General features: G+C 44.8%; 2 protein-coding genes across 2 annotated transcripts; both read right to left on the bottom strand.

Annotated features, from left to right (window-relative positions):
* Window positions 1-54,598: 54,598 nt before the first annotated feature.
* BCDIN3D (BCDIN3 domain containing RNA methyltransferase) lies at window positions 54,599-59,285 on the bottom strand. Its single transcript, XM_044287297.1, has 2 exons — window positions 59,058-59,285; window positions 54,599-55,652 (listed from the first exon to the last, which is right to left on the bottom strand). The coding sequence occupies exons 1-2, from the start codon at window positions 59,259-59,261 to the stop codon at window positions 55,101-55,103; spliced, it is 756 nt and encodes a 251-aa protein (XP_044143232.1). The 5' UTR covers window positions 59,262-59,285; the 3' UTR covers window positions 54,599-55,100.
* Window positions 59,286-73,027: 13,742 nt separating this feature from the next.
* On the bottom strand, window positions 73,028-135,545 carry FAIM2 (Fas apoptotic inhibitory molecule 2). The gene is made up of 12 exons (XM_044288046.1): window positions 135,472-135,545; window positions 121,343-121,526; window positions 115,704-115,807; window positions 91,845-91,909; window positions 88,916-88,969; window positions 88,150-88,200; window positions 86,370-86,409; window positions 84,603-84,640; window positions 77,337-77,424; window positions 76,508-76,603; window positions 76,300-76,353; window positions 73,028-73,352 (listed from the first exon to the last, which is right to left on the bottom strand). The coding sequence occupies exons 1-12, from the start codon at window positions 135,484-135,486 to the stop codon at window positions 73,203-73,205; spliced, it is 939 nt and encodes a 312-aa protein (XP_044143981.1). The 5' UTR covers window positions 135,487-135,545; the 3' UTR covers window positions 73,028-73,202.
* Window positions 135,546-144,179: the final 8,634 nt, after the last annotated feature.

Here is a 144,179-nt window from a genome sequence, read left to right as displayed (position 1 = left end):
AGATTTAAAATCCATACCATGCGCCAATTTTATCTGCAGATATTTATATATTTTTTGCCATAGAGTTACAGTAGCATATGATAGTAGGATGAGATTTCATGACATCTTTGCTGCTACTGTATTAAGCTGTGGATTTTCCACCTGCCGCATATTTGCACCTTCTGGACACACCATAAAGGGGTTAGGCCACAATATAAGTATTTGGCGCCTATCCACAGGATAGGTGACACATATTGGATGGCTGTGGAGGGTGACCACCGCGACCACCAGTGATCCTGAGAACAGACGACTGCCAAGTCTCTTCTCTGAATGCAGAAATAGTGCACATGTATGTCCATGACTTCACTTAGACAGCGCATTGAGAGTCCCATAGAAGTGAATTATGAAATTAAGGTGCCTTTAGGTGGAAGTTGACTGAACTTTTCGAAGAAGGCAGAAGTGCATGACTAATAACTCAAATATTTTGTACTTCTTTATGAGAGGAATAGAGGAGGGCTGTGGACTTCAGCAGTGAGGTGCATTTGTGAGCAAACAGCACCCCCTAGAGGAAGAAATTAGGTTAAAGATTCCACAGAGGATTACAATGAAAGCTGATGAACTTAGGTTACCAGTAATACAGAAATTACACAGACGCTGATAATACTCTTCATTGATTGCACCAATATAATCTGCAGCACTTTACAACCTGGGAAAGCAATAAACTAAGCAGTGGCATACACAGAAGAGAGGGGCCCAATGCAAAAATAAAACTGGGCCCCCCGTTATAGTGCCAGCTGTGGCATCTAGGACTTCACATGGCCCTTGGTCCAATTTCCCACCCATTTGTTTGCTAACAGTTCCTCTGGAGAAGGGAGTCCTGCACAGGGTATTGCAACCTACTAGTTACAGAGGTTTCCCAGTATTTTGATGATGACCTATCCTCAGTAGATGCCGTCAATATCAGGTTGGCAGGAGTCCGACAACCCGCGCCCACACCAATCTACTGTTTTTCACACAGCTCCATCCATAGAGGTGTCTGCAGCACCATGTGCTGTCCGCATCAGTATATCCGTTCAGTTGTCCCGCAAAAAAAATAGTGCATGTCCTATTTTTTTCTAGTTTGCGGACAAGGATAGGCTTTAGGCCTCATGCACATGACCGTTTTTTTTTTTTGTCCGCATCCGAGCCACAGTTTTTGCGGCTCGGGTTCAGACCCATTCACTTCAATGGGGCTGCAAAAGATGCGGACAGCACTCCATGTGCTGTCCGCATCCGTTGCTCCGTTCTGTAGCCCCACAAAAAAAATATAACATGTCCTATTCTTGTCCGTTTTGCGGACTAGAATGGACATTTCTACAATGGGCCGCCCGTTCCGCAAATTGCAGAAGGCACACGGGCAGCTTCTGTGTTTTGCGGATCCGCAATTTGCGGGCCGCATAAATGGAACGGTCGTGTGCATGAGACCTTATTACAATGGATCCACAAAAAAAAAATGGATGCCATACAGACGTCATCAGTTTTTTTTGCGGATCCGCAATTTGCGGACTGCAAAACACGTGTGGTCGTGTGCATCCACCAGGCTTCCTATGCTGACATTTTGTGTATAGGCTTATCCCTGCCTTAGGGAGTGGCCCCGCTCTGTACACAAAACATCAGAGCCTGGGTGCCCGCCCCCCCCTCCCTGTATCTGGCTTCCGGCCAGCTCCTGTGAGGGATTGCGCATGTGTGATCCTTACCAGTGTTGGCAGCCCTGTGAAAACACCAAAGCCCTGACCCACTGGCGATCGGATCCCAAAGCCACCTCCCCCCGGACAACCACATACAAGTAAAGCCTTGCCCATGATTGAAGCTATATATAGCTGACAAAGAGATATATATATATATATATATATATATATATCTTATATATATATAAAAATGAGTTTCTGTCTGTTATTCTAGACATCTGTCTGTCTGTCTAGGCGTTCTTTATGCACAACCAAACGACTGGACCGATCGTCACCAAATTTGGCACATAGGTACATCAGGTGTCCGGGCAGATTTTAGACTGGGTCTCAGCTCTCTAGGACGTACCATTCCTGAGATATTTCCCAAAAATTACCTGCCATAGCCAATAGAAGCCAGCAAGCCTTTCCCTTAAATCCGAACTGCCATTTACACGGTTACAACATGTCCCTTGCAGGTCCTACTCCAGGTTGCCATAACAACTGATCACAGGTTTTAGCAATTCACAGGTCCTTGAATATTCAGTCATATGACTTATGACAGCACAACTACACTGCTACCTGCATGGGGGGCAGGGGCCACTATTAAAACGGACAGGCGCTGTGGAGTTCACTGTAAAGTGGCGGGCACTGTGGAGGTAACTGTTAAAGGAGCGGTCACTGTTAAAGGGGTGGGCACTGTGGAGGTCACTGTTAAAGGGGTGGTCACTATTAAAGGGACAGGCAATGTGGAGGTCACTGGTAAAGGTGCGGGCACTCTGGAGGTCACTGTTAAAGGGGCGAGCACTGTGGAAGTCACTGTTAAAGGGGCGGGTACTGTGGAGATCACTTTTAAAGGGGCGGCCACTATGAAGGTCACTATTAAAGAGGTGGTCAAGGTTAAAGTGGAGGTCACTGTTAAAGGGGTTGGCACTGTGGAAGTCACTGTTAAAGGGGTGGTCATTGTTAAAGGGGCGGGCACTGTTAAAGGGGCGGGCACTGTGGAGGTCACTGCTAAAGGGGCAGACATTGTGGAGGTTACTGTTAAAGAGGTGGGCACTGTGGCGGTCACTGTTAAAGGGGCAGTCACTATTAAAGGGACAGGCAATGTGGAGGTCACTGGTAAAGGGGCGGGCACAGTGGGGGTCACTGTTAAAAGGGCAGACACCGTGGAGGTCAATGCTAAAGGGGTGACCACTGTGGAGGTCAATGTTAAAGGGGCGGCCACTATAAAGATATACTGATCTATATCTCTATATACATATATATCTATATATATCAGCTATATATGTATATGGAGATATAGATCATCTATATATTTTTTTAAATACATTAGCCTAAATGTTTTTTTGCTGGACTTTGCAGGATGGAAAAACATGGTACACTACACTTTCCCATCCTGCAGTCCTAAAAAAAAATATTCATGAGTGAGAGCCTACTCATTGTTACTACAAGCCCCCACAGCTTTGCTGTAGCATTTAAACAAAGCATGAATAACAGAACCAGGCAAAGGTGTAAGTATGTTTTGCTTTTTCAAGAGATCAATCTTAAAGGGGTTCTGCATTTTTTTTAAAAATGATGATCTATTCTCTGGATAGATCATCAACATCTGATCGGTGGGGGTCTGACACCCGGGACTCCTGGCGATCAGCTGTTTCAGAAGGCAGCAGTGCTAGCAGTAGTGCCGCGGCCTTCTCGCTGTTTACCGCAGGCCCAGTGACGTCACGACTAGTATCTATGGCATGGGCGCGGCTGAGCTCCATCCAAGTGAACAGAGCTAGTGAACAGATACTAGTCGTGACGTCACTGGGCCTGCGGTAAACAGCTGATCGGCAGGGGTCCTGGATAGATTATCAGTTTAAAAAAAAAAGCAGAACCCCTTTAACTAATGTATTTGTAAGTCCGGATGAGTTTTATAATGTTTTTTTTTTCCGTTTTTTTTTCATTACTCGGATAACCCCTTTAATTGATGCTACCAGCATAAATTAAAACAAATTAATGCTGAGAGCATCAGATCATTATGTACCTGGCCATCGGCCGTGAGGAGAGCTCAGGCAGGTCCCTGGGCATTGGCCCACTAGGAAATTTGTAGGATCTATGGCCAGTCCACCCCTGTTCCCAGTAGACCAAAGGGGTGCACAATCATTCACAATATGTACTGCAGTTCCCACAGCGGGGTGTAGATCCACCAAAGTGTGGTGAGCACCATAGAAATATATCCTTTCCACTAGTAGTAACGGCTGTTGCCGAAAAAATGAGTGATTGCACTTACCGTCTGTCCTTTGCACCAGGCCTTTAAATTGGCCTTCAGCAATCTGTATATTCTGTACTTCTTTCCTTCTGAAAGGATGGAGGATCTTTGCTCAGGCAATATGTAGCTCTTCACTCCCTGGCTGCTTGATCTACCACCTGTCCCTCAGAGGGGGCACCTTTCCTCCTTATGGGTATGGGCACAATACACTAAATAGTGCTACCAGCTCTACCAAAAAGCATCAAAGGGGTTCTGCACTTCCATTTTCCTGACGATCTATCCTCTGGATAGATCATCAGCTTCTGATCGGCGGGGGTCCGACACCCGGGACCCCCGCCGATCTGCTGTTTGAGAAGGCAGCGGCGCCGCGGCCTTCTCACTGTTTACCGCCGGCCCACTGACGTCACGACAAGTATCAACTAGCGTGGGCGGGGCTAATCTCTGTTCACTTGAATGGAGCTTAGCCCCGCCCACGCTAGTTGATACTAGTCGTGACGTCAGTGGGCCGGCGGTAAACAGTGAGAAGGCCGCGGCGCTGCTGGAGCGCCGCTGCCTTCTCAAACAGCTGATCGGCGGGGGTCCCGGGTGTCGGATAGAGGATAGATCATCAAGTAAATGAAAGTTCAGCAAATGCCATTTATCATGTAGAGAAAGTTAGCCACTTACTAATGTATTGTGATTGTCCATATTGCTTCCTTTGCCTGCTGGATTTATTTTTCCATCACATTATACACTGCTTGTTTCCATGGTGACGACCACTCTGCAATCCAGCAGCAGTGGATGTGCTTGCACACTACAGGAAAAAGCGACGGCCTCTGTACACTCCCGCAGTGCCGGCCACCAGAGAAGCCGGCACCTTCTTCTGTAATGTCCAACCACAGCCAACACTGCTGGATTATAGGGTGGTCGTAACCATGGAAACGAGCAGTGCATAATGTGATGGGGAAAATGAATCATTGCTCCGCATCCCAAGACGGAAAAGACAATCACAATACATTAGTAAGTGCCTTGTATTGACTTTCTCTACATGATAAATGCCATTTGCTGAAGTGAGACAACCACTTTAAAGCATAAAAAAACACATTAACACAAACAGCAAATGTTAACCCTTTGCAGTGGTCCCCTGGGACACGGCATATGTTTGCCCTTTGTTTTCAGCATCTATGTATAGAACGTGTCGAGAACATTTTATGGGACTATTGTATTTTAGGAGATACGTTCCACATAAGCAGCTAAATATGGAAGTAAAATCATTTTTGATGGAAAATCATTCTGGCAAGAATGAAAATCTTTAATTTCCCCACAAGCATGCACACGGCACAGAGGGTGAGAACAGCAGACTCCGGGGGACGGTCTGAAAGCTCCAAAATATACTTTCATAGTAACATTTCCAAAAGGCATTATGGAAATGGTTGTTTAAAGGGAACCTGTCACCAGGATTTTGTGTATAGAGCTGAGGACATGGGTTGCTAGATGGCCGCTAGCACATCCGCAATACCCAGTCCCCATAGCTCTGTGTGCTTTTATTGTGTAAAAAAAAAAATTGATACATATGCAAATTAACCTGAGAGGAGTCCTGTAGGTGAGATGAGTCAGGGACAGGACTCCTCTCAGGTTAATTTGCATATGTATCAATATTTTTATACACAATAAAAGCACACAGAGCTATGGGGACTGGATATTACGGATGTGCTAGCGGCCATCTAGCAACCCATGTCCTCAGCTCTATACACAAAATCCCGATGACAGGTTCCCTTTAAGCAATTGCTAAATGCACTTTGACTTTCATGTTGAATTTCTGCCTTCTCAATCAGGGGCGGCGGGTCTGATTGAGCACTGTGGTCTGCTCATGGTTTACACCCAGTGTCGGACTGGGGTGCCTTGGGCCCACCAGTAAAATTTATTTTGGAGGCCCACCGTACGAATACATTCAAATATTACCTGTTCACACCGCAGCAAGATGCTACCAGATGATTGAATATGGGGGTCCCTGCAGCAACTTTGAGAAGGCAGGTCCTGGTTGAGGTTCTGTACATTGAGTATATGCATGTAGTGCTCAGGGGCCCACCGGGGGATTTACCTGTACCCCTGTGGGCCAGTCCGAGCCTGTTTACACCTGACCATTACTGAGTAGCTGTGCTGTGGGACATTGCAGCTTCGACCTGTAATGTTAAATAGGACAAAGCTGCTGCACTGGTGCCAGTAAGTAGACATCGTGCAGGTAGGTGGGCCAGTATAAACAGTGATTGCAGTGGTCCCTTCAAACAGCTGAGAGTCGGACCCCCACCAATCTGATATTAATGGCCAATATACTGAGGACATCATCCATAGCCTACTATTTTCTTTGAGAGAGCTGCGTTCTTTCTCCAGGACCAGGAGCTACGTTTAACCTTCAAATACCCATTAATCATTCTTCAGACGAGCAGTAGTATCTTGGGTGTGTCTTGGCTATTTGGCATCTTGCTTGCAACTTCTGGTTTGGGGCAAACTGAGACTTGTAGATAAACTAGAGGACAACTATTAGGAAGAGCCCGGGGCTCGGATCTGACCTTTGCCACCATCCTCTCATCCCGTTAATTGCCCACATACATGTTGTTGGTTTATATCCCACTATTATACGCGAGTCATTAGCTACAGCACAAAGTCTGTACAGCCACCATTCACAGCTATAAAAATGCTGCGTCCACACATAAAGAAGACATGCAGACATACAGCATTCCCCAGAGCAGGCAATGTAAGAACACAGGCGGCACACCCTCGCCCCGAGCGGTGCGTTCTTATGTCACTATGCACGCTCAGTGCAGCAAGGTGGGTACCATTACATTGTGCTCTAACATCAAGAAGTGCACAATGATGATGCCACAAGAGGGAAAACATCAAACAGATCCGAGTACAAATCTTCATGGGTTGTATGAGTTTAGAAAGAGATGCCTGCTGATTGCACAGTAGATCAGCCATTTGCTTATGGAGAACTGAGGTCTTAAAGGGGTTGTCTCACTTCAGCAAATGTAATTTATCATGTAGAGAAAGTTAATACAGGCCACTTACTAATGTATTGTGATTATCCATATTGCCTCCTTTGCTGGCTGGATTAATTTTTCCATCACTTTATACACTGCTCGTTTCCATGGTTACAGACCACCCTGCAATCCAGCAGCGGTGGTCGTGCTTGCACACCATAGCAAGCCTATGTGTGCTACCACAGTAGAGTGGCCAGACGTCCGGTTTTAGGCCGGACAGTCCGGTTTTCTGGCTCCCTGTCCTCCGTCCGGCGCAGGGCCTGGACGAAACACAGGGATGTCACTAGAGCCGCTCCCTGTGGCTGACTGAGGGGGAGAGAAGCACCTGGGCTGCCCCCAGCTCACCTTCTCCTCAGAAACTTACTCCCTCTCCTCGCCCCATTTTTTCTCCCAGCCGGCGATGGGGGGTGGCTTCACGAAGGTATGCATGGTTTATCGGCATGAGGGTGTGGTCGATGAGGTCCAGCTTTCTTGGGTGAAGCCAGTGGCCACCCTATCCCAGCCACCAGAGAGGCCGTCTCTTTTTCCAATAATGTGCAAGCACGACCACCACTAATGGCATGCAGGGTGGTCGTAACCATGGAAATGAGCAGTGAATAATGTGATGGAAAAATGGATCTAGCCAGCAAAGGAAGCAATATGGACAATCACAATACATTAGTAAGTGCCTTGTATTAACTTTCTCCACATGATAATGCCATTTGCTGAAGTGAGACAACCCCTTTAAAGAGGAGCTGTCACCGTCCCTGACATGTCTGTTTTAGTAACTACTTGCATTCACCATGTAATAACTGGAGCATCTAATCTTATGAATATGTTTGCTATTCCTTCATCATTCCTGCTAGAAGTTTATGGATCTAGGTACAGATGGGTGTTACCAGCTGTGGGTGTGTCTCTGCATAATCTGACACTATCCAAACAGTGCTGCCAGTGTCAGACCCTGCAGGGACACCCCCTTAGGCCTCTTTCACACTTGCGTTGTCCGGATCCGGCGTGTACTCCATTTGCCGGAATTACACGCCGGATCCGGAAAAACGCAAGTGAACTGAAAGCATTTGAAGACGGATCCGTCTTCAAAATGCTTTCAGTGTTACTATGGCAGCCAGGACGCTATTAAAGTCCTGGTTGCCATAGTAGGAGCAGGGGGCGGGGGGGCAGTATACTTACCGCCCGTGCGGCTCCCGGGGCGCTCCAGAGTGATGTCAGAGCGCCCCATGCACATGGATGACGTGCCATGCGATCACGTGATCCATGCACGTGGGGCGCTCTGACGTCACTATGGAGCGCCCCGGGAGCCGCACGGACGGTAAGTATACTGCTCCCCCGCTCCCCACTACACTTTACCATGGCTGCCAGGACTTTAGCGTCCCGGCAGCCATGGTAACCATTCAGAAAAAGCTAAACGTCGGATCCGGCAATGCGCTGAAACGTCGTTTAGCTTAAGGATCAATGCCTTTCAATGGGCATTAATTCCGGATCCGGCCTTGCGGCAAGTCTTCAGGATTTTTGGCCGGAGCAAAAAGCGCAGCATGCTGCGGTATTTTCTCCGGCCCAAAAACGTTCCGTCCTGAACTGAAGACATCCTGATGCATCCTGAACGGATTTCTCTCTATTCAGGATGCATTAGGATAAAACTGATCAGGATTCTTCCGGCATAGAGCCCCGATGACGGAACTCTATGCCGGAAGACAACAACGCAGGTGTGAAAGAGCCCTTAGTTGGTAACTTCATTCTGTACCATAAACTTCTAGCAGGATTAAGAGTAGAGTGGCAGAACATAGTCATAAGAATAGATGCTCCTGTCAATTAACATCAGAACAGAAGTCGGCCATGTCCAATAGTTTCCTCAGATAGACAAAAGATCTTTCCTTCAAAGAAAGACTGATTGTGAAGGAAACATCTTTGTTTGAAAGAACATTCCCAGAAAGATCTATTATCCATCACCCGGTGTCATGGACCATGTATGAACGGCCGATCTGGACTAAAACGTGTACGGCGAATCTGTGAAAAGAACGTTCACCAGATGTTTGGTCCTTCAACCATCAACCAAGTTCTGTCTGATGTATATGGCCAGCTTTAGGGTACCTGAACACGGGCACAGATTAAAGAGGACCTGTCGTCTCTCCTGACAAGCCTGTTTTAATAGCTACTTGCATTCCCCATGTAGTAAGAATTCTGGAGCATCTGTTCCTATGGCTCTGTGTTGTACCATTCCTTTATTAAAAGGAAAAGTCACAATATGCGACTTTTTTCCCAATAACGCCAGGTCTAAAAAAGTGGGCATGGTGTGGGCAGGGAAGGGGACAGTCTCATTCATCATTTTATACACCTGGTTTAGGCATGTAGAAAAGGTGATGGCATCATAGAACTCCGCCCTAAATACATTCATTCATAAAGTCAATTCATATTTTGTGGAAAAGGAGACATAACTGCAACTTTTACAAACTTAGCAGGACTCTTTGGGCTCTCTACCACTCTGCGCTTGCTTATTTTTGCAATTAAGGCTAGGGCTACTCTGACCGCGACACACTTTACAAGGGCAAATAAGTATATTGGGTCAGATTGCAACAAAATAAGGGCGCATGCACATGACCGTATGTATTTTGCAGTCCGCAACAAAACGCATCTGCAAAAAAAAGGATGATCTCCGTGGGCATTAAGTATTTTGCGAAACAGAACAGCTGGCTCCTAATAGAACAGTCCTATCCTTGTCCGCGGAATGGAAATACGGACATACGGAAACGGAATGCACACTGAGTAAGTTCTGTTTATTTTGCGGACCCATTAAAATGAATGGTTCCGCATATGGCCTGCAAAAAAAATGGAACGGACATGGGAAGAAAATACGTTTGTGTGAATGAGCTCTAACATTTGCAAGAAATCAAAACCTGCTGTGTTAGGGCTCATACACACGACCGTATGTATTTTACAATCCGCAATTCACTGATCCGCAATAAATACGGATGATGTCCGTGTGACGTCCGTATTGCATCCATTGTAACACTGCCTATCCTTGTCCTCAAAATGGACAAGAATAGGGCATATTCTATCTTTTTTGCGTAACGGCCATGCAGGCATACAGAAACGTAATTCACACTGAGTCATTTCCGTTTTTTATTTTGCGGATCTATTGAAGTAAATGGTTCCGCATACGGGCCGCAAAAATATATACGAAACGGACGTGGAAAACAAATATATTCGTATGCATGAGCCTTTATAGTTGCAGCAACTTGAGGAATGCAACACGACCCTACTCACTTTCATTAGGTGCACTGCAGGCGGCGCTACACTGCGATCTTTGGCTTTGTGTTGTGTGTTGTGGCCAAAATCAATGAGTAGCTTGAGCCTAAGGCCTCTTTCACTCAAGAGAGTTTTCCGTCCAGCTGCCATGCGTGAAGCAAACGCATAGCATCCAGATTGAATCCTGACCCATTCATTTCAAAGGGTCTGTGCACGTTTTTCACGCATCGTTTCTGCCTTCAGGAAAAATCGCAGCATGTTCTATATTCTACGTTTTTCACGTAGCTCTGGTTCCATAGAAGTGAATGGGGCTTCACTGAAAAATGGAAGGCATCCGGATGCAGTGCGCTTTTCACTGATGGTTGTTAGGAGATGTAGATTGTTATTCTTCAGGTTTTTTTTTTTTTCACGGTTGGGAAAAACGCATCACCCACGCAGAAGAATCTGAAACACTAAATGCAATCGCAGACAAAACCGATTGAACTTGCGTGCAAAACCATAATTTTTTTTCCTGAACAGACTCTGAGAATCCGGGCGTCATGGATTTGGGCCGGATAAGATGCGGGTGCATCGCAGGAAAATGTGTGATTTTTCTGCGCGAGGGCAAAACATTTAAATGCGTTTTGCACTCGCGTGAGAAAAATCGGCATGTTTGGTACCCAAACCCGAACTTCTTCACAGAAGTTCGGGTTTGGGTTAGGTGTCGTGTAGATTGTATTATTTTCCTTTATAACATGGTTATAAGGGAAAATAATAGCATTCTGAATACAGAATTCTTAGTACAATAGCGCTGGAGGGGTTAAAAAAATAATAATAATAATTTAACTCACCTTAATCCACTTGTTCGCCCAGCCCGGCTTCTATTCTTTCTTCAGGATCTGGGTAAAGGACCTTTGATGAGATCACTGCGCTCATCACATGGTCATCACATGATCCATCACCATGGTGATGAATCATGTGACAGACCATGTGATGAGCGCAGTAACGTCACCACAGGTCCTTTTCCTCCTGCACAGCAAAGAAGAAGAAAGAAGAAAAGCCGGGCTGCGCGAACAAGTGGATTAAGGTGAGTTAAATATTTTTTTATTTTTTTTAACCCCTCCAGCCCAATTTTGCTAAGCATTCTGTATTAACCATGTCATAAGGGAAAATAATAATGATTGGGTCCCCATCCCGATCATCTAGCAACCATGCGTGAAAATCGCACCGCATCCGCACTTGGTTTTCACGCAGCCTTATTCACTCCTACGTGAAAAGAGCATGCTGCGATTTTCACGGAACGCACAAGTGATGCGTGAAAATCACTGCTCATGTGCACAGCCCCATAGAAATGAATGGGTCCGGATTCAGTGCAGGTGCAATGCGTTCACCTCCCGCATTGCACCCGCGCAGAAATCTCATCCGTGTGAAAGAGGCCTAAGGGTGGGACAGGTTCGATGTACAGGTATCCCGCAGATACTGGAAGGGATGGGGCCGATATGCGGACTGAGCGTCGCTACAATGTTTATGTTGGTAACAGTGTTTATTGTGGGAATGCCCTGCTATCCACAGGGAGCAGAAGCCTTTAATGGAGATATGCCTTTAAAACAATGTTTATTCTAGCAAATCCCCCAGGTGACTCACGGCTGCTGAAGCAGAGGTAATCTTGTGTACAGAAAAGCCCTGATGAAAGAATGGAAGATGAGCACAGGGCGCGGTCAGCGCTGAAAGAAGGAAACGCTCCCCAGCAGGATCAAAGTGCTGCAGACTGTGGGCGTGGGCGTAAGGGGACGCTAATGTGTCAGCTCTGCAGGGCTACAACATGAAGATGGATCCAAAAGGGTGTAGACGGGATGTCCGCCATGGTCTTATAGAGGCAAAGACATGGATAATAGGATGTTAAGGAAAATATCAGTTTATTAATGCATCCTCCATCTCTAACATCTGGTTTGTCTGCAGGGACAGATTCACACTTGCAGGTTTTTTTTTCTTTATGATCTGCACAGGAAAAGAATGAAGAAAAGATTTCTCTCTATTGAAAACTGCATCAAAAACAAAGTGTGAATGAAGCCTACAAATGTTTTAGGGCAACCTGCGGCCCTCCAGCTGTTGCAAAACTACAACTCCTAGCATGCCCTAATAGCTGTAGGCTGTCCAGGCATGCTGGGAGTAGTAGTTTTGCAACAGCTGGAGGGCCGCAGGTTGAGCATCCCTGTTAGGGCTCATGCACACGAATGTATTTTCTTTCCGTGTCCGTTGCAGTTTTTTATTTTTGTGGACCAAATGTGGAACCTTTCATTTCAAAGGGTCCGCAAAAAAAATTTGAATTTACTCCGTGTACATTCCGTTTCCGTATGTCTGTATGTCCGTTCCACAAAAAAATTGAAAATGTCCTATTATTGCCCATATTACGGACAAGAATAGGACTGTTCTATTAGTGGCCAGGTGTTCCGTTCCGCAAAATACGGAATGCACGCGGACGTCAAAGCGGACCGCAAAATACATACGGTTGTGTGCATGAGCCCTTATAGGAAGAAACCAGAGTGCCTTAAAAAAGAAGCTGTCATCCCTACACACGTATGTTTTAGAAAATACAGATGTAGTAGAGTGAACAGTCGCAGTCATTACGCGTTAACTAGTTGTGATAACTCTCCAAGTGTGACTGCTAACTCTGCTACATCTGTAATTGTACGCCCTATTAAATAAGTCTAACATCTTTCTTTACAACTCCACATTGTGAAGTTGCTCTGTTACTCCTGCTAGAAATGTATGAATAAGGCCTCATTGTTTTGGTGCGCATCCGATCCTCATTTCAATGGGGCCGCAAAAATGTGTCCCTTTTATGGACAAGAATAGGCAATTGATACATACTATGGGACCTGCACAAGGGAAAATGCAGCATGCCCACGGCTGGTATCTGTGTTTTGCGGCTACAGAAAAGAGAGGAGTCTGGGTGCAACAAGAGCAATGGTAACACCCTAAATCTGCAGCATGGCGGTTCAGGCCTCATCCACATTTCCATGTCAGTGTCACGTCTGTGAAAAAAAGCATATGTGTTTCACCCGTGAACATGTCCGTGAAGGATCTGTGATTGATCCATGTGTCCATTTTCACCACCCAATACGTTTGTGTGAATGTAGCTTTATGTGCGTTTTTTTCCACGCTGACTTCGGTATAGAAAAAGTGCAGCTTAAGGCCTCATTCACACGGCCATTGTTCGGCCATTCCATGCATTGGGGACTGGATTTTGCAGTCCCAAATGCACGGGCAACATCCGCGCGGTGGCCGGGACGGATCGAGACCCATTAAACTTGAATGGATCCGTGATCTGTCCGCATCGTAAAAAAAATAGAACATGTTCTATTTTTATGCGGTGTGGAGGCACGGACAGAAACCCCACGGAAGCACTCCATAGGGCTTCCGTGTCTCCGTTCTGCACTGCAGCCCCGAATTGCATCCGTAAGTGGGTCCGCAATATGGCTACGGCCGGGCAACCGCTGAGGCCTAATACAGTACCAGCAAAGTGACTGAGATTTGACAAATTTCATGTACACTTTGCATATATTTTTCTGCTGCATTTCTGCTTACAATCTGCAGCAGAAAAAAATGTGCCGTACGGAGATATGTCAAATCTGGAATACAGTAGAACTGGCTTAGTAATCTGCAGCTTTTCTGCAACAAAATCTGAAGCATGTGAATGCAATTGGTTTTGTTGCCCATAACAACCAATCAGATTCCACCTTTCATTCTCCAAAGGATCTCTGAAAAATGAAAGGTGGAATCTGATTGGTTGCTATGGGCAACAAAACCAATTGCCTTCACTTGCTTCAGATTTATTTTTTTTTTGCAGAAAAGCTGCAGATTAGATGCAGTTTCATTCTTTGCATTGGAAAGGGAGGAATCCACAGTATTAGGGCTCATTCACATGACCGTGGTTTGGTTCCGCATTTGAGACGCATTTTTTTACTTAAATGGGGCCGCGAAAGATGCGGAAAGCACTCCGTGGGCTGTCCGCATCCGTTGCTCCGTTCTGTGGCCTCGCAAAAATGATAGATCATGTCCTATTCTTGTCCGTTTTGCGGACAAGAATAGGCATTTCTAAAATGAGCAGCCCCTTCTGTTTCGCAAATTGTGTAAGGGACACGGGCGGCATCCGTGTTTTGCAGATCCGCAAAACACAGCACGTTCGTGTGAACGAGCCCTAAATTGACTAGCTGCAGATTTAAAATCCGCACCACAGGTCGGTTTCTGCTGTAGATTTTTTCTGCCACGTGTGAGAATTGCTGAAAGCTCATCCACTGGTACTGTACGACACAGAAGATTTGCTGCACAAAAATCTGCAACAAGAAATCTGCAGAATGTCTGTTCCCTGCGGGTTTATGCGCGTTTCGGCAGCATATCCGCAACAAAAAATGCTATTTCTAATTGTAGATTAGATGCAGTTTTGCCGCAGATCTCAAGCTTCCATTGAAAAGGATGAAATCCACTGCAAAAAACGCAAACATAATTGACCTGCTGCAGATTTGGAAATCCGCAACGCAGGTCAATTTACGCATAGAAAAAAATCCACAAAGTATACATGACATTTGTGCAATCTCCTACACTTTGCTGGTGCTGAACTATGCTGCGTGATAGCAGGTGTATCAGACCCTGATTCAGACCGACCCCAGCTGGATGATGATCACATCTATATTTAAACTAAGAGGACCTGGGTGATGCGCGGGGCGACTTTTCTTGATTCCCTGTGCGGCTAACTCGCGCAGTCCATCGTACTGCGACTAGTTGCCCGTTGTGACCAAGAGGCCTGTTTCTAGCGGGTGTCCATTATATCATCCTCAACCATCCAGTGTATTGCCAAGTGACCGTATGTACTCCGCCATCCGGCATTGACTTATATATTTACCTTCATACTAAGGTTGGGTCTGATCATATTACGTATTATTATTAAACGCAATATTTTATTACGCATCTAACGGGGCCTATTTCACGTATTTGGGCTCCGTATTTGAATATCATTATATATCCACCCCTTATTACCCCCTGATGATCCCACTGTTTGGGTGAAACGCGTCGTTGGTTTATTATCTTTAACTATCATATCAGTATGCGTTTGTCTGTCCGCGTGTGAATTTTATTATACTTGGTGTACCCTGTACCTCCTGGCAAATTGTCACGAGGGCTGTATACAGTGGGCACCTTTTTCCTTCTTTTTGTGCATTTGTTAGTTATCCATTGGTGGGCCACTCTGATACTAGTTATTCGCCACTTGTCACCATTCCAGGGTTAGACAGGAGGTGAGGCTAGGCTCGAGGACAGGGAGTCCCCACCACTAGGGGACGTCCCTGGGCAGAGGTGTAGAGCAGGGCAGTAGTTTTAGGGACACCTCCCTCCACCCCTTATTTAGCTCACCCAGCCGATTGTGGGCCCACCTGGGTAATTACATAGGTTAGTTGTTTCCTTCTCATTAAATCTTAGTTATCCATTTGTATAATAGGGTATCATTGCTGGACTAGTACTATGCTGCGTGACCTTCGGGTGTCTTCATATTAGGCAGATTTTGTTCCAGAAATGTCAGAGAGCCCATGAAACGCCTTCTTTACCTCCAGGAATGCCAGCAGCAGCATGTCATTAGATTAGAGGGACTAGGGTCAGCATCAGGAGGCCGTGTATGAGACAAGAAGCGGACGTAAGCTTGCTATGCACAGTAAGGCTGCGTTCACACGGGCGAGATTTTCGCGCGGGTGCAATGCAGTAGGTGAACGCATTGCACCTGCACTGAATCCTGACCCATTCATTTCAATGGGGCTGTGCACATGAGCATTTTTTTCATGCATCACTTCTGCAATGCTTTAAAATCGCAGCATGTTCTATATTCTGCGTTTTTCACGCAGCCCTGGCTCCATAGAAGTGAATGGGGCTGCGTTAATAACGCATTGCATCTGCAAGCAAGTGCGGATGCAATGCGTTTTTCACTGATGGTTGCTAGGAGATGTTGTTTGTAAACCTTCAGTTTTTTATCACGCGCGTGAAAAAAGCATCAAAACGCATTGCACCCGCGCGGAAAAAACTGAACAACTAAACGCAATTGCAGCCAAAACTGACTGAACTTGCTTGCAAAATGGTGCGAGTTTAACTGAACGCACCCTGAACGCATCCGGACCAAATCTGTCACGCTCGTGTGAACTCAGCCTAAGGGCTCATGCACACGGCGGTTGCCAGACTATGCCTGTATTGTTGCCCGCAAACAGTGGGCCCACAATATATGGGTATCGGCCGTGTGCGCTCTGTATGACGGATGTGGGCCCATTCACTTGAGTGGGTTTGCAATCTCGATGATACCATGCTGGGCAGAATGGAGGCACAGATCGGAATCATACAGAATCATTACAGAGTGTTTCCTGTCCATGCCTCCGCACCGCAAAAAAAGTTGTACTATTTTGTGATCGCGGACCCCATTCAAGTGAATAGGTCCGTGGCCACAAAAGGTGGGCACATAGCTGGTGCCCGTACTTTGTGGACTGCAATTTCGGCCAACACACGTTCATGTGCATGAGCCCTAAGGTGGATCTAAAATCTGCCCTGCAGGTCCATTCCCTCTGCAGGTTTTTTCGTTTTCGCAGTGTGTGGATGAGGGTTCTTAACGTCTCATACTGTAACATTTTACAAACACAAATCCACAGCGGCAAACCTTTTCAGTCTGTGGCTGAAGGGTAATGGGTGACTCTCTTCTCTCTTGAATAATTGGCAGCCCCTCATGTGGAGCCATGCCCCCGCCACACTTTTTATGTTTAGCTGTGTATACCTGGACAGGAATATTTTAATGGAAGATGTTGCACAGGCCCGGCCCCCCTCCCCCCCCAGTGACTGAACTGGTCTGGAATTCCATTCACACACTGAATTGAACAGGTTCCCACAGGACTGGCCGACAAAACAGTCTCCCAGTCCGCACCAGCATTAGCATGAGTCATAAAGCTGATCCCCCTCTGTTATTTTCCTAGCTATTACCTTGGATACATAACAAGAAACTCTTCTCTGTGCACGCGGACAATCCCAGTCCATCACTGCCACCCATTAACAACTAAGACGACTGACCAAACCAGTTACCTACCCCGCCTCATTCCATGGATACTGCAGATATCAGCCATACTACACATTCATGCTTGGGGGCACACACAACATACATAGCACGCATATCCTGACTTGCGGTGATCCTCTCTGGACAGCGTTCTCATGGTGCTCGCCTGACTTGTAGGCCTATGTTACACATAAGCAATTTTTAGCAGTCCAAATGCACCAACCTATTAATCAAATCTGACATGTTCTTGTATTCAGGCTAGGTTCTCACACCACAGATGACTGAAATAGGGTTGTTTTTGCAGCTTTATAATAGGTTGAAAAGCTGCGCACCAGGTGGATGCCTATAGGCTTCAGTAGAGCAGGGGTCAGCAACCTCCAGCACTCCAGCTGTGGTACAACTACAACTCCCAGCATACTCACATCTATGGGAGTTCAGAGAACAGCCAAACAAGAATGCATGCTGGGGGTTGTAGTTTCACCACAGCTGGAGTGTTGCCGGTTGCTGATCCCTGTTTCCTAGGAGGGGAGAGCTATTTTGCATACTTTTCCCAGGGAGCTTTGCATGTGAGACTTCAGTTGAATCTCCATAATGAGAATCATTACTTTCCAAGATATATATAAGCAGATTTTTTTTTTTTTGTGAAAAAAAATATTAGCTGATTTGTGCCAAATTAATTTCATTAGAACTTGACTATTCTCACGTGGTAGAAAACCCATACCATCAATATGCAGTGTATGACTACACCCATAGAGGAAATCCCTTCACGCTGGGTTCACATCTGAGCGTTCGCTCTGTATGCGCGATTGTACGGGCGTTTGCAATCGCGCATACAGAGACAAGCGAACGCCCATTGTCGCGCGTTCCCGGAAGTCTATGTACGGGAACGCGCGACAAGACGCCCCAAAGAAGCTCATGTACTTCTTGGGGCGTCGGGCGTTTTACAGCGCGATCGTACGCGCTGTAAAACGCCCAGGTGAGAACCATTCCCATAGGGAAGCATTGGTTTCTCCTTGTTGAGTGTTTTACAGCGCGTAGGAACGCGCTGTAAAACGCTCAGGTGTGAACCCAGCCTCAAGGCCTCTTTCACATAAGAAATTTGGAAAATGTTAGGAATCAGTCAAAGTCTTCATGCACACGACAGTTGTTTTTCTCGGCCTCCGTTCCGTTTTTTTTGCGGATAGGAGGGGACCCATTCATTTCAATGGGTCAGCAAAAAAATGCTGATAGTTCATCTGTTTGTGTTCCGCATCCGTTGTCCGTGTTTCCCTTTAGCAAAAAAATAGTGCATGTCCTACTTTTTTCACATTTGCGGACAAGGATAGGCATTTATTACAAGGGATCTGTAGAAAAAAACGGATCCTCCAAAAAAAACGGATGCCGCATCTATTTTTTGGGGCGGACGCAAAAAACAACTGTTGTGTGCATGAGGCCAAAAACTGATGGTTGTATCAGTTTTGTCTGTTATTGCGTTCAATATTTCAGTTTTTTCCATCAGGATTCTAACAGTTCCACATCCGGTTTTCACGCATGTGAAGAAAAACTGAAGGATAACACACAGCATCTTCTAGCAACCATAAGTGAAAAGCAGACGGCATCTGAATGCAGTCCGCGTGCTTTCAGTTTTTTATCACTGACCCATTGACTTGAGTGGACCAGTCCTGCATCGCCAACCAACATCACTCCTGTGAAATCAGACTTAGGGCTCATGCACACGGCCATGTTTTGCTGTTTGCAAATCACGGATCCACAAAAGACTCCTGCAGAAATGTCCTGAATATTTTTGCAGGGCCAATTTTGCGGACAGCACACTGGTCATTAAGATGAATGGGTCCGCACCTGATCTGCAAATAAAACGGATCAGATGCAGACTGAAACTACGGCCATGTAAATGAGTTCTTAGGCTAGTTTCTCACAAGCGTGTTGGATCTAGGAAACATGCTCCATTTGAGGGTCGCATTTCCCAGACCGAACATTACTTCTCTGACCAAACTCACAGCACCATATTGATTTATGATGCTGGGAATTCCTGCCTGACCATTAGGCCTCTTTCACACGAGCGTGTCCGGATAAGGTCCGGATGCGTTGCGGCAAACCTGCGCGAGTAGGTATCCAATTGCAGTCAGTTTTGACTGCGATTGCTTTCCGTTGTTCAGTTTTTATCGCGCGGGTGCAAGGCGTTTTGCGCGTGATAAAAACTGAATGTGGTACCCAGACCCGAACTTCTTCACTGAAGTTCAGGTTTGGGTTCAAGGTTGTGTAGATTGTATTATTTTCCCTTATAAAATAGCATTCTGAATACAGAATGCATAGTACAGTAGCGCTGGAGGGGTTAAAAAAGAATCATAATAATTTAACTCACCTTAATCCACTTGTTCGCGCAGCCGGCATCTCTTCTGTCTTCTTCTTTGAGGAATAGGACTTTTTAAGACGTCACTGCGCTCATCACATGGTCCATCGCATGATCTTTTACCATGGTGATGGATCATGTAACGGACCATGTGATGAGCGTAGTGACGTCATCAAAGGTCCTATTCCTCAAAGAAGAAGACAGAAGAGATGCCAGCTGCGCGAACAAGTGGATTAAGGTGAGTTACATTATTATTATTATTATTTTTTAACCCCTCCAGCCCACTGTACTATGCATTCTGTATTCAGAATGATATTATTTTTCCTTATAACTATGTTATAAGGGGAAATAATAAAGATCGGGTCCCCATCCCGATCGCCTGCTTGCAACCGTGTGTGAAAATCGCACCGCATCCGCACTTGCTTGCGGATGCTTGCGATTTTCATGCAGCCCCATTCACTTCTATGGGGCCTGCATTGTGTGAAAAACGCACAAAATGGAGCTTGCTGCAAGTGATGCGTGAAAATCACCGCTCATGTGCACAGCCCCATAGAAATGAATGGGTCGGGATTCAGTGAAGGTGCAATGCGTTCAACTAATGCATTGCATCCGCGCGGAAAACTCGCCCGTGTGAAAGGGGCCTTAGTCTAGTGTACCGTATTCACATAATGTCATTAGTACAGGACAAGAGACTCGCAGTCAGGCAGGTATTCAGAGCATCATAAATCAGTGTGATGCTGTAAGTTTGGTCAAGGGAGTAGAGTTCAGTCTGGGAAATGCGACCTTCATGTGGAGTGTGTTTCTCCAACACGCTTGTGTGAAACTGGCCTTAGGCCTCTTTCACACGGGTGTTACAGATTGGGGCCGGATAGGATGCGGGTGCGTGGCGGGGAAATCGTGCGAGTGAGTACACTATTTCAGTTTTGACTGCGATTGCGCTGCGTGGTTCAGTTAATTCCGCGTGAGTGCAATGCGTTTGGCACGCGCATGAGAAAAAACTGAATGTGGTACCCAGACCCGAACTTCTTCAATGAAGTTTGGGTTTGGGTTAGTTGTAGTGTAGATTTTATTATTTTCCCTTATAACATGGTAACATGGTTATAAGGGAAAATAATAGCATTCTTTAATACAGAATGCTTAGTAGAAGGTCAATTGAGGGTTAAAAATAAATAAATAATTAACTCACCTCCTCCAATTGATCGCGTAGCTGCCGGTCTCCTGTTCTTTCTTCAGGACCTGTGGTGACGTCACTGAGCTCATCACATGGTCCAATCACATGGTCCATCACCATGTGATGTGACGTCACAGGTCCTTTAGCCGGCAGCTCATGATTATAGAAGTAATAAGAGATAGGCAACTACATGATCAAGAGGAGGTGAGTTAATTTTATTTATTTTTTTAATCCCTCAATCCACATTTTACTATGCATTCTGTACTAAGAATGCTATTATTTTCCCTTATAACATGTTATAAGGGAAAATAATAATGATCGGGTACCGCATCCGCACTTGCCTGCAGATGCTTGCTATTTTCACGCACCCCCATTCACTTCTATGGGGCCTGCGTTGTGTGAAAAACGCACAAAATAGAGCTTGCTGCGATTTTCACAGAACACACAAGTGATGCGTGAAAATCACCGCTCATGTGCACAGCCCCATAGAAATGAATGGCTCCGGATTCAGTGCGGGTGCAATGCGTTTACCTGACGCATTGCACCCGCGTGGAAAACTCGCCCGTGTGAAAGAGGCCATAGGGTGGTATCACACACAGTTTTTGCTTTTGTGGCAGTATTTGATACTTGACCCAAAGCCAAAAGTGGATCCAGCAGGAAGGAGAAGTAGAAGTCCTTCCTTTATATTTTTTACTCCTTTCCCTAGCACTTCCAATTTTGGATTAAAAAAAACTGCATTAAAAAAGTGTCACATAAAACTGTGTGTGACACCACTCTGGCATTGTACATTATGATCTGATGGCTGTATTTAGGGCGTACTTGCCAACTCTTTCGGAAAGGCTCCTGGAAAAAAGGAGAGATCTCCCAGACGAGTTTGCAAATTTCCCAAGCACAGCATGGAGGGCAGCTTTCTCGCGGAAAGCAGTCCTTCATGTAATGTACCTGTATGTGCTGGGATTCTGAATCATTAGATGCAGTTCTGGCGCCAAAAGTGCTTTGGGGAGGGGGGGGGGGGGGAACAGGGTGCTGTACAAAAGGGATGGAGCAATACAAAAAAGAGTGGAGTGCCATACAAAGGGAGTAGGGTGACACTCCAAAGGGACAGGACACCGGCATGTCCACTCTTCACACCACACACTGGTCATTCTCCTGCAAGCCAATTTTCAAATGTTGGCAAGTATGATGTAGGAGTGGACAGTGTGCCATACAGACGATGGGTCTGTGACCTATCTGACCTCACCGGGTAGAAGTACTGGGCTACCAAATGAGTGACCAGAGAGCAAAACCTGGTCATCAGCACCAGTTGCCAGGGTAATCCGAATGTATCCGATGCTCTTTTAGACAGACATTAAAGGGTCATTCCCCATTACTTCATGATCAATGGGAGTCTGACTTCTGAGTTCCCCATCAATGAAGGGTTACAGACAGTGCTGTTGTAGTGCTGCACCCCTTTTTATGTTTGCCCTGCACAGCGACATTACTGTCCACCCATCTCCCACCCACTACACCAGGGCTGGGACCCTTTCATTCTCAGGATTGGTAGTGGTCCTGGAGATCGGACCCCACTGATCTTATCCTAGCAGTATGCCATCACTTTTTGAGATGGTAAATGTCTTCATAGAGAGACCTGGGAACGTATGGGTCACCTGGTCCCTTCATGGTTGGCCCCTTGCACCTAAAATATATCTCACCACAATCTCCATGACTGGACCCCTGCCATAACGCACTTGGAGAAATTAGATTTTGATATGTGCTTGTTCATTAAAAGAAATATAGGGTTCAGTGATGAATAGCCAGTAATGCTTTATAACATGTAATTGGTCTGATGCAACATTAATAGCACTACTGTGAGTTTTATAGAGCTCCATTATCCGGGAGAGATGCATAAAAAATGAATCATCCATCTAATTGGTAGGACTTGTTCCCATGAACAACATACTATGTAGTTCCTGAGATTTTTCAATCATATCATGGTGGAGTCTCCCTCCCATGGTACAACGCTGCTTTCTACCTGTGTCAGCACCTTTCTGTGTAATTACCTGGGGTGTCCCTGCAAGACGAGACAGGTTTGATGGGTTGTGCAGAGAATGTGAGGAATACGGAGTGCTAAGCCTGCTCAGACAGGACCTGACTGCCAGAACAGGGCAACGGAGCTCCTAAATGAGTTTCCTTTCTTCTCTAAGTAATCTAGTGTTAAAGAGGTTGTCCAAGTTATTTTTTTTGATGAGCTATCTTCAGGATAGGTCATCAATATCAGATTGACGGTGGTCCCACACCCGGCACAGCTGCCGATCAGCTGGTTAAAAAGAAGGCGTGCACCGCGCCGACGCAGTCTACTCTTCATTGTTTACCTGCTCGCCGTCTCGACAGCAGCGGAGAGCAGGTGTCGTTACACCTAAGCCATCCCATTCGTTCCTATACACTTGTATAGGAACAAGCCATCCCATTGCAATGAATGGGATGGCTTAGGTGTAATTACACTGTTCACCACTGCCGTTGCCACAGCGAGCAGGTAAACGATGAAGAAAAAGCTGCTGGAACGGCGCGCGCCTTCTCTTCAACCAGATGATCAGCGGGAGTGCTGGGTGTCAAAAATAAAGGGACAACCCTTTTAACTGTGCTACATTGTGATATACAGAAGGTGATATTTTCTCCTACAACCGTACCAGACAACAAGGATAAAAATGGACTGCTACCCATCATCCATATCACCCTTGTGAAACAGAAATTGCCCCCTTAACGGGGTTGTCCCATTAAGACAAATGATTTCCTAACCACAGCATATGCGTCTGATAGGCGGGGGTATGAAGGCTGGGGCTCCCAAGCTAATCACAAGAATGGGGTCCTATACTTGCCATCTGAATGGAGCAGCAGACATGAATGTGTGTCCGCCACTCCATTCAACTCCATGGGACTGCCGAAGGTAGCTAGATAGGGCTCGGCTATCTCTGGCATTGGTGCTTCCCATGTGCCACGTCTGAATGGAGCGGCTGACACTACTGCACATCTGTCACTCTATTCAGCTCTATGGGGCTGCTCAAGATAGCCAAGTTCAAACTGGGAAGCCTGGACCCTATGACTGGCATGGGCCCCCTCCCGGTTGGACACCCACTAAACAGCTGGTTACAGAGGGCATTTTTTAAACAGAGGTTGCAATCTCATTGGTTGCTATGGACAACTGCTCCTCCTTTCCTTCACACCCATTTTGATAAATCCCCCCCCCCCCCTCCAACAATTAATTTCTCTATGTCAGTTTCTGCCAGCACTGTTAAAGGGATTATCCTACAAAAAGTATTCACTACACCTGCTCACTAGGGGTCCAACCACTGGGGCCAAAAGCGTCCAAGAAAACGGTGGGTCTATAAGTACCTTCTCTGAATTGGATGATCATGAACATGCTGGTCTATGGAACCGATGGAGTGAAGTGAATGGAGTGATGATGAGCTAATTGATGAAGGTCCAGTTTATCTAATTTCTCTTTTGGTATCACCAGGAGAAGCCGATTCTGTTGAATACAGGGTAATTCTAACATATGGCTATATGCCTGGTAAGATTGATGACGCTGATTAAAACGTTACCTGTCTTATGTCTGTCGGTGGTATTGTTGCACAGAAAAATAAACTTTAAACATTATGCTAATGAACCACTTAAGCACCAGGAGGCAGACTTATGTGCGCCACTCCAGCAATGCCCCTGGAGCTCCATAATGACGTCCATCTGCCTTTAGATTGACAGCGCTAAACCGCACTCATGTCCAGAATGGAGTGTGTGCACAATATGTTTGGCTTCATCCCGACGAGCGAAGATGTTCGAAATATGAGGGCGGTCTAGTGCTGTCCATCTAAAGGCATTGGGGCGTCATTATAGAGCTCCAGGGGAGTGGCTAGTGCTCAAACCGCATGAGCCTGCCTTCTGGTCCTTAAATTGTTAATTTGCATAATTTTATAAATTCAGTTTTCTCTGAAACTATACCACCGACAGACATAGACAGGTAAATTCTAGAATTCGTGATCTCCAGTCATTATTTTCACGATTGCGCAAATCGCCACTAATGATGCGCATATATTTTTTGCGCAATACATGCAACTTCCCATTTTATCAGGTCTGAGTAGATATTACTGATTGGTGCACTAAGTATTATTGTGACATCACAGCACCATGTCTGTAGCATGTATGTAAGGACAGCAGAGAAACAGTAATTCCTATCACACTACCTAACACCCTGCACTGGAACCAGCTACACTATATCACTATCTAACCTACACTGGCTATCTCCCACTAACTGTATGTATTATATATATGAGCTAACTAACTAACTAACTAATGTAATTGGATAAGGAATTAGGATTCAGATGAAAGCACAGAGCACAGCAATGTCACTGCTCTCTCAGAAGTGCAAAAAACAGCAGAAAATGGCTGCTGGGGAGGTTATGCTTATATAGTAAGGGGTGGGCAACTTTCCTATTGGTTGCTAGGGATGTTGCTAAACTCTGACAAAGACATTGCAGCCTTCTCATTGGCCCACAAGCAAGAAGGGAGGTCACTGATGGAAAAATAATCTAGAATATTCGCGATTACAAATATATAGCACTATATTCTATATCTTTGCGAATTCTTGAAGTGCCGATATTCACGATAAAAAAATCGCAATTAGAATATTTGCGATCAACACTAGTAGTAACATTTGGTGGTTACCTCAAAGTAAGATGATGGAAACAGAGCAGAACGTTGCTCTGAAGTCCTGGTCCTCACATACAGAATTTCTCTGAACGTTCACTTGCTCTACTGTATTTTTACAGTATCCTCCTGTCTTTTAGGCTACTTTCACACTGGCGTTTTGGTTTCCGTTTCTGAGATCCGTCATGGGCTCTCACACGCGGTCCAAAACGGATCAGTTTTGCCCTTAATGCATTCTGAATGGAAAAGGATCCGCTCAGAATGCCTCAGTTTGGCTCCGTTCCGCCTCCATTCTGCTTTGGAGGTGGACACCAAAACGCTGCTTGAGCTAAACGTCAATGGGGACGGATCCGTTTTCACTGACACAATATGGCACAATAGAAAACGGATCCGTCCTCCATTGACTTTCAATGGTGTTCAAGACGGATCCGTTTTGGCTATGTTAAAGATAATACAAACTGATCCGTTCTGAACGGATGCAGACGGTTGTATTATCTGAACGGATGCGTTTGTGCAGATCCATGACGGATCTGCACCAAACGCGAGTGTGAAAGTAGCCTTACCTATACCTCTTGTGCTTTGTTAAGTACTATAGAAGTCCTATTTGCCTTGTCCTTGAAATGTTTGCATGCAGTCTTCTCCATAACATCCCCGACCCCTGGGGAAAGTGCTTCTATTCTTCTTTTCTTTCACGCAGGTGACAGGGCAATAAAAATGGCGCACATGTTTATCTAAGCAAAGTGTGTGAACGCATTGTCAGGACTGGAAATATGACTTACAGCTGATGTTCTGCTGAATGATTTTCAGTTGTCCTTGAACATCCCATGTAAACAGAAAGTCTTACAGACTATAAGGCAAGGTGTGACCTGAGGGTGGACAATGGTACCTAGGCTAAATTGAAAGGTTTTATACCAAGCATGTCAAACTCAAAGGCTAACATGGGCCAAAAAAACAAAATTTAAGTTTATGTGGGCCGCATCAAAAAAATAATATTTTTTTTTTACAATATAATGCAGACGGATCCGTTCTGAACGGATCCACCGTCTGCATTATATGAGCGGATCCGTCTCAGACGGATCCGCTCTGAACGCAAGTGTGAAAGTAGCCTTAGGGGCGAGAACCTGGGATCTTTCATCCCTTGTCCTATTCAGCTCTATCAGGGTGAATAGGACTTCACACTGTCCCTGCTGCTCTGTGCCTTGTGCACACAGCATCAGGGATGTTACCATGGCAGCCAGGGCTTCTGTAGCGTCCTGGCTGCCATGGTAACTGATCGGAGCCCCAGGCTTACACAGCTGGGGCTCCGATCAGAAGCTGCCACTGCACCACCAATGAGGGGGAGGGGAGAGGTCCCTGTGGCCACTGCCACCAATGATTTTAATACTGGGGGGGGTTGAGAGGGGCTGGCGCACTGTGCCACCAATGATTTTAATAGGATGGGGGGTTGAGGGGGGGGGGGCACACTGCACCACCAATGATAAATTACCCCTTTATACAGGAGGCTGGTACTGGCAGATCAGCAGTTAACCCCTCAGGTGCGGCACCTAAGGGGTTAACTGCCTCTGATCGCAGCTCCCTGTCAGCGGCAGGGTGCCGGCAATGCGATTCTGCTGCTGGCACCTGCCTCCTGTATTGTGTTAAAGACTGACTTTCACTATCAGGCCACACAGAGCGGCGCCCAGCGATGTCTCAGCACTCACCATTAGTCCTGGGCGCCGCTCCGTTCGCCTGCTGTGCCCCATTACTGTCTCCTCTCCTGCTCCACATGCTGCTGATTACTATCGAAGCGATGGGAGGAGACATCAGATTCACTAGTGGGTGTTCCTTCTTCCTGGCTGTAGCGCTGTCCAATCGCAGCGCAGGGAGAAGGAACGCCCACTAGTGAAGCTGATGTCTCCTCCCATCGCTCCGATAGTAATCAGCAGCACGTGGAGCAGGAGAGGAGACAGTAATGGGGCACTGCGGGCGAACGGAGCGGCGCCCAGGACTAATGGTGAGTGCTGAGACATCGCTGGGCGCCGCTCTGTGTGGGAAATGGGAATAGTCCTATCATTGGTGGCTCAGTGCGCCCGCCCCTCCTCCACCCCTCTCTCCTCATTGGTGGCGCAGTGCGCCCGCCCCTCCTCCCCCCCTCTCTTCTCATTGGTGGCAGCGGCAGCAGCACAGGGGGAGGGAGGACAGCTTCCTTCTCCCTGTGCTGCTGAGAGAACATGAGCGCGCCGATAGCAGCGCACTCATGTTCAGAGATACTAGACTGCCGGGCCGCAAAGATATTCATTGCGGGCCGCATGCGGCCCGCGGGCCGCATGTTTGACACCCATGTTTTATACAGTCAATAAAATGAAACATCATACCCCTCTGACTTTGTGTCAAACTCTATGGAAAACCAATCAGAATCAAGCTAAAAGCCAAAGAAGCATGGTGCAGTGCAGGGCGTAATTGTAAAGTGTGGGACCCTATATCAAACTTTTGAATGCCTCCTCTAAGGCCCCTTTCACACGGACAGGATTTCCGCGCGGGTGCAATGCGTAAAGGTGAACGCATTGCACCCGCACTGAATCCGGAGCCATTAAATTCTATGGGGCAGTGCACATGAGCGCTCATTTTCACGCATTACTTGTGCATTGCGTGAAAATCGCAGCAAGCTCTATGTTGTGCGTTTTTCACGCAACGCAGACCCCATAGAAGAGAATGGGGCAAGCAAGTGCGGATGCGGTGCGATCTTCACGCACGGTTGCTAGGAGACGATCGGGATGGGGACCTGATCTTTATTATTTTCCCTTATAACATGGTTATAAGGGAAAATAATAGCATTCTTAATAGATAATGCATAGTACAATAGGGCTGGAGGGGTTAAAAAAAATAATTTAACTCACCTTAATCCACTTGTTCGCGCAGCCCGGCTTCTCTTCTGTCTTCATCTGTGAGGGAAAAGGACCTGTGGTGACGTCACTGCGCTCATCACATGGTCCATCACATGATCCATCACCATGTTGATGGATCATGTGATGGAGCATGTGATGAGCACAGTGACATCATCAAAGGTCCTTTACCCAGCTCCTGAAGAAATAAGACAGAAGAAAAGCCAGGCTGCGCGAACAAGTGCATTAGGTGAGTTAAATATTCTTAATTTTATTTTTTAACCCCTCCAGCCCTATTGTACTATGCATTATCTATTAAGAATGCTATTATTTTCCCTTATAACCATGTTATAAGGGAAAATAATACAATCTACACAACACCTAACCCAAACATGCCGATTTTTCTCACGCGAGTGCAAAACGCTTTAAAATGTTTTGCACTCACGCGGAAAAATTGTGCATTTTCCTGCGACGCACCCGCATCTTATCTGGGCTAAAAACATGACGCCCGTGTGAAAGAGGCCTAAGTATTTACCACTAACCCCTGCTCTCTCCACCAAACAGCAACCAGATATTTGCTCTCCTCTCATCGGGCCTGTGAAGCTGTCCTGTTGCACTGAGCACTTTCAAGCAAGGTTGTGTGTGGGCTTCTGAGGTCCCACTCCATTACTTGTACATCTGCACAGCCCCAATATTCAGCAATGGGTTCATGGGTGGTCCTGGTCTTGATTCTACTCTGGGTTCCCCCTAGGTCATATAGGAGAAGTTGCTGGGTAGCGAGTCCCAGTCTACTACGGTAGGAGCAGACGATGGAGCATCACTATAAGAGAATGTGGCACCCACAAGCTGTTTTGCTGTCTTTTTTTTTCTGCTAGGGCCCTTTATCGGTAGCAGAAGTGGACATGAACTTGTTCTATGTAGATTGTGCCCACCAGTTTGATATGGCTTCTCTAAAGGTATGTCCACAAGGGAAGGATACTCTGCGGACCACCCAAGGCAGGCTATTAATATGTGTTCGGTGAGGGTCTGACTCCCAGCACACCGCCATCAGCAGTTCGAACAGTTCTCAGGTCAACGTTTCAGCCTCTTCCAAGAACTGTGACGTTTTGGATTTCCAAAGAATAGAGTGAAATATGGGACAAATCCATAGCAGTTTGTTGTTTACCTGGGGAAGAGATGGTACGAGGATGTGTCAGAAGGCAAGCTGGCGGAAGTTGTGTGATACTCTGATTAATTCTGGAGATGCTATTTTGACATGTACCACCTACCTAAACACTGTACTGACTAAGTTCCCCTCCATTATTGCAGATGTACTCACTAATGTCAGTGGTCTACTTCAGCAGGATAATTTGGCTGCCACACTGCAAAATTGTTCAGGGATGATTTGAGGAACATGACAAACGGTTCCTGGTGATGACTTGGCTTACAAATTCCCTGAATCTCAATGCCATCAAGCATCTGTGGGAGGTGCTGGGCAATCCATGGAGGCCGCAGCTCACAACGTAAAGCATTTAATGGTTTTGCTGCTGATGTCTCTATTGTCAAATAAAGCTACTTTCACACTGGTGTTTCTGGGTCCGCTTGCGAGATCCGTTCAGGGCTCTCACAAGCGGCCCAAAACAGATCAGTTCAGCCCCAATGCATTCTGGATGGATAAGGATCCATTCAGAATGCATCAGTTTGGCTGCGTTTGGTCTCCGTTACGCTTTTGAGGCGGACACTAAAACGCTGCTTGACGCTGACTATGCAGAGCCAAACGGATCCATCCTGACTTACAATGTAAGACAATGGGGACGGATCCGTTTTCACTGACACAATATGCTGCAATTGAAAACGGATCCGTCCCCTATTGACTTTCAATGTAAGTCAGGACGGATCCGTTTTGACTTAGACTTTTTTTTTTTAAAGAATAATGCAAACAGATCCGTTATGAACGGATACAAGCGTTTGCATTATCGGTGCGGATCCGCACCGAACACAGGTGTGAAAGTAGCCTAACTCAGAACCTCTTGTGGATCCTATGGATAACAGCTGTTTTGCAGGTACGAGGTGGACCTACATGATACTAGGCAGGTGATTTAACATTATGGCTGATGAGTGTGTACTGTATGTGAGAGAGGAACCACCAATGTGGAATATCAGGATATGGGGCTATTTAATCCAGGGCTAGAGATGAGCAAATCGGTTCTAAACAAATCAGATTTAACACCATTTTTCTAAAAATTTGAGTTGCATCTACAATGTGAGAGATGCAGACATAGGCCTCATGCACACGACCGTTGTGTGCATCCGTGGCCGTTGTGCCGTTTTCCATTTTTTTTTTCGCGGACCCATTGACTTTCAATGGGTCCATGGAAAAATCGGAAAATGCACCGTTTTGCAGCCGAGACCGTGATCCGTGTATCCTGTCCGTCAAAAAAATATGACCTATCCTATTTTTTTGACGGACAACGGTTCACGGACCCATTCAAGTCAATGGGTCCGTGAAAGAACACGGATGCACACAAGATTGGCATCCGTGTCCGTGATCCGTGGCCGTAGGTTGCTTTCATACAGACGGATCCGAAGATCCGTCTGCATAAAAGCTTTTTCAGAGGTGAGTTTTCACTTCGTGAAAACTCAGATCCGACAGTATATTCTAACACAGAGGCGTTCCCATGGTGATGGGGACGCTTCAGGTTAGAATATACTGAAAAACTGTGTACATGACTGCCCCCTGCTGCCTGGCAGGTGCTGCCAGGCAGCAGGGGGCAGACCCCCCCCCCCTGTAAACTCATTGGTGTCCAGTGGGCCCCCCTCCCTCCCCTGTAGTTAACTCATTGGTGTCCAGTGGGCCCCCCCTCCCTCCCCTGTAGTTAACTCATTGGTGTCCAGTGGGCCCCCCTCCCTCCCCTGTAATTAACTCATTGGTGTCCAGTGGGCCCCCCCTCCCTCCGCTGTAGATAACTCGTTGGTGGCCAGTGGGCCCTCTTCCCTCCCTCCCCCTCCTAATTAAAATCGCCCCCCCTATCATTGGTGGCAGTGGAGACTACCAATCGGAGTCCCAGTGTAATCGCTGGGGCTCCGATCGGTAACCATGGCAACCGGGACGCTACTGCAGTCCCGGTTGCCATGGTTGCTTAGCAATTTGTAGAAGCTTCATACTTACCAGCGAGCTGCGATGTCTGTGACCGGCCGGGAGCTCCTCCTACTGGTAAGTGACAGGTCTGTGCTATAGGCAATGCGCCGCACAGTTTTTGCGGACCGTGAAAAAAAACTGTCGTGTGCATGAGGCCATACTCACAGGCAAAGAGTGAGAGAAGGCATGGACTGGAAAAATAAAAAAGTCCTAGGAGACCTCAAAGTGTCGTACATGAATGTTTAGGTCAACTGGAACAATTTTGATTCAGGTAGAATCGATTCGCACCTGAATCTACCGATTTAGCTGAATTGAACCTGAATCAAATTTTGACCAATTTGCTTATCTCTATTCAGGATTATAAGGGTACGACCACACTGTACGGTCACAAGCTGCTCGTGGCGCGAATGAGCATCAGATTTATGAAGCACCTGTTCCAATTTTGAGGTGAGGGTAGCTTTTTTTTTTTACACATTTTCTATATTGAACATTTCCTCCACATACTAAAAAAATGTACATTCATCAGTAATCTGGGGAGCTGCACTCTGCACTCCATGCTGCCTGGAAGTGGGAGTTTCGTACTGGGAAACTGGGTGGGATGAAGCCATACTATCATAGGCGTGCACACGGGGTGTGCCGGGTGTGCCTGGGCACACCCTAATAGTCACCTCCGTGCTCACTGCCCCCCGCTGATTCCCCTGTTATGCTGGCTGCCGCCACCCGCCGCACTGTAATTTAATTTACAATACCTGGCTGTGGGTGGACGGCGGCTAGTATTCACATAGGGGGCGGAGTCCTGGACCCAGTGGAGGCAGAGAAGGAGCCGTACGGTGCGTGCTGTGCGGCGCATGCTGAGTTGACGTCACGTCGTATCTCATCTGTGTGTGCCTTGCACGCCTTCAAGTTGGTGAGGTGAGGGCATATAAAAAAAAAGAAGTATGTACCTTTGTAACCCCCTGTCCCACATTGCTACGCCTCCTCTGTTGTCCCCTGTATTACCCTAATACCCCTCAGTTGTATAATATATCTGAGGGGTATCAGGGTAAATTATACAGGGGTAATATAACTAGGGGTATCAGGGTACATGAGGGGTAATATAACTGAGGAGGGCTAGGCTACTATCAGACATTATACAGGGGTAATATAACTTATCTTACCCCTCACCTCTGTATTATGTCCCTGATAGCCCTCCTTAGTTATATTACCCCTGTATAATGTACCCTGATAGATACCCCTCAGTTATATTACCCCTGTATAATGTCCCCTGATAGCCCTCCTCAGTTATATTACTCCTTGTATAATGTCCCCTGATAGCCCTCCTCAGTTATATTACCCCTGTATAATGCACCCTGATACCCCTCAGTTATATAATATAACTGAGGGGTATCAGGATAAATTATACAGGGCGGGGTAATATGACTAAGGGGTATCAGTGTACATTATTATACAGGGTAATATAACTAAGGGGTGTCAGGGGACATTATTATATAGGGGTAACATAACTGAGGAGGGCTATCAGGGGACATTATACAGGGGTAATATAACATATTACCCCTGTATAAAGTACTTGATAGCCCTCCTCAGTTATATTACCCCTGTATAATGTACCCTGATACTCCTCAGTTATATTACCCCTGTATAATTTACCCTGATAACCCTCAGTTATATTACCCCCTGTATAATGTCCCCTGATAGCCCTCCTCTGTCATATGTCATCCACAGATCCCCATAAGGCCTCATGCACACGACAGTTGTTTTTCTTCGTTCCGTTTTTTTTTTGCGGATAGGATGGGGACCCATTCATTTCAACGGGTCAGCAAAAAAATGCTGATAGTTCATCCGTTTGTGTTCCGCGTCCGATGTCCGTGTTTCCCTTCAGCAAAAAAAAATAGTGCATGTCCTACTTTTTTCACATTTGCGGACAAGGATAGGCATTTATTAAAAATTTGCGGATGCTAAAAACAACTGTCGTGTGCATGAGGCCTAACAGTGTGTCATCCACAGATCCCCCATAACAGGGCACCCGCGCACTGAGGAGAGACAGAAAGGAGGGGAAGATCCGCGGAAGCAAGCAGAGGACAGCACAGCGGACGAGTGTTTCTCTCTTTCTCAGGTCTGAAGCAATACAGAGGAAGAAAGGAAAACTCTTGAAAGCTTGTCTTTTAAGTATTAGGTTAGTACAATAAAAAGGTATCTTAGTTATATATACTTATTTCGTTTTTTTCAGTAGTATGATTAAGCGGTGAAAATTATTAGTGCCCCCCCATTTTTGACTGTGGTATCTTATGTGCCCCCCCCCTATATATTGTTCCTAGGCGCAGAGGCAGAGTCACGCCAACGCTAGGGTGAGGCCCGACCTGTGTGTGTATGCATATAATATTTTTTAATTATAATATATATATAATTTTAAAATTATTTAAATGGGGGTTGGCTCGTGAAGCTTCTTTATAAGACCCAGGCATAGCTATCTACTGACCTCATTTGCATTCTGTGCGATGAATAGTCTCCTGAAAACAAGGACTGGCTTATGGAAAGCCAAATATATATATATACAAATGAGTTTATTTGCAAGGATTATCTATTGCTATGAACAAAAAAGAATTTAATGTGCATTTGGCATGGATTCAGTCAGTGTCTGACCTGAAATAGGCCTCTTTTTGCCAGATACCTCAGATATTTCTCATCACACAAATCCTCCTTGCACAACTTTTAGTCTCAATTTGTGAATAGTAACCAGGATCAGGGAGGCTTGGCTCCTACTACTGCTTGCCTGGCATTACTTGGGCGCTGTTGTCCTCAAGTGTTCATGTGAGGCATTGCAGTCAACCAAAATCTATTTGAGGTGCACACACAGGCCCAACTTTCCCTCTGAAGACACTTCTTAGGCCTCTTTTAGACGGGCGTTGCGGGAAAATGTGCGGCTGCGTTGCAATTTTTCCGCGCGAGTGCAAAACATTGTAGTGCGTTTTGTACTCGCGTGAGAAAAAATCGGCATGCTTGGTACCCAGACCCGAACTTCTTCACAGAAGTTAGGGCTTCGGATCGGTGTTCTGTAGATTGTATTATTTTCCCTTATAGTAAAATAGCGCTAGAGGGTTTAAAAAAATTTAAAAATAATTTAACTCATCTTAATCCACTTGATCACGCAGCCCGGCATCTCTTCTGTCTATCTTCCTTTGCTGTGTGCAGGAACAGGACCTGTGGTGACGTCACTCCGGTCATCGCATGATCCATCACATGATCTTTTACCATGGTGATGGATCATGTGATGACCGGAGAGACGTCACCACAGGTCCTGTTCCTGCACACAGCACAGAAGACAGAAGAGATGCCGGCTGCGCGATTAAGTGGATTAAGGTGAGTTAAATTATTTTTAAAATTTTTTAACCCCTCTAGCGCTATTTTACTATGCATTCTGTATTCAGAATGCTATTATTTTCCCTTATAACCATGTTCTAAGGGAAAATAATAATGATCTGGTCCTACCCGATTGTCTCCTAGCAACCATGCGTGAAAATCGCACCGCATCTGCACTTGCTTGCGAATGCTTGTGATTTTCACGCAACCCCATTCATTTCTATGGGGCCTGCGTTACGTGAAAAACGCACAAAATAGAGCATGCTGCGATTTTCACGCAACGCACAAGTGATGCGTGAAAATCGCTGCTCATGTGAACAGCCCCATAGAAATGAATAGGTCGGGATTCAGTGCGGGTGCAATGCGTTCAACTCACGCATCGCATCCGCGCGGAATACTCGCCCGTGTGAAAGGGGCCTAAGTTGGCACCTATGGAGTTACTACACTGGGACCCAATCTACCATGTGACTAATGTATTCCAGGTGCCAAGCATGACTGCTACCTCTGCACCCACTATAGCTACCTTTGTATCACAGATTGTAAGAAACCCCTCATACGTCATTTCTGCTAACTCCCCTATCATTTAGCATTTTCATTCCATATGAAAATAATGTTAAGAAAGCTTGTAAATCTGTCTCAGAGGTCAAACCTATTGTATTTTAGAATATTGTGCTACAAGCGCTGAGTACTTACAGCGGGTCCGCAATACGCGGGCACCGGCCGTGTGCACCCCACACCATGGATCGCGGACCCATTCATTTACTTTTTTGCATGCACTACTTTTTTGCAGTGCAGACTGTTGGATGCAGATCGCGGACCCCATTCAAGTGAATAGGTTTGTGATCCGCATGCAGCTGCCCCACGGTCCGCAGCACGGGCTCGGCCAGCACGCGGTCGTGTGCATGAGCCCTAACTCATTGAAAAAAAAAAAAGCAGTGCTTTAACAATACATGATACAGATACAGTAAAAGGTATGGAGACCTAATCCACAGAAATCCTAATCCACAGCTGGCAAAGCAGCATCAACCTTAATCCTGTTTGTATAAACCCAACCTCACCTGCAGAACATGCTAAGCCAGTTCTTCAATACTGGAGTCATGCTGCCACCTGGTGGCTAAACATAGTGGTTTGAGATGTTAAACATTACCTAAAGGCAATCCAAAGTGCTGACAGGTTGCCCGAACTGAGAAAGCTTTATGTTTTTCAGGACAATACACACATTGACAAAAAAATAAATAAATAACGTACCCAGATAGAAATGTTGGATTGCTGAAAAGCTTGGCATGCAGTAATGTCTCAGGCATAAAAGTAAAGGATTACAGGTGTGTTCTAGTTAGACACTTGTTTTTACATCAGGAGAGCATAAAATGCTTTCCCCATTCATTGGCCTATAAAAAGGTTATCAGAGGCTACTTTTAGGTAGTGCACCTTTTGGTGGAGATCGTTGACTGCTAGACATGCCTCTACGATACACTCAAAGACATTTTGTCCAGTTGACAGAGTTTGAGAGGGGGCACATCATTGGACTGAGAGAAGCAGGATGATCGATTAGACATAATGCCCACCATCTAGGCCGTTCTGGCCTAGCTACTAGGGGATGTTGTGTGCAGTGGTTACGTGAGGGCAGGCACACACATGAAGCAGGTTCCGAATGGCCCACCAGTAGAGATCGTTTGATCTACCAACAAACATGAGCAGATCATATTTTCATAGTTCAACATAGCCAGTCCAGTTAGGGTTTCCACCCGTACGGGAATGACCCGGACAGTCCGGGTTTTCAATCCTGTGCCCGGGTACAAGCCTTTCTCGGACCCGGGCACAGTATCAGCTGTGAATGATGGCGGCGGCAGCTGGGCACAGGGAGATGAGCACTTCCATTGTGGAAGCACTCATCTCCATAGTCCTCTGTATCGCCGTCCTCAGGACAGCAATACAGACGGCTGTGCTGCGGCAGGGGAGGGAGAGGCGTCTCCCTCCCCTGTTCCTCTGATACAGCACGGTACACAGGCCGGGAAGAGGCCTGCATCACATCGTTGGAGATAAATAAAAGTTTTTAGTTTTTTTTTTTTTAGAGAAGAGAGGCACCTGAAATTGGCACATATGGGGGAAGGGGTGGAAAGAGGCACCTTATACTGGCACATATTGGAGGGGGGAGAAATGAGGCACTTGATAGTGGCACATATAAGGGAAGGGGGGGAAGAGGCACTTTATACTGGCACATATTGGGGGGAGAAAAGAGGCACTTCTTACTGACACATGGGGGGCATCTATGGGGGCACTTATTACTGGCACAATATTTGAGGGCTTCTACTGAGGCCACAAAGAAGGGGTATTTTATATGGGGGGCTCTCTGTGGTACTAGTATTATCAGAGGGTTTATCTGTTTCTGCAGTAAAGTATTGGGGAGCACAGTATTGGGGGTAGTAGGATGATTTGTCCAGAAGATGGGATAATGATGGAAAAGTAATAAACTAATATTTTTTTTTTTGTTGTTGTTGTCAAACTGCAGAGACCAAAATGGCGACAAAATGGTAGTCTGGTCTGAAGGTCTGAAAGGAGAAGATGAGGAAAGAGAACATCTACATCAAATGAGACGTCACTGGATGTAAGAGGTATGGGGCGCTGTATTTCTGTAGTGACGGGATCAGGGGCATAACTATCGTGGTGCGACAGCGACCGGGGGTGGAGGCGGGACATGGGTGTGACTGGAGGTGGGGCATGGGCGTGGATGGAGGCGGGAAATGGGTGGGGCCTGGAAGGGGGCCCTCCCTTCTGTTCGGGTTTGGCTTGAAGAAAAGGTGGCAACCCTAAGTCCAGTGCCGATGCCACACGAGGCAGATGGAGCTTTATGTTTTGTATTCAGGGCCATCTTTAACAAGGGGCAAAAGGGGCAGCTGCCCCGGGCCCAGTTGCTCCTGGGGGGCCCAAGGCAGCTGCCTCTTGAGTCCTGCTAGCCACTGCCCCAGGTGTCAGGCTGTCAGCTACACGGGTGCTGCCATGCCTGCCGGCACTCCAGGCAGCGTACTGTGAGAGCTGTGATTCTCTAGGACCTTAGATGACATCATCACCATGTATCCAGTAACCTAGCAATATAACTGGTCACATGGTTATGAGGTCATCAAGGTCCTTTCTACCAGGAGTGTTGCTGTAGAAGTTTGCCTTAACTGTGGAGCTTTTTGTGAAGATTACATCAGAAAAAGGTGACAGGGGCTGTTATGCTAATATACTGTAAACTACTGTATAGTGGGGTGCTGTATACTGTGGGGGGCTGTATACTGTGGGGGGCTGTATATTGTGGAGTGCTATACTGCTGTACTGTATACTGTGGGGGCTGTATACTGTGGGTGCTGTATATTGTGGAGTGCTGTACTGTATACTGTGGGGGGCTGTACAGTATATACTGTATACTGTGGGTGCTGTATATTGTGGAGTGCTATACTGCTGGGCTGTATAGTGTGGGGTGCTGTATCGTGTATAGTTTGGGGTGCTGTATATGGTGAGGTGCTATACTGCTCTACTGTATACTGTGAGGTTTTGTATACTGTGGGCTGCTCTACTGCTCTACTATATACTGTGGGGTACTGTATAGTGTGGGCTGCTATACTGCATACTGTGTGGTGCTGTATACTGTGGGCTGCTATACTGCTCTACTATATACTGTGGGGTACTGTATAGTGTGGTGTGCTATACTGCATACTATGTGGTGCTGTATACTATAGGGTGCTATACTGCATACTGTGGGGTGCTGGGGTGCACTGTAACACTAGGGTGAGCCGAGCCCTGGTCTCCTTCCTGCAGAGCGGTGCCCACTTCCAGTCTGAGCCCAGAGCACTGATCCTGAGCCGCTGGAGTCTTCAGAACTGGAAGTATTTAGAGTCATTCATTGTACTCTACCAGGTGTGTGGATTTTTGTGTGTGTGTGTTGTGGTGGAGGGCTAAGGTGTGGGAAGGCAGGATTCAGGGGGCCCAAGTAAATTTTGGCCCAGGGTCCAATCAATTTTAAAGACGGCCCTGTTTGTATTGTCTGTTTGTGCTAGACACCCGCTGCTCCTGATAAACCGCATGGTGAATTGTCTGTGAAGGTTCTCATTTATCCAGGTCATGGTATAGATCTGTAAAGAATAATTCAAGGCAACTGGACGTACTGTAGATTTCTTGAAAACGTTTCACTCGTTCTTCCAACGAGCTTTCTCAATTCTGAGTGATTGTACAAAAATTCTGGGAATAAATATGTAACTGAATCCACATCTGGTAATTATACCCAGCATTGGGTCAAAGGTGTTGATTCAATTATCCTAATTGGAGTCAGTAGGTGATAAAGACTTCCCAGAAAAAGGTGTTAAGACAGCATTGTATGTGGCAGACAATGTGTCTCCCCCCATCTTTAGACTTCATGTATTTCACTTTTGTAAGCCGTGTACCGGGGTGGGCTCCCCAGGATACAGCAAAGTCACAGACAAGGTAAGCGACACTGACACCAGCTTTATATGCAAGAATATAAACTTTATTTTGGAAACAATATTAACACAAGTACAAACAGTATAAGTAATACCCCAGGCCCACAGTCACCGTCCCTGTCCGAGGGACAGGCCTAGCCCGTTGGCGTACACAGCAGAGCCTACAAGTCGTACTGTGCCGCTATAGAGGACACACCTAACTGGTGGCACACGCTGCAGAACCTGCAAGTCAATTACTGCGCTGCAGTCCAGTACAGCAAGGCCTAACAAAGCTATAACCCTATCTAACTAGCTAATACAAGGCCTAGGCTAGTCTCTGTTACTTTAGGCGCCAAACAGTAAAGTACAATTGGTAATTAGGTGTACTGACCTGCGTCCGTTCTGGGCCCTAGGATGCCGCTTACCCGGGATGGCCACCAAGCTCTCAGCAACCGTGCGGCCTTGCTTGATGCTAAGGTTTTCTGTCCATACACTGGAACTGGTCTTCCTGGGACAACCTCTCTTTCAAAGAGCTGGATCCAGACAGGGGACAGCAGATACTCTCCCTCCTTGAGTGTCCATTCACTGCTGGACATCCGCAAGCCAGGATGGAATCGGATTCAGTCCCTCACAGCACAATCCTTCCACCATGTCAGATTCAACACTTCCTGGTTCACACAGAAGCATGCTGACTGTGCTGCAAAACAGTGGCCTCTAGTGCCCGGAATGCCAAATGACAGCTCCAATACAATTTAAACATAAATATACAGGCAGAGCTTATCCACAATCTCACACTTTCATGCTCTGCTGTTATCAGGGCCGTCTTTACCAAGGGGCAAAAGGGGCAGCTGCCCCGGGCTCAGTTGCTCCTGGGGGGCCCAAGGCAGCTGCCTCTTGAGCCCTGCTAGCTACTGCCCCGGGTGTCAAGCTGTCTGTGTACTTTAACGTTGTGATCTAGGACCTTAGATGACATCATCACCATGTGATCAGTAACCTAGCAATTACTGGTCACATGGCTATGAGGTCATCACACGTCCTAGCAGGAGTGTTGCAGAAGTTAACTGTGGAGCTTTTTTGTGTGAAGATTACATCTGAAAAAGGTGACAGTGGCTGTTATGTTAATATACTGTAAACTACTGTATAGTGGGGTGCTGTATATTGTGTGGGGGCCTGTATACTGTGGGGGGCTGTATATTGTGTGAGACTGTATATTGTGTGAGACTGTATACTGTGTGGTGGGCTGTATACTGTGTGGGGCTGTATACTGTGGGGGGCCTGTATACTGTGGGGGCTGTATACTGTGTGGTGGGCTGTATACTGTGTGGTGGGTTGTATACTGTGTGGGGGCCTGTATACTGTGGGGGGGCCTTATACTGTGTGGTGGGCTGTATACTGTGTGGTGGGCTGTATACTGTGTGGGGGGGCTGTATACTGTGTGGGGGGCTGTATACTGTGTGGGGGCCTGTATACTGTGTGGGGGCCTGTATACTGTGTGGTGGGCTGTATACTGTGTGTGGGCCTGTATACTGTGGGGGGGCCTTATACTGTGTGGTGGGCTGTATACTGTGTGGGGTCTGTATACTGTGTGTGGGGGGCTGTATACTGTGTGGGGGGCTGTATACTGTGTAAGGGCCTGTATACTGTGTGGGGGCCTGTATACTGTGGGGGGGCTGTATACTGTGGGGGGGGCTGTATACTGTGTGGTGGGCTGTATACTGTGGGGGGGCCTTATACTGTGTGGTGGGCTGTATACTGTGGGGGGGGGCTGTATACTGTGTGGGGGCATGTATACTGTGTGGGGGCCTGTATACTGTGTGGGGGCATGTATACTGTATGGGAGCCTGTATACTGTGTGGGAGCCTGTATACTGTGTGGGGGGCCTGTATACTGTGTGGGGGGCTGTATACTGTGAGGGGGCCTGTATACTATGTGGGGGTCTGTATACTGTGGGGGCCTGTATAGTGTGGGGGGCTGTATAGTGTGGGGGGGCCTGTATAGTGTGGGGGCCTGTATAGTGTGGGGGGCTGTATATTGTGGAGTGCTATACTGCTGTACTGTATAGTGTGGGGGGCTGTATCGTGTATAGTTTGGGGTGTTGTATACTGTGAGGTGTTGTATACTGTGGGGTGCTGTACACTGTGGGCTGCTATACTGCTCTACTATATACTGTGGGTTACTGTATACTGTGGGCTGCTATACTGCTCTACTATATACTGTGGGGTACTGTATAGTGTGGGGTGCTATACTGCATACTGCGGGTTGCTGTATACTATAGGGTGCTATACTGCATACTGTGGGGTGCTGGGGTGCACTGTAACACTAGGGTGAGCCGAGCCCTGGTCTCCTTCCTGCAGAGCGGTGCCCACTTCCAGCCTGAGCCCAGCTGCCCAGAGCACTGATACTGAGCCGCTGGAGTCTTCAGAACTGGAGGTATTTACAGCCATTCACTGTACGCTACCAGATGTGTGGATTTTTTGTGTGTGTGTTGTGGTGGATGCGTGATTGCCTGCTAAGGTGTGGGAAGGCGGGATCCAGGGGGCCCAAGTACATTTTTGCCCAGGGTCCAATCAATATTAAAGAAGGCCCTGGCTGTTATCCTGAGCGGCATTTAGACTTTCGGCTTTTATTTCATGTCTTATGCTGCATCCGCACGTCCTTACTGTCCAGCACTTTCTACTCTTGGTTCATATTCACTCAGATTGGTCTCACATTCAAGCTGCGTTCATCTGTTGGCTGTTACATCTCATTCCGTCCCCAGCCAACAGCCGGATCCGTATTACATGCCTGTTATTACATTTTGTATACTCTGCTTACAGCCATAGCTGCTACTGTTACTGTTTTCATGCTCTGGACGCACCACCCTGGTGTTCCCACCTTGCTCCACTCACAACCAGAGCTGCGTTTATACCAAATTTCATGCTCTGCTTATACCCAAAGTTGTGTTTTCACTTCTACTGCTGCACCAGGTCATATACCCCACTCACCAAAGCCGCTTTCCATGTCTGCTGTCACATCAAGTTAATATTCCGTTCACATCCAAAGCTGCGTCCGCATGTCTGCTTTTCACATCTTGTCCTATACTCCTTTCACTACTAGAGCTGCGTCCATGTGTCTGCTTTCGCATCACGTCAATACTCTGCTCACTTTCAGGTTGCATTTATAAATCTGCTTTATACCATGCTTTTCATGCGCTACCCATACTCAGAGCTGCGCCCATACCATGTTTTTAGGTACCACTCACATCCAAAGCTGCATTCACCCATTTGTTGTTACATCATGTGTTGTACTCTGCTCCTACTCAAAGCTGCATTCTCCTGTTCATTGCTACATCATGGTTTTGCTCAATCTCACCGAGGCAGTCTGCACCCACCGCTCTGGTACCTCTCTCCTGATGAACATAACTGTGTTCTTTTCAGGCTTACGTTCCCTTCCTCAGTGGTCTGTTACATTCCATAGGCCTACTTTTCTGTTTAATCCTGGTTCGTAATCACTCAGACTGGTCTCCTTTTACTTCTGGTTCGTATTCACTCAGATTGGTCTCCTGCCCCAGTTCACCAAACAGCTCCTCAGCGGAGGTCAGTGGGCCAGTAAGTTTCCTGCTATGTTTTCACAAGCTGTTCGTTTGTTTGTCACGATAAGAGACTTCTCTTAGCGAACTTGCAATGCCCCAGGCATTTCATGTTTACATTTATGGTTCGCGGTGGTTAGTGTTATGTATGCAAGTGCTTCGGATTACTAATGTCTATATTTTTAACGCCTGTTGGCAGTCATGTTCCCTAGGCCACCTTCTAGCCAATCTAATCATTCAAGTTGCTTCATATGCCATCAGGTCTGGCTTGCGGGGGCCCTATGACTGATCATGCCTCATGGCTCCGGGGGCCCCATGACCGTTTTTTCATGTATTGTTTGTTAAGGGTACGTCATGGTTGTAGGCTGGTTAGTGTCCCAGGTTTGCTGTTGGAGGGAGTCATGGTTATGCGAGTCCCCAAGGCATTCTGGTGCTGCATAAGTGGTTTATTTAAAAAAATAAAAAAAATCATAAGAGGCTCGCACGAGTGGCTCTTCGCTTATAGGACCTCACGACTGGCATAGTCATTCGTAGTTCGCACGGTCATCTGATACTTGTCCCGCCCTAAGGGGCTCTCATGCATGGCTCCCGCCATAAGAGGCTCGCTGGAGTGGCTCTTGGCTTAGAGGATTTCACAATTGTCATCGACGTTGGTAGGTCATACGGCCATCTGATACTATTTTCCATGGCACACCTTTCAGAAGTTTTCTTTTGTTCATTTATATTTTACAGATTAGTACTTGCAGTTCATTTCAGCCTCATTTCATTAAGAAGCTTTACCCCATGTCTTTGTCTTTCTAGATTATCGAGTCCCGGTTGCTTACTAAACCCGTTGGGTTAAGCCCCAATCTTTTCCCCAGCCGTCCTTAATTCTAAGGTTCGCATCCCGGCGGCTGCCGTGGGCCCCTGGTGGTTGACCACAAATATATATATGTACAGACGTGGACAAAATTGTTGGTACCCTTTGGTCAATGAAAGAAAAAGTCACAATGGTCACAGAAATAACTTTAATCTGACAAAAGTAATAATAAATTAAAATTCTATAAATGTTAACCAATGAAAGTCAGACATTGTTTTTCAACCATGCTTCAACAGAATTATGTAAAAAAATAAACTCATGAAACAGGCATGGACAAAAATGATGGTACCCCTAACTTAATATTTTGTTGCGCAACCTTTTGAGGCAATCACTGCAATCAAACGCTTCCTGTAACTGTCAATGAGACATCTGCACCTCTCAGCAGGTATTTTGGCCCACTCCTCATGAGCAAACTGCTCCAGTTGTGTCCGGTTTGAAGGGTGCCTTTTCCAGACTGCATGTTTCAGCTCCTTCCAAAGATGCTCAATAGGATTGAGGTCAGGGCTCATAGAAGGCCACTTTAGAATAGTCCAATTTTTTCCTCTTAGCCATTCTTGGGTGTTTTTAGCGGTGTGTTTTGGGTCATTGTCCTGTTGCAAGACCCATGACCTGCGACTGAGACCAAGCTTTCTGACACTGGCTAGTACATTTCTCTCTAGAATTCCTTGATAGTCTTGAGATTTCATTGTACCCTGCACAGATTCAAGACACCCTGTGCCAGACGCAGCAAAGCAGCCCCAGAACATAACAGAGCCTCCTCCATGTTTCACAGTAGGGACAGTGTTCTTTTCTTGATATGCTTCATTTTTTCGTCTGTGAACATACAGCTGATGTGCCTTGGCAAAAACTTCGATTTTTGTCTCATCTGTCCACAGGACATTCTCCCAGAAGCTTTGTGGCTTGTCAACATGTAGTTTGGCATATTCCAGTCTTGCTTTTTTATGATTCGTTTTCAACAATGGTGTCCTCCTTGGTCGTCTCCCATGTAGTCCACTTTGGCTCAAACAACGACGGATGGTGCGATCTGACACTGATGTTCCTTGAGCATGAAGTTCACCTTGAATCTCTTTAGAAGTCTTTCTAGGCTCTTTTGTTACCATTCGGATTATCCGTCTCTTAGATTTGTCATCAATTTTCCTCCTGCGGCCACGTCCAGGGAGGTTGGCTACAGTCCCATGGATCTTAAACTTATGAATAATATGTGCAACTGTACTCACAGGAACATCTAGTTGCTTGGAGATGGTCTTATAGCCTTTACCTTTAACATGCTTGTCTATAATTTTCTTTCTGATCTCTTGAGACAGCTCTTTCCTTTGCTTCCTCTGGTCCATGTCGAGTGTGGTACACACCATATCACCAAACAACACAGTGATTACCTGGAGCCATATATATAGGCCCAATGGCTGATTACAAGGTTGTAGACACCTGTGATGCTAATTAGTGGACACACCTTGAATTAACATGTCCCTTTGGTCACATTATGTTCTGTGTTTTCTAGGGGTACCATCATTTTTGTCCATGCCTGTTTCATGAGTTTATTTTTTTACATAATTCTGTTGAAGCATGGTTGAAAAACAATGTCTGACTTTCATTGGTAAACATTTATAGAATTTTAATTTATTATTACTTTTGTCAGATTAAAGTTATTTCTGTGACCATTGTGACTTTTTCTTTCATTGACCAAAGGGTACCAACAATTTTGTCCACGTCTGTATATATGCTATATACAGTACAGACCAAAAGTTTGGACACACCTTCTCATTCAAAGAGTTTTCTTTATTTTCATGACTATGAAGGCATCAAAACTATGAATTAACACATGTGGAATTATATATACCATATCAAGTCCGGTGACTAGGGAGGCCAGGTCATCTGGCGCAGCACCCCATCACTCTCCTTCATGATCAAATAGCCCTTACTTTCAAAGTTTTCCCAATTTTTCGGCTGACTGACTGACCTTCATTTCTTAAAGTAATGATGGCCACTAGTTTTTCTTTACTTAGCTTCTTTTTTCTTGCCAAATTACAAATTCTAACAGTCTATTCAGTAGGACTATCAGCTGTATATCCACCTGACTTCTCCACAATGCAACTGATGGTCCCAACCCCATTTATAAAGCAAGAAATCCCACTTATTAAACCTGACAGGGCACACCTGTGAAGTGAAAACCATTTCAGGTGACTACCTCTTGAAGCTCATCAAGAGAATGCCAAGAGTGTGCAAAGCCGTAATCAAAGCAAAAGGTGGCTACTTTGAAGAACCTAGAATATGACATATTTTCAGTTGTTTCACACTTTTTTGTTATGTATATAATTCCACATGTGTTAATTCATAGTTGTGATGCCTTCATAGTCATGAAAATAAAGAAAACTCTTTGAATGAGAAGGTGTGTCCAAACTTTTGGTCTCTACTGTATGTACCCCAAAATAGTAATAATCAAACTGTGCCAAAAATTCACTTTTTTGTCACCTTCATCACAAAAAGTTTAATTCCAAGCAATCAAAAAGTCAAACACACCCCAAAATGGTACCAATCAAACTGTAATCTCTTCCCACAAAAAATGAGCCCCTAGATAAGACAAATCGCCCAAAAGGTAAAAAAAAAAAATGGCATTCAGAAAATGAAGATACTAAAACGTTATTTTTTTTCCTTCTAAAATGCTTTTATAGTGCAAAATGAAATAAATGTTTAAAAAGTACAAATATTAAGTATTGCCATGTCCGTAACAACCATCTCTATAAAAATATCACATGGCCTAACCCCTCAGATGAACACCGTAAAAAAAAAAAAAAAAATACCCAAAATGCTATTTTTTTGGTCACCATACATCACAAAAAGTGTAATTCCAAGCGATCAAAAAGACATATGTATCCCAATATAGTACCAATCAAACCTTCATCTCTTCCCGCAAAAAATGAGCCCCTACATAAGACAATTGCTCAAAAAATTTTAAAAAATATGGCTTTCAGAAAATGGAAATGCTAAAACATGATTTTTTTTTTCTTCAAAAAAGCTCTTATAGTGTAAAACTGAAATAAATAAATAAAAAAGTATGCATATTAGGTATCTTCACATCCGTAAAAAGTTTCTCTATAAAAACATCACATCATCTAACCTCTAAGGTGAATTCCATAAAAAAAATTAAACTCTGCTAAAACAACCAATTTTTTTTATAATTTTGCCACATAAAGTGTAATATTGAGTGATAGAAAAAAATCATTTGTAGCCCAAAATTCTACCTATAAAAACGTCAACTCTTTCTGCAAAAAATGAGCCCCTACACAAGACGATCGGCAGAAAAATAAAAAATATAGCTTTCAGAATACTGTAACACAAAAAAACATGATTTTGTTTTTCACAAATACTTTTATTGTATAAAACTGAAATAAAAATGAAGACACAAACATAATTTTTGTTTTAAAAAATGCTTTATTATGTAAAACTGAAACAACAAAAAAATACACATATTTGGTATCATCACGTCCATATCAACCTGCTCTATAAAAGCAACACATGATCTATCCCAGTGATGGCGAACCTATGGCACGGGTGCCAGAGGCGGCACTCAGAGCCCTCTCTGTGGGCACCCGCACCCTGGAAAAAGTCTATGGTGTACCAATATGCCTTAGACTTTTGCTACCATTAATCAGCGCAAGGGGTACTATGAACAGCACAGGCAGCGCACTGAATTAGGCGGCTATTATAGTGATGAAGTACATGGAAGATATAATTCATTCATATAGTTACATTGCCGTGTTGGCACTTTGCGATAAAAAAGTGGGTTTTGGGTTGCAGTTTGGGCACTCGGTCTCTAAAAGGTTCACCATCACTGATCTATCCTGTCAGAAGAACTTCTGTAAACTGCAGAATCAGGGTAATAAATATTGAGTTTTCTTTGGCTGTTAACCCTTACTGTGTTACAGGGGAAAATAGATTTAAACTGAAAAATCAGCAACAAAAAGTGACATTTTGAAATTTCAACTCCATTTTCCTTTCATTCTTGTGTGAATACCAAAAGGGTTAACCAAGTTTGTAAAATTAGTTTTGAATAACTTGAAGGGTGTAGTTTTTAAAATGGGGTCATTTATGGGTGGTTTCTACTACGTAAGCCCCACAAAGTGACTTCATAACTGAACTGGTCCTTAAAAAGTGGGTTTTGGAAATTTTCTTAAAAATTTTAAGAATTGTTTCTAAAATTCTAAGCCTTCTAACGTCCTAAAAAAATAAAATGACATTTACAAAAGCCTTCTAAAGTTCAAAAAAAAGAATGTAAATGTACAGTAACAACTATTTTATGAGGTATCACAATCTGCTTTAAAAGCAGAGACATTAAAATTTCAAAAATTAAAAACAGTCTTGGTCTTGAAGGGGTTAAAAGCGGCCTATCTGACCCAGGAAGAAGTAAGGTAGATTCTGATAAAGATTAAAATAGACAAATCACTCGGTCCTGATGGCATTCACCCCTTTCTCCTAGGATAATTAATGTAATACCATACCCTTATTTCTGATAGTTAAGGACTCTATACTGACAGGGAGTGTTCCACAGGATTGGTGCTTTATTAAAAACGGGGTCAAAAACAGAGCCAGGAAACTATAGGCCGGTAAGTTTAACATCTGTCATGGGTAAACTGTTTGAAGGTTTTCTAAGAGATGCTACCTTGGAATACCTCAATGCAAATAACACCATATCAGAATGGCTTCATGAGGGATCGGTCATGTCAAACTAATTTAATCAGTTTCGATGAGGAGGTAAGTTCTAGACTTGACCCGGGTGAGTCAATGGCTGTCGTATATATCTGGACTTCTCAAAAGCATTTGATACAATACCACATAAAAGGTTAGTATATAAAATGAGAATGCTTGGACTGGGGGAAAATGTCTGTATGTGGGTAAGTAACTGGCTCAGTGATAGAAAACAGAGAGTGGTTATTAACGGTACACACTCAGATTGAGACTTGGACAGAGAAGTGGCAGATGAGGTTTAACACTGACAAATGTAAAGTTATGCAGATTGGGTCACTGTCACTAGTGGAGTCCCTCAGGGGTAAGTATTGGACCCTATTCTCTTCAATATATTTATTAATGATCTTGTAGAAGGCTTTCACAGTCAAATATACATTTTTGCAGATGACACAAAACTGTGTAATTAACACTAAAGAGGACAGTATACTGCTACAGATGAATCTGGATAGATTGGAGGCTTGGGCAGAGAAGTGGCAGATGAGGTTTAACACTGACAAATGTAAGGTTATGCACATGGAACGGAATAATGCAAGTCAAGCGTACATACTAAATGTTAAAACACTGGGTAACACTGACATGAGAAAGGACTTAGGAATTTTAGTGAACAGCAAACTAAGGGTACTTTCACACTAGTTTTTGCTGGATCCGGCAGGGTTCAGCAAAAACGCTTCAGTTACTGATAATACCGTTATGAATGGATCCAGTTGTCTTTTCTTTAACATTGCCAAGACGGAACAGTCATGTACTTCACTGAAAGTCAATGGAGGATGGATCTGTTTTCTATTGTGGCAGAGAAAACGGATCAGTCCCTATTGACTTGCATTGGGGGTCATGCCGGATCCGTCTTGCTCCGCATCCCAGGACGGAAAGCAAACTACATGTTGTGGTTTGCTCTCCGGTATGGGAAGGCAACTAAACGGAACAGAATGCATTTTGGAGCATTCCGTTCTGTTCAGTTACGTTTTGTCCCCATTGACCCATTGACAATCCTATGACTGATCTCAATACCGGAAAACTAAAACGCTAGTGTGAAAGTAGCCTAAGCTGTAGAAACCAGTGTCAGGCAGCTGCTGCCAAGGCCAATAAGATAATGGGTTGCATCAGAAGAGGCATAGATGCCCATAGTGAGAACCCTTTACAAATCACTAGTCAGACCACACATGGAGTATTGTGAACAGTTCTGGGCTCCTGTGAACAAGGCAGACATAGCAGAGCTGGAGAGGGTTCAGAGGAAGGCAACTAATGGAATAACTGGAATGGGGGGACTACAGTACCCAGAAAGATTACCAAAATTAGGGTTATTCACTTTAGAAAAAAGACGACTGAGGGGAGATCTAATAACTATGTATAAATATATCAGGGGTCAGTACAGAGATCTATCCTATCATCTATTTATCCCCAGGACTGGGACTGCGACGAGGGGACATCCTCTGCGTCTGGAGGAAAGAAGGTTTGTACACAAACATAGAAGAGGATTCTTTACGGTAAGAGCAGTGAGACTATGGAACTCTCTACCTGAGGAGGTGGTGATGGTGAGTACAATAAAGGAATTCAAGAGGGGCCTGGATGTATTTCTGGAGTGTAATAATACACAGGCTATAGCTAGTAGAGAGGGGTCGTTGATCCAGGGAGTTATTCTGATTGCCTGATTGGAGTTGGGAAGGAATTTTTTTCCCCTTAAAATAAGGGAAATTGGCTTCTTCCTCACAGGGTTTTTTTGCCTTCCCCTGGATCAACTTGCAGGATAACAGGCCGAACTGGATTGCCAATTTTTTTCAGCCTTACAAACTACTGGGGTCATTTATCAAACTGGTGTAAAGTAGAACTGGCTTAGTTGCCCATAGCAACCAATCAGATTCCACCTTTTATTTTCATGGGAGGATACCACAGAGGAAGCCACCGCTGTCCAAAAAAAAACACGTTTACACGTGCTGCACGTTTACAGTTTGAACAAGAGCACCTGGATGTTCCACAGCAGTACTGGCAATTCTGTGGACAGATGAAACCAAAGTTAAGTTGTTTGGAAGAAACACACAACACTATGTGTGGAGAAAAAGAGGCACAGCACACCAACATCAAAACCTCATCCCAACTGTGAAGTATGGTGGTGGGGGCATCATGGTTTGGGGCTGATTTGCTGCGTCAGGGCCTGGACGGATTGCTATCATTGAAGGAAAAATGAATTCCCAAGTTTATCAAGGCATTTTGCAGGAGAACTTAAGGCCATCTGTCCACCAGCTGAAGCTCAACAGAAGATGGGTGTTGCAACAGGACAACGACCCAAAGCATAGAAGTAAATCAACAACAGAATGGCTTAGTCTTCATTCACACGTCCGTGGTGTATTGCGGATCCACAACACACCCGCCCGGCACCCCTATAGAAATGCCTATTCTTGTCCGCAGCTGCGGACAAGAATAGGACATGTTCTATCTTTTGTGGAGCTGCGGATCCGAAGATCGGGGCCGCGCTCCGCAATTGCGGATGCAGACAGCACACTGTGTGCTGTCCGCATCTATTCCGTCCTCATAGAGAATGAATGGGTCTGCAAAATTGCGGAACGGATGCAGGACCCATTTTGCGGACGTGTGAATGGAGCCTTAAACAGAAGAAAATATGCCTTCTGGAGTGGCCCAGTCAGAGTCCTGACCTCAACCCGATTGAGATGCTGTGGCATGACCTCAAGAAAGCGATTCACACCAGACATCCCAAGAATATTGCTGAACTGAAACAGTTCTGTAGAGTAATGGTCAAGAATTACTCCTGACCGCTGTGCACGTCTGATCTGCAACTACAGAAAACATTTGGTTGAAGTTATTCCTGCCAAAGGAGGTTCAACCAGTTATTAAATCCAAGGGTTCACATACTTTTCCCACCTGCACTGTGAATGGTTACATGGTGTGTTCAATAAAAACATGGTAATATTTAATTTTTGTGTGTTATTAGTTTAAGCAGACTGTGATTGTCTATTGTTGTGACTTAGAGGAAGATCAGATCACATTTTATGACCAATTTGTGCAGAAATCCATAAAATTCCAAAGGGTTCACATACTTTTTCTTGCAACTGTATATAGAATATAATTGTAGATACCCACTGCTGCTACGCAGGACACATTCAGATGGTCACATAAAGAAGACACCTTTATTTTATCGCTCCTTTATTTACTATGGATCGGGCAGATACAGGGATAATGCTTCACAGATTAGGTTAGTTTCGCGACTTTTTGCCATAGATGCAGCATCCGCAGGATAATAAACTGAAAAGTGGAAACCAATGAAAGATTAATATCGCACATAACTGCCGGTCCAGCATGTGCCCGACTATGGGCAGTGGTATCAATGAAGGGACTGTGCTTGCACCAGCGCAGGACTTCAGGCACAGAAAACAGTGACGTCAGGAGGATACTGGGCTGGTCTGGGGGACAATTTGTTTCTAATAAGAGCAATACACTATATGGCCAAACATACCTCCTATAGGTGTTCTCTAGGCTGCAGATATTGATACCCATCCTCAGGATTTTTTGCTTAGTCTTACCCTGTGACAGTTTGATCACTTAGCTACTACACTGCAATATTCCTATACTGAAGTGTATTATGCCTGTCAGTTTTAGTTTTCTATAACAGACAGCCTATTAGGTCCTACCTTAGGCAAGCCTAATAGGCTCCAGTACAAAGTAGTCATTGTTAGGCCCCAGCGGCCATAACATCCGACGTGGATGGTACTGGGCACAGCGTTGTAACAGTACGGGGTAGTGCACAAACTACACAACATCCACATCGGACTATTACGGCACAGTGCAAGAACGGTTAAAGGGAAGGTATCTTTAGTTTTTTTTTGTAATTAAACAATAAATCATCCTTTTGTTTTTACTTTGCAACTGTATAGTTTTATACTATTTACTTTACAAAGGGACAGCGAACTTAGGGTACTTTCACACTAGCGTTATTCTTTTCCAGTATTGAAATCCGGTAAAGGGTCTTAATACTGGAAAAAAAAAAAAAAAACCTCATCAGTTTTGTCCCAATGCATTCTGAATGGAAAGCAATCCGCTCAGTATGCATCAGGATTTCTCCCGTTCTGTCCCTTGTATGGTATTTGACCGGACAAAATACCGCAGCTTGCTGCAGTATTTTTTTCCAGCCAAAATCCCGGAACACTACCACACTTGCCGGATCCGGCATTAATTTCCATTGAAATATATTATTGCCGGATCCGGTACCAAATGTGTTCCGGAAGTTGCCGCATCGCCGGATCCGGTTTTCCGCTCTGTGCATGCGCAGTTCTTTCTAGCTTCGAAAATATTTAATACCGGATCCGTTATTCCGGATAATACCGGAAAGACGGATCCGGTATTTCAATGCATAAGTCTAACAGATCAGGATAAAAAAAGAGATATGTTTGCATACGGATTTCCAGATCTGGCAGGCAGTTCTGGCGACGCTAGTGTGAAAGTACCCTTACCTGAGCTGCTACATCAGCATCTGCAGGGAACTTACAGACGCCACTTAAAGGGGTTGTCCGCTTTTTACTATTGATAATCTATCGTCAGGATAGGTCTTCATTATCAGATCAGCAGAGGTCTGACTCCTGCCCTCCCCCCCCCCAATCTGCTGTTTGAAGAGAAGGAAGCGCTCATACAAGTGCCGCCTTCTCTGTTTACCTGATCACTACTGCAATTGCTGGGGGAGCAGGTAAACAGAGCAGGGATGGCGGCACTCGTATGAGCGTTGCCTTCTCCTCAAAAAGCTGATCAGCGGGGATGCTGGGAGTCAGACCCCACCTATCTGATATTGAGGACCTATCTTGAGAATAGGTCATCGGTAGTAAAATACGGACAACCCCTTTAAGGGCATGCTCACGTGGCAGATTTTAGCATGTATTTCTTGAGCCGTGCGCGGTCTGCCTCCCCATGCTACTCAATGGGAATCCACCCAACCTTTCATAAGGACGGTGATTTTGTCCCTGTGGATCTCCAAGCCACATCAAGAAGGGACAAGTGTCCCCACTCCAATTATCTCTACTGAATGGTACTAACTAGTGGTCGGATCCACGGCATTCAAACTACAAATCTGTGGCAGAAATGCGAGGGTCTGCTCTGGAATTCTGCCGTGGATTCCAGTGAAAATACATGATTTTTCTGATGTGTGTTTTCCACTGTGTGAACATACCCTAACCATGCTTCTATGCGAGATTGCCGAGACATGATCTGTGTCATGTGCTGGGAGGGAGGAGAGCTATGACCGTCAACTATTGTCAATTGTGTCATCCTGAGTTATCTGCCTTTTACTTATAACTGTAAAGCTGGGTTTACACGGGCGTGACGGATTTGTTCAGGATGCGTCCCGGGTGTACTGTGGCAAACCCGCGCGAGTAGGTACCCAATTGCAGGCAGATTTGACTGCGATTGCGTTCCGTTGTTCAGTTTTTATTGTGCGGATGCAATACGTTTTGCACGCGTGTGATAAAAACCTGAATGTGGTACCCAGACCCGAACTTCTTCACTGAAGTTCAGGTTTGGGTTCGGTGTTGTGTAGATGTAATTATTTTCCCTTATAACATGGTAATAAGGGAAAATAATAGCATTCTTTAATACAGAATGCTTAGTAGAAGGTCAATTGAGGGTTAAAAAATAAAAAAATATGAACTCCTCCAATTGATCGCGTAGCTGCAGGTCTCCTGTTCTTTCTTCAGGACCTGTGGTGACGTCACTGAGGTCATCACATTGTCGAATCACATGGTCCATCACCACAGTGATGGACCATGTAATGTGACGTCACCACAGGTCCTTTAGCCGGCAGCTCATGATTAAAGAAGTAAGAAGAGATCGGTAACTACGCGATCAAGAGGAGGAGGTGAGTTAATTTTTTAATTTTTTTAACCCTCAATTGACCTTCTACTAAGCATTTTGTACTAAAGAATGCTATTATTTTCCATACAGTGAATAGACTGTCATCTTAGCAACCATGCGTGAAAATCGCACCGCATCCGCACTTGCTTGCGATTTTCACTCAGCCCCATTCACTTCTTTGGGGCCTGCGTTGCGTGATAAACGCACAATATAGAGCATGCTGCGATTTTCACGCAACGCACAAGTGATGTGTGAAAATCACTGCTCATGTGCACAGCCCCATAGATATGAATGGGTCAGGATTCAGTGTGGGTGCAATGCGTTCACCTCACGCATTGCAACCGCGCGGAAATATTGCCCGTGTGAACTCAGCCTAAGGCCTCATAGAGACAACTGCGTCCGCAAAATACAGATACCGTCTGTGTGCATTCCGCAATAGAAATGGCTACTCTTGTCCACAAAACAGACAAGAATAGGACCTGTTCAATAATCTGGGAACCACCACACAGATGCGGACAGAGCGACTAGTAGTCTTGCCACCGATTCCCTTGAAACTAGAGAAATAACCTAAGTGGTGCATGCGAGTGCTTCGGCTTAGGAAGAGTGGGAGCAATGTACACGAACCAGGGTATCCACATTCTCAGATTATCCAGAAGTATACCACGCGATGGACATCGGGGCAGTGCGCTAGCTACAGGATCCCATCCCTTTGTGCCAACCAGCCAAGAAAAACACACTAGTTCGGAAACCTTGTGCCCCTTTAAAAGGTCGGGGAATCTAAAAGATGGCCTAGTCTGATTAGGAATGCCATGTGACTGATACATCATCGCCCACAACATAAGATACTAGACAGAACAGTTTGTGGATCATCTGATTTTAAAAAGCAAAAGACTTCTGTCCCAGCTTGTTTTTCCAAACCGATGAATGAGCTGGGAGCTGCCATCTTTGGTCATAATCTTAGTAATTTCCTTTGCCATGTCCCCACGGATGGTCAAAGTATGGAAGTGATCAAAGTCCTGTCTGCCCAGCTTGCGCAGACGGCGGGCCGCTGAGCGATAACACTTCCACGGCTGAGGCTCGATCAGTAAAAAGTCACACAACGTCTTCAGCCGATTCAGAAATTCTACTAGTCCGTGGTCACCGTGATTTAAGTGGATCCACATGGTTATGGACATACAGAATCCAATATGAAAGGAGGAGCGGCCAAATCTGTCCATGAAACCGTACAAAGCCCCCAGGGATGAGGTGTCGGTGATGTCCAGAGCAGAGAACATGATGGCATCAGGGCGAGGGTTGGCCGTCTGAGCTCTACTGATCAGATCAGGGTCAATGTCACAGCACATGAAGTGGATGCTTGTCAGAGCATCTGGACAACCTTCTGGTTGCATGAGATGGTCATATAGAGCAACACTCAATTCCTGCAAAACAAAACAGCCAACAGCATGTTGGGAATCACTAGAGAAGCTGGAGAGAGGAGTCGTTAGTAAATCATACATCGGGAGCTCCCCGCACACATAGGAATGTTGTGACCAAACCTGCTGTTCTTGGCGGGTTCCGTCAACAATACACCTATATGTATGGGGCCCTAAAGGGGTATTCCTATTTCTGATATTGACGGCATATTGCTAGGATAAGGTATCAATGTTAGAGATGTGCGGGCCCCACGTGTGGAAGCCACTATCTCCAGAATGGGCCCCCCCCCAAAGTTCACCACTATGGGATTTCCAAACATGGCCAAGCACTGGATTCGCTATTTCCGGCAGTTTTATTGCGGTACATGGAAAGATGGTCATACTTTCGCTCTCCAGTCACCACTATGGGGCTTCCGAAAATAGCCAAGCGCTCCATTATTTGGAACTCACATAAAAGTTAATGGAGAGCAGACCAAGCAGGAGCGTTGTGTTCTCCTTTACTGCTCCTTCTAGAGATGGGAGTGGGTCCCAGAGGTGGTACCTGAATTTGTCTGACATTGATGCTTAATGGTTAGCACTGGTGCCTTGCAGCACTGGTTACCTAGGGGCCAAAGAAAATATCTGCATGGAGTCTGTATGTTCTCCCCATGTTTGCGTCCGTTTCCTCCCACTCTCCAAAGACATATGGAAATTAGGCTGCGAGCTCCACTGGAGACAGCGAGTGATAATGCCTGCAGAATATGTCAGCGCTCTATACTGTATTTTGTAGACTATAAGGCCTCTTTCACACTACCGTATGGCTATTTCAGTGTTTTGCGGTCTGTTTTTCACAGATCCGTTGTTCCGTTTTTTGTTTCCGTATGGCATATACAGTATACAGTAATTACATAGGAAAAATTGGGATGGGCATAACATTTTCAATAGATGGTTCTGCAAAAACGGAACGGATATGGAGGACATACGGATGCATTTCTGTATGTGTTCTGTTTTTTTTTTTTGCAGACCCATTGAATTGAATAAAGCCACGGAACGTGATTTGCTGGCAATAATAGGACACGTTCTACCTTTCAACGGAACGGAAAACGGAAATACGTAAACCGTATGCATACGGAGTACATTCCGTTTTTTTTTTGCAGACCCATTGAAATGAATGGTTCCGTATACGGAACGCAAAAAACGGCCTGCAAAACGGAAAAAAAAATGGTAGTGTGAAAGAGGCCTAAGACTCACTTTTCCCCCAAAAGTGAGTAAAATGACTGCATCTTTCAGTCCAAATGCTAATGACCGCTTCCATTACAGAAGCGGTCATTAGTATGCAAGAGGTGTGGGGAATGCTGCACGGCTGTACTCGGCCTCCCTGGTCCTCTTTCAGGCGTCGCTCAACATACAGCGTCAGGACACAGCGAGTCCTGGATGTGGAGAGCGCCGTCGTCTAGGGCAAGCGAGGTAAGTTTTTTATTTTTTTATGTCTAATCTGAGGTCTGATGGGAGTCTGATCAGAGGCTAATGGAGGTTGGTGGTCTGATATAAGGCTGGTGGAGCTTGGGGGTCTGATCTAAAGGTGTGATGTAGAATGGCGTCTGATGAGGATCAGGGATGTGATCTGAGGTCTGAAGAAGAATGGTGTCTGATGAGGATTGGGGATCTGATGTGTGATGAAGAACGGTGTCTGATGAGGATTGGGGGTCTAATCGGAGGTCTGATGAAGAATGGTGTCTGATGTCGAGCAGGGATCTGATCTGAGGTGTGATGAAGAATGGTGTCTGATGAGGAGCAGGGATCTGATCTGAGGTGTGAAGAATGGTGTCTGATGAGGAGCAGGGATCTGATCTGATGTGTGATGAAGAATGGTGTCTGATGAGGAGCAGGGATCTGATCTGAGGTGTGATGAAGAATGGTGTCTGATGAGGAGCAGGGATCTGATCTGAGGTGTGATGAAGAATGGTGTCTGATGAGGAGCAGGGATCTGATCTGAGGTGTGATGAAGAATGGTGTCTGATAAGGAGCAGGGATCTGATCTGAGGTGTGAAGGATGGTGTCTGATGAGGAGCAGGGATCTGATCTGAGGTCTGATGAGGAGCAGGGATCTGATCTGAGGTGTGATGAAGAATGGTGTCTGATGAGGAGCAGGGATCTGATCTGAGGTGTGAAGGATGGTGTCTGATGAGGAGCAGGGATCTGATCTGAGGTCTGATGAGGAGCAGGGATCTGATCTGAGGTGTGATGAAGAATAATGGTGTCTGATGAGGAGCAGGGATCTGATCTGAGGTGTGATGAAGAATGGTGTCTGATGAGGAGCAGGGATCTGATCTGAGGTGTGATGAAGAATGGTGTCTGATGAGGAGCAGGGATCTGATCTGAGGTGTGATGAAGAATGGTGTCTGATAAGGAGCAGGGATCTGATCTGAGGTGTGAAGGATGGTGTCTGATGAGGAGCAGGGATCTGATCTGAGGTCTGATGAGGAGCAGGGATCTGATCTGAGGTGTGATGAAGAATGGTGTCTGATAAGGAGCAGGGATCTGATCTGAGGTGTGAAGGATGGTGTCTGATGAGGAGCAGGGATCTGATCTGAGGTGTGAAGGATGGTGTCTGATGAGGAGCAGGGATCTGATCTGAGGTCTGATGAGGAGCAGGGATCTGATCTGAGGTCTGATGAGGAGCAGGGATCTGATCTGAGGTCTGATGAGGAGCAGGGATCTGATCTGAGGTGTGATGAAGAATGGTGTCTGATGAGGAGCAGGGATCTGATCTGAGGTGTGATGAAGGATGGCGTCTGATGAGGAGCAGGGATCTGTGATCTGAGGGGTGATGAAGGATGGTGTCTGATGAGGAGCAGGGATCTGTGATCTGAGGTGTGATGAAGGATGGCGTCTGATGAGGATCTAATCTGAGGTGTGAAGGATGGTGTCTGATGAGGATTGGGGGTCTAATCTGAGGTCTGATGAAAAATATATTTTTTTTATTATTTTCCTCCTCTTATTAGTTTGAAAAATACGTTGCGTAAAATAAGTGCCAGATAATTCCCGCCACCTATTCAGCTTTGTTACACCTGGATTTACCTCCGCCTTCTGCATCACCAAGGTTGAAAGCTACTGTGAAATTCCGCATTGTGTGGATGACGCTGTGAAAACTCCCTCCACTTGTAGATTGCTGCAGATTAGGTGTTCCCACCTGCTACACGGAAGCTCAGCCTATAAGCCCACTGCCCACATACTCTTCCTTGGTGCAGCCACTTCTTGCTGGAGGATTACTAGAACGCTAACAGATAAATGTGCAAGTACAACCATACAGTATAGCTGCACTGTGTCCTCCAGAGCTGCACTCCGCAGAAGTTCCCCGCTATGGCTAATGTTGCCCCGGTGACGAGTTCCCTAATTGCATACTACCCTGCAGGCTGTCCGCACACTCACCCCTGTGTTACACCCGACATCCAGCGCCAGCAGCGCCCCCTCCACCCCGCCATGTCTCTGCAGCAGCTCCAGCAGCTGCCCCCGGGGTAACAGAGTCGTACGGGTCTCGGGCGGATGAAAGCTGTAATAATTAGGGAAGTTTCCATACCGAGCGGCTCCCGGTTCTTCCCGGCTATCAGGCTCGGAGTTCTCCATCTTTACCATGTGCTTGTTCCCGGACGAACACGGCTGCAGGCTGCACACTTCCGGTCCGCGGCCATCTTACTACTCCCAACATGTGACTTCAGACCATGCAATAACTGAATGTGTCCATACGAAGCACTACATACAAATATACGTTTAAACTATTTAATTATGGCTTTTAATTTAGTTACAAGGCCTATGTGATAATAGGGTCTGTACACACGCAAATTTACATTGGTGTTGTGGAGGGTTGTAAAAACACCAGATAACCACATGCAAGATTTTTTTTATTTTATGTTTTTAGCCCCGTTTTTGGGGTAGTTTTTGCACACAGTGTGACTTATCACTAGTGTTTTCTTCATGGTGTTTTCCCCTTATAAATAGGGTGAGGTGAAAACACCCGACAAAAAGCGCCAAGAGCTGCAGCATTGCTGAGTTTTTGAAGAAAAAAAAGCAAGAAACAAAACAATAGCCACCTAATGAACAAAACTCCAGGAGTAGTGATGAGCGAACTTGTGTTTTCAAGTTTGGCATACAAGGTTTGGTTTCGGGTTATCTAAGAATTCCGTTATGGATTCCGCTACCACGGACCATAAGGTACAGTACAGACCAAAAGTTTGGACACACCTTCTCATTCAAAGAGTTTTCTTTACTTTCATGACTATGAAAATTGTAGATTCACACTGAAGGCATCAAAACTATGAATTAACACATGTGGAATTATATACTTATCAAAAAAGTATGAAACAACTGAAAATATGTCATATTCTAGGTTCTTTAAAGTAGCCACCTTTTGCTGTGATTACTGCTTTGCACACTCTTGGCATTCTCTTGATGAGCTTCAAGAGGTAGTCACCTGAAATGGTTTTCACTTCACAGGTGTGCCCTGTCAGGTTTAATAAGTGGGATTTCTTGCCTTATAAATGGGGTTGGGACCATCAGTTGCGTTGTGGAGAAGTCAGGTGGCTACACAGCTGATAGTCCTACTGAATAGACTGTTAGAATTTGTATTATGGCAAGAAAAAAGCAGCTAACTAAAGAAAAACGAGTGGCCATCATTACTTTAAGAAATGAAGGTTAGTCAGTCCGAAAAATTGGGAAAACTTTGAAAGTGTCCCAGAGTGCAGTCACAAAAAACATCAAGCGCTACAAAGAAACTGGCTCACATGCGGACCGCCCCAGAAAAGGAAGACTAAGAGTCACCTCTGCTGTGGAGGATAAGTTCATCCGAGTCACCAGCCTCAGAAATCGCAGGTTAACAGCAGCTCAGATTAGAGACCAGGTCAATGCCACACAGAGTTCTAGCAGCAGACACATCTCTAGAACAACTGTTAAGAGGAGACTGTGTGAATCAGGCCTTCATGGTAGAACATCTGCTAGGAAACCACTGCTAAGGACAGGCAACAATCAGAAGAGACTTGTTTGGGCTAAAGAACACAAGGAATGGACATTAGACCAGTGGAAATCTGTGCTTTGGTCTGATGAGTCCAAATTTGAGATCTTTGGTTCCAACCACCGTGTCTTTGTGCGACGCAGAAAAGGTGAACGGATGGACTCTACATGCCTGGCTCCCACCGTGAAGCATGGAGGAGGGGGTGTGATGGTGTGGGGGTGCTTTTCTGGTGAAACTGTTGGGGATTTATTAAAAATTGAAGGCATACTGAACCAGCATGGCTACCTGTCACGGAAGGTGTACAGGAAACTAGAAGACACAAAATGAAGATCCGACTGACTGGATTCAAAACTAAGGAACAAAAGGGAGAGCCCTGCATCAGACCTGGCTCTCTCCCTAACTGCTCTGCCTATGCGAAAATCCCAAAGGTAGATGATCGCATATCCTCGTACCTCGACTGTATAACACCTGAACACCCTATAATAGTGAGGGGACACGACCACCGGCTCCCTACACTTGATACGGAGGGAGTCAGGGTCACCTGGGATCCAGCAAAAAGGAAAACACAAATGAACAAACAAAACTTATCTGTAGAAGACTCAGAAGTAGGATCAGCATGCACACACTCCAGGAAGTAATATAAACCGCAAAGTGATGCAGTATGGGGAGGGATTTAAAGGGATGCAATCAGTGCAACTACATGACAGCTGAGAGAGGCTAACGATATGAGAAAATGAAAGCAAAACAAAAGGAACCTCAAGGAGGAGGTTCTGAAGGACGTCTGTCAGAGCTTCTCAGATGTCTGGTGGTGACAGTACCCCTCCTTCTACGAGTGGACTCCGGACACTCAGAGCCCACCTTCTCTGGATGGGACCTATGGAAAGCCCTAATGAGACTAGTGGCCTTAATGTCCGTCACTGGGACCCACATCCTCTCCTCAGGACCATAACCCTCCCAATGAATGAGGTACTGGAGAGAACCGCGGACAACACGAGAATCCACAATCCTAGAGACCTGAAATTCAAGATTACCATCAACCACAATCGGAGGAGGAGGCAAAGACGAGGGTACAATGGGTTGGACATAAGGTTTTAATAAGGACTTATGAAAAACATTATGGATCTTCCAAGTCTGAGGAAGATCAAGACGGTAGGCAACAGGATTGATGACGGACAAGATTTTGTAAGGTCATCAAGATTTTGTAAGGCCCAATAAACTTAGGACCCGACTTCCAGGAGGGAACCTTCAATTTGATATTCTTAGTAGACAACCACATCAGATCACCAACATTCAGGTCCGGACCAGGCACACGTCTCTTACCTGCCACACGCTTATATCTCTCACTCATGCTCTTTAGATTATCCTGAATCTTTTGCCAAATAGATGACAAAGATGAGGAGAATCTGTCCTCATCAGGTAAACTAGAAGACCCCTCTCCAGAGAATGTCCCAAACTGTGGATGAAACCCATATGCACCAAAACATGGTGACTTATGAGAGGACTCCTGACAACGGTTATTTAAAGAAAACTCAGCAAGGGACAAAAAAGAACACCAATCCTCCTGATTCTCCGCCACAAAACAGCGCAGATATGTCTCCAGATTCTGATTGACGCGCTCTGTCTGACCATTCGACTGCGGGTGGAAAGCAGAAGAGAATGACAACCAAACCCCCAAGCGAGAACAGAAAGCCTTCCAGAATCTGGAAACAATCTGCATGCCCCTATCAGAGACTATGTCTGAAGGAATACCATGCAATTTGACAATGTGATCAATAAATGCCTGCGCCAGCGTCTTAGCATTGCGCAAACCAGGAAAAGGAATGAAATGCACCATTTTGCTAAAACGGTCCACCACCACCAGAATCACAGTCTTCCCCGAGGAACGAGGCAGGTCCATAATGAAGTCCATGGACAGATGTGTCCAAGGACAGGAAGAAATGGGTAACGGAAGGAGAGGACCTGATGGCCGTGAATGAGGGACTTTGGCACGAGCGCAGGTCTCGCAGGCTGCCACAAAACCCTCAACTGACTTACGAAGCGCCGGCCACCAGAATCTTTGAGCGATGAGATCCACTGTGGCTCTTGCCCCCGGGTGCCCAGCAAGGACAGTATCATGGTGTTCCTTAAAAATCTTGTGTCTTAAAGCGAGAGGCACAAACAACCTCCCAGGAGGACAAAGATCAGGAGCCTCTGACTGGGCTTCCTGAACCTCTGCCTCCCATTCAGGATAAAGAGCAGAGACCACCACACCTTCAGCCAAAATGGGACCCGGGTCTTCAAAATTCCCACCTCCCGGAAAACAACGTGACAGGGCATCCGCCTTCACATTCTTAACCCCAGGGCGGAACGTGACAACAAAATTAAACCTTGAAAAGAACAAAGACCATATGGCCTGTCTCGGGTTCAGACGCTTGGCTGACTCCAAGTAGGCTGGATTCTTATAGTCAGTAAACACGGTAATAGGGTGTCTGGCTCTCTCTAGCCAATGGCGCCATTCCTCAAAAGCCAACTTGATGGCCAACAACTCCCTATCTCCCACATCGTAATTTCTCTCTGCGGAGGAGCGTTTATTCGAGAAAAAGGCACACGGTCGCCATTTGGCAGGAGAGGGACCCTGAGACAAGACCGCACCCACACCCACCTCAGACGCATTAACCTCAACTATGAAGGGTAGAGAAATATCAGGTTGTACCAAGATGGGAGCGGAAGCAAAACTCTCCTTGATATTAGAAAAGGCCTTACGCGCCTCTACCGACCAGGAGGAAAAATCTGCCCCCTTTCTAGTCATATCAGTGAGTGGTTTAACAACAGAGGAATAATTCAAAATAAACTTCCTGTAATAATTGGCAAAACCCAAAAAACGCATCAGCGCCTTCTGATTCTCAGGAAGCTCCCACTCAAGCACAGCGCGGACCTTCTCGGGGTCCATGCGAAAACCAGAAGCGGAGAGAAGAAACCCCAGAAATTGAATTTCTGGAACCGCAAACACACATTTTTCCAGTTTAGCGTACAATTTATTCTCCCGCAGGATGAGCAAGACCTGATGTAAGTGTTCCTTATGAGTTTTGAAATCAGGAGAAAAAATCAAAATGTCATCTAGATACACTAATACAAATTTCCCCATTAAATGATAAAAAATGCTGTTCACAAAATGCTGAAAGACGGCTGGAGCATTTATCAAACCAAAAGGCATAACCAAATTCTCAAAATGGCTCTCAGGGGTATTGAAGGCCGTCTTCCATTCGTCTCCTTCTCTGACCCTGACCAGGTTGTATGCCCCTCTTAGATCCAACTTGGAAAAAACTTTAGCCCCAACAATCTGGTTAAACAGGTCCGGGATCAGAGGAAGCAGATATGGGTCGCGAATTGTGATACTGTTCAGCTCCCTGAAATCCAGACATGGTCTTAAAGAACCTTTTTTTTTCTTAACAAAGAAAAAAAAAGCGGCAACAGGTGACTTCGAGGGTCGTATGTGTCCCTTTCTCAGACTCTCAGAGATATAAGCACACATAGCGACCCTTTCAGGTTGGGAGAGATTGTATAAACAAGATTTAGGCAGCTTGGTGCCTGGGGTGAGATTAATAGGGCAATCGTACTCCCTGTGCGGGGGCAAGTCCTGAACACCACTCTCAGAGAACACATCCGAAAATTCAGAGAGAAAAGATGGTACAGTCTTAGTAGAAACCTCAGAAACAGATGTCGTGAGGCAATTCTCTCCAAGTCACTCCAACCATTTATTTGCCTCGCTTGCCAATCAATGGTGGGGTTATGTTTAGTGAGCCAGGGTAACCCCAACACTAGAGGAGTAGGCAACCCACTTAGGACGAAACATGACACATCCTCAACATGAGTATCACTCATAATCAAACGGATATTGTGAACTATGCCCTTTAACGATTTCTGAGAAAGTGGAACGGAATCAATAGCAAAAACAGGTATATCCTTTTCCAAAGTGCATACCTGGAAACCATGAGTTATAGCAAATTGACTATCAATGAGATTGACAGCTGCTCCACTATCTACAAAAATCTCACAAAAAATGTACTTGCTCTCTAGCGCCACCCTGGCAGGTAGGACAAAACGGGAACTACAAGCAAACGGAAAACCTTTAATTTCCGCATCAACCTTGCCAATAGTAACAGATGGAACGTTTTTAGAGGATTTTTTTATTTTTGTTTCTTTATTACTCTCAAAAAACTGCCTGAATCTCCTAGAGGGACAAACATTTGCCAACTCATTTATACCTCCACAACAGAAACAAACCTTCCTATGAGAGCTGAATCCTCTATTGTCAGAGGCAAGCAAACCCAGCTGGATGGGCCCCTGCTCAGAAGGGATTGAGAGCGACTGAGACCCCTGTGCACTGAATGAGACCGCCACACTGTCCTTGGACTGAGTATGACAGGAAGGAGTGATCTCTCCTCTCTCTCTAAGACGCCTGTCAATACGAACGGCCCGAGACATGGCAGAGTCCAAGGAGGTAGGTCTCTCATGAAAAGCAAATGCATCTTTCAATCCCTCTGAAAGACCATGGCAAAATTTACTTCGGAGTGCAGCATCATTCCAACCAGTATCAGCTGCCCATCTCCGAAATTCTGAGCAGTATATCTCTGCGGATTGTTTACCCTGACATAAAAGACGTAGTCTAGACTCAGCCAGAGCAACACGATCCGGATCATCATATATCTGACCAAGGGCTAAAAAGAATTCATCCACTGAACAGAGGGGCCGTGCCCCCACCGGTAGCGAAAAGGCCCAGGACTGAGCGTTATCCCTGAGCAGCGAAATGATGATCCCCACCCTCCGTTCCTCATCACCAGAGGAATGGGGAAGTAGGCGAAAATGGAGTTTTCAAGCCTCTCTAAAACTAACAAAATTCTCACTAACCCCGGAGAACGTATCCGGGAGCGAGAGCTTAGGCTCAGAACAAACTCCATGAACGCAGGCTGAACCGGTCACTTGAAACTGAGAAAGAGTCTTACGGAGATCTGCTACCTCCAATGAAAGACCCTGCATGCGTTCAGTCAAAAGTGAAACCGGATCCATGCTTGAGACGGTTTTGGTGGTTTATAATGTCACGGAAGGTGTACAGGAAACTAGAAGACACAAAATGAAGATCCGACTGACTGGATCTAAAACTAAGGAACAAAAGTGAGAGCCCTGCATCAGACCTGGCTCTCTCCCTAACTGCTCAGCCTATGCAAAAATCCCAAAGGTAGATGATCGCATATCCTCGTACCTCGACTGTATAACACCTGAACACCCTATAATAGTGAGGGGATACAACCACCGGCTCCCTAAACTTGATACGGAGGGTGTCAGGTTCACCTGGGATCCAGCAAACAGGAAAACACAAATGAACAAACAAAACTTATCTGTAGAAGACTCAGAAGTAGGATCAGCATGCACACACTCCAGGAAGTAATATAAACCGCAAAGTGATGCAGTATTCGGAGGGATTTAAAGGGATGCAATCAGTGCAACTACAAGATAGCTGAGAGAGGCTAACGAGATGAGAAAATGAAAGCAAAACAAAAGGAACCTCAAGGAGGAGGTTCTGAAGGACGTCTGTCAGAGCTTCTCAGATATCTGGTGGTGACACTACCACAGCATCTTGCAGCGTCATGCTATTCCATCCGGTTTGCGTTTAGTTGGACCATCATTTATTTTTTAACAGGACAATGACCCCAAACACACCTCCAGGGCTATTTGACCATAAAGGAGAGTAATGGGTTGCTGCGCCAGATGACCTGGCCTCCACAGTCACCGGACCTGAACCCAATCGAGATGGTTTGGGGTGAGCTGGACTGCGGAGTGAAGGCAAAAGGGCCAACAAGTGCTAAGCATCTCTGGGAACTCCTTCAAGACTGTTGGAAGACCATTTCAGGTGACTACCTCTTGAAGCTCATCATGAGAATGCCAAGAGTGTGCAAAGCAGCAATCAAAGCAAAAGGTGGCTACTTTGAAGAACCTAGAATATGACATATTTTCAGTTGTTTCACACTTTTTTGTTATGTATATAATTCCACATGTGTTAATTCATAGTTTTGATGCCTTCAGTGTGAATCTATAATTTTCATAGTCATGAAAATAAAAAAAACTCTTTGAATGAGAAGGTGTGTCCAAACTTTTGGTCTGTACTGTATGTACGCCAAACTTGAAAACACAAGTTTGCTCATTCCTATCCAGGAGCAAAATATATGTCCTGAGTTTCATATTTCCCATTGACCAGGGATCAGCAACCTCTGGCACTCCAGCTGTTCTGAAACTACAACTCCCAGAATCCTCCTTTCACTTCTAGTGGAGTTACAAGAAAAGCCAAGTTTTTCTGCACGCTAGGAGTTGTAGTTTTGCAGTAGCTGGAGTGCGGAAGGTTGCTGATCCCTGCCATAGACCTTCAGCGGACATCTGGAGCTGGTGTTTGTATTGCAAAAAACTCCAGGTGCAAAAATTCTAGAAAATAAAATGTTTAACAAAAGTGCAGAAAAACACCAGCAAAAACCTACGTGTGAGTCCAACCTTATTGCTGCCATCTTTTCCTCGCACATACACCAGCTGTTTATCAGACAGAGTATTATATGAGACTTTTTGATCACTTTTTGCAGCTATTTTTGTCTTCGCAGAAAAACTTCAACATTTTAACTGTATTTACAGAAATCATGGCAAAAAATGATCCATCTTCAACAAGTGGAAGCATCCTACCCAGATAAGTAACCTGACTGTCCATACTCTGCGTTATTAAGAAAATTTACCAGCATCAGCCTCTGCATATTAATAAACGGTGACAACGATGCACCTGATGATGGTGACATGCCACCACTGCAAATCCAGTCTCAGAAATTCCAGCACTATTTCTGTTCACGGGTAGCATAGACCACAATACTATTTCTTTTTGCAGTATGGTGGATATTAGAGCCAAATCACTTGTTTAAATTAGTCACAAGTTGCGGACGAGTCACAGAAATGTTTTTTTGCCATGTGGCTTTTCCGTAGCTTGCGGTCACGTGACCAATGACACTTACCCAGTAGGGTAAGTGCAGAATAATGGGTTGATCATAGTGTACTTTATTTTGTAACACTATAGCACATGCTGTATTAGGCCCGTTCACATTTCCGTAAATCTTTCCATTTTTCTGTTCTGAGTAGAAACAAGGAAAAAATGGCATGTGATGGCCACCAGTGGCACCTGAAGGGCACTATTGGTTTATAATAACGTCCATTGTTTTCCACTGCAGCATCTGTCATTTTCCCTGAAAGGCACGGGAGAGAACACAGAAGATGTGATAGCTGATTATCTATCACCACTAGAAAACCCTGCTTATCACTGTTTATAGTATAAGGACAGGGGAGAACATAGGAGAGGAGAAAAATGATTATCTATCATCACTAGAACACCCTGCTTATCACTATTCATAGTATAAAGGACAGGAGAGAACACAGGAAAGGTGAGAACTGATTATCCATAACCACTAGAACATCCTGCTTATCACTGTTTATAATATAAGGACAGAAGAGAACACAGGAGAGGTGAGAACTGATTATTTATCACCACTAGAACATCCTGCTTATCACTGTTCGTAGTATAAGGATAGCAGAGAACACAGTTCGGTGATGCGATGTCAGCCGTTTAACCCTTTCCATACAGCGGTCCGTACGGACCGCTGTATGGAAAAGGTTAACAGCTCAGGGAGCTCCCTCCCTCTCCCATCGGGGGGCAGCTGTGCCTTTGCAGCCCCCCGAATGGAGAGGGAGAGAGCTCCCAGGCAGCCCCCCAAGCCCCATCCTTACCCTTCCCCGTCTGCGAAGTTCTGGCAACTACTGAGCAGACGGGGAAGGTTCCCATGGCAACAGGACGCCTTCTCAGGCGTCCTGCTGTCTATGGTGCTGAACAGATCTGTGCTGAAAGCATAGATCTGTTCAGACAAAGTGTAAGTAAAATACAGTACAGTACATTATATATTGTACTGTACTGTATTATGCAGACATCAGACCCACTGGATCTTCAAGAACCAAGTGGGTCTGGGTCAAAAATAAAGTAAAAATCAAAAAACACATTTATCACTGATTAAAAAAGAAAAAAAAGAAATTCCCTACACATATTTGGTATCGCCGCGTCCGTAACGTCCTGATCTATAAAACAGTCATGTTACTTTACCCGAACGGTGAACGCCATAAAAATAAAAAATTAAAAACTATGATGAAATTGGAATTTTGCCCACCTTACTTCCCAAAAAAGGTAATAAAAGTGATCAAAAAAGTCGCATGTACGCCAAAACTGTAACAATCAAACCGTTATCTCATCCCGCAAAAATCATACCCTACCCAAGATAATCGCCCAAAAACTGAAAAAACTATGGCTCTTAGACTATGGAAACACTAAAACATGATTTCTTTTGTTTCAAAAATGAAATCATTGTGTAAAACTTACATAAATAAAAAAAAGTATACATATTAGGTATCGCCGCGTCGGTATTGACCGGCTCTATAAAAATATCACATGACCTAACCCCTCAGATGACCACGTAAAAAAAATAAAAATAAAAACGGTGTAAAAAAAGCCATTTTTTGTCATCTTCCGTCACAAAAAGTGTAATAGCAAGCAATCAAAAAGTCATGTGCACCCCAAAATAGTGCCAATTAAACCGTCATCTCATCCCACAAAAAATGAGACCCTACTTAAGATAATCGCCCAAAAATTGAAAAAACTATGGCTCTTAGACTATGGAGACACTAAAACATTTTTTTTGTTTTAAAAATGAAATTATTGTGTAAAACTTACATAAATAAAAAAAATTGTATACATATTGGGTATCACCGCATTCGTGACAACCTGCTCTATAAAATTACCACATGATCTAACCTGTCAGATGAATTGTGTAAATAAAAAATAAAAAACGGTGCCAAAAAAGCAATTTCTTGTTACCTTGCCGCATAAAAAGTGTAATATAGAGCAACCAAAAATCATATGTACCCTAAACTAGTATCAACAAAACTGCCACCCTATCCCGTAGTTTCTAAAATGGGGTCACCTTTTGGGAGTTTCTACTCTAGGGGTGCATCAGGGGGGCTTCAAATGGGACATGGTGTCAAAAAAACCAGTCCAGCAAAATCTGCCTTCCAAAAAACGTATGGCATTCCTTTCCTTCTGCGCCCTGCCGTGTGCCCGTACAGCAGTTTACGACCACATATGGGGTGTTTCTGTAAACTACAGAATCAGGGCCATAAATAATGAGTTTTGTTTGGCTGTTAACCCTTGCTTTGTAACTGGAAAAAAAATATTAAAATGGAAAATCTGCCAAAAAAGTGAAATTTTGAAATTGTATCTCTATTTTCCATTAAATCTTGTGCAACAAAGTTTGTAAAATCAGTTTTGTATACCTTGAGGGGTGTAGTTTCTTAGATGGGGTCACTTTTATGGAGTTTCTACTCTAGGGGTGCATCAGGGGGCTTCAAAAGGGACATGGTGTCAAAAAAACAGTCCAGCAAAATCTGCCTTCCAAAAACCAAACGGCGCACCTTTCACTCTACGCCCCGCTGTGTGGCCGTACAGTAGTTTACGGCCACATATGGGGTGTTTCTGTAAACGGCAGAGTCAGGGCAATAAAGATACAGTCTTGTTTGGCTGTTAACCCTTGCTTTGTTAGTGGAAAAAATGGGTTAAAATGGAAAATTAGGCAAAAAAATGAAATTCTCAAATTTCATCCCCATTTGCCAATAACTCTAACAAAGTTTGTAAAATCAGTTTTGAATACCTTGAGGGGTGTAGTTTATAGAATGGGGTCATTTTTGGGTGGTTTCTATTATGTAAGCCTCGCAAAGTGACTTCAGGGCTGTAGTGGTCCCTAAAAATTGGGTTTTTGTAAATTTCTGAAAAATTTCAAGATTTGCTTCTAAACTTCTAAGCCTTGTAACATCCCCAAAAAATAAAATATCATTCCCAAAATAATTCAAACATGAAGTAGACATATGGGGAATGTAAAGTCATCACAATTTTTAGGGGTATTACTATGTATTACAGAAGTAGAGAAACTGAAACTTTGAAATTTGCTAATTTTTCCCAATTTATGGTAAATTTGACATTTTTTTATGCAAAAAAAATATTTTTTTTTACTTTATTTTACCAGTGTCATGAAGTACAATATGTGACGAAAAAACAATTTCAGAATGGCCTGGATAAGTCAAAGCGTTTTAAAGTTATCACCACTTAAAGTGACACTGGTCAGATTTGCAGAAAATGGCCTGGTCCTAAGGTGTAATAAGGCTGTGTCCTTAAGGGGTTAAATATTTATGATTACCATTTCTAAATTTATAGGAAAGTTAATAAAATAATGACACAATATTAATAGCAAATATTTTTTAAAGCTGGAGTCAGAGCCGATATATATTTCTACCAACTCCGACTCCACCCAAAACCAGCTCCAACTCCAACGTCACATCCCTGCTCTGTGCCTAAGAGAATCTTGACTACTATTGTGGTTGATTATTCATTGTCACAAATTTAAAGAAAGACACAATACAAAAGTCAGAAGAATATAAGTCTTTATTATATCAATCTGCATGTCAGCTAGTATTTTACTGTAACTACAGCTCAGATGGGATACAAAAATAAATATCATGCATAATACTTATGTCACATTATCGTGCTGGTGTGATGGTCAGTGGTGATGATAACAAGAAATACGTGACTTACTAAGTATTAACATAGACAGCGACATAAAATAGCAGTTCAAAGGATTGCATGAGATAAACATGGCTTCTTTCTACCAGAACTAGTGGCATTCTTGCCCATAGGCTGTTAGTTATTGCAGCTCAGCTCCATTTACTTAAAGGGGTTGTGCTACCTTTTTAAGTTTTCATCTATTCACAGGATAACGGGATAACTGTTTGATCTGTGGGGGTCTGACCACTGGGACTACCACGATCCTGAGAACAAGGGTCCTGTTCCCATTCAATTGAATGGGACTGGGCCCAACAAAGGCCATGTGACCGATGGACTTGATGTTACATACCTCTTAAGAGGCTGCAGCACTCACCTGAGCACTGCAGCCTTTTCATACAGTTGATCGGAGGGGTGCTAGGAGTCTGGCCCCCACTGATCAGATATTGATGACCTACCCTGATGATAGGTCATCATCAATACTTAAATCCTCGAAAACCCCTTCAAAGGAAACTGAGATTAAATTCTGTGCACCACCCATGGAGAACAGTGATGCTACTGTATTTCTGTGTCCATATTTTTCTAATCTTGTACAATCCCCGTAACTGTACAGCAGCAGCTGCTAGAAGACATAATGTCATTCAGTTAAATTGCTCTTGGTAACGTCAAGTTTGGTTTAATGTTAGAGCACATTTTCAGTCTTCTGCCTGACTTATTGATAAGCGAAATATCTGCATAGCTCCTCTCCAATTAATTTAATGACTTTGCATATTACTGAGTCTTCTGACCACGAAGAACAGGCTGAGGCTACACCAAGCCTTTTTGGAGCACTTTTCATTGATATTAAAAGGGTTCTTCAGGCTTTAAAAAAAATCTTTCCGCCTTCTGCTCTGTTATGCGAAGATAGTTTGGTCAGCGCTTACCTCTCTGTTGGGCAGCTGATTCCGCAGTCTCCGCTGCACTCATACTGGCTGCAGGCTCTTCTGCATAGGTCCCCACCGGATGTGTTCCCAAGTCTTCCTGTTCAGCTGCAAATACTGCATATGCAGCTGAACAGGAAGACTCAGGAACACATCCAGTAGCAGAAGAGACGGCAGAATCAGATGTCCAACATAGAGGAAAGTGCTGACGAACTCTCTTCCCATAACAGGGCGGAAGGCAGATTTTTCATCTGCTGTTGGTTATACTAGGCAGAGACTTGTATTCTCAGTTATACTAGGCGGAGACTTGTATTTTCCCTGGGAATGGTTATCCTCTCCCTAGCTGTGAGCGTATCCAATCAGAGCGCATCGCTCTTAGTCAGGGAGAATGAGCTCAAGTTCTCGCGAGAATCATGACAACTTGAGCATGTAGAAATCTTTGAGCTCATTCTCCCTGGCTAAAAGCAGGGAGCTCCGATTGGATACGCTCACAGCCAGGTAGAAGATAACCACTCCCAGGGAAAATACAAGTTTCCTCATTATAATATAAGGCGCCAAAATATACGGGGCCAGCAGCGGACGTTCTTTCGAAAAAAAAAAAAATGTGCCATGGCATCAGTGGGGGCCGCCCTATAAGGTAGGATAATAATCAGACTAGAGCTAGCCTGATGAAAGGTCCTCTGGAGAACCTCTATGAAGTGACAGCTGTAGTCCAAAACAGTAAATCAACTTGTATGCAATCGTGTGCATTGCAGTTGTCAATCAAAAGTGCTGCAAAAAGTCAAGATGTAACCCAAGTCTTGGTAAGAGTCAGATCTTCAACAAACATGTGCCTGGCTGATGATTGCATTTAGGTTACATTTAAGAATGTGTTTGTATGTTATAGTGTAGATCTATCTTGGTGTGGAGTGCCATGTTGTTTTGCTAGGCAGAATGAACGAGTTCTTAGCAGGCACCTGTTAAGAGAGGTTCTTTTTTTTTTAAGCAAGTCTTCAGTCATGGGTTGTGCCAAACAACTGAAGGAGGAATGAAAAGATGTAGATGATGTCCAAGTAGATGTTCAGCGCTCCAAAAATGTACTCCTCAGGACTGAGCGTGTAACGTCGGCTTCCCATCAACATCTGAGTGTCAAATGCAAGAAACTGTGGACAGGAAGAGAAGCTTTACAATCAGTGCTCAGAAAAGATTTAACATATAATTATCTACATGAAAAAAATAATAACACAATACGGGGTGACAGTGACTATCTATATACAATGTTAGGATATGAATGTCGTAGAAGGGGGCCCCTCCACTTGGGTCCCTCCTCTATAACTCAGAACACGAATCCTCTGGCAAACAGCAGCACTTGCTCTGGTGGACCTGGCCAGCATGTAATACGACATGTCTCCTGCAGTGGTCGCTGCAGGAGAAATGTATGGCCAGACTTGGCTTCCTCTCACAATAATAGCTGATGGCTGAGGGTTAGAGAAGCTAGACCTGAAATATTTTTGAACATGTTCCTCTCTAAAAGAGAGATCTTTTCAGTAATAGTCCATGAAAAAGTGCCATGAAATTATAAGTCTACATTACTGTCTAGAAGACACTTGCCATACACTCTTTTGTGAATAAACCACCTCAGCTTTGCTGACTGTATCTACCTGGAAGGCAGAGGGAGGAGGCTGTGAATGCAGATTAGTGTCTTTTAGCCCAGCAGGTCAGACGTTTAAAGGGAATCTGCACCATCATCTTGGACTATTATCTGCCTTTATACATGAGTAGTACTGCAGATACGGAGTCCAGATCACTATGTGTTATTTTCCTATTGCCTCCTCTTTTCCGCTGTCAGGTTTAAAACCTGTGCTGAAATACATTGTCAGGACTGCTGTGCATGCGCCCAGGAGTCCCTTTCATTATGTAAGCGCAGCAGTCCTGACGGTGTATTTCAGCGCAGCTTTGAGTATTGACAGTGGGGGAACGGAAGGCAGTAGGAAAATAAAAATGGGGTCCTTATCTGCAGTATTGCCCATGTATTAGGGCAGATTATAGTATTACTGGTTAAAACAAGTTATCCTTCATCCACTGGATAGAGGGTAAGTGTTAGATTGGTGGAGGTCTGACTGCTGGGACCTCAGTCATCACAAGAAAAGGGCTTCTGTGTCCCCCACCCATCGAACTCCTACAATTCTAATAGTTATCTGTTATCTAGTGGATAGGGGATAACTTCTTGTTACTGGAATACCCCGTTAAGTTAAACACAAGTATTTCCTGCACATTTTTATCTCTTCAGGATGCCGAGATTTTTAAAAGTTCTTTAGTTTCAGCATTCCAAGAACCATATATTTTTTTTATTTTCACATAGCCATATAGGGGGGGGGGGGGGGATTTTTTCAGTTGACTTCAGGCTAAACATAAAGAGTATTATCCTGGCAGTGCCCTGGTGTTCACCCTTTTCAACCCCTATATAGAGACCAGACCTCTACATCCTAAAAAAGTCTTGATGTGATTGACAGCACCAAGGCATCAGGCAAAACTCGTAGTCAGAAACAGGGCGAAGTCAGGGCAGGCAGAGTACATGCAAATCCGAAAAACAGTCTGAAGGTCAGGGCAGGCATCTCAGTGTCGATAAGATAATCAGGCACAGTTTGGGTCAGGCAGTGGAGGATCAGAATCAAGAGTCAGGAAGAGGTCGGTATACGGGCAGACAAATGAAAAAGCACACCTTTGCAGGAACTAGCAAGCTAGATTACTTCTATTGCTGAGAAACTCTCCCTCAGGGGAAGTATTTTTTAACTGATGACCTATCCTCTGAATAGGTCTTCAGTACCTGATTGTTTTGGTCTGACAACCAGAACCCCCATCGATCAGTGATGCAACCTTCTCCCCGCTCACCAAGCACAGCACCATACCTTGTATAGTGGCTGTGCTTGGTATCGCAGCTCAGCCCCATTCACTTGCATAGGCTGGATAAGTAGTAGGGTGAGCACACTGGCCTTTAAGAGCCGAGAAAAATGTGCCCTAAAGGGCAGACAGGAGAGGCCTTGTTGGCAAGCGTAGCAGCAGAAAACTGAACATGGGATTCTGGTGGCCAGGCGTGCTGCTGGAGGGCAGAAGAGGGACAGCGGGTCTGGAATGCCGGAAAGGCAGAGGCAGCAGTGTGGTGAGTGGAGCAATGCCCATGCCCACCAAGGGAAGAAGGATGGCAGTGGCACGGGCCACCGATGTAAAGCTTTTATTCATCTTTTTATTCATATAGGAAAATATGAAATCTGTAATTTATTTTTAATGGCATGCATTGTACAGTGTAAATTACATAACTTTTGTTATACAGGTTTTTTTAATTGCAGCAATACTAAATGTGTATACGGTAGTTTGCATCATAGTTGACTGCTTTTGTACAATGAAAGCATGTTTTATGTTGCAGCATTCTAAGAACCATAGCTTTATTGTTTTTCTGTCAGTGAAACCAAATTAGTTTGTTTTTCAGCTTAAGTTGTAGTTTTTACTAGCAACATTTGGGGAACATGTAGATTACTAATGGAATATTACATTTTTTGGAGGGGGATGGGGAAAAAAGTACATCTTCATATATTTATGACTTTTTATTTATTTTTTATTAGAGTTGCGTCAAGACCAAATATGTTTTTCCTCCAAATACGTTTTTACCTACACTGTATCCATCCGCCTCTTGTGCATGGACCTTTATCATGTGACTATGATGTCACTAAAGGTCCTTTCACTTCTTCTAAGTGCAGAGCAGAAATATGTCTCTGGACCCAGGGGCCAACCGGTGGATTTACTGGTTTCCCAGTGGGCCATTGCAAGCCTGTCTCTCTTTATCAGTGACTTCCTATAGGGAATGAGGACCTGTCACTATTCTTGCACAATCTGAGACCTTTCCCCACTCACAGCAGGTCTAGAAAAGTGAGTGTGGCACGGGCGGGAAAGGGGACAGACCGACATTTACCATTTTCTAAGCCTGTTTCAGGCGTAAAAAAGGTCTGAATGTAATACAGCTCTGAAGCTGTCTTATATTTAGAACTGACGGAGGATCCGCCAAAGTTCTAACAGTAGATAACAGCATATGATACTGTACTTATTCACACTTACCATGGTAAACACTATAGCCCCAAGAACAGCATAGACCGCGTGAAGCCATGGTACCTGGAAAGACATTCAGTAATTACCGTAATATTTTGTAGACTATGAAGAATGAAGGAATTACTGCTAAATCAAGGAAGTACAGCTGAATAAGGATTCAAGAAATACACAAATATATTAATCTTACATAAAAACTGTGAAAGGGCTGGTTACTTACATATTGGAATGGAATTAGGATGACAAGGAAAAGTCCACTGATTAGAAGTACCATGACCAGCGTAAAGAGGACGCCATGATAAGAAGTGAAGTCAACCTGTGAGATGGAAGATATGAGATATGAGATGCTCTATGGGTGTAGAGCATTTGTAGTAGTCCTATCTACAATGGAAACAACTTGTAATGATATATTAAGTCAAGCTTTTACTGCTGATTCCTCTGCTGCTGTTGTTAATGGTTTATAGTCACACAGACAGGAAGAAGTAGATATGTTGTGGTCTATAGTGCTGTCCTTTTACGTGGGATCATTTAGCAGGGGACCGATTTTATGGGAACGAGCAAAATGTTCTTGATAATTGCCTGATCATAGACAGATCACTACAGTGATCACTTGTCCCCTTAGGGGTTGTCTTGGTGCTTAATACTGAGGACCTATCCTTATCCTTAGGATAGGTCATCGGTATGTCATCGGTGGGGGTCTGACTCTTGGCATCCCCACTCATCAGCTGTTTGATGCACCGTTGCCTCTTCCTAGGGCTGTGATGTCACGTTCATCGTTCACATGGCCTAGGCTCAGCCCAGCCTCATTCATGTGAATGAGGATGAGCTGCAATACCAAGCACAGGCTCTGTCCAATGATCATAAGCTGTGAGGAAGCCACGGTACTGATTGGCAGGGGTCCCAAGCATCGGACCCTCACCGATCAGATACTGATGACCTATTTTGTGGACAACACTTGGCATAAAAAGTCGTAACGGCGGTCACTTATGGGCGGTGCATGGATTTCCATTTCACATAATGAAACCTGGTGTGATCTAATGATCTCTTACCTTGGTTTGGTAACTGAACAAGGTTACAGTGAGGCAGACAAGAGCAGTGATTCCAAGACACACAATCACAGACGTGGTGTTATAATAGCTGAGAAGAAACAATATGGGAAAAGGAACAGATAGAAATTACAACACGTCAACCTACTGACCGGAACTTTGGAGATGGTATTATTAAAGTGATCATGGAATGATTGTGTGGGACGCTTCTTCATAGTATTGAAAGTCAGTGTGTACCCAAATGTGAACAAGCAGGGGTTGTTGTTGTAAGGTGACTACATGCATCCCAGTTCTCTTACTTATTGTTATTATTTGTCACTAGAGTGCTGATGATGGGGGTTACACTATGGAGATTTCATTTTCACACCTTCAGACATGTTGCCCAAATTCAGGCTTCCAATTATGGCAGCCTGGATTCTGCCAATGGACTGTATAAGCATTCTGTCTTAAAATAATAATATGTCTACAGAAATTGTAGATATTTTCTCATTTTACAGCTTTATTAGAAATGGAAAGCTCCTACTGCTAAATAATGCACGAATAGCTAATATTACATTTCCTACTAATTCATTCATGACACTTTAATCCTACAGATGACCAGAAATCTGGAAATGAAACAGTGCTTATTTCCACCTCGCTCGCTTCATAAATGGTGAAAGTGTTGGAAGCGATACCGTTTGTGAGGGGAAGTGTATATTTTACATTGGTCTCTATTGCAGGCAATGGGAATGTCTCTTCTGTGGCAAACTGTCCCGAGATAGAGGCCTTTCACACAAACCAATAATTGGGAACAAATAATGTCTGTCCCGATCATTGTCCCATGTAAGGCTGGGTTCACGTCACGTTTTTTTATGTATACGTTAAAAGGATGCCTCAGGCATCCGTTCACCATAGAGTTCTATTGTAAAAACAAAACGTATACTATTTTTTATATTGTAAAAAAAAGTATACGTTATTTTACCGGACTCTGCAGAATACAAGAACGCGGTGTGCGGTGGAAACGGCAAAAACTCTTGTTTCATTCTCGTCTTGACTACTGTAACGCATTACTAATCGGTCTCCCTCTCACTAAACTCTCCCCCCTTCAGTCTGTCCTAAATGCTGCAGCCCGGCTCATCTACCTATTCACCCGCTACACTGATGCTACTAGTCTGTGCCACTCACTTCACTGGTTGCCCATCCACCACAGAATACAGTTCAAACTTCTCACCCTCACCCACAAAGCTCTCCACAGTGCTGCACCTGCATACATTTCCTCCATCATCTCTATCTACCACCCTACTCGTGCTCTCCGTTCTGTTAGAGAACTAAGATTACCATCCTCCATAATTTGTACCTCTCACTTCCGTCTTTAAGACTTTTCTCAAGCTGCACCTACTCGATGGAATACTCTATCCCAGAATATTAGGTCAATTCACAACTTCTCCACCTTCAAACGTGCCTTGAAAACACATCTTTTCAGGCAGGCTTTTCAAGCTACCTAAAATAACTTTTTCCAGACTAAACCTCTCCCCCATCAACCCCTCTGGCCTGAACTCGATCCTCTAACAGTCCCAAACCTGAAGCAAATCGTCCGGCACCACTTTTTCAGTTCAATAATGGCTCAAATCCTACGTATCACAATCAACTACCTTATGTGTCACCCCCCATTCCTTACAGATTGTAAGCTCTTGCGAGCAGGGCCCTGACTCCTAGTGTTTCAGTTGCAGATTAGGCTGCTTTCACACTAGAGTTCGGGTGTCCGCTCGTGAGCTCCGTTTGAAGGAGCTCACGAGCGGACCCGAACGCCTCCGTCCAGCCCTGATGCAGTCTGAATGGATGCGGATCCGCTCAGACTGCATCAGTCTGGCGGCGTTCAGCCTCCGCTCCGCTCGCCTCCGCACGGACAGGCGGACAGCTGAACGCTGCTTGCAGCGTTCGGGTGTCCGCCTGGCCGTGCGGAGGCGTGCGGATCCGTTCAGACTTACAATGTAAGTCAATGGGAACGGATCCGCTTGAAGATGTCACCATATGGCTCAATCTTCAAGCGGATCCGTCCCCCATTGACTTTACATTGAAAGTCTGAACGGATCCGCGCAGGCTACTTGCGCACTTGCAAATTTTTTTAAAGTTATTAATGCAGACGGATCCGTACTGAACGGAGCCTCCGTCTGCATTAATATGATCGGATCCGTTCAGAACGGATCCGATCAAGCGCAAGTGTGAAAGTAGCCTTAGCCAGTTACTTTTGTTTTGTACATGAACCCTATGAATTTCTAAAGCGCTGTGGAATATGGTGGCACTATATAAATATATGAATATTATTATTTCTAACATATACGTCAAACGGAGGCATAAAACGTGATGTGAACCCACCCTAAGGCTGCCGTGGACGATCTGCATTCGGTTCATTGCTAACTGCCGGGCCGCTCCTATATTTGTCAGCTGGCACCAGTACATGCTACTCGTTTCAGATATTATGTATGGCCTGGCAAGTACACGTGCAGCCTAGCAATTAGCGGTGAGCCATATGTGGATCCCACTGCCGGAGCTGCATCATGTACGAGCAGCCTAAACATTATTCACCCAACAAAGAGGCAAACCCACGATTGTCAGGTGATCGCATACTTTATCCAGCACCAACCATCATCATTGGTTGGTCAAACATTACTCTGTGTAAACTGTAAGCTGCCAGCAAATGAAAACACTATGGGAAAGAACGATCACATTACAGATCATTTGTCCTCCTATTCCCATTGATTGCCACATGTTAGCAGCAGTTAACGAGTGCCAATCCTCAACTGACACTTGACAAAGGGCCCCAATTAAATAAAGTTCCTTTTGCCACGTGCATTACTTAGGCCTCATGCACACGACCGTTGTTTGCTTCCGTGTCTGTTCCGCTGATTTTAGCGTTTCAGGTGCAGACCCATTCATTTCTATGAAGCCGTTGAAAATGCGGATAGTGCACCGTTTGCCATCCGCATACGTGATCCGTGGTTCCAGTCCTTCAGAAAAATATAACCTGTCCTATAATTTCTGCGGAAAACGGTTTGCGTACCCTTTCAAGTCAATGGGAGCTCTAAAAAAACCCGGAGGCACACAAGATTGTCATCCGCGTCCGCGTCCGTTTTATTCCTATCATTTGTTTGGGAAACCTTTTTTTTACATTCCTTTATGTCTGGTGGTCCTCCAAAAATAAAGGAAGACTCACGGAAACAAAAACGGATCATGGAACAACAGAACCCCATTTTGCGGAACGGAACACAACGGTCGTGTGCATGAGGCCTTAGGCAGAGTTCACACTTCAGTTATTTGATCAGTTATTTCCGTCAGTTATTGTGAGCCAAAAGCAGTAACGAAGCCTTCACAGAGATCAGGTGTAATGGAAAGATTTGCACCTGGTTTTGGCTCACAATAACTGACCAAATAATTGAAAGTGTGAACTCAGCCTCACATGTGAAAAAAACACTAGACGGAAATTGGGCAAATTGGATGTGTCTAGCTAATCATATACAAGAGTTTTTGTAATACTTTTCAGAGTACGTCCAAACGGGACTGAAATGCTGCGGTTCTGCGTGCCGCAAATTGGCAGCTCTTTACAGCACCAGCAATTTAAGAAATTTCATGCACACACGGCGACAAAATCTGCAGCATAAATTGATCTGCAGTGTGTTAACTTATAATGTAGATTTCCAATGCAGCAAATCTGCGGCAAAATCCGCAACGAGTCTGCATAGAAATCATGTAGATTTTGTTGTAGAATTCTCTGAAGCAATTACATCCCATGTGGACATACTTTTAGGCTGGGCACACAAATGACTGGATATGTGCAGATTTGTTGTTGCGGATTTATATGTGGCAAATCCACAGTGTTGCACAATACCAGCAAAGTGGATGAGATTCTTTAAAAAAAAAAAGAGTCATTTGACTTGTGGTGCGGATTTGATATCTGCAGCTTGTCAATTTATGCTGTCGTTCTCCCCGGTTGATTTCACCCTTTGCAATGGTGTGTGTCAAGAATTGTGTTGTGAATTTTGTCTAAATAGTGGGTCATAAAACCAGGGGTGAGATTCAGTCCATCACCTAATGACTGGAATGTAGTCATCATTTTACATTCCCAAGTTTTCCTGACTCTGTCATTCTAAAAATTCCCTTTGAGAATGGTTGACTTAAAGGGAACCTGTCACCAGTTTTATGGTGTCCTAACTAAGGGCAACATAAATAAGTGACTGATTCTCTTAGCAAAATGTTGGGTTACTTTCTTTAATTGACCCAGTCAATCTGCCTTGTATTGATAAGCTCCAGCTGATAATGATGAGTCCTGAATATTCATGAGCTCCTGACTCTCCCCGCCCACCTGCTGCTGATTGACAGTTTGTTTCCATAGGAATCAGCAGCAGGTGGGCAGGGGAGGGGCTATATCTCTGAATTATATATACGCTGGACTCAATGACATCACGCTGGACTCAAATCAGCTCATAGCATGCGGCATCTTTGTCTGTATATTATGAGGTAACCATCTGTCACACCATTAAGTGAATACATCTAAGGCACTTTTTAGTAGTTAATGATTGTATATAATTAGTTAGATTATAATCAAATATCCACATGACAGGTTCCATTTAAAGATTTTAATTCTCAAAGGGAATTTTAAGACCCACTATTTAGACAAAATTCACACCTCCCTCAGTTGGACTCCCAATCCCTAATCTACCTTGTCTCCACTGACCATGTCTACTGTATTACACTGGCCGATTTCTTGCATGAACGATCATCTTGCAGTGCAATACTGCCGCCGAATGCCCAATGAACGAGCAAACTCACTCGTTCAGCGGGCAATTCTGATTTTTAAGCATGCTATCTAATAGTGATCTACTGCCGGCAAACCACTAGACAGTATGAGGGCGAGCAATGGCATAGCAATTGCTCCTCTCCATGCTGCGGAGGAGAACGCTCCTCCACTAGCTAACAGGTGTTTGCTTTGAAGGAACCCTCCCTACCGACAGTCGCTTTCTCAATCGGCCTGTGTAATTTAAGTGTTGTACCTGCTTCTCAGTCTTCCATTTGTAATCTTGCCTGAAGAAGGAGACTTTGTGCTCTGAAAGCTTGCAATGTTTTTTTCTGGTTAGCCTATAACTGTATCATTCCCTTATCCTCCCTGACGGTATTCCCGAGCGTGACTCGGGGTTAATTTTCACTGCCAGGAGCGGTAACCCCGAGTCACACTCGGGGTAACATTGCAGAGTCCTTTCACCTTCTGCTGGCGATACGGCGATGTTCTCCGCTGAGAGCAGACCTGCTGACGTCATAACATCACGTGGCACTCCTAGATCACGTGGATCGGAAACAGGAGAGACGCGCTCTATTTCACATGTATCATGGAGCTCACTAGGGTCAGCAGTGAACTAAAAAACTCCTGCAGCCTTGTACTGAAACTGTTGGTGATGTGCTGTGAGGGATTGTACACCGCTGGGGGCAGCTGCATGGATGCTGAGGGGGGGGGGGGGGGTATCTTGTTGTATGTGGGGGGCAGCTGCATGGATGCTGAGGAAGGGGGTATCTTGTTGTATGTGGGGGGCAGCTGCATGGATGCTGTGGGAGGGAGTATCTTGTATGGGGTGGGGGACAGCTGCATGGATGCTGAGGGAGGGAGTATCTTGTTGTATGGGGTGGGGGACAGCTGCATGGATGCTGTGGGAGGGGGTATCTTGTTGTATGGGGGGGCAGCTGCATGGATGCTGTGGGAGGGGGTAACTTGTTGTATGGGGGTGGCAGATGCATGGATGCTGAGGGAGGGGGTAACTTGTTGTATGGGGGTGGCAGATGCATGGATGCTGAGGGAGGGGGTAACTTGTTGTATGGGGGTGGCAGATGCATGGATGCTGAGGGAGGGGGTATCTTGTTCTATACCGGAAGTGACGCGGCTGCACCGGAAGTGACGCAGCCGCACAGGAATCAGCTGCAGAAGGGAGTGCGCGGTGCTGCGCAAGCGCACATCCACTGACTTAGGAAAGAATCATTGCAGCGCCGAGATAGAAGTACTTTGTGTACCGCGCGTGCGCACTTAGGGGTATAGAAATTTTGCAGCGCACAATGTTGCATCAGAACTCCTTACCCCTGAGTGCGCACGCGCGCACAAATCATCAGTTGCAGTTCATCCTGATTTGATCTGATCATTTGTGCGCGTGCGCGCACTCAGGGGTAGGGAGATCTGATGCAACATTGTGCTCTGCAAAATCTCTATACCCCTAAGTGCGCACGCGCAGTACACGAAGTACTTCTATCTCGGCGCTGCAACGATTCTCTCCTAAACCAGTGGATGTGCGCTTGCGCAGCACCACGCACACCCTCCTCCAGCGGATTTCTGTGCGGCCGCGTCACTTCCAGTATAGACTTTTCACAAGGTATAGAGATCTGGCAGAACACCAGCCGGCATTTAACTTCCAGGTTCCGTTCCCTGCGAGCAGCAGCTGCGCATGGGAGCGCAACTGGGCGGGAAATTTTAATAAATATAAACATAAAAAGTGACAAACACACATAAAATAGGTTATACATTGTAATCTGAGAGGAAATGTACCACTTTTGGTACAAAATTCCTGACATAATCATACCGCCAGGGAGGTTAATACTTTTGTGTTTATTAAAGCAAAAGTATTCAAAGTCACATAGCGTTCGCAGTGGAGCCGGTGAAGTCGCATGGCTTTTCTGCTGCAAAACTGTGTGTAGTACATGCAGTTCTTGTTGAGGTTTTTGCAGCAGAACCGCCATAAAAACTGCTGCAAACTTTTCAGCTACAATTTCCGGTATGTGTGGAAATACACTAAAAGTAAAATCTGAAGCTGAATATAGTATTTCATGCTGCACACTCAAATGAACGGAGTATACGGATGCTTCAGGTCTGCTGTTAGTGGTCCTCTGGCTTCATCAGACAACACCTTTATCATTGAATAAGGCCTCATGCACACGATAGCGAAACACGGATACTGCCAGTGAGCGTCCCGTACTTTCCTGTCCCGCCCTATTGTAAAAAAACTGCAAAGCAAACAAGAATAGGACATGTTCTGTTTTTTTTTTTTTTTTTTGGGGGGGGGGGGGGACATACAGCCACATGGATGCATTTTTTGCGGCTCCATAGAATAGGTCCACAAACAATGAGTAAAAGATGCAAATCGGAGACGGAACACAAATACAATCATGTGCATGAGGCCTAAGGAGTGTGGTCACCAGATACTATGTAAATCATAATGCCTGATAAAAAAACACTTTCTAAATAATCAATGGACTTACCTGGATAACATTCCTGTAATGTATGACATGGAAAGAGTCTGCAAACAGAAACAGAGAAGCAATTGAATCTGAAGTTTGCTAATATTTATTGGTAAGTGTTTCCCTCCATTAAACCTAGCTGCAATATTATATGAACATTCCCTTTAAGGCCTCTTTCACACAGCCGTGTGTTCCCCGTGGCCGTATTGCGGCACGCATACGGTGGGTCAGCAATTTGCGGTCCGCAGCACGGTCATGGCGGGACAACGGCTGTGTGAAAGAGGCCTTAGTATACCAAATGTACAGCACTGTCTAGGCATGGTACACAAGTCCTGTTGCCTTAGGACTAGGGAAGGTAACCACTGAGCACCAGAGATATTATTCTTTAACCCTTGCACCACAGCAGACTTTTCAAATAATTTATGTAATAACCCTTAGGCCCTTTCACACGGGGCGAGAATTCCGTGCGGGTGCAATGTGTGAGGTGAACGTATTGCACCCGCACTGAATCCGGACCCATTCTTCACTTCAATGGGGCTGTGCACATGAACGGTGATTTTCACACATCACTTGTGCGTTGCGTAAAAATCACACCAAGCTCTATATTGTGCGTTTTTCACACAACTCGGGCCCCATAGAAGTGAATGGGACTTTGTGAAGAAGTCCGGGTTTGGGTCTGGGTACGACATTCAGTTTTTTCTCACGCGCCTGCAAAATGCATTGCACCCACGCTGAAAAAACTGAAGAACGCAACGCAATCGCATACAAAACTCACCCCACTCGCAGGCAAAATTGCACGATTTTCCCGCGATGCACCCGCACCCGCACGTGACGCCTTGTGTAAGAGGCCTTGCTATTACTACTAAACCTAGGCCACCAGGGATAATTTAGCTCTTTGTCTCCTGGTATAAATATATACTTAAACCACCAGGAATATTAAAACTAACCCATTAATCTTCGAAGAATAAAATGCATGCTACAGACCACCACCACGGATATTACTTATTACCTCTGAGACCATCATCGACCACCAGGGATTTTAATATTAACTCTAAACCATCCTAGAACAAAAATGTTTATTTTTAACTCTTTCACCAGCACGGATATTTTTGACTCATTATTTATTAAATATATTATTAGTAAGGGAAATGACCTACTTGTCCTCAGTCTGATGCCTCATTGAAAGGTGAGCTTTTGTGATCTGTTCACATATTGCAGTTCTGCATGGCGGCTGTTGTTGCTCTGGTGCTGTGCCTGTTTGGTATGCCCAGACCCAAGGGAGCTTAGCCTGGCAGCAGGAGTACTGTTGGCAGGCGGGGTAACCCTCACCCCTGCAGGGCTTATGCTGTGGTGGCTGGGCTGGCATGCTGCACCCAATGGTGGGGACCCACTTGAAAGATCAGTGTGATGGGGCAAGTGAGCTTATATAGTTTGATGAAAATGTCTACTAAGAACTTAGTGTTGGGGTTTATGCATTGGCAGCCACAGATCAGTACATAACATGTGGATGTGCAGACCATGTCTACCATTTTGGTATATTATTATTCACCCCAGGTATTAGATTTTAGATAATTTGTATTACATCTTCCAGCTAAAAAAGGAACAAACAGCTGTGGCTTCCAAAAATACATCCGTCCATATCCGCGTTGGGTATAGAAGGGAGGTGCAGAAGTGCTACTCTATTTAGTAAGAAAACACCCACATAGGATACACCCCAGATATGGTCATTTACTGCAGAGACAACTGGAACCAAACAAATGGAAATTCATGAGTTTCCTCCATACTTACAAAGATACTGAGCAGAATCAGGTTCCATGGAAAATGCCTCCTGTAAAGGTTAAGTTATGATGAGAATACGTCTTTTATACACTGAACAGAACAGGCCATTTAATATAATTATGCACCGTAAAGGGCCCTTTTCCATGGGCCGACTAATCAGGCAATTTTTGGGAATAAACTTTTTGCTCCCAATAATTATCTGCTCATTAGTGGAGGTGAGAGCAGCTTTTATATGCAGCAGTCATCTCTGCTGTGTGGGGATGAGAACTCGCTACTGTGATCGCTTCTCCCCATACAGATTCATTGTTTATGGGCAGCAGATCCCGATTTACACAGCACTATCTGCTGCCCAGAAATGGTGATTTTGGTGTCCGCCAAAGAGATGGCTTCTCCAGATGAATGACCGCTTGTTCGTTCATCGGGTGATCGACGGCACCTTTACACAGGGCAGTTAGGACAAATGTGTAGCTTAACCTACCCCTTGTGAGAAAAGAAGCAGCGTGTGGAACCACATTTATGGCCGTGCACCCTTCTGTCAAAGGCGAATAAACTTTACCTCTTTATTATGGTGGATTAAGAGGTTCCTTGGAGTAGGGTTCCCTGAGGCTTTGCGCCAGGCACTGTGTTTTCATTGCTCTTCTCCTTCATTGTGTGTGATGTTTGGATAGTGAGATTTTTTTACAAATTTCAGGCTCTTGAGGACTAAGGGCTGCATCACATTAACAGATGAGGCAGACGATTGCCGGGAGGGAAGTGTTCCTTCCCGGCAGTCGTCTGCTCGTTAGAGGAGGAGACCACTGCTATTACATGCAGGGATCTTCTTCACAGTATGGGGAGGCGTGATCGCTAATGTCATCGATACTGAATCATTATTAGCCGGCACCAGATCGCGCTGTGTAACAATGATTTTTAAACCTTTCAAAAGATTCCAATTACCCAATGAACGAGCTTTTGCTCCATTGGGTAATCAGTGGCAGTATTACTATGAATGCTTGTCAGTGATGATCTGCCGACAATTGCCTGGTGTAATACAGGCTTAGGGTACGTTCACACTAGCCTTTTTCTTTTCCACTATGGAGTTTTATCCCAGGAGCTCAATACCATAAAAAACTGATCAGTTTTATCCTAAGGCATTCTGAATGGAGAGCATTCCATTCAGGATGCATCAGTCCAGTCCCTCTTACGTTTTTTGGCCGGAGAAAATACCGCAGCATGCTGCATTTTTCTCTCCGGCCAAAAATCCAGAACACTTGCCGGAATTCCGGATGCGGCATTATTTTTCATTGAAATACATTAATGCCTGATCAGGCACCAAGTGTTCGGGAAAAATGGATCCAGTTTTCCGGTCTGACCTTTAAAAATGTAAAAAAATTAATAAATACCAGATCCGTTTTTCCGGATGACACCAGAGAGACAGATACGGTATTTCAATGCATTTGTCAGACGGATCCGGATCCGTCTGACAAATGCATCCGTTTGCGTCCAGATTGTCGGATCTGGCAGGCAGTTCCGGCAGGAATCCTCTGACGCAAGTGTGAAAGTAGCCTTAAATCTCGAGGTTTAATTGACAACACAACTTATCTCTACCTTTGCCCTAATTTTATTGTACAGCAGTTGATGTCAGGTAATTATTATTATTATTTATTATTATAGCGCCATTCATTCCATGGCGCTGTACATATGAGGAGGGTACATAATACAGACAATTGCACTAAACATGAACAAGACAAGTTACAGACTGGTACAGAAGGAGAGAGGGCCTAGAATCTACAAGGTAATAGGATCCTACCTTGGTCCAGTGCAGCAGGCAAGAACCAGATATGTTATAAAGAAAACAGCGCTGTGGAGAAGAAAACAAGAGATGTAGAAACTGATGAATGTGCGGAAGATTTCTGATGATGTTCATTGATAGATAACCATTTATTTTAGTTTATTATGGTAAATAATAATAATATAGTCTACAACATAGCAAACAGCATTGAGGGTTATAATTAATAATAATAAGTCTATATTTATATAGCGACAACATATTCCGCAGCGCTTTACAGTATCAGGGGTTCATGTACAAACAGTCATAAATAACATAGCAACAGACAAGTCAATAATTAGAACAAGAGGAATGAGGGCCCTGCTCGCAAGAGCTCACAATCTATGAGGAGATAGGGGTGAACAAAAGGTTAAAAATCTGTGCAGGTAAAGTAAAGCAAATTATTTGCAGTCACTTCTTTTTTTGTGTGATTTACGCCTCATGCACACAACCATATTTTCAGTCCACATCCCATCCGCATTTTTTGTAGATTGGATGCAGATCCTTTAATTTCAATGGAGCCACAAAACATGCGGACATGTCCTATTCTTGTCCGTTTTGCATTTCTACAGGAATTTGAAAAAAAACTAGCAGCATGCACTCGGCCGGTATCCGTCTTTTGCGGATACACGTTTTGAGAATCGCTAAACACATAGCTCGTGTGCATGGGGCTCTAAGCTGTGAAAAGCGCAATACTCAGTTCTTCAACATCTGAATCATTATAATTAAGGTTTCATTTCATACTTACTATGAAGCCCAATACCAGCCAGGATTTTCCTGAACATACTCCTTCACTGGGTCACTGAAAGACAACCAGATACAATTGTATTATATGTGTATAGTATTGTATATGTTGCTAAAGTGTATCTATAAGTAGGTTGGAATTCTCATTATATTTCTCGGTACAGCTAGAAAATAGAAAAATAATGGTCCTTTTACATGGGGCAGCTCTCAGGCAATTATCATGAACTAACTGTGTGCCTGATAGCTGCTTGACCGTTAGCAGAGGTGAGAGCTATATTTACATGCAGCAATCATCTCCTCTGTTTGGGGAGGTAAATTCCCTACTGTGATCACTCATCCTCATTCATTGTTAAGGCTGTATTACACCTGCCAATTTTTCGGCAGATGATCGCTAGCGAAATATTGTATGAACGCTTGTTAGCGATCATCATACTGCCGCCTATTGCCCGATGAATGAGTAATCGTTTATCGGGTAATTGTGGTTTGTAAGCATGCTTAAAAATTGTTTGCCACTAGAGACGGCATAGGGATGAGCGATGGCATAGCGATCGCTCCTCCCCATGCTGCGGAGGAGATCGCTGCATGTAATAGCAGTGGTCTCCTCCGCTAGCTAGCAGGCGATTGCTGGGAGGGAACGCTTCCCTCACAACAATCGCTTGCTTAATTGGTCTGGGTAATACAGTCAGGGGCGGATTGGCCATAGACCCTACAGGGAAATTTCCCTGAGGGCCAATGCCCGGGGAGGGGGGGAAGGGGGCACTCAAGCCCTGTTGATGGCCGCAGGCCAGGTACAAAATGACCTGATGCTCAATGGCCACAGGTGCCCTCCTGAACTCAACTGTATTACCGTCCTTATGATGATGATACAGTTGAATACTGTGGTGAGGGCGACAGTATTTTGTGCTGCCCTTTGGTATTTGGTTCTAGTGAGGCGGTATTCTGTGCCGTACTGCAGACCCCGCCTACTTCGGTTGTCCCCGCCTACTTGTTTCAGGCCTATCTTTTGTCAGTTTGAACCCACCTGAAACATGGGGCCACTTTTAGTTTTTTTTTCCAGGACCGTTTTAAGTTCCCAATCCGCCCCTGAATACAGGCTTTAGTAAACTGCAGATTGCTGTTTACATAGGGTGATCTGCTGCTCAGAAAGAATGATTTTGGGCGCCGGCTGAAATATATGATCACTGAATAAACAAGCATTTGTAAATCAGTGTTATTAGGCCTCTTTTAGGCTACTTTCACACTAGCGTTCGGGTGTCCGCCTGTGAGCTCCGTTTGAAGGCTCTCACAAGCGGCCCCGAACGGATCCGTCCAGCCCTAATGCATTCTGAGTGGATGCGGATCCGCTCAGAATGCATCAGTCTGGCAGCGTTTGGCCTCCGCTCCGCTCAGCAGGTGGACACCTGAACGCTGCTTGCAGCGTTTGGGTGTCCGCCTGGCCGTGCGGAGGCCTGCGGATCCGTCCAGACTTACAATGTAAGTCAATGGGGACGGATCTGTTTGAATATGACACACTATGGCTCAATTTTCAAACGGATCCGTCCCCCATTGACTTTGAATGTAAAGTCTGGACGGATCCGTCTGAAGCTACTTTCACACTTAGAATTTTTTCTACAATATAATGCAGACGGATCCATTCTGAACGGATCCCATCGTCTGCATTATATGAGCGGATCCGTCTGGGCAGACACCAGACGGATCTGCTCTGAACGCAAGTGTGAAAGTAGCCTTACAAGTCAGTGAATTGCAGACATATTCTGTCTGTGGTCTCCATGTAGCCATTGACTTTGATGTGTGCATTTATACGTCACTTGCCTTTTTCTGTTATTCGTGTTTTTTATGGTATTTATTGGTGGTGTTTTTTTGAGACATCTTCCTATACCTGTCTTTATAGGGAAAAGGTATGTAAAAAAATGGGAAAAAGCCCTAGCCAAAGTGTGCTGAAAAAAATGTCATTGACCCAAGAAATGCACCACAAGTGTAAAAACATGTATGTACAGTTTTTTTTATAATTCCCATAGACTTACTGAAAATAGCACCAAAAATGTGTATCAAAAGTGCGAAAAAAAAATTCAAAAGTCAGCGAAAACACAAAAATATAACTGTGTGAAACTACCCTAGGGTTACTTGTATTTTTCACCAACAAATAACATGTTAATTTCCATGCCTAAATCTGTACCTCTGTGTCTGATCTCCTATACACCTCTGTAAGCTGCCCCTGTGCTGCTGTGTAGGCTCTGTCAGGTGCCATATTACATTAACTACCTCCGTAATATGGTATTCAATGGAGATTGTCATAATGTTTTTCTTTACAGTTGAATCCCGCACTTCTGTATGTCTCCGTGTGAACTCAGAGGTATATGGAGGTACAGTATGACCCCACAAAATGGCTCCTCTGTCATCGCTGTGCACAACACAGGAGTTGTACATAAGTACTCTCTTATTACTAGAACTTTATGTGAAACCATAGCTTGACAGTACAGTTCTTACTAATTATTTGTCTTATTTTCTTTTAGCAGATATGCAGCGCTATATAATCTGATATTACAAAGCTGGCAGCTGCACAACCTAAGGGTCCATTCACACAACTGCATACGTTTTGTGGTGCTCAAAACACGGATACTGGCCGTGGGTGTCTCCCACATTTTACAGTTTAGCACAGTCCGCCCTGTGTCAGAAATGCCTATTGTTGTCTGAAAAACGGACAAGAATAGGACATGCTCTATCATTTTTGCGGGACTGCGTAACGAACAGTGTGCTGACCGCATCTTTGCAACCCCACTGAAATGAATGGGTCTGAATCCAGTCCCATGTGCTGTCCGCATCCGGACGTACAGTATGTCCCTTCCGCATCAGCACAAAAAAGATGTGCATGCGGACTAAAAGTACAGTAGTGTGAATGGACCCTTAGAACTGAACTGCCTTGTAACACTCACCTGAAGGTAAATAGAGCCACAATGGCCACAGTAACCAGCAGCTGTAAGGAAAGGATTGAATACACCTGGGAGATAAGAAGAAAACAAGGCCATGATATCACCACTGTCACAGTCCCTCCGCAGGGACAATGGCTCTGCGTTCAGCCTCATACAGCTCAGTCCTCCTCCCCCATGGTTTCATGATGACTTCACTTTACAGAAACAAGGAAGAATAAACGGTGATCCCTAATAAAACGTTACTTTTAATCAGTCAGAATAATAAAAGTCCCTCAAAATATAACAGATCAACAAGAGAAAATAATATATTCAGAGTACTCTATAAGACTCAAACATAATGGTGCATGGTGGCACCAAAAAAGTAACCGGAAGTCCTACCAGATTGTAAGGTTCATCCGGACTTCGTGGAATCACAACAGATGGTATGATCCTGAAAAATCAAGGCAAGTAACGGACAGGTACAGAAAGGGGCTCTAGATCCCTAGACAGCCCTAAGGTACGGGTGCTATGCTGACTCTATCGTCCTAGCAACGTCCGAAACCTTGCCCTCTAGCTATTTGGCCCTAAAGTGCCCTAGTGCTTTCAATTTTACTCTTATCAGGGGAAACATAACAGAGACTGGAAAGGAACAAAGACCATATCCAGAAGGGCATGATTTAAATTTGGTCTAACAACATAATGTATGTACAGATAGATACTAATACATAATGTAGACAGATGCCAGAAAGGTACTTCAGACTATTTCAATAGAAGTTGTAACGAAATCTGAGGTGAATAGACAGATAGATAGATCTCATATTCTCCTAAACTTACATTATCAATAGCTAATTGTATAGCAGTGGCAAATTGATCTATTAAGCAAATGCAAATGGCGTCTCTAGATGCCAGCCTGTCTGAAGACTAGGTGAGACACTCCACATTCTCAAAAGAAGCCCCCATTTAGCACAGGCCTGCTAATTGAAAACCATTTGGACATCCTAATGAAGACCTGGGAGGGGGATACTTAAAATGTACAGCCACCCTAGACATGTTGGCTGCTAGACCAGTGGGTGGTCTAACCCATTCAGTAGATGAATGAAATAATATCAGAAGCCATAACTCTGACCTCATGGCACCCACAGCCTCAGAACCCTAATAATTGTGTTCAACCTGACATGGGCTTCGGGCAGAGTCTATGCACGCCATACTGGACAGGAGGCATTTCTCGGCATTCAGGATCTGGCCTTCTGGAACTCCTTACTCAATCATATTTGGTGTCTGTATGACCGGGACGAAGCGACTCAGATTATGGGATCATACCTGTACCTGCAGTCCCTGTCATACAGAGAGGAATCGCCGTGATTCATATAGCCACCTCAGTCAGTTGTCTGGGAAGGTGGGGTAGAAACTTGAATAATATCAGAAGTCCAAGAAGGCCGGACCGAAAGGAGGGAGGTTCCCTCACAGCCCACCCCTCGGCTGAGAGAGGATTAAAATGGGTGTTTGGGAACAGGTAATTGTCAGCCATTTTGGGGGATCGTTTGGAGCGACTGCCCATATCTCCAGCTGTCCCCACAGCCGGAATATAACTGCTGCATCTCAGTAAGCCAATATTCTGTATTTTATCCCGTTTATTTTATCTGTTAACTGCGTTGTTATTGTATGTATATTTTTATCTTTTATCTGACACTTTCATTTTGTATTGCACTGCACTATTGTGTATTAAATTTAAAGTCTCTTCCTTGTGGTCTTATATAACTTGCTCTTTCAGAGGTAATAACGTTACCAGTAGTGTTTCAGAGGATTTTAGGTCCCATATAGATAACCTGTGTTACTGTGTTAAATTTGGGTTGAGATAATATCTGAGTATAGGCCCCTATTGCCTTATAGTATAGGTGGTGGCAGCTATTGTGATAGAAAATATTGGGGTGTTAGAATCTAGGGGAGTAAGTTAGCATAATTCCGTCATCTAGAATAGGTGGGTGGGAATTTACGTGGTAACTTGTGAGCAATTTAGATCTAGACCAGGTCTCATAACGAGGCCTGGGACGTAGCGCGGTGACGTCTAAAATGATTGCAGGCACTACCCGCGCATGCGCAGCAAGCGATCAATATAGAGAGCGCCTGCCTGGGATAGAGTTCATTGATGACGCGCATCATAAAATACGGCCACATTATGCGCCAATGACATAGGAAGCATACATAACATGCAACCAAGTTGCAAAGTGTTGCCAGGCAATCGGGACATGTTACCGGCAATGAGCAACCATGCGGTCCCCATTATAGGACAGCGCTAGACTTAAAAGGCATTGGATAGCCTTTAGATAAAAAAAGGTCAAGGTGACCCAGACCCAGAGCTGGTCGTACACAAAAGCACAATACACGATTGTCACAATAAGTATAAAGAAATAGGATAGTAGTTGTAATTAATGCATGCCTATTCAATAGATAATGGAACATAATTACCAAACAGGTCACTGATGTACGGGACAAACAGAGGAAATGGTAATAACCTCAAATGAAACAGCTAAAGCACAGCTGTTCATTTAAACCTAGTGGGGACACAGTACGTCGTGTATGAATCCACCGGGCCTCATGTTGTAATAGTGTACGGTCCCAGTCACCTCCACGTGTCGGTGGTGGGACAACTTCAATACTGATGGCTTTAATGGATTTGGGGTTACCAGAGTTGTGATCATGCACATGGCGGGACACAGCCGTGTCCCTCCCATTAGTAATGTTTCCTAGATCTTCCCCAATGCGTCTACATAGTTCCTGCTTTGTTTTGCCTACATATTCCATTGGGCAGTCACACTTGGTTTTATAAATGACTCCCTGAGTGCATCAGTTTATAAAATCTTTAATCGGGAAGGAACGCTGCAAAACGTTTTGCAACCACTACATCGAAAGCTACCCAAGGGTTTACGATGTAACCAAGAGTCGCCCTTTGGTGCTGGACTATAGTGGCTGTGTACCAAAATATCACGCAAACTGCTTCCTCTCCTGAAAGTTATATGTGGATAGTCATAAATGCTATCCTTAACATCCGGATCCATTTGCAGAATAGGCCAATGTTTTTGTAAGATGTCTCTCATTGGACCAGCCGCCTCGTCAAAAGTAGCAATCAACCGAATTTTTTGCTCCACATCCGGTTTAGTTCTAGGAACTAGTAGTTCAGTGCGTGTAGATGACAGGGCTGTTTGATATGCCGGCCTTAGTACTGAATCTGGGTACCCTCCCGCTAAAAATCTGTTCCGGAGGATCATAGCCTGATCAACAAACTGGAGCAATTACGTCTCAAGCGCAAATATTGCCCCCGTGGTATTACTCTGGGCATGGCGGGTTTTTGGGAAGGTGGCCTAAACACAGAAAAAAACATACACACAAAAGAAATTTACTCTATCATTTAAAACAGCCTTTAAGGAGCTTAATAAGCTATACCGCGAACATATCTCAAGTTGGTGGGAGGTGCAGAGTTTGGACAATTACATAAAACATGGAATTGTCCCCAGGGATTTCTCTTGTCCCGGTATCCAGACTGAGAAGTGCTGGTTTTAATGGCAGATGGGAACAACTTGCTACTTCCAGCTCTCTCAAGTCTATGGAACTCCTATTAGAGGAGGAGAGAATTAATCTTGAAAGTCCACGTGAGAAATTGAGAATGCAAAATCCTTTTCGCAGGATTCTGAATTCTTGAATAAGGAGAAACAACTTCAGACCTCTGTGGAGAAATTTCAGCTTTAACTACGTGATCGTAACCATCGGCAATTCAACCGTGATCTAGCAGTTAAAAAATTTTTTTTTTACGGTGTTCACCTGAGTGGTTAGGTCATGTGATATTTTTTAGAGCTGTTTGTTACAGACGTGGCGATATCTAATATGTATCCTTTTTTATTTTCTTCACTTTAGCACAATAATAGCAGTTCGGAAGCAAAAAATAATCATATTTTAGTGTCTCATAGTCTGAGAGCCATAGCTTTTTTATTTTTTGACTGATTCTCTCAGGTAGGGTCTCATTTTTTGCGGGATGAGGTGACGGTCTGATAGGTACTATTTTGGGGGGCATACGCCTTTTTGATCACTTGCTGTTGCAATTTTTGTGATGTAATGAGACAAAAATGGCTTTTTTTACACATTTTTTTTTTTTTTTTTACGGTGTTCACCTGAGTGGTTAGGTCATGTGATTTTTTTTTATAGAGCTGTGTGTTACGGACGTGGCGATACCTAATATGTATTTTTTTTAATGTATTTCACTTTAGCACAATAATAGCAGTTTTGACACCAAAAAAAAAAGATGTTTTAGTGTCTCCATGTTCTGAGGGCTATAGTTTTTTTAAGTTTTTGGGCGATTGTCTTAGGTAGGGGCTAATTTTTTGCAGGATGAGGTGACGGTTTTATTGATACCATTTTGGGGGGCATACGCCTTTTTGATCGCTTGGTGTTGCACTTTTTGTGATGTAAGGTGACAAAATTAGCTTTTTTTTACACTGTTTTTATTTTTTATGGTGTTTATCGTACAGGGTAGATAATGTGATATATTTATAGAGCCGGTCATTATGGACGCGGCAATACCTAATATGTGGGTTTTGTTATTTTTTTCAGTTTTTTATGATAAAATAAGGGTAAAGGGGCGTTTCTTTCTTTTTTACTTTATTAATTTTATTACTTTATTAATTTTCTTAAAAACACTTTTTTTTTTTACTTTTTCTACTTTACTTTATTTATGACATTCACTTTTGGAGGTCTGATGCCCTCTGCAATACATTACAATACATCTGTATTGTAATGCATTGCCTGTTAGTGTATGACATACACTAACAGGTTGCCTAGGAGACCCAGCCTGAGGCTGGATCTCCTCGGCTCCCGTAGAAGGCAGTTCCCGATGCCGTGCAAGGCATTGGGCAGCCTCTACACGGCATCGGGCTGCCTTGTGTCGCATCGGATCCCCGCCACAGCAGCGCAGGGACTCGATGCTTCCCCTCACCCGACACAAACCTCTTCTATGTTGCGGTCAGCGCGAACTGCGGCATAGAAGGGGTTAATCAGCCGGCATCGACTTTACAGCGATGTCGGCGGATACAGCAAGGGCCCGGCTACCACGGACTGCCGGGCCCCTGCAGTGATCGCGCGCGCACCGCTCCGTTGCCCGTGCGATCACTATGACGTACTACTACGTCAAATTGCGGGAACTCAGTGGTTCCCATGATGTAACAGTACGTCAAAGGTCGGGAAGGGGTTAAGGAGAACAAAGCCTATTGTGTATTGAAAGAAAAACCTGCAGCAAAAGAGGCTGCCTCGGATCTCTCCACTACTGAGTGATAGAGAACAGACAAATAAAAGTAAAACTAGTTACTCCTACAGGGAGGGGTCGTGGTGGTAGAGGGAGAAGGCAACTGTCAGGTCCTTCCTCTAATATTTTAGATCAGGGAATCTCGTACCACCTGAGGAATCGATCAAGTCAAAGGGACTAATAGGCCCCCGAAGTAATCAATTTATCACATAGACCCCTATCTACTGTTGAAATGACTGTCCTTAGCCAGGGGCTTTCCTTCGTCCCGACACAGCGCTTTGATGATTTTATTTGGATAAAAGATCTGAAACTGTTTATCCTTAAGCTTCAGTGGTGCAAGGTTTTTATGAACATGGATAAGCGCCAGTGTCATGACCTAGGAATTCCTCTTGACCTTCTTGATGATGTTAAAATTCTGAACAGTCTATCCGAGTGAGGGAGAAGGACCTTTCACCTCATTGAAGCAAAAAAGTAAAAAGATGCCGCCACTTGGGGATATGTCTTGACATCTTTCTTCAACTGGTTATTGACGATCTGTGTAAATTGCCTACCTCTGGTCTGTCGCACAATTTTTCCAGTGATGAGCGAGAAGCTATCATCTCTCTCAAAAATGACTCCACAATCACAATCAAACCCTTGGATAAGGGAGGGAATACAGTAATCATGAATACCGAGTGTAACGGATCTCCTGGCACCCCGACTGGGTACCTCCGTCGATGGATGCTCCTAGTGCTTCCCGAGGACTCCAAGCACTCCACTTGACACCGTAAGCACTGCAGACCCCACGAACCGCCAAAGCTTGGTTGAGGTCTCATCGTCTCCTACCCACCCTGGACCTACGACAAGGCTCCAGGCTCCAGTGGGTGAACCTCTCCTAAATCCAGAGAGCAGGAACAGCTCTTACAAGAGCTAGTAGTTATAGCCAGGGGAGTATACAGCGTATAGCAATCCCCATACACATGAGACGAGGCTCTATGTTGAATGTAAAACAGGAACCCTTTATTGAACACACAGCATTGACTTAACAAATACAATGGCATTGTCTGTGACGCAATTAACAAACACACTGGCATTGTCTTTGACGCAATCAACAAAATACAATGGGCATTGTCTTGGACGCAATCAACAAAATACAATTACTCTGCCTGTGATACAATTACCAAACATAATACTGCTGCCCTTTTTGGGCAAATACTTAATATTGCAGCCTTTGCTGTGATTGTTAAAAAGAAGCCTAAAATACTTCAATAATTTTCTGGGTTTTAAAAAACACCCTTTTTTTGCAATACCCTCCATCTGGGGCCTCTGCCGCATTAGTCAGTGTGCAATTTAAGCTAGAATTACAGGTATAATTTTCAGGGTTTTAAAAAACACCCTTTTTGGGCAAAATACTCAATTTTACAGCCCTTGCTGCATCTGTACGTGTGAAATTCAAGCATTATATACTGCTGTCATATTCTGTTATTCAAAAAAACACCCTTTTTGGGCAAAATACTTAATATTGCGGCCTTGTCTGCATCTGTCAGTATGAGATACACACCTTAGATACTGCTGTGCTATTCTGGTATTAAAAAACACCCATTTTGGGCAAAATACTTAGTATGCGGTCTTGTCTGCATCTGTACGTGTGAAATTCAAGCGTTATATACTGCTGTCATATTCTGTTATTAAAAAAACACCTTTTTGGGGTAAAATACTTAATTTGCAGCCTTATCTGCATCTGTCAGTGTGAGATACACGCTTTAGACACTGCTGTGCTATTCTGCTATTAAAAAAACACCTATTTTAGGCAAAAAACTTATTTTTTGCAGCCTTTGCTGCATCGGTCATTGTGAGATACACCCTTTAGATACTGTTGTTCTATTCTGCTATTAAAAAGACACTCATTTTGTGCAAGATCCTACATTTGAGAAATATGAGGAGAGCATCAAATAAGGGACGTGGCCCCGGTCGTGGTGCTGCTGGTGGAGCTCCTGTTGCAGCGAGAGGACGTGGTCAATCTGTGCCAGCTACATGCACAAGTGAAACACCTTCCTCAGGTGGGAGAAGGCAACAGAACCTTCAGCGGTAGTTGGTCGGGCCTAATGCGGCTCTACGAATGGTGAGGCCAGAACAAGTACAGTTAGTAGATTGGGTTGCTGACAGTGCCTCCAGTTAGTAGATTGGGTTGCTGACAGTGCCTCCAGTTCCTTTACATTGTCTCCCACCCAGTCTCCTGCTGAAAGATCAGAGTTGGCACCTGCAGCCGAAGTCCATCAGTCTTTCACCTCAACCCCTTTTTGATGACTCTGCTAGCAGGGTTTCCCAGGGCCATCCACCTAGCCCTGCCCCAGAAGTGGGAGATGTTTAGTTCACGATGCCCAACCACTTATGTTTCAAGATGAGTACATGGGAGGACCACCGCAGCACGTCTCGGATGATGGCAAAACACAGGTGCCAACTGCTGTGGCTTTCGAAAGTGTGCAGACCGACAAGGAGGGCAGGGGTGAAGACTGGGTGGGAGATGATGTGGAGGATGATGAGGTCCTTGACCCCACATGGAATCAAGGTCATGCGAGTGACTTGTATATTTCGTAGGAAGAGGCGGTGGTCGCAGAGAGCCACCAGCACAGCAGAAGAGGGGGCAGGGTGAAAAAGTGGAGCGGCCGTCCCCTAGACAGTACGCCTGCTACTGCCCATCGCAGCAAGGAACTGAGCACACCAAAGCCAGCTCCAAGGAGTTCCCTGACGTGGCAGTTCTTTAGACAATGTGCTGATGACAAAACACGAGTGTTTGCACGCTGTGCAATCAGAGCCTAAAGCGAGGCATAAACATTCTCAACCTAGGCATCTAAGTGCAAAGCACGAGCTGCAGTGAAGTAAACACCTCAAAAACCAAGAAAGGTCTCTGTCTCCTCCTGCTTCCTCCAGTAAGCACGGTCAGGGAAGTTATATCTCCATAACAGCACACTGGGGAAATGAAGTGGCGGCTGGGCCTGAGGTGGATAGCAGTTTGGTGCATGTCCTTCCACCACGTGGATTACAGGGCGCTTCAGTTTGCCTCCTGTTGCTTCCTCCTCCTACTCCGCTTCCTCATCCTCTACTGGCTCCTCATCCGGTCAGCGTAACATCTTCCCCACCAACTTCAGCACAGCCAGGGGTAAACGACAGCAGGCAGTTTTAAAACTTATCTGTTAGTGGGACAACCCCAACACCGAGTAAGGGGCTGTGGACAAGCCTTGAACAACAGACCGATGAGTGATTGGTGGCAGTGAGCCTCGAACCCGGCCTGGTGATGTGCGATAATGGGCAAAATCTCGTAGCAGCTCTGGGACTAGCCGATTTAACGTACATCCCTTGCATGGTGCATGTGCTGACTTTGGTGGTGCAGAGGTTCCTTAAAAATTACCCCGATATGTCAGAGCTGCTGCACAAAGTGCGGGCCGTCTGTGTGCGCTTTCGGCGTTCTCCCCCTGCACATGCTGGCCATTGTGTGCGAGCAGCAGCAGGCAATTGTGGAGTTCAGCTGCAGCATGCACGGGTGTGTCGCTCTGTGGAACAGCACCACTTCACCAGCAATGACTGGGCCTCCATGCGAGACCTGTGTTTCTTGTTGTGCGGTTTCGAGTACTCCACCAACATTGCCAGTGCCGATAACGCAGTTCTCAGCGTTACTATCCGACTTCTATGCCTCCTTGAAAAAACGCTGCTGGCGATGATTGAAGAGGATGTGGCACAGGAGGAGGAGGAGGAAGAGGGATCATTTCATGGGGTTTCTGGCCAGTCATTCACAAGTGGCTCCAAAGGTGGTTTCCTGCACCCACAAACGCCAGGTACACAATTGTCCAGCCAGGGCACAGTTCTGGAGTATGACGAGGTGGAGGATGAGGAGGAGGGAGGCACCCAAACCAGCTCATGGCCATCACTGGTGCGTGGCTGGGGGATACACAGACGATACACCTCCCACAGCGGACAGCTTTTCGTTGCCTCTGGGAAGCCTGGCACACATGAACGATTACATGCTGCAGTGTCTCTGCAACGACCCCGAGTTGCACACATTCTAACTTGTGCTGATTACTGGGTGGCTACGCTGCTGAATCTCCGTTTCAAGGACAACGTACCGTCCTTAATTCCCTCACTGGAGCGTGATCTTAAGATGCGCGAGGACAAGCGCACGCTGGTAGACGCGCAACTGGTGGCATTCCCACCTGACAGCGGAGGCACAGTAGAAGCACAAGGCGAAGGCAGAGGAGGAGAAATTGGTTGCCAATGCAGCTGGGGCACAACCAGCACCTCAGAAGGCAGGGTTAGCATGGCCGAAACGTGGAAAAGCTTTGTCAGCACGCCACAACAACCAGCACCACCAGCTGATATGGAACGTCTTAGCAGGAGGCAGCATTTCAGTAACATGGTGGAGCAGTATGTGTGCACACATCTACACATACTAAATGACGGGTCTGTCCCCTTCAACTTCTGGGTCTCCAAATTGGGCACATGGCCTGAGCTTGCCCTTTATGCCATGGAGGTGCTGGCCTGCCCTGCAGCCAGTGCATTGTCTGAAAGCCACCTGTCCACAGCCAATGTGGACAAGCTCACGTTCATTAAAATGAACCAGGCATGGATCCCACAGGACTTGTCCGTACCTTGTGCAGAATAGACATATATACCAGCTTTAACCAACCATTGTTGTACTACAGCGCAATTGCTCATTGTTGTATTTTGGATATTTCACACTCTTTTGGAGTGTACCCTAAATAAAAAAATAAAAATAAAAATTAAGACCAAAAACCAGTGTTGGCTACCTCGTCCTCCTCTACCGTCACTTCCACCTACACCGCTATGTCCACTGCCTCCTCAAACTCCTACTCCATACGGACCTCCACCTCATAAATAAAGTTATTTTTTTTTAATTTGTACATATTTAATTTTATGTAATTTCACTAATTTGTCTGTTACATATTTAGGTGAAATACACCAATTTTTGGGTGTGAAATACCCCTGCTCTACCTAGTAGACAGGTAACATTTCACTAATTTGTCTGTTACATATTTGGGTGTAATTCACCAATTTCTGGGTGTGATATACCACTGCTATACCTAGTAGACAGGTAAAAAAAAAATCATTCATTTGTCTGTTACATATTCGGGTGAAATTTACCACTTTTTGTGTGTGATATTCCCCGGCTGTACCTAGTAGACAGGTTAATAAATTTCACAAATTTTTCTGTTACATTCTTGGGTGACATTTTACCATTTTTGTCGTGAATAAACCCCTGCTCTGCATAGGTGACAGGGACAGAAATTTTAAAAAATCATCTGTTCCATTGGTGGGTGACATTAACCCATTTCTGCTGATGAAAAACCCCTGCTCTACATAGGTGACAGGAAATTAAATTAGTAAAATTTGTCTTTAATTGTCCCTTTTATTCGATCCTTCTGCTTTAATAACTTGTCCCACATTTCAGCTTGATCACATTGCAGCCATTGACCTCCCTTGGATGTGGTATCCCTTTCTCACGCTCCCTCTCCGGCACGGAACCCTGATTCGCCCATAACCATGATCAACATGGTAGGCTCAAAAAAGAACATCGAAAATTAATAGAGAAGATATCCAAATGGATCGTGGACGTCACAGGGACATGTGATCAGGCAGAAGTTATCTAGAGTCAACAAAGCGGCAGCAGGGCCTCTCCTGTCTAACGTTTCCAAATCCAAAATACCCCAGTGACATTCCCTATAATTTTGTATTAATCATTCCAATAACAGGGCATCTTAAGAGTCCTGTATTGTTATTTATCGTCACTACCTCCCCGAGTCGGGAGTGGGTAATTGCCGCGCGCCCCCTCCTTTCCTTCAATTCTTCAGTTTTAATAGCTTCTCCCACATTTCTACTCGATCACAATTACATTTCATTCGTTGATCTCCCTTGAATGTGATCTCTCTTTCTCATGCTCCCTCTCCGGCGTGGAACCCTGATTCACCGCTAACCGTGATCAACATGGTAGGCGCAGAAAAGAACATCGAAAGTTGATAGAGCAGATATCCAATTGGATCGTGAACATGACGGGGACGTGCAACGTGGTGGGACAGTATGTGTGCACACGCCTAGACGAACTGACTGGTGGGTCTGCCCCCTGCTACTTCTGGGTTTCAAATTGGGCACATGGCCTGAGCTTGCCCTTTACACCTTGGAGGCGCTGGCTTGCCCTGCCAGCACGACTGGAGGGAGTTATCGCAGGTTATATTTTCCAGTTTGCAAAAATAAAATAAAAATTTAAAACCAAAAAGCAGTGTAGGCTACCTCCTCCTGCTCCACCGCCACTTCCACCTACACCGCCACATCCACTGCCTCCTCAACCTCCTACTTCATATGGACTTCGTCCTCCTAGATCAAGATTATTATTTTTTATTTTTACATATTTTATATTATTTAAAGTCATTTCCCTATTCACATTTGTTTGCAGAGCACTTGCCATGCACATTTTGCTTCCTTTTGCAGCCCTCTAGCCCTTTACATTACATTTTTAGAGTCATTTTACTTGAACTTTTTTACGAAGTTCGGCCGAACCCGTCGAACCCGAACATCCAGGTGTCCGCTCAACTCAATTTTTTACGGCAAGATATACCACCAGCTCAGGGGCGCTGCAATGAGATGTTCTTGCGCACTGTCGTATGCAAATTTGCTCCTGGGCTGGTGGGAAGCCACTACAGTGTTCACTGATGTGCTGTCGTCATGTACCGGGCCCATTTTTCTGTGGGCCAGGTACATTGATGACATATTCATTATCTGGTCAGGGACGGAACTGGCCTTTTTAGCCTTTGTGGACGAGCTCAATTGTAATCAAATTGGACTACATTTTACATATGAGATGAACAGAAATAGCCTCCCCTTTCTTGACATTTTGATCTCTAAGAATAGCACGGACGAACTGGCTACTACTATCTACCGTAAACCTACATAAACCAACTCGGTTCTTTAGTAGCCACCTCCTTATTCGAGAATTCAGAATCTTGCAAAAAGAATTTCACAATCTCAATTTGTGTTCTGAATTTCTCACTTAGACTCTTAAGATTAATTCTCTCCTCCTCTAATAGGAGTTCCATAAACTTGAGAGAGCTGGAAGTAGCAAGTTGTTCCCATCTGCCATTAAAACCAGCACTTCTCAGTCTGGATACCGGGACAAGAGAAATCCTCAGACCCCTGGGGACAATTCCATGTTTTATGTAATTGTCCAAACTCTGCACCTCCCACCAACTTGAGATATGTTCGCGGTATAGCTTATTAAGCGTAAATTTCTTTTCTGTGTATGTTTTTTCCGAAAAGACTTCCTTACCTTCTGCCAACCACATTTCTGTGTTTAGGCCACCTGCCAAAAAACCCACCATGCCCAGAGTAATACCACGGGGGCAATATTTGCGCTTGAGGTGTAATTGCTCAAAAAAATCTGAGTTTGTTGATCAGCCTACTAGAGTTGTTGCGATACCAAATTTTTGATTCGGTTTCGCTACCATGAAAAAGTATTGCGATACTCGATACCATTCGATACCACGCGAAAAAAATAAACCAAAAAAGCCACGTGCATTCCGCATTTTAAAAAATGGCGAATCGCCCAGTTTTTATTTATTTTTTCTGTTCCGGCGTTCACCGCATAGATTTTTTTTTATATTTTAATAGTTTGGACTTTTCTGATGTGTCAATATGTAATATGTTTATTATTTATACATTTTATATGTGAAATTGGGAAAAGGGGGTGATTTATACTTCATATTTTGGTGTTTTTTTTAAACTTTATTTATTTATTTTTATTTATTTTTACACTTTTTATTTAATAACTATTTCCCCCTTAGGGGCTAGAACCTGGGATTTTTTTCATCCCTTGTCCTATTCACCCTGATAGAGATCAGGGTGAATAGGACTTCACACTGTCCCTGCTGCTCTGTGCTCTGTGCACACAGCATCAGGGATGTTACCATGGCAGCCAGGGCTTCAGTAGTGTCCTGGCTGCCATGGTAACTGATCGGAGCCCCAGGCTTACACTGCTGGGGGTCCGATCAGAAGCTGCCACTGCACCACCAATGAGGGGGAGGAGAGAGGACCCTGTGGCCACTGCCACCAATTATTTAAATACTGGGGGGTTGAGAGGGGCCAGCGCATGATTTTATTGGGATGGGGGTTGAGGGGGGGGGGGCGCACTGTGCCACCAATGATAATTACAGGAGGCGGGTACTGGCAGATCAGCAGCAGTTAACCCCTCAGGTGCCACACAGCTCCCTGCCAGAGGCAGGGTGCCGGCAATGCGATTCTGCTGCCGGCACCCGCCTCCTGTATTATGCGTTAGACTACTTTTCCTGGGTCCAGACTCCAGACTTTAAGTATTAGGCTACACAGAGCGGCGCCCAGCGATGTCCCAGCACTTACTATTAGTCCTGGGCGCTGCTCCGTTCACCCGCAGTGCCCCATTACTGTCTCCTCTCCTGCTCTACATGCTGATTACTATCGGAGCGATGGGAAGCCCAGAACTAATAGTAAGTGCTGGGACATCGCTGGGCGCCGCTCTGTGTAGGAAAAGTCGCATCATTGGTGGCGCAGTGCGCCCGCCCCTCCTCCGCCCCTCTCCCCGTTCATTGGTGGCAGCGGCAGCAGCAGCGGCACAGGGGGGAGGGAGGACAGCTTCCTTCTCCCCGTGCTGCTGAGAGAACATGAGCGCACCAACAGCAGCGCGCTCATGTTCAGAGATACTAGACTGCGCAGAATTGATACCGGGACAAAAGTATCGATTGGGTATCGAAATTTCGATACCCGCAACAACCCTACAGGCTACGATCCTCCAGGACAGATTTTTAGCGAGAGGGTACCCAGATTCAGTACTAAGGCCAACATATCAAACAGCCCTGTCATCTACACGCACTGAACTACTAGTTTCTAGAACTAAACAGGATGTGGAGCAAAAAATTAGGTTCATTGCTACTTTTGATGAGGCGGCTGGTCCAATGAGAGACATCTTACAAAAACATTGGCCTATTCTGCAAATGGATCCGGATGTTAAGGATAGCATTCATGACTATCCACATATAACTTTCAGGCGAGGAAACAGTTTGCGTGACATTTTGGTACACAGCCACTATAGTCCAGCACCAAAGAGCGACTCTTGGTTACATAAACCCTTGGGTAGTTTTCGATGTAGTGATTGTGTCGCCTGCAATACAATACAGACAGCAAAAAGTTTTATAGTATCAACTTGCAGTATTCCTTCCCCATTAAAGATTCTATAAACTGCTGCACTTGGGGAGTCATTTATAAAATCATGTGTGACTCTCCAATGGAATATGTAGGCAAAACAAAAAATAAAAAACATATGACGTTCAGAAAATGGACACACGAAAACATAATTCCTTTTTCAAAAATGCTTTATGTAAAACTGAAACAAAGAAAGTAGACATATTTGATATCATTGTGTCCGTAACAACCTGCTCTATAAAAATAGCACATGATCTACCCTGTCAGATGAATCTTGTAAAAAAATAATTTAAAAAAACGGTGCCATTTTTCAGTTACCTTGCCTCACAAAAAACGTAATATAGAGCAATTAAAAATCATATGTACCCCAAAATAGTACCAATAAAACTGGCACCTTATCCCCTAGTTTCCAAAATAGGGTAACTTTTGGGGAGTTTCTACTGTATGGGTGCATCAGGGGGGCTTTAAATGGGACATGGCATCCAGAACCAGTCCAGCAAAATCTGCCTTCCGAAAACCATACGGCGTTCCTTTCCTTCTGCGCCCTGCCATGCGCCCTTACATCAGTTTATGACCACTTGTGGGGTGTTTCTGTTAACCGCAGAATCAGGGTAATAAATATTGAGTTTTATTTGGCTGTTAACCCTCAATGTGTTAAAGAAAAAAATGTAATTGTAACTGGGCACTGAAGGCGCACTCGGTCTCCCATCAGCCGCAGACCTGCTGCTTAGCTTCGGGAGCGAGGATCCGTGTCCAGCCTCTTTCCCAGGGCGGCTTTTGCTAGCAGACCTGCTGCTTAGCTTCGGGAGCGAGGATCCGTGTCCAGTCTCTTTCCCAGGGCGGCTTTTGCTAGCTCCTAGGTCTGCCTTCAGCGCCGAGCTGATCACTCGGTGCTCAACTTGTTTGTTTGTCTGTCGGTCATGTGACGCTGGCCACGTCACATGACCCTCACTTCCCACTATAAATACAGGCAACCTGCTGGCTACAGGTCACCTGTGATTTTGGTCCATTAGGCTGTGTATTATTGTTATTTAACTTACCTTTGGATTTGACCCTTGATCTGCTTCCTGACACCTCTTCTGCCTGCTCCCTGAACCTTTTGACCTCAGCTTGCTTTTGGATTTGGTCTTTGCCTCTTCTATTGTACTGACGTGACCTCCTGGATTGACCCCGGCTAGTTGACCCGCCTCGCCCTTACGTTTTTGGTGGTACCTTGCTTGTTCAACCTCTCTAGTGCTACCTCTCATTGGCTGCTTGCACTTACTCAGGTCAGGGACTGTCGCCCAGTTGTGCCCCATCACCTAGGGCGGTTGTGCAAGTAGGCAGGGACAGGGGACCGGGTGGCAGCTCAGGGGGTGCACCTCCGCTCTATTTTTATACCCGCGACTCTACCCCGTGACAGTAATAAAATGGAAAATCTGACAAAAAAGTGAAATTTAGAAATTTCATCTCCATTTTCCTTTAATTATTGTGGAACACCTAAAGGGTTACCAAAGTTTGTAAAATCAGTTTTGAGTAACTTGAGGGGTGAAGTTTCTAAAATGGGGTCATTTATGGGGGTTTCCACTTTGTAAGCCCCACAAAGTGACTTCAGACCTGAACTGGTCCTTAACCTCTTAAGGACACATGACGTACTGGTATGTTATGATGTCCTGGTACTTAAGGACACATGACGTACCGGTACGTCATGTATGGTTCCGATCACTGCCTCCGGGCGGGCGGTGATCGAAACCCAGTGCCTGCTCAAATCATTGAGCAGGCGCCTAGGCTAAATGCGCCGGGGGGTCCTGTGACCCCCCCATGTCGGCGATCACAGAAAACCGCAGGTCAATTCAGACCGGCGGTTTTCTGCGTTTCCGGGTTATTCGGGTCACTGAAGACCTGATAACCCGGAACAGGATGGTGATGGTGGTGTGATTTCACCCCACCAATCACCATCCAGCGATCCTGAGTGGTGATGGTGACATCACCACTAAGGATCGCTTCTGATTGGTCTGTGGGCGGTCCGGCGGCAGATTCAAAAGAGGCAGGCGCTCCTCTCCTCCTCCTTTTGTGTTCCGGAGCCGAGGAGACAGGATCTGCCTGCACGTGTGTCCGCCATCGCCCCGATCTGTGCCCCTAGAACCCGATCTGTGCCCCTAGCACCCCATCAGGTACATAGGGACAGCATAGGGAAAGTTTGGGTTAGGCAGGTGGAAAAAAAGGGAAAGTTAGTTTCTGAACTTTTTATTGCATTTTATTAGGGTGTCTGGGGTCCACAGCACAGCTGTGTGATCCTAGACCCCCAGGGGTGCTGCTGCTTGTCCCCCCACCCCACTTTTTTGGGGTGCAGGATTTTTTTTAAGATTTTTTTGTGTACGCTGACTGTGGCCGGCACTCTTAGCGTCCGGCCACTGTTAGCGCATCGCACAGCCCACCGCTGATCAACTTCGGATGGTTGATCAGCGGTTTCGATTTTTTTTTCCACATTTTTTGGCCTTTTTTTAGTTAGTTATTTTCTTTTTTTTTCCTGTTACTTTTAGGGTTAAGTCCGCGAACACCCGTGCCCCCACACACACGCACACAAAATAAAGATTTCCACACATGCACATACACACGCAGACACATACTCCCCTATGGCCCGGCGGACGTTCTCGGCCGAGGAGGCATACACCCAGCTTGCCTCTGACTCCGAGAGTCCCAGTGAGGACGAGGATGACCCCACATTCCTGTTATCATCCGCTTCCTCCTCATCATCTAGCAAGGATGATGAGCACCCAAGGCGGCGGAGACGCCGCCAGGCCGAGCAAGGGGACTGCCATGTTCGGGACCCTGTGGCCCAGCCTAGTACGAGCAGCTCTGGGGCTCGTACTGGTTTCCCGGCCCACCAGTTAAATCCACCGGAGCACCCTGCCGGTGAACTTGTCTGGTGTAGCTCAGAGCAATACGAGCCTGTGATTCCTGATTTTGTAGGCCAATCAGGAATCCAGATTTCCACAGTGGGCTACACTGAATATGGCTTTTGTCATTTTTTTCTGTGACCCACTGTTAAATCTGATGGTGGAGCAGACGAATCTGTACGCCCAACAGTTCGTCTCTCAACACCCGGGCTCCTTTTTGGCCAGGCCCGGTGGCTGGACGCCGGTCAGTGCAGCCGAAATGAGGACATTTTGGGGCCTCGTGCTGCATATGGGCCTGGTCAAGAAACCCAGTGTCAGGCTGTACTGGAGTGGGGACGTCCTATACCAGACCCCACTTTACAGTACAGCCATGACACGCTCCCGGTTTGAGGCCACCCGGAAATGTCTGCATTATTCCGATAATGCAGCATGTCCCCCCCGAGGTGATCCTGCCCATGACCGTCTGTATAAGATACGGCCGGTCATCGATCACTTTGGGGCCAAATTCATGGAGGCCTATGTACCTGGAAGGGAGGTTCGCGGTTGATGAGTCTCTCATTGTGTTCAAGGGGAGACTCATTTTCCGCCAGTATGTGCCCTCCAAGCGGGCGAGGTATGGCGTGAAGCTATACAAAATTTGGGAGAGTACCTCAGGGTACACTTACAAATTTTGTATATACGAGGAGCGAGATTCCCGGATTCAACCCCTAGAATGTCCCCCACTCTGGGTGTTACCGGGAAACTTGTGTGGGACCTTATGTACCCACTGCTGGATAAGGGTTACCACCTGTACGTGGATAACTTTTATACCAGTATCCCCTTGTTCCAGTCCCTTGCCACCAGATCCACGTTCGCATGTAGGACCGTGCGGAAAAATCAACGCGGCCTCCCTGCCCTCCCCCTCCAGGTACCTATCCCCAGGGGTGAGACCCATGCCCTTACCACTGGAAACCTGTTGCTGGTCAGGTATAAGGACAAGAGGGATGTCCTTATGCAGTCCACAATTCATGGTAACGGCATCACCCCTGTCCCTGTGCGAGGTATCGCGGCAACGGTCCTCAAGCCCGATTGTATCGTCGTCTACAATCGGTATATGGGAGGAGTTGATGTCTCTGATGAAGTCCTCAAGCCATATAACGCCAGGCGCAAAACCCGGGCATGGTACAAAAAAGTTGCGGTCTACTTGTTGCAGGTTGCCATGTACAACTCTTTTGCACTATCCCGAAGCGCTGGCAGCACAGGGACATTCCTCCAGTTCTATGAAGCTGTCCTCAAGGCTCTCTTCAGGCCGGAGTACCTCGGGAACTGTAGGCGCCCAGATCGTCCCTGGCCAACACTTTCCAGGTGTGGTCCCCCATACTGGAGAGAAGGGACGTACCCAAAAAAGGTGCAGAGTGTGTCACAGGAGGGTGATACGGAAGGACACCACTACTCAATGTGACACGTGCCCCGATCATCCGGGCCTCTGCATTATTGGTTGCTTCAGGGAGTATCACACTTCCATGGAGTACTAAATTTATATCCCAATTTAGCACTGACATCGGATAAAAAAAACTGGTTCTCAGACTTGAGACACCCAAAAAAACTAAAATAATTTATTAAAAGTAGACATATTAGGTATTGCCGTGTCGGTAATAATCTCCTCTATAAAAATACCCCATGAGCTAACCCCCCAGATTAACACGGTCAAGAAAAAAAAAAAGGTGCAAAAAAAGATTTTTTTGGGTCACCTTACATAACAAACAATTTAATAGCAAGCGATCAAAAAGTCATATAGCCCCCAAAATAGTGCCGCTCGTCCCGCAAAAAATGAGCCCCCACATAAGATAATCTGATAAAAAATAAATTAAAAAAATTACACTTAGACTTTAGAGATACAAAAAATTTATGTTCTTATCAAAAAGGATAATATAGTCAAAAACCTAAATAATTGTAAGAAAAAAGTAGACTTATTAGGTATCGCCGCGTCCGTAAGATTCTCCTCTATAAAAAATATCCCATGACCTAACCCCCCAGATTAACACGGTTAAAAAAAAAAAAACTGTGCCAAAAACGCAATTTTGGGCACTTTTCCATTTCAATCCGTTTTTTTCCCGTAACAAAACAAGGGTTAACAACCAAACAAAAGTTAATATTTATTACCCTGATACTGCAGTTTACAGAAATGCCACATTTGTGGTCGTAAACTGGTGTATCAGTGAAAGGGAGGCCGCAAAAGGAAAGGACCGACATGGTTTCTGGAAGGCCGATTTTGATGGCCTTTTTTATTGACACCATGTCCCTTTTGAAGCCCCCCTGATGCCCCCTGAGAGAAAAAAACTCCCTAAAAGTGACCCCATCTAAGAAACTACACTCCTCAAGGTATTCAAAACTGATTATACAAACTTTATTAACCCTTTAGGTGTTCCTCAACAGTTTATGGCAAAATGGAGATGAAATTTCAGAATTTCAATTTTTGGTAACCTTGCCTCACAAAAATGTAATATGGAGCTACCAAAAATCATATTTACCCTAAAAATAGTCCCCCCAAAAATGCCACCTTATCCAGTAGTTTCCAAAATGGGGTAACTTTTAGGGAGTTTCTACTCCAGGGGTGCATCAGGGGGGTTGAAACAGGAAACGGTGTAAATAAACTAGTCCATAAAAACCAGCCCTCCAAAAACCAAGCGGCGCACCTCTCACTCTACGCCCCGCTGTGTGGCCGTACAGTAGTTTACGGCCACATATTGGGTGTTTCTGTAAACGGCAGAGTCAGGGCAATAAAGATACAGTCTTGTTTGGCTGTTAACCCTTGCTTTGTTAGTGGAAAAAATGGGTTAAAATGGAAAATTCGCAAATTTCATCCCCATTTGCCAATAACTCTTGTGCAACACCTAAAGGGTTAACAATGTATGTAAAATCAGTTTTGAATACCTTGAGGGGTGTAATTTCTTAGATGGGGTCATTTTTGGGTGGTTTCTATTATGTAAGCCTCGCAAAGTGACTTCAAACCTGAACTGGTCCCTAAAAATTGTTTTTTGGTAAAATTCAGAAAAATGTCAAGATTTGCTTCTAAACTTCTAAGCCTTGTAACATCCCCAAAAAATAAAATATAATTTCCAAAATAATTCAAACATGAAGTAGACATATGGGGAATGTAAAGTCATCACAATATTTGGAGGTATTACTATGTATTACAGAAGTAAAGAAACTTAAACTTTGAAATTTTCAAATTTTTCAAATGTTTGGGTAAATTAGGTATTATTTTGTGCAAAAAAAGAAAAAAAAAATTGACTTCATTGTACCAGTGTCATGAAGTACAATATGTGACGAAAAAACAATCTCAGAACTGCCTGGATAAGTCAAAGCGTTTTAAAGTTATCAGCACTTAAAGTGACAGTGGTCAGATTTGCAAAAAATAGCCTGGTCCTTAAGGTGAAATAAGGCTGTGTCCCTATGGGGTTAAAAAGTTGGTTTTGGAAATTTTCTTAAAAATTTTAACAATTGCTTCTAAACTTCTAAGCCTTCTAATGTCCTAAAAAAATAAAATTACAATTCAAAAATTATGCCAAAATAAAGTAGACATATGGGTAATGTTAAGTAATAAATATTTTATTAGGTATGACTTTCTGTTTTAGAAGCAGAAAAATTGAAATTTTAAAAATGGACTCAAATTTATGACTATCATGAAGCACAATGTGTCACGAGAAAACAATCTCAGAATTGCTTGGATAAATAAAAGTGTTCCAAAGCTATTACCACATAAAGTGACGCAAATGCCCCTTGGTCATGAAAGGGTTAAGGACCAGGCTATTTTTTGCAACTCTGACTAGTGTCACTTTGTGTGGTGATAACTTTAAAACGCTTTGACTTATCCAGGCCATTCTGAGACAGTTTTCTCGTCACGTATTGTACTTCATGACACTGGTAAAATGGAGTTAAAAAAAATCTGTTTTATTTATAAAAAAATACCAAATTTACAAAAAATTTAGAAAAATTTGCAATTTCCAAGTTTTAATTTCTCTACTTCTATAATACATAGTAATACCAAAAAATAGTTGTTACTTTACATTCCCCATATGTCTAATTCATGTTTGGATGATTTTGGAAATTACATTTTATTTTTGGGGGATGTTACAAGGCTTAGAATGCATTGGCTGTATGAGTAATACAGGCTCACCGGAAGGCAGCCCTGATGCCTAAGGAAGGCATCGGGCTGCCTTCCATGCCATCGGGTCCCCATTACAACAGCACGGGAACCCGATGGCCACTGCAGTTGCCGCCCGAACCACCCAGAAACGCTGCAAACTGCAGGTCCGAATTGATCTGCAGTTTGCAGGACCCCCCTCGGCATTGTAACAGAGTGCCTGCCCAATGTTTTCAGCAGGCAATCTGTTCCGCTCAACCCCCGCCGCGTGGCGGTGATCGGAAATACATATGACGTACGGTAGGTCATGTGTCCTTAAGTACCAGGACATCATGACGTACCGGTACGCCATATGTCCCTAACAGGTTAAAGCCATCGGTAATGAAGTTGTCCCACCACCGACATGCGGAGGTGACTGGGACTATACACTATTACAACATGAGGCCCGGTGGATTCATACACGACGTACTGTGTCCCCACTAGGTTTAAATGAACAGCTGTGCTTTAGCTGTTTCATTTGAGGTTATTACCATTTCCTCTGTTTGTCCCGTACATCAGTGACCTGTTTGGTAATTATGTTCCATTATCTATTGAATAGGCATGCATTAATTACAACTACTATCCTATTTCTTTATACTTATTGTGACAATCGTGTGTGTGCTTTTGTGTACGACCAGCTCTGGGTCTGGATCACCTTGACCTTTTTACCTTTTTTTATCTAAAGGCTATCCAATGCCTTTTAAGTCTAGCGCTGTCCTATAATGGGGACCGCGCGGTTGCGCATTGCCGGTAACATGTCCTAGTTGCCTGGAAATAATTTGCAACTTGGTCACATGTTATGTAAGTGTCCTACGTCATTGGCGCGCAATGTGGCCTTATTTGATGACGCGCGATGCACCCGGGCACGTCATCAATGAACTCCATCCCAGGCAGGTGCTCTCTGTATTGAGCGCTTGCTGCGCATGCACGGGTAGTGCCCTCAATCATTTTAGACGTCACCACGCTGCGTCCCAGGCCTCGTTATGAGACCTGGTCTAGATTTAAATTCCGGGCGGGTGACTGTCGGCAGACAGGTTATCTTACTGCCTCGACAGATGCACCGGCCCACTGGACTGGAGGTTCCTTCTTATCATAAGGCTCCCCCATATGATGGCAAGTGCCCCATACAGCACGACACTTGTATAGGCCCAGCATCTGGGAGTGGAGCCTACATTTTGGGCTACCACTTCTATTGAAATAGCCTGAATTACCTTTCTGGCATATGTCTACATTATGTATTAGTATCTATCTGTACATACATTAAAGGGAACCTGTCATGTGGATATTTGATTATAATCTAACTAATTATATACAATCATTAACTACTAAAAAGTACCTTAGATGTATTCACTTACTGGTGTGACAGATGGTTACCTCATAATATACACACAAAGATGCTGCATGCTAATGAGCTGATTGGAGTCCAGCGTGATGTCAGTGAGTCCAGCGTTTATTTAATTCAGAGCTATAGCCACTTTCCTACCTACCTGCTGCTGATTCATATGGAAAATAACTGTCATTCAGCAGCAGGTGGGCGGGGAGAGTCAGGAGCTCATGAATATTCATGACTCATTATTATCAGCTGGAGCTTTTCAATACAAGATGTTGGTAGATTGACTGGGTCAATTAAAGAAAGTGACCCAGCAATTTGCTAAGCGAATCAGTCAATTATTTATGTTGCCCCTAGTTAGGACACCATAAAACTGGTGACAGGTTCCCTTTAAGTTGTTAGACCACATTTAATTAATGCCCTTCTGGATATGGTCCTTGTTCCTTTCCAGTCTCTGTTATGTTTCCCCCGATGAGAGTAAAATCGAAACATGCATGTAGGGACTAGCTGCACTAGGGCACTTTAGGGCCAAGGAGCTTGAGGGCAAGGTTCGGGACGGGGTCGTTCTTTTTAGGACATGTGCTCCGTGGCTAGGACAATATGGCCAGCATAGCACCCGTACCTTAGGGCTCTCTAGGGATCCAAAGCCCCTTTATGTTCCTGTCTGTTACTTGCCTTGATTTTTCAGGATCATACCATCCGTTGAGATTCCACGAAGTCCGGATGAACCTTACGATCTGGTAGGACTACTGGATACTTTTTTGGTGCCACCATGCACCATTATGTTTGAGTCTTATCGAGTAGTCTGATTATATTATTTTCTCTTGTTGATCTGTTATATTTTGAGGGACTTTCATTAATCTGATTGAAAGTAACGTTTTATTAGGGTTTACCGTTTATTCTTCCTTGTTTCTGTACCCCAGGGTGATAGTTTTATTAATTATACTATAGTACTTTTCAATTGACTTCACTTTACACTGTAGATCTCTTGCCCCACACTTACCTTCCTAATAAATGACCGGCGCACCCTGTCATCCTCCCAGCTCATTGAGGTCAGCATCTCGTTGTCTCCGGAATAGGCTCCACTGCCATAGCCGGGGCTGCTGCCTGTGTGACACAGTGACAGTTAGTGTTTACTACGCACAGTACTGACGTGACCGGGCAGTTAGTGCCCGCATATGCCAAGCCCCAGAGTTACAGAAAAACCAAATGCAATCCTTTTTACTAGCTGAGCACTATCTCTGTGTACCAAATCCTTCCAAAAAGCACATCAAACAGTTAATATACCCTCCAATATCATCTATTACAGGTACAATATGTTTATCCATCCTAATGCCAAGCCCAGTCAATACCGATCAAGACGCAAAATCACATAAAAAAATTAACTGAAGACATACACAACGATGGTGGTCATGGTTCAGTACACTGCATGAATATACACATAATCAGTGGCGTAACTACCAGGGAAGCAGGGAAAGCGGCTGCTTCGGGCCCGGGCTGACAAGGGGCCCGGCGCCCAGCAGCGTGTCAGTCAAGTTTCATCGCTTTTATTTATATGCAAATTACCTTCCTAACGTGCCCAAGGGGCTGTCCCTCCGGCCGTTTGTGCCCATGCTCATTATCGCCAAGCCCAGCGCCGCCCTGCTTTTAATTATTCACTGCCGTCCTTGTCTTTTTTCTTTCTAAGTGCGCCGTAGTCTCGTGCATGCGCTGATGTTACTCAAGTCCGGGCCCGCGCTGTACGGGCAGCAGCCTCAAGTAGTGTAATCACACATACACAAACTTTCTCCGCTTTTTGGTGCATGCACGATTACATTCCTTGAGGCTGCTGCCAGGACACCGGACGTGAGTAACATCGGCGCATGCGCGAGACTATGGCGCACTTAGAAAAAAAAAAAAAGACGAGGACAGCAGTGAATAATTAACAGCGGGATGGAGCTGGGCTTAGCGATAATAGGCGCGGCTGGGCACAAACGGTCGGAGGGACAGCCCCTTTGGCACGTAAGGAAAGTAATTTGCATACAAATAAAAACGATTTTTTATCAAAAATGAAAGGACAGGTGGACAGCTCAATATCAAAAATTGGGCGGGGGCCCAGTCACTTCTAGCTTCTCCCCTGCATATGATAATGCCTCTGTACGGTGCTAAGTTATGGAGATTCTCCCCCCCCCCTGATAACTGTCTTTTTACTCATGGCAATCACTCAGCGCTCAAGTTTTATTTCTTATAACTGGTAATATAACAGCTCTGATGTGATTGGCTGCCATGGGCAATAAATAGTTTTTCTTCTGCTATGTATGTATGACTTATATATATACAGTACAGACCAAAAGTTTGGACACACCTTCTCATTCAAAGAGTTTTCTTTATTTTCATGACTATGAAAATTGTAGATTCACACTGAAGGCATCAAAACTATGAATTCCTCCTCCTCCATGCTTCACGGTGGGAACCAGGCATGTAGAGTCCATCCGTTCACCTTTTCTGCGTCGCATAAAGACACGGTAGTTGGAACCAAAGATCTCAAATTTGGACTCATCAGACCAAAGCACAGATTTCCACTGGTCTAATGTCCATTCCTTGTGTTCTTTAGCCCAAACAAGTCTCTTCTGCTTGTTGCCTGTCCTTAGCAGTGGTTTCCCAGCAGATATTCTACCATGAAGGCCTGATTCACACAGTCTCCTCTTAACAGTTGTTCTAGAGATGTGTCTGCTGCTAGAACTCTGTGTGGCATTGACCTGGTCTCTAATCTGAGCTGCTGTTAACCTGCGATTTCTGAGGCTGGTGACTCGGATGAACTTATCCTCCACAGCAGAGGTGACTCTTGGTCTTCCTTTCCTGGGGCAGTCCGCATGTGAGCCAGTTTCTTTGTAGCGCTTGATGGTTTTTGTGACTGCACTTGGGGACACTTTCAAAGTTTTCCCAATTTTTCGGACTGACTGACCTTCATTTCTTAAAGTAATAATGGCCACTCGTTTTTCTTTACTTAGCTGCTTTTTTCTTGCCATAATACAAATTCTAACAGTCTATTCAGTAGGACTATCAGCTGTGTAGCCATCTGACTTCTCCACAACGCAACTGATGGTCCCAACCCCATTTATAAGGCAAGAAACCCCACTTATTAAACCTGACAGGGCACACCTGTGAAGTGAAAACCATTACAGGTGACTACCTCTTGAAGCTCTTCAAGAGAATGCCAAGAGTGTGCAAAGCAGTAATCAAAGCAAAAGGTGGCTACTTTGAAGAACCTAGAATATGACATATTTTCAGTTGTTTCACACTTTTTTGTTATGTATATAATTCCACATGTGTTAATTCATAGTTTTGATGCCTTCAGTGTGAATCTACAATTTTCATAGTCATGAAAATAAAGAAAACTCTTTGAATGAGAAAGTGTGTCCAAACTTTTGGTCTGCACTGTATATATATATATATATATATATATAAAATCAGAGCCCTGTGGAGGTAAAGTATAGCACCATAGAGTGCTATTGGTGCTATGTTATGGCTTAGCACAAGCTTGTCTGGAGCAATAGTATACCTGCTTGCATGAACCCTTAGGGTTCATCCACACAAGACGTAAAATGTGGCAGAAAAACTCAGGCCAAATCCACAGCAATATCTTGATGATTTACAGTACATGCGGATTAAGGGTCCATTCACACATCTGTGTGTGTCTTGCGGATCTGCGGATCCGCAAAACACGGACAAGAATAGGACATGTTCTATTTTTTTCGGGAACGGAAATGCGGACCCGGAAGTGCGGGTCCGCATTTCCAGATCCGGGCAGAACATCATGCGGCCCCATAGAAATGAATGGGTCCGCAATTCCGTTCCTCAAATGAACAGAATTGCCTACGTGGGAATGGACCCTTATTGTGAGTTTTTCTGCACATTTGCTGTGGTTTTTACTCTCTGCATTGGCAGGGACCAGTCCTGTATGGAGACTCACTGAATGTTAATTTCTCTACCATAAGCCGTCTCCAAAGGGATTTCAGAGAATTTGGCAGTACATCCAACCAGCCTCAGAACCGCAGACCACGTGTAACCACACCAGCCCAGGACCTCCACATCCAGCTTTTACACCTCCATGATCGTCTGAGACCAGTGACCTGGACAGCTGCAGCAACAATCGGTTTGCATAACCAAAGAATTTCTGCACAAACTGTCATAAACGCCTCAGGGAAGCTCATTCGCATGCTCGTCGTCCTCATCGGGGTCTGGACCTGACTGCAGTTCGTCTTCGTAACCGACTTGAGTGGGCAAATGCTCAAATTCGATGGCATGTTGTATAGGCGCTCTGTTCACGGATTAGTCACGGTTTTCTCTGATCAGGGCAGATAGCAGACAGCGTGTGTGACGTCCTGTGGGTGAGTGGTTTGCTGACGTCAACGTTGCGGATTGAGTGGCCCATGGTGGCAGTGGGGTTATGGTATTGGCAGGCGTATGTTATGGACAACGAACACAGGTGCATTTTATTGATGGCATTTTTAATGCACAGATCCCGTGACAAGATCCTGAGGCCCATTGTTGTGCCATTCATCCACGACCATCACCTCATGTTGCAGCATGATAATGCACGGCCCCATATTGCAAGGATCTGTACACAATTCCTGGACACTGAAAACATCCCAGTTCTTGCATGGCCAGCATACTCACCAGGACATGTCACCCATTGAGCATGTTTGGGATGCTCTGGATCGGCGTATATGACAGCGTGTTCCAGTTCCTGCCAATATTCTGCAAATTCACACAGCTATTGAAGAGGAGAGGACCAAGATTCCACAGGCCACAATCAACAACCTGATCAACTCTATGCAACGGAGATGTGTTGCACTGCGTGAGGCAAATGGTGGCCACACCAGATACTGACTGGTTTTCTGAACCCCACCCCTCCCAGTAAGGAAAAACTATGCACATTTTAGAGTGGTCTTTTATTGTGGGCAGTCTAAGGCACACCTGTGCAATATTCATGCTGTCTAATCAGCCCCTTGATATGCCACACCAGTGAGGTGGGATGGATTATCTTCGCAAAAGAGAAGTGCTCATTAACACAGATTTAGACAGATTTGTGAACAATATTTGAGAGTAATGGGTCTTTTGTGTATGTAGAAAATGTTTCAGATATTTGAATTCAGCTCATGCAAAATGAGAGCAAAACCTAAAGTGTTGCGTTTATATTTTTGTTCAGTGTATATTTTGCGTTTTTCACACAACGCAGGCCCCATAGAAATTAATGGGTCTGCATGAAAATCGCCAGCATCCGCAAGCAAGTACGGATGTGGTGCGATTTTCACGCATGGTTGCTAGAAGATGATAGGGATGAGAAACACCGGACCCCATTAAAGTCTACTCACTGTATTATTTTCCCTTATAACATGGATATAAGGGAAAATAATAGCTTCTTAATACAGAATGCATACTAAAATGTAGATTGAGGGGTTAAAAAAAATAAAAATTAACTCCCCTCGTCCACCTACATCATCTTCTTTCTTCTTCTTTCAGGACCTGCAAAAGGACCTTTACTGACGTAATTGCGCTCACCACGTGGTGATTGCGGTGACGTCAGCGCAGGTCCTGCTAAATGAAGATAGAAGATCCTTCTATCTTCATTCAGCAGGACCTGCACTGATGTCTTCACGCTTACCACGTGGTGAGCGTGATTATGTCATTAAAGGTCATTTTGCAGGCCCTAAAAGAAGAAGAAAGAAGACGATGCAGGTGGATGAGGTGAGCTAATTAATATTTTTATTTTTTAACCCCTCAATCGACATTTTAGTAAGCATTCTGTATTAAGAATGCTATTATTTTCCCTTATAACCATGTTATAAGGGAAAATAATAAAATCTACAGAACACCTAACCCAAACCCGAACTTCAGTGAAGCAGTCCAGGATCGAGTCTGGGTACCACATTCAGTTTTCCATCACGCGAGTGATGCACTTGCGGGGAAAAAACTGAACAACGCAAAGCAATCGCAGGCAAAGCAGACTGAAATTGCGTGCACAATTGTGCGGCTTTCCCGCAATGCACACACAATGCATCCAAAGCAAATCCGGGACGTCCATGGGAAAGAGGCCTATGTGTAGGGGGCAGCCCAAATATCCCAGGTCTGCTGTCAGGGGAAACAAGGATTGAGTATTCTGGATTTCAATACTTTGTTTCCCTGGACTATGCACATATGCTTGACCATACATGTATATTTATGGGAGAATGATGGAGCCAACCGGTGTTTGTCCAATAGCTAACTAAAATATGCCTTACTCAAAGAGGGGTTGTCCTACAACAAAAACCCTTTTTTTTTTCTCTTTTCTGACTAGAAACTTATCATGAGTGGTGGTCAGGCTATCGTAAACTACTGTATGCAATTAATGAGAATGAGTTGCCCAGTTTCCCATGCATGGAGGGTGGGCTGGCCATGCATGCACAGTCAGTCTACATTGACAAGGCCATATAAAACAGCTGTCTCACAATTCATTGGAAGTAACTGTTTGGCTGAGAACAGGGGACAATGGGGGTCAAACACCAAACGGACCTAACTATTTAACAGATCATAAATAAGTAGCAAAATCTGAATTAAGTGAAAGAAGTCTGAAAAATTGAGAAAAATACAAGTTTTTCATGGGTAAGGGTTCAGATTTACCTATGTCCTCTTGTGTCCAGTTAGGATATGGGATCACAGTGGGAGATGTTTCAAGAAAACCAGCCTTCTTCCCATCTTCTGCTGTCGCTTCCTCATAGGAAGGAGGTACTGTGGGAGCCAGGGTATTTGACTGCACATTTCCATTACCTCCTCCACTCTCTGAGGGCTTATTTGTGACAGAAACCTTCAGAAAAAAATGCTTAAGATTGGTGAAATGATTTAACCAAGTACAATAGATATATCTAAATAAGCATTAGCATGGATGAATTTCAGCATGCAGGATCCTGGTCACTGCAGCTCTACAACTGCTGCATTGAGAAAGCTTGCCAATAAAACTATCCAAAGCTATGTTCACTTAAAGGAGCATATTGATGGTCTATCCTCAGAATAGGCCATCAATAACAGATCAGTGGGGTCCAACTCTCAGCACCCCGCCGATTGACTGACGCGGCCGCAGTGCTTACGCTGTCTACCTGCAGAACATACATTTAGTAGAGGCAGTGTAGAATATTAATTTCAGTGGAAAGGGATGAAGGGAAAGTGTCCTGCATCACTGCTAATACATAGATGAGATGACATGCAGGTAGATGGACCTATGTAAACAATGGAGAGGGTGCAGCGCTTACACGAAAGGGCACCATAGCCCTTTTAAACAGTTAATTGGGGGGAGCTAGCTTTAGACCCCACCAATCTGGTATTGATGAGTGTTTGTCAGCTAAATACTTTTATGGCATATCCATAGCCTGATTCCTTGTGTTAAGACCACAATGTAGCCTGAACACCACATTTATTCTGGCCCACACCGAAGTCTACGGGAAATACAGAAACCACTAAGTAGGTTTGCTCTTCTGTGTTCATATCCCGTATAAATGGTAATGAAGAGTGATAAGTTCAGTTGACCACCATAAATTGGTAATGGACTCCCCCTTTCTCAATTTTGGTGGCAAACCTACTGATCAGACTGCTGATCCCAATCAGATGTTTCTAGAATCAGAGATTTCTAGAAAAATCCCCTTAAAAAGGTTGGACCATCAGGACAACCATTGTTAGATTGATCTGGTGATCAGATGATTACAACGGGCCCAGCTAAAGTAACTGTTAGGGCTCATGCACACAACAGTATTTTGCGTTCAGTATACTTGACGTTTTTTTTAGTTCAGTATGCGGAACATTTACTGAACCATTCATTTCAATGGTTCAGCAAAAAATACTAAAGTGTCTCTGTGTGCATTCCGTTTCAGTATTTCCGTATTTCCGTGCCGTGAAAAGATAGAACATGTCCTATTCTTGTCCGCAAATCACGGTGCTTGGCTCCATTCAAGTCAATGGGTCCGCAAAAAAAAAAACGGAACACATACGGAAATGCATCCGTATGTCTTCCATATCCGTTCCGTTTTTGCTGAACCATCTATTGAAAATGTTATGCCCAGCCCAATTATTTCTATGTAATTACTGTACACTGTATATGGCATACGGAAAAACGGAACGGAAAAACAGAAAGGAAACGGAGACACAACGGAAATAAAAAACGGAACAACGGATCCGTAAAAAACGGACCGCAAAACACTGAAAAAGCAATACTGTCGTGTGCATGAGCCCTTAGGGAAATGTAGAATTACATGCTGGCCATTCAAATGTATTAAGAAATGGACTACCCTGGCCCACTAGAACAAGAGATCTCCTTTGCTAGTGGCTCGAGAGAAGAGGTCCTCCTTTATGATGGTCATATGAACTAATATGGAAAGGAATTGGATTGTCCTGGCAGAATCAGGACTGTTGGCATGTACCGTATGCACATACAGAATCATATTATACAAAATATATATTTTCCCTAGGGTTTAGCCTGCCGCTAAATTATTATAATCTGTCACAAATGACAAAACACTGATTTCACAGCACAAAACAAAATGAGGCTGTGCCGTCCTAATACAAAAAGAGTGATTGTCATATGGCACAGTGAACACGTCACCATATCCCTTCTACACAGAAGCCAAAGCATTAGTCACAAAGTGGCCGCCATATCCATGGAGAATGCATTTTGGATAAAGCATTGGGTAAGAGTGATGTGATCTAAAGCTATGGTGATCACATTATTATGGCTCCTTACATGAAGCTCTCATGACAGGAAGCCCAGTGTTCGGTTACTGCCGCCTGAAATTCCAGTTCTACATTTTCTAGAAGTCTAAAGTACACATTCGATCTGCTTGGCCTTCTTGGCACAGGGCGTCACTAAAGTACTGAGCTTATATCTTACGGTGCCATCTCCCATAGGTGAACCAGTTCAGAGAAACATAGAGCAACTACAGCATTAAAGCAGTGTCTCAGCAACTACACAAGTTGAGCAAGGCTTTTTGACCCAGGATGCAGGAACAGCGAATAGGGGGTTATCTATTTGTTATTTTTTATTTTAAAAGATATTTTTTTAATGCAGCAAAAGTTGCACCACATTAGGCAATATCAATACACCAGGTATAGGAGTATACAGTACAATCGTCGATCGACATGTTAAGATGTACATTACAGTGGATTTATATGTCCAAAGTTAGACAGGAGAGGTAACAGAGTGTTGCATTTTATCACAGGAGAGCCTTCATCTGAACACAAAACCGAACGTTACATAAACGTCGCCTGATTTAGCCTGGGGGAAAGAGAGAGGGGTCATGTAAGGGTTATCTATTTTGGATAGAACTTTTTGTGAAAAGGATCTCCCAATAATAAGCTAGTGTTGAGCGCGAATATTCAAATAGCAAATTTTTTATTGCGAATATCACCACTTCGAGAATTCGCGAATTTTTAGAATATAGTGTTATATATTCGTTACAACGAATATTCGGCATTTTTTTTCCATCTGCACACATGATTCCTCTCTTTTTTATTGCTTGTGGGCCAATGAGAAGGAAGCAATGTCAAGTTCACAACAATACTCATTGTACCAATCAGTAATCTGTAGTCAGACCTGCTAAAATGTGAAGTCACACGTAGTGCGAAAAAATATCCTAATCTCTGCTGATTAGCGCAATCGCGAATATATTGGAGCACTCTTTCTTCATATAAAACTATTGTAATGTTCTGCCGTGCCAACCATTTTCTCCAGTCTCAGGAAACTTATACCAGCTTGAAAAATGTAGCCAAAGTGACCCACGCCTGTATTTCGCGTTACAAATTCCTATTACACGATTTTTACATTGCTGATTTTTCACATTCAATAAAATAATCTTGAATATATTACGAATATTCTACAAAATATTTGTGAAATATTGCGAATTCGAATATAGCCCCTTAGTGATCACCTGTAATCTGTGAGGGAACTCAGCAGCAAGTGTTCACTTTCTCTGCAGCGCCACCACATGGTGAAATGAACATTACAGCAGTTCCCATTGAAATCAGTTGTCTGTCAATGTTGGGCTGTCTTCTCTAGCTGATAAATGAGGGTCAGGCAACTGTATTACAGAATTGTCTTTGAATGTTTGTCAAAACAGAAGACTATTTTATCAGAATCAGAAATCAATGAGTTTCATATTAATTGGCCATGTTCTTAGTTCAGTAATTAATCTTTTCTGCCACAACCTGAAGTTGATGATACAATTCACAGATGAAGGTACAGTTGGACAACCAATCATCCATCTGTCAGACATGTAAAATCAAAAAATCTCTAATCTAATGCCAGTGGGAACCAGAAAAGCAACGAGAAACCATGGTGAATGCATTATACCTCTTTGTGAGAGTAGGTTTAAGACATGGTCTAGGTGGTTTGCAGTTTTGTGAACATAAGACAAGATTGGAAGCCAGGACAAGATTGAGGACCTTCCTCAGTGGTAATATCTGTGGTGAGAGAATATGCTGGAGTGTATACAATCCTTACAGGAACATCGCGCTCCAGCACAGATATTACTGTTGAGGAAGGTCCTGCTGGACCGAAAGGTCCGGTCTTCTGACATATTTTGTGGTCTCTCTTCAATCTGTTAAATCAAAATGGATCGTATTCTGGACATCTTGGGCGTTTTCCTCACAACTACGCAAGGTATATGAGCACCATTCCTTATTGAGTGCCACAAAATTCTTTGACTTATATTAAAAGGCTGACAAGTCCTTCGCAGGCATCACTTCAAGAGTGCAGACCGCAGCCCCTTTTACCTTACATAGTCTAAAACATGACATTGTAGGATGTTAAGTCAGATAAACACCAGCAGACGTACTTGTTTCGAGGTATGCTTCATTCCATAATATAATAAATATAAAAGGAAGCGTTCCGGGCCGTCCAGCCTTCTTCAACTGGTGCAGTTAAAGAAGGTTGGACGGACCAAAATGCTTCCTGTTATATTTATTATATTATGGAATAAAGGATACCTCGAAACAAGTACGTCTGCTGGCATTTATCTGACTTTTAAGCTTGGGACGGCCCCTTCCCGTTCAAGCATTTTTCCAAAGAGTGGTGAGCTGTTGTCTATCTCTTGAATGTAGGATGTTACACATACAATTTAGGTTAATGGGTCTTCCACCCCCTCCTTATACTAGTGATTCATAAGTAGGGATGAGCGAACTCGAACTGTATAGTTCGGGTTCGTACCGAATTTTGGGGTGTCCGTGACATGGACCCGAACCCGGACATTTTCGTAAAAGTCCGGGTTCGGGTTCCGTGTTCGTCGCTTTCTTGGCGCTTTTGTGGCGCTTTCTTGGCGCTTTTTGAAAGGCTGCAAAGCAGCCAATCAACAAGCGTCATACTACTTGCCCCAAGAGGCCGGCACAGCCATGCCTACTATTGGCATGGCTGTGATTGGCCAGAGCACCATGTGACCCAGCCTCTATTTAAGCTGGAGTCACATAGCGCCGCCCGTCACTCTGCTCTGATTAGCGTAGGGAGAGGTTGCGGCTGCGACAGTAGGGCGAGATTAGGCTGATTAACTCCTCCAAAGCACTTGATTAATCGATCGATCTGCAGCTGTGCATCATTGAGCTGCTGAAATTCAATTGCTCACTGTTTTTAGGCTGCCCAGACCGTTTGTCAGTCACTTTTTTCTGGGGTGATCGGCGGCCATTTTGTGTCTTGTGGTGCGCCAGCACAAGCTGCGGCCAAGTGCATTTAACCCTCAATGGTGTGGTTGTTTTTTGGCTAAAGCCTACATCAGGGTGAAGCTGTCACACCAAGTGCATTTAACCAGCAATAGTCTGTTTATTTTTTGGCCATATACTACATCGGGGGCAAGCTGCGCCTGTCACCAAGTGCATTTAACCCTCAGTAGTGTGGTTGGTCAAGCTGTCACACCAAGTGCATTTAACCAGCAATAGTCTGTTCATTTTTTGGCCATATACTACATCAGGGGCAAGCTGCGCCTGTCACCAAGTGCATTTAACCCTCAATGGTGTGGTTGTTTTTTGGCTAAAGCCTACATCAGGGTGAAGCTGTCACACCAAGTGCATTTAACCAGCAATAGTCTGTTTATTTTTTGGCCATATACTACATCAGGGGCAAGCTGCGCCTGTCACCAAGTGCATTTAACCCTCAATGGTGTGGTTGTTTTTTGGCTAAAGCCTACATCAGGGTGAAGCTGTCACACCAAGTGCATTTAACCAGCAATAGTCTGTTTATTTTTTGGCCATATACTACATCAGGGGCAAGCTGCGCCTGTCACCAAGTGCATTTAACCCTCAATGGTGTGGTTGTTTTTTGGCTAAAGCCTACATCAGGGTGAAGCTGTCACACCAAGTGCATTTAACCAGCAATAGTCTGTTTATTTTTTGGCCATATACTACATCAGGGGCAAGCTGCGCCCGTCACCAAGTGCATTTAACCCTCAGTAGTGTGGTTGGTCAAGCTGTCACACCAAGTGCATTTAACCAGCAATAGTCTGTTCATTTTTTGGCCATATACTACATCAGGGGCAAGCTGCGCCTGTCACCAAGTGCATTTAACCCTCAATGGTGTGGTTGTTTTTTGGCTAAAGCCTACATCAGGGTGAAGCTGTCACACCAAGTGCATTTAACCAGCAATAGTCTGTTTATTTTTTGGCCATATACTACATCAGGGGCAAGCTGCGCCTGTCACCAAGTGCATTTAACCCTCAATGGTGTGGTTGTTTTTTGGCTAAAGCCTACATCAGGGTGAAGCTGTCACACCAAGTGCATTTAACCAGCAATAGTCTGTTCATTTTTTGGCCATATACTACATCAGGGGCAAGCTGCGCCTGTCACCAAGTGCATTTAACCCTCAGTAGTGTGGTTGGTCAACTGTCACACCAAGTGCATTTAACCAGCAATAGTGTGGTTATTTTTTGGCCATATCCCAGTCTAATTCTGTCAGTAAATCCATACCGGTCACCCAGCGCCTAAATACTAGGCCTCAAATTTATATCCCGCTAAATCTGTTCTGGCTGGGCAAGTTATTTAGTGTCCGTCAAAGCACATTTTTTGTTCTGGGTTGAAAAACAATTCCCAATTTAGCAATTTCCTAATTTAGTGGTTTCTGCTGTATCAGAGCTATTTGAAATCTATCCCTAAAAGGGTATATAATATTCAAGGTGCACATAGGGTCATTCAGAATAACTTCACACACACACTACTGTGCATTTCCAAGTCTAATTCTGTCAGTAAATCTATACCGGTCACCCAGCGCCTAAATACTAGGCCTCAAATTTATATTCAGCTGAATTTGAATACAATACATTGGGCCAAATAATATTTTTGTTGTTGTGGTGAACGATAACAATGAGGAAAACATCTAGTAAGGGACGCTGACGTGGACATGGTCGTGGTGGTGTTAGTGGACCCTCTGGTGCTGGGAGAGGACGTGGCCGTTCTGCCACATCCACACGTCCTAGTGTACCAACTACTTCAGGTCCCAGTAGCCGCCAGAATTTACAGCGATATATGGTGGGGCCCAATGCCGTTCTAAGGATGGTAAGGCCTGAGCAGGTACAGGCACTAGTCAATTGGGTGGCCGACAGTGGATCCAGCACGTTCACATTATCTCCCACCCAGTCTTCTGCAGAAAGCGCACAGATGGCGCCTGAAAACCAACCCCATCAGTCTGTCACATCACCCCCATGCATACCAGGGAAACTGTCTGAGCCTCAAGTTATGTAGCAGTCTCTTATGCTGTTTGAAGACTCAGCTGGCAGGGTTTCCCAAGGGTATCCACCTAGCCCTTCCCCAGCGGTGAAAGACATAGAATGCACTGACGCACAAGCACTTAGCATGTCTCTGATGATGACGAAACACAGGTGCCAACTGCTGCGTCTTTCTGCAGTGTGCAGACTGAACAGGAGGTCAGGGATCAAGACTGGGTGGAAGACGATGCAGGGGACGATGAGGTCCTAGACCCCACATGGAATGAAGGTCGTGCCACTGACTTTCACAGTTCGGAGGAAGAGACAGTGGTGAGACCTAGCCAACAGCATAGCAAAAGAGGGAGCAGTGGGCAAAAGCAGAACACCCGCCGCCAAGAGACTCCGCCTGCTACTGACCGCCGCCATCTGGGACCGAGCACCCCAAAGGCAGCTTCAAGGAGTTCCCTGGCATGGCACTTCTTCAAACAATGTGCTGACGACAAGACCCGAGTGGTTTGCACGCTGTGCCATCAGAGCCTGAAGCGAGGCATTAACGTTCTGAACCTGAGCACAACCTGCATGACCAGGCACCTGCATGCAAAGCATGAACTGCAGTGGAGTAAACACCTTAAAACCAAGGAAGTCACTCAGGCTCCCCCTGCTACCTCTTCTGCTGCTGCCGCCTCGGCCTCTTCTGCTGCTGCCGCCTCGGCCTCTTCCTCTGCCTCTGGAGGAACGTTGGCACCTGCCGCCCAGCAAACAGGGGATGTACCACCAACACCACCACCACCACCTCCGTCACCAAGCATCTCAACCATGTCACACGGAAGCGTTCAGCTCTCCATCTCACAAACATTTGAGAGAAAGCGTAAATTCCCACCTAGCCACCCTCGATCCCTGGCCCTGAATGCCAGCATTTCTAAACTACTGGCCTATGAAATGCTGTCATTTAGGCTGGTGGACACAGACAGCTTCAAACAGCTCATGTCGCTTGCTGTCCCACAGTATGTTGTTCCCAGCCGGCACTACTTCTCCAAGAGAGCCGTGCCTTCCCTGCACAACCAAGTATCCGATAAAATCAAGTGTGCACTGCGCAACGCCATCTGTGGCAAGGTCCACCTAACCACAGATACGTGGACCAGTAAGCACGGCCAGGGACGCTATATCTCCCTAACTGCACACTGGGTAAATGTAGTGGCAGCTGGGCCCCAGGCGGAGAGCTGTTTGGCGCACGTCCTTCCGCCGCCAAGGATCGCAGGGCAACATTCTTTGCCTCCTGTTGCCACCTTCTCCTACTCGACTTCCTCCTCCTCTTCTTCCACCTGCTCATCTAGTCAGCCACACACCTTCACCACCAACTTCAGCACAGCCTGGGGTAAACGTCAGCAGGCCATTCTGAAACTCATATGTTTGGGGGACAGGCCCCACACCGCACAGGAGTTGTGGCAGGGTATAGAACAACAGACCGACGAGTGGTTGCTGCCGGTGAGCCTCAAGCCCAGCCTGGTGGTGTGTGATAATGGGCGAAATCTCGTTGCAGCTCTGGGACTAGCCAGTTTGACGCACATCCCTTGCATGTGCTGAATTTGGTGGTGCAGAAGTTCATTCACAACTACCCCGACATGTCAGAGCTGCTGCATAAAGTGCGGGCCGTCTGTTAGCGCTTCCGGCGTTCACATCCTGCTGCTGCTCGCCTGTCTGCGCTACAGCGTAACTTCGGCCTTCCCGCTCACCGCCTCATATGTGACGTGCCCACCAGGTGGAACTCCACCTTGCACATGCTGGACAGACTGTGCGAGCAGCAGCAGGCCATAGTGGAGTTTCAGCTGCAGCACGCACGGGTCAGTCGCACTACAGAACAGCACCACTTCACCACCAATGACTGGGCCTCCATGCGAGACCTGTGTGCCCTGTTGCGCTGTTTCGAGTACTCCACCAACATGGCCAGTGGCGATGACGCCGTTATCAGCGTTACAATACCACTTCTATGTCTCCTTGAGAAAACACTTAGGGCGATGATGGAAGAGGAGGTGGCCCAGGAGGAGGAGGAGGAGGAGGAGGAAGAGGGGTCATTTTTAGCACTTTCAGGCCAGTCTCTTCGAAGTGACTCAGAGGGAGGTTTTTGGCAACAGCAGAGGCCAGGTACAAATGTGGCCAGCCAGGGCCCACTACTGGAGGACGAGGAGGACGAGGATGAGGAGGAGGTGGAGGAGGATGAGGATGAAGCATGGTCACAGCGGGGTGGCACCCAACGCAGCTCGGGTCCATCACTGGTGCGTGGCTGGGGGGAAAGGCAGGACGATGACGATACGCCAGCCACAGAGGACAGCTTGTCCTTACCCCTGGGCAGCCTGGCACACATGAGCGACTACATGCTGCAGTGCCTGCGCAACGACAGCAGAGTTGCCCACATTTTAACCTGTGCGGACTACTGGGTTGCCACCCTGCTGGATCCACGCTACAAAGACAATGTGCCCACCTTACTTCCTGCACTGGAGCGTGATAGGAAGATGCGCGAGTACAAGCGCACGTTGGTAGACGCGCTACTGAGAGAATTCCCAAATGTCACAGGGGAACAAGTGGAAGCCCAAGGCCAAGGCAGAGGAGGAGCAAGAGGTCGCCAAGGCAGCTGTGTCACGGCCAGCTCCTCTGAGGGCAGGGTTAGCATGGCAGAGATGTGGAAAAGTTTTGTCAACAGGCCACAGCTAACTGCACCACCACCTGATACGCAACGTGTTAGCAGGAGGCAACATTTCACTAACATGGTGGAACAGTACGTGTGCACACCCCTCCACGTACTGACTGATGGTTCGGCCCCATTCAACTACTGGGTCTCTAAATTGTCCACGTGGCCAGAGCTAGCCTTTTATGCCTTGGAGGTGCTGGCCTGCCCGGCGGCCAGCGTTTTGTCTGAACGTGTATTCAGCACGGCAGGGGGTGTCATTACAGACAAACGCAGAGCCTGTCTACAGCCAATGTGGACAAGCTGACGTTCATAAAAATGAACCAGGCATGGATCCCACAGGACCTGTCCGTCCCTTGTCCAGATTAGACATTAACTACCTCCCCTTAACCATATATTATTGTACTCCAGGGCACTTCCTCATTCAATCCTATTTTTATTTTCATTTTACCATTATATTGCGAGGCTACCCAAATTTGAATGAACCTCTCCTCTGTCTGGGTGCCGGGGCCTAAATATATGCCAATGGACTGTTCCAATGTTGGGTGACGTGAAGCCTGATTCTCTGCTATGACATGCAGACTAATTCTCTGCTGACATGAAGCCAGATTCTCTGTTACTGGACCTCTCTCCTCTGCCTGGGTGCTGGGCCTAAATATATGCCAATGGACTGTTGCACTGGTGGCTGACGTGAAGCCTGATTGTCTGTTACGGGACCTCTCTCCTCTGCCTGGGTGCTGGGCCTAAATATCTGACAATGGACTGTTGCATTGGTGGCTGATGTGAAGCCTGATTCTCTGCTATGACATGAAGACTGATTCTCTGCTGACATGAAGCCAGATTGTCTGTTACGGGACCTCTCTCCTCTGCCTGGGTGCTGGGCCTAAATTTATGAAAATGGACTCTTACAGTGGTGGGTGACGTGAAGCCTGATTCTCTGCTATGATATGAAGACTGATTCTCTGCTGACATGAAGCCAGATTGTCTGTTACGGGACCTCTCTCCTCTGCCTGGGTGCTGGGCCTAAATTTATGAAAATGGACTCTTACAGTGGTGGGTGACGTGAAGCCTGATTCTCTGCTATGATATGAAGACTGATTCTCTGCTGACATGAAGCCAGATTGTCTGTTACGGGACCTCTCTCCTCTGCCTGGGTGCTGGGCCTAAATTTATGACAATGGACTGTTGCAGTGGTGGCTGACGTGAAGCCTGATTCTCTGCTATGACATGCAGACTGATTCTCTGCTGACATGAAGCCAGATTTTCTGTTACGGGACCTCTCTCCTCTGCCTGGGTGCTGGGCCTAAATTTATGACAATGGACTGTTGCAGTGGTGGCTGACGTGAAGCCTGATTCTCTGCTATGACATGCAGACTGATTCTCTGCTGACATGAAGCCAGATTGTCTGTTACGGGACCTCTCTCCTCTGCCTGGGTGCTGGGCCTAAATTTATGACAATGGACTCTTACAGTGGTGGGTGACGTGAAGCCTGATTCTCTGCTATGATATGAAGACTGATTCTCTGCTGACATGAAGCCAGATTGTCTGTTACGGGACCTCTCTCCTCTGCCTGGGTGCTGGGCCAAAATTTATGACAATGGACTGTTGCAGTGGTGGCTGACGTGAATCCTGATTCTCTGCTATGACATGCAGACTGATTCTCTGCTGACATGAAGACAGATTCTCTGTTACGGGACCTCTCTCCTCTGCCTGGGTGCGGGGCCTAAATATCTGAGAATGGACTGTTCCAGTGGTGGGTGACGTGAAGCCAGATTCTCTGCTATGGGACCTCTCTCCAATTGATTTTGGTTAATTTTTATTTATTTAATTTTATTTTAATTCATTTCCCTATCCACATTTGTTTGCAGGGGATTTACCTACATGTTGCTGCCTTTTGCAGCCCTCTATCCCTTTCCTGGGCTGTTTTACAGCCTTTTTAGTACCGAAAAGTTCGGGTCCCCATTGACTTCAATGGGGTTCGGGTTCGGGAGGAAGTTCGGATCGGGTTCGGATCCCGAACCTGAACATTTCCGGGAAGTTCGGCCGAACTTCTCGAACCCGAACATCCAAGTGTTCGCTCAACTCTATTCATAAGCAATTCACCACGCAAAAAAAAAAAACTTTTCGTCTGCTACTGGGCAAAAAACATTTGTCCTATACTAAATCGAGTGTGCGGATTACAAACTTGAAGTCAGAATTGTAACACGTCACAAAATTTTGCTATGCATAAGTATGCCTAAATGAATTAAGCACTTGGAAAGCATTGAATAATTTTTAACAGAACAAGTTTTACTCCAATAATTACCTGATCAACATCAAAGTTTGCATAGTAAACAGTGTATGAAAATGTAATGGAATAACAAAATTTCAAAAAGTCTAGTTTTTCAGTTTAAAAGTCTTAGGCTTATTGCACATGAACGTGTGTGCTCTGTAGCCGTATTGCGGACCACATTTGCGGATTCCCAATACACGGGCACCGTTCCGTGTGCATTCTGTATCACGGATGCGGACCCTTTCACTTCAATGGTTTCGCAAATCCATAGATGCGGAATAGTGCGGAACAGAAGCACAGAACTGAACCCGTCACGTATTTCCGTTCTTCAAAAAGATAGAACATGTCTGTCCGCGATCCACTGCGGCTAGCCCATAACGGGTGTTCGTGCATTGCAGCCTGCAATTTGCAATAAGCCTTACTTGAGCAAGGCCAAGTACTGTTAAAAGTGCTTCAGGCATCTGCTTTTGCGTTTGTGAATGGTCATATTTTCCCGTTGCAAAAACTAGCAGTAGTCCCCATCATGTTGGGATTCCAGTGGCCGTGATACCTGTTCTCCATTGTAGAAATATCTTTATGGAACCGCTCTCCATGTTCTTCACTTACGTGTCCCAAATTGGGTGGGAAATAGTCAAGATGGGAATGTAAGAAATGCACTTTCAATGACATTCGGCAGCCAAGTTGTTCATAAGCTGTAAGCAAGTTGTCTACTAATTCAGCACAGTTTGCAGCTCGTCTGTTCCCAAGGGAGTTCTGCACAACTGGTACAAATGCATCCCAAGCTGCAAGACGCACTCGCTGTGTCAGATTATTGCGCTGATCATAAGTAGTGTATGTGCCACATATGTAGCAGAATTTGTCTGGATCGTTAACACATTTGCATTTATACATCTTAAGTTAAAAAAAAAAAAAGATTCTCAAAGGTAAAAAATAATAATTCAGTATTAAAACGCAAGGAAAATTATACAAGTGTGGTATCATTGTAACTGTAATGACCTGGAAAATGAAGATAACAATTTTACCGCATAGTGTACAGTGTAAAAAAAACAAAAACTTTATCCCAATTCTACCCCATTTGAATTTTCTTTTCCCGGTTCCTACTACATGGTATGCAACCGTAAATGGTGCCATTAGAAAGTACAACTTGTCCCGCAAAAAATAAGCCATCATAAGGCTATGTGAATGGACAAATAAAAAAGTTAGGACTATGGGAAGGCGGGGAGTGAAAAAACGAAAACAAATCCCAGGGTCCTTAAGGGGTTAAAATCTAGACGCAAATTCCGAGTTCATATTTGGAATCAGCACGCTCATTTTAGTATAAATCACATGTTTTTTGCTCAGTAGCACAATCATTGTTGCGCGATGTTATTAGATAGGACACCGTTTCTGTGTCACATTGCTCTGGGATCACAGACGAGATAGTCGTGTTACACAGATGAGAAGGTTCATTGTGAAAAGATGTGTAATGTGTGTGTATACAGTATAATGCATGGATGGATGGATAGATATAAGATAGATAGATAGATATAAGATAGATAGATAGATATGAGATAGATAGATAGATATGAGATAGATAGATAGATAGATAGATAGATAGATAGACCAATTGACTGATTGAGTAATTTGAGATAGACAGATTGGTTGATATGAGATAGATATGATAGACTGACAGATATTAGACAGATAGATAGATAGATAGATAGATAGATAGATAGATAGATAGATAGACATTAGTATAGACACTATGTACTATGCTACACATTGGGTATAAATTAGAATGACAATGAAGGGGTTAACACTTGTTCTCGTGCACCCTGGGCCTCCACATGGGGACTTGTGACGCAGTATTGCTGTTCTCGCCTTTCTGGAAGTGACGGGGTATTACATAATTCATGCATCCAGCTCCTCTTAAGTTACCTTTAGCCGGCAGGTGCAGTTTTATCAAGTATTTGCTACCTTACAATTCCCTGATTGTATTTGACTCATCCACCTGCAGGATGACAGTGATAGTTGGCAGAACTCTGTGGATATGTATTATGGCTTGTGTATGACAGTCAGGAGCTCTATCAGCAGTGGGATATGTGCAGCATCCCTTGCTGTGTTAGCCGGGATGCTGGGATGCAGCACTTACCTTTCCCTGGGTCATGATGCTGGGCTCTGGGCTCTCCAGGTGCTGGATTCTCAGATCTGGACCAGCAGTGATGATGCTTTACCTTCTAGCAACATCCAGCAGCCTGCGGACTGTACCATTCCTCCGCAGTCATGCAGGGGGAGCAGTCAATCTGCATTCGTGCTTACAGGAGGGATTAGACATCACATGCTTCCACAAAACACCAGCAGATGCTAGAGCAGCGTGTGACTAATAGAATGAATAAGGAGATATGAAATATGGAACTGAAACCAAATTCTGGGGTTATAGTGATGGCCCCTGCAGCCATACAATTATATACAGAACGTACAACTTGTGAATCATTGCAACTTTGCTGAACTTGAAATGATGAGTTGCTATGAGGGGTGGATGGGGGACTTCAGGTGCCCAGAAAAAAAAAATCCAAAAGTGGCCCAATGTTGTACGTGGGGCCATGTTGGCAGCGAGTGGGGCCAACACAAGTAGTCGGGGCCAAAAATGTATTTCATGGCAAAATCCACATCAAATGCGCTTCCCATTGTTTACAGTGCAGAAAACACAGTGAGGTAAGTTGCAGGTAGATTAGCCCCATTTCTGCTGCAGAAAAATGTACTGTGTGAACATATCCTGATATATGCCCATTGGCTGTGTACCAGGGGGTCTATCCTCCTGATCAGCCATAGATGACCTATGCAGTGCAGTCTTTACATGCCTTCATATGAATGTTTGTCACATCCATGGAGGCACTCATACACACAGTTGTCACATACATGGAGGCACTCATACACACAGTTGTCACATACATGGATTTACTCATACACACAATTGTCACATACATAGTGGCACTCATACACACAGTTGTCACTTACATGGAGGCACTCATACACACAGTTGTCACATACATGGAGGCACTCATACACACAGTTGTCACATACATGGAGGCACTCATACACACAGTTATCACATCCATGGAGGCACTCATACACACAGTTGTCACATACATGGAGGCACTCATACACACAGTTGTCACATACATGGAGGCACTCATACACACAGTTGTCACGTACATGGAGGCACTCATACACACAGTTGTCACATACATGGAGACACTCATACACACAGTTGTCACATAGATGGTGGCTGTCACGGTCCCTCCCGTGACAGAGGTGAGAAGATCGAATAGACATGCTGAACGTGAGGCTATCTGACAAGTCTCTCTGTTTTTCTCATAATTTGTTGTTGTTTGGCAGGATCTCACCTCTCCACAGGTTCTGCCCGTTATCAGTGATGAGGCTCTATTTAGGTCGACCTTACACTGCTGACCATGCGGTTGATATTTCCTGTTGGAGTTGCTAGAGATTGTTTATTTTGGATCTCCTGCTTCTTCAGACATCCCAAAGCTAAGTTCTTGTTGCCTTTAATATTTGCTGTTTTCTTGTATGTTTTGTTCTAGGCCTCAGGGAGACGCGGGTTCTATCATCTGGGAAAGGAGCAGCTGTCTCGTTTCCTGCTACCTATCCTAGGGATTGTCAGGATCTGGCATATAAGCATTTCCACCATCAGGATCTACTCATACTGGCAGGAGTTAAGGAAAGACCTAGGGATTACTAGGAGGTTACCATCCTCTTCCTTAGCTTTTGAGGCCTAGACTGTTGTCTATTTCTTTATGTGTGTATCTGGCATTTTCCCCTTCCCCCTTACCCGTGACAGTGGCACTCATACACACAGTTGTCACATACATAGAGGCACTCATACAGCTAGTTGTCACATACATGGAGGCACTCATACAGCCAGTTGTCACATACATGGAGGCACTCAAACACACAGCTGTCACATACATGGAGGCACTCATACAGCCAGTTGTCACATACATGGAGGCACTCATACACACAGTTGTCACGTACATGGAGGCACTCATACACACAGTTGTCTCATACGTGGAGGCAATTATACACACATCTGTCATATACATAGAGGCACTCATACACACAGTTGTTACATACATGGAGGCATTTATACACACTTTTGTCACATACATGGAGGCACTCATACACACAGCTGTCACAAACATGGGTGCTCTCATACACACAGTTGTCACATACATGGGTGCTCTCATACACACAGTTGTCACATACATTGGTGCACTCATACACACAGTTGTTACATGCATGGAGGCACTCATACACACAGTTGTCACATACATAAAGGCACTCATACACACAGTTGTCACATACATTGAGGCACTCATACACACAGTTACCACGTACATGGATGCTCTCATTCACACAGTTGTCACATACATGGATGCACTCATACACACACTTGTCACATACATGGATGCACTCATTCATCACATGAACACATTCATGCATGTTCCTGACATACATGTATGCACTCATACACATGCTCCTCATAGTGACCCAGAACACACACTCACCAGACAGATTTAAAAGGGTTTTTGCAAGATTTTAGAACTGATGACCTATCTTCAGGAAGGTCATCAGTATCTGATTGGTGGGGGTCCGACACCCAGGACCCCAGCCGATCAGCTGTTTGAGCCATACATTGTATAGTGGCTTTGCTTGGTATTGCGCTCAGTCCTCATTCACTTTAATTGGGCTAAGTTGCTCTTAGGCCATGTGACTGATGAACGTGGCATCACATGACCTAGGGAAATATGAGAGAAGGTTGTGATGCTACTATGAGTGCCGGTGTCTTCTCAAATAGTTGATCAGCCAGGGTCCCGGGTGTCGGATGCCCAAGATCATATACTGATTACCTATCCTGAGGATTGGTCATCAATTAAAACATCTTGGAAAACCTCTTTAACATTGTACATACATAGAGTGCATTCAGTATGTATACAGATACATAGAGAAATGCATGTCCTCTTACCTTACTGCTGGTGAGTCCAGGAGATGGTGACAGCTTAAGGCGGGTAAGATTCAGCGAGGAGCAGCAGGCTCACTATAGGCCATTTTCCAAGGGGCTAAACTTGTGGGGCAGAGGTGGATCCACTTTCTATGCATAGGAGTTCAGTGGAAGGTACAAATCACAGACTGACAAGGTTCCCTGCTGTCAGTCACCAAGAAAGACCGCCCACATGACTTTTAAGCACAGAAAGAGGATTTTAAATGAATGAAATATGTTATATATTCCCACAAAACCATATATCAATCTGCTCAGATCCTCCTGCTGTAACATGCTGTCTGTATGTTTCCTAGAAAACAAAGGATGAAGGCTGGAGACCACCATGACTGATACCTCTTGGCTTTCTTGATACTTGTACTCAGGGGCATAGCAGTAGGGGGTGCAGAGGTAGCAATAAACATTTTGATGTATGTTTTGTGTTCTTAGGCTCTCTTTCTGTAGGCTATAACATTAGTGGGTAGATTCTCCCTGCTATGAGGAATTCCAGAATAGACATAAATATATTTAAGGAACGTTTCCTTAGAAGTCCCGTTTTCTCCAGAGCAACAGCAAAAGGGACTGTGCTAGGTACCATTCTGAAAATGACCAGATGATATAAAAAAATTAAATGTTATTAATGATCCTTATGTGTAGATGGGATTAGATTTATGAGTGCTTCTGTCAAGTGTGTGCTATTTATTCTACCCTCAACTCATGCTAGGTGGTTGCCTTCAATAGAACAAAACACAGTTTGCAGGAATCTATGATCTTCAAAGTGCATTTGTCCTGGGGAATAGGACACCCACCTAGCAAATGCACGCTCCCTCCCATCTCCAGAGTGTTTTGCTGCTAGTAGTCTTTGCAACAAATTATAATGATATGTAATTGTGTCAGGCAGTTCTGAAAAGCAGAAGCAGATGGCTCATCCAGAATCAACTGAGAGTAACAGAAGACTATGATGATATAAAGTGAAAAATCTCAAGGTAGAAAAGAAGTTTTGGGGACTGCAAAAATAATTTTAAAAAAAGTAATAAAAAAGAGCTGGGAGCAGAGATATATTCTTGTTATTTGAGATTAGTGTTGATTGTGAATATTCTAATCGCAAATTTATATATATGATACAGATAGTTAGTGGGAGATAGTCAGTGTAGGTTAGATAGTGATATAGTGTAGCTTATAGGTTCCAGTGCAGGGTGTTAGGTTGTGTGATAGGAATTAGGAAGTGGCGAAGAAGGTCACAAGGTGGACGAAGGGGACAAGGAGGGGGGGGGGAGTTGGAAGGGGGAGGGAAAAAGAGAGGAGGTGGGGATGGATGACAAAAAAGGGAATGAAGGCGCCAAGGGTTCCCCAAGTCCAAAAGGAAGACGGAGTAGATGAGGCTGCTCACACTGAGTGGAACTAGGAGTTCAAGTCGGCCTCACTAGCAGGTCGTAACAAGCAGTAGATACACAAAGGAAAAAAAGGACCAGTGTAGCACCCAAGATTGAAGAGTAAGTAAAAGCGAGTGGACAGCAATAAAGCTGACACCTCGTGTGGTTATAAGAAACTTGCAAAGCCACCCCATACACCTTAGTGAAACAGCTACAGTCATGTGAAAAAATTAGGACACCCTTTGAAAGCATGTGGTTTTTTGTAACATTTTTAATAAAAGGTTATTTCATCTCCGTTTCAACAATACAGAGAGATTAAAGTAATCCAACTAAACAAAGAAAACTGAAGAAAAGTCTTTTCAAGATCTTCTGTAAATGTCATTCTACAAAAATGCCTATTCTAACTGAGGAAAAAGATAGGACACCCTCACATGTATTCCCTCTTAAATTGGCTCAGATCTCACACAGGTATATCACACCAGGTGCACATAATTAGTAGATCGTTACTCTGCATGTTGAATGAGGCTTGCCCTATTTAAACCTCAGACATTTAGTTTGGTGTGCTCCTGACTGTTGAAGTGAGAGTGAGCACCATGGTGAGAGCAAAAGAGCTGTCAGAGGACTTCAGAAAAAAGATTGTAGCAGCCTATGAGTCTGGGAAGGGATTTAAAAAGATCTCAAAAGATTTTGAAATCAGCCATTCCACTGTCCGGAAGATAGTCTACAAGTGGAGGGCTTTCAAAACAACTGCCAACATGCCCAGGACTGGTCGCCCCAGCAAGTTCACCCCAAGAGCAGACCGCAAGATGCTAAAAGAGGTCTCCAAAAACCCTAAAGTGTCATCTCGAGAACTACAGCAGGCTCTGGCTACTGTTGATGTAGAAGTACATGCCTCTACAATCAGAAAGAGACTGTACAAGTTTAACTTGCATGGGAGGTGTGCAAGGAGGAAACCTTTGCTTTCCAAGAGAAACATTGAGGCCAGACTGACATTTGCCAGAGATAAAGTTGACAAAGACCAGGACTTCTGGAATAATGTTCTTTGGACAGATGAGTCCAAAATTGAATTATTTGGACACAACAGCAGAGGACATGTTTGGCGTAAACCAAACACAGCATTCCAAGAAAAGAACCTCATACCAACTGTGAAGCATGGAGGTGGAAGTGTCATGGTTTGGGGCTGCTTTGCTGCAGCAGGACCTGGTCAGCTCACCATCATAGAATCCACGATGAATTCTACTGTGTATCAGAAGGTGCTTGAAGAACATGTGAGACCATCAGTTAGAAAATTAAAGCTGAAGCGGAACTGGACCATGCAACATGACAATGACCCAAAACATACTAGTAAATCAACCAAAGATTGGCTGAAAAAGAAGAAATGGAGAGTCCTGGAATGGCCAAGTCAAAGTCCAGATTTGAATCCCATTGAGATGCTGTGGGGTGACTTGAAAAGGGCTGTACGTGCAAGAAACCCCTCAAACATCTCACAGCTGAAAAAGTTCTGCATTGAGGAGTGGGGTAAAATTTCCTCAGACCGATGTCGAAGACTGGTAGATGGCTACAAGAACCGTCTCACTGCAGTTATTTCAGCCAAAGGAGGTAACACTCGCTATTAGGGGCAAGGGTGTCCTATCTTTTTCCTCAGTTAGAATAGGCATTTTTGTAGAATGACATTTACAGAAGATCTTGAAAAGACTTTTCTTCAGTTTTCTTTGTTTAGTCGGATTACTTTAATCTCTCTGTATTGTTGAAACGGAGATGAAATAACCTTTTATTAAAAATGTTACAAAAAACCACATGCTTTCAAAGGGTGTCCTAATTTTTTCACATGACTGTATATGATATGTAGTCACATAAATTAAAGAGTGTAAAAAAAGACACAATATTGTGGGTGACTCACTTCACCAGGGAGGGTAGTGCAAGATAAGCTCAAGACACTTGATACCAAACCCTCCCTGAGATCGCATGTAGAATGGTAGTCACCTCGTAGTTCTATTGATCGATGACTCAAAGAACTTCAAGGGTATGCAAGATGGCTTTTATTGTAGTAAGCTCAATGCGTTTCGGGGGAATCAAAAACCCCTTCATCAGGAGCATAATATAGACAACAGTTCACAGTATTATAGTCATAGGGCACTGGAAAAAAATGGAAAAGGTTCGTTCCACGTGGTGGGGAACTCAGTTCCGGTCACCTGACCCAGAACCGGAAGTGCATTTTTATTATTTATTATTTAAAATAAACTAATGGACGTCCGCAATGATTAATATAACGGATAAGGAAGATACAATATCGGGGTGTGGTATTAACTGTGCTCCCGCTTACTCGGACAGGTGAAAAAGTTTGCGGGAACGCTTTATCTATTAGTTCTGGTAATGTGGTGCCGGAGCCTGGAAGTGCGTTCCACTGGTGGAACGCATCCCGGCCGAGATAGTGCTGGAACCACTCAGGCCCCAAGGCATCACTGGAAAGAATGGTAAAAGTAAAAGAAAAAATGTGAAGCACAAAGATATATACATATTTCTGTGCTTACAAACACATTTCCAATCAATCTTTTTTATTAGGGCTGATTATAAACGAAATAGCAGCATATATACATGATTACCACACCAACAGACAGGGTAGCACACAAAAGTATCTGGAATTTCACATGTTTTTAATCAAATTATAATTTTTTTTTCGAGGTTGTTGGTTATATTCAAACTATTAGCATGTATACGTGTTTACTATACCAATACACAGTACTTTATTTACAAAAATTCTCAAAAATTCAGGCGAATTCAGATAAAGGTTCGCCGAAACGCGTGTCTGGGTTTGCGTCATCCAAGAGAAGGCACACTATGGGCAATTGATTCAGCCCTTTACATACTTGGATTGTATATCTTTTTGCACTTGCACTTTAACTTGCTTTTATTTGTTGGACTGATGACTGATGCCGCCATTTCCCTGCACTTGTTTTTAATCCATGAATTTTTCTTTGAGAATTCTTGTAAGTAAAGTACATTATTGATTTCATGTGTTCTGGCATTTTTCTATAGGTACTTAGAGTACTTTCACACTTGAGGCAGAGGATTCGGCAATCTGGACGCAAATGGATGACAAATGCATTGAAATACCGGATCCGTCTCTCCAGTGTCATCCGGAAAAACAGATCCGGTATTTATTGTTTTCGCAGATTTAAAGGTCTGCGCGGACCGGAAGAACGGATACGTCAGTGCAGCAATTTACAGTGTGGCACTAATACATTTCAATGTAAATTAAAGCCGAACCTGGCTTTCCGACAAGTGTTCAGGATTTTTGGCCGGAGAGAAAAATACAGCATGCTGCGGTATTTTCTCCGGCCCAAAAACGCAAGAGGGACTGAACTGATGCATACTGAACGGAATGCTCTCCATTCAATGCATTAGGATAAAACTGTTTTTTTCGTATTTTCTTTCCGTGTCCGTTCCGTTTTGTTTTTTTCATTTCAATGGGTCCGCAAAAAACAGAAGTTACTCTGTGTGCATTTCATTTCCGTATGTCCGTATTTCCATTCCACAAAAAAAAGAACATGTCTTATTATTGTCCGCATTATGGACAAGGTGTCACGGCGGACAGGATATCAGATACACAGAAAAATAAACAAACAAGTATCTAGGCAAGAAGCTGGGGATCAGGGTCACCTCCTGACACATCCCTACCAGCTCTCCCTATACTGCTATGCCCATGTTCAGACCCTTAAGGTGGGAATAACGTGTCCTCGTGCCTAGGCTGAAAATACCCTAAAATCCCTAAGATGGTGAAGGGGAATAGAGCCAGCCTGCTCCCTCAGAACCTGGAGGGGACAGGCGTCTCTCTAACAGCCTAGACAGCAAACAACAAGAAAACAACCAACTTATCTTTTTTGAGCAGGAAAAGCCAATCCTTCCTTCCTTTCACAGAGCCAGACAGAAGCTTTAACCCGCACGGAACACTGGGAGTGGGTGTAATTTAAACCAATGACCCCACCCAGTGCACCTGAAGGGAGGCGGATCTAGCTCGACTCCAAAACAAAACAAAAGACTAGACACGTGCTGCTAATCTGGCAGACCTACCCTACGCACGTAGCCTGACCAGGGCATGACAGTACCCCCCCCCCCTCTACGGGTGACCTCCGGACACCCCGGACCAACCTTATCTGGGTGGGATCTGTGAAAAACCCTCACCAGTCGGCTGGCACTGACATCCAGCGCCGGAACCCACATCCTTTCCTCAGGGCCGTATCCCCTCCAGTGTACCAGGTACTGAAGGGAACCCCCGGGCGAAAAGTAACCACAAAATTGAACCTGGTAAAAAACAGTAACCATCTGGCCTGTCTAGGGTTCAGACGCTTGGCAGATTGCAGGTAAGCCAAATTCTTATGATCCGTATATACTGTAACGGGGTGAGACGCCCCCTCCAACCAGTGACGCCAT

Source organism: Bufo gargarizans, chromosome 3, assembly GCF_014858855.1.
Source record: "Bufo gargarizans isolate SCDJY-AF-19 chromosome 3, ASM1485885v1, whole genome shotgun sequence".
Taxonomy (NCBI): Eukaryota; Metazoa; Chordata; class Amphibia; order Anura; family Bufonidae; genus Bufo; species Bufo gargarizans.
Note: the sequence above shows the minus strand (reverse complement) of the source record. Positions and strands in the feature narration are given on the sequence as shown.

Excerpts from the sequence above, each read along its gene's own strand:
- BCDIN3D (XM_044287297.1), bottom strand. The coding sequence starts at position 59,261 with ATGGTAAAGATGGAGAACTCCGAGCCTGATAGCCGGGAAGAACCGGGA. Across the intron at positions 55,653-59,057 it reads ATGTCGGGTGTAACACAGGG|GAATTGAGTGTTGCTCTATA; the intron begins GTGAGTGTGCGG and ends TTTGTTTTGCAG.
- FAIM2 (XM_044288046.1), bottom strand. Across the intron at positions 91,910-115,703 it reads GCCGGTCATTTATTAGGAAG|GTGTATTCAATCCTTTCCTT; the intron begins GTAAGTGTGGGG and ends CTTATCTCCCAG. Across the intron at positions 86,410-88,149 it reads GCCTGCTGCACTGGACCAAG|GAGGCATTTTCCATGGAACC; the intron begins GTAGGATCCTAT and ends TAACCTTTACAG.